We start from the raw sequence: 102,901 nt of genomic DNA on the forward strand, positions 1-102,901 counted from the left end.
TGTTGTATGAGGGCCTTGACACAAAAGACCTTGAAAAAATTATGTAAAAATAGGGGAATATCCCATAAAAAGAGAGCCTTAGATGAGGAACTGAGAGCTTTGCACATAGACTTTGGCCAAGCAGCAAAGTTTGAACACCCCCTACCTCAGCTGCCGCAGAGATTGCCGCAATGGAACTGGTTCAGCTAAAGCTCCTGGAAGCCCAGAAAGAACATGAGCACCAGATACTGATGGTGGAACTCCAGATCAAGAAGAAAGAAACCGAGGAGGTTGAGAAGAAAGCCTACCAAAGACACGAAGCCACCACTGAAATTGAGGAGAAAGCTCACGGAAGACACATTGAACAACTAGAAGCTGAGGAAAGAGCACCACAGAAACAGAAGTAAGCTCACATGTTGCAGCTCAATGTCCTGGAGCAGCACCAGGAGGAGCCTCAGACCATGAGCACATCCCCTTTCACCAGAAAGGAGTGGGAGAAAGCCTGCCCAATTTATCAAGAGACTGACTGTATTGAGGAGTAACTCAATCTTTGAGAGACTGTGTGGGATCCACAAGATAATTAATTGATCTTTAAATATTCATGGTAAATAGGCCCAATGGCCTGTGATGGGATGTTAGAGGGGGTGGGATCTGAGTTACTACAGAAAATTCTTTCCTGGGTATCTGGCTGGTGAATCTTGCCCATATGCTCAGGGTTCAGTTGATCGCCATATTTGGGGTCGGGAAGGAATTTTCCTCCAGGGCAGATTGAAGAGGCCCTGGAGGTTTTTTGCCTTCCTCTGAAGCATGGGCCATGGGTCACTTGCTGGAGGATTCTCTGCTCCTTGAAGTCTTTAAACCACGATTTGAGGACTTCAGTAGCTCAGACATAGGTGAGAGGTTTTTCGCAGGAGTGGGTGGGTGAGATTCTGTGGCCTGCATTGTGCAGGAGGTCAGACTGGTTGATCATAATGGTCCCTTCTGACCTTAGTATCCATGAATCTATGAATAAAGAGATGTCTATCTTCTTAACTAAGTTGACTGGGAAAGCCAAACAGCGTGATGTAGGGGTTTTTTTCAATATATCATTCATTAATGACCTGGAGAAAGAATTGAATAGTAAGCTGACAATATTTGTATTGGCACCAAATTAGTTAGGTTAATCCAGTCAGGGCAGGATTTGATGAGCCAGTCCAGAAGGACCTACCAAAATTAGTAACCAGTATATACATGAGGAAGATACCATACATTGGAAGGAAAAACTGAAGCCTATTCAAGTACATTGACTGGTTCTGAGCTAAGTGCAGTCTCAATAAAAAGATCTGTACCATTAAGGAGATGTCAGTAAGGACATCTGTTCAAATCACAGCAGAATCAGAGGCAGAATATTAGAATGTCAGTGTGTTATGCCTCCTCCTCTGGGGACACCACATCTCGACAGACAGAGAAGGAAAAGTGCCAAGAATATCACCAAAAATTAAAATCAAAAGCATCCACAAAATTCCCTATGAAAAGAGGTGCATAAAATAATCGTACAGAGAAGATCAGCTCCTGTTCACCATGTGTCACAGACCAGTGACAAGAGGGTGCGTGATGAACCAGAAAAGAAATTAATTTAAAAATAAGAGGAATTGTCTCAGATTAACCTCTGGGACTCATTCCTTCAGGCTACAGGTCTGACAAATAGCAGTACCAGAAAGATTTTGAAAAGGTTAAAGCATGAAATTAAAATGGCCATTTGTCACCTTGTTTTAGGGCTTGCCTCTGAGGCTTGGGGAGAAAATTCCCTCTACAATGTAGAATTGCATGAAGTAAATATCCCATTGGAGGTTTTACATGTTCTTCTGAAGTATCCAGCATTGAACAACATAAAATCGGAGACTGGGCTAGGCAGACCAATATGGCAGATTCTGTGTGTACCGTTTTACAAATAAGCTTTGATCTCTGAATGAAATGCCCATTTGTTGTAACACATTTTATGCTATTTTCAGAAACAGAGAAATGTTCCCTTTTGCAGATGTTCCCGGTGCCACATTTTATTCCTTTGTTGATTGGATGAAATACTCCGATGAACATGTAGAGATCTTCTCAATATTCTGCGCATACTTTAGAAACAAAGAGTTGCCATTACCAAAAAAAAGGCATGACAGTAAAGCCAAAGCTTTATTGATAAAGTTCCAGTTCTGCAAACCATATACGCAACGGATTACAGTAATCTCTGTGCAGAGAGACGGCGCAAGGCTGCCACTTAAGATTCATTTAGACCCTATTTTGAGGACTTAAGTAGGACTCAGGGCTTTGCCTACACTGGACTTTCATCGGTAAAACTTTTGTCATTCAGGACTGTGAAAAAAACACACCCGAACGACAAAAGTTTTACCGAGGAAAAGTGCTGGTATGAACAGTACTTTGTCGTCAGGAGAGCTCTCCCGCCAACAAAGCTACCGCCACTCATTGGGGGTGGAATTTTTTTGCTGGTGGGAGAGCTGTCTCCTGCCGACAAAGAGTGGCTACAGCGGTGTCTCTAAAAGGTATGTAGTGTAGACATAGCCTTAAATTCACCATCAAACCAGGGGTGAATTTCAGCCATTGTGAGTACTGATTTCAGTTGAACTACTTGCAAGTGCTACTCGTGAGTAAGTCTTGCAGAATCAAACCTACAGTAATTGCAAGAAAGCACAGCTCCGTGAATTTAAAGGAACTAAAATTAATAAACAAAATATTTTAATCTCCATCTCTGGTTTTGTTGACTTGGATTCAGACCCATGGTATTCTAAGAGCCGGGAGGAAGTACCTGAGTGTATGCAAGGCATTGGTAAGACCACTGATTGGGCGATGGGTCCAATTCCGCTGCCCGCACTTTAAAAAGAAAAAAGCTTCAGGAATGATTGAAGGTCTGGACAACATGTCTTATACTGAAAATCAAAATCAATCCATACAACTTATTAAAGAGAAGGTTAAGGAGTAGTTTGATCAGTCTGAACATGCCAGCATAGGGAGAAGTTATCTGATCTTAACGAGCTCAATGTGTAGCAAACAAAGGCATAACAAGATCTGACTGGGAGGTGATGTTCAAGGTAGAAATAAGGAACTCACATTTCACTGTGATGGTAAGTAATGTGATACAGGAGGGCCAGGGAGCCGTGGGAGAGTGCTAGAGGGGAAATATATAAGATCAAGGCTAATTAAGGCGTGGTTCCCTATAGACTAGGGAAGGTGGCTGCAGGTTAATTGGAGCACCTGCAGTCAATTAAGGCCCTGTTAGGAACCTAATAAAACCCCCTGCATCAGGCAGACAGAGGAGGAGGAAGGTGAGAGGACTGGACCTTGGAGGTGAGTTGAGAGATTTGGAAGACCTGAGAATTGAAGTAAGGGAGACCCTGCCCAGCAGGACAGGGGGACTCCCTTCCCCCCCAGCATCTAAGGACCAAGGGTAACTCCACCTAAGGGGGACAAGGGTAAGAAACCCACAGGAGTTGAGAGGGGCTGGGACTCAGAGCAAGGAGCAAACTCAGATCCCTCCCTCACTTCTCTCCTCTACCACCTTCTCGGACTAATAGCGGGGCCCTCGGCACCCAAGAGTAGGGGCAAAGGGTGGCATCTTAGCTCCCCGCCAAGAAAAGCGCAGGACCCACCAGACTAAAATCAGCCATCTTGCTACACATGGTGTCAGCAGTGGGATTTCTGTGCCATGAACATAGTCCAGGGGGGTCACAACCAGCCTGCCTCAAGATGGAGGACGTGGTCAAAGCACTGGTGCAAGTCACTGCCACCCAGCAGGAGGCTACCTGGGTCCAGGCAGCTGCCCAGCAGGAGGTCATGCGGCTGCAGCAAGAGACCAATCGCCTGCTGATGACCCAGGCCACCCAAGATCGGGCACCCATGCTGCAGGAACTAGTGAACCAGTTGAAGGCCCTTACAGAGAGGAGGCATGGGTATGATGGGACGTAGACCATACGGGCCAGCTACTGTCTGCAGAAAATGACCAGAGAGGATGACGTGGAGGCATACCTCCTGGCCTTCGAGAGGACAGCCCTGCGGGAGGCCTGGCCCCGAGACCAGTGGTCAGGCATACTCACCCCATTTTTGTGTGGGGAGGCCCAGAAGGCCGACTATGATATGACTGCAGAGGAGGCGGCAGATTACCCCCGACTGAAGGCGGAGATCCTGGCCAGGACAGGGGTAATGATGGCCCTGTGAGCCGGGAGTTTCCATGAATGGCAGTACTGCAAAGACAAGACACCACGATCACAACTATTTGACCTAATTCACCTAGCCTGGAAGTGGTTATGCCTGGAGGCTCTCAGCTCAGAGAAAACGATGGAGCTACTGGTGCTGGACCACAATCTGAGGGGACTACCCTCGGGCCTCCGAGCCTGGATAGGCCAGAATGACCCCTCCACCTGTGATGAACTGGTCACCCTCGTCAAGAGACAACTGGCAGCCTGTGAACTGTTCAAAACCCCAGGAGGTGGAACACGGCGAGTACACCAGGCCGGTAAAAATGAACGGCATCCAGACCATAGCTTTGGTGGACTCTGGAAGTTAGTGGGGCAAGACCAACTGAGCCGGGCCAAGAGCACTGGAGTGACGTGTCCATGGCACAGTAAATTTCTACCCCACAATTCTAATACGGATTGAGATCCAGGGAAATACAACCAAGATGACTGCAGGGGTGGTCCCCAAGCCCCCCTATCTGGTCTTAATTGGCAGTGTATGGAGAGACTTTGGCAAACCAGTAAAGTGCCTCAAGCCACTATGGCTTATTGCTAAAAGCAGCCAAGTCAGCAGGCTGTAAATTAGCCATGTCAGCAGGCTTAGCTTAACCAAGGCAGGAGGGGAGGGGGGGGTTTGGGTGCCACAGAGAGGGCAGCTTGACCCCGCGTCCTTCCTGATAAGTGCTTGAGAATAAGTAAAGTTTAGTTTTAAGTGAAAGCACTCTTGCGTTGTCTTATTTGTTCCAGCCATCTATCGGTCGGCTGTGTCTCCCCTGATTTATTTCCTGACACCACCTCACACAGAGTAAAAGTTACTAGGAGCTTGGGGTTGAAAGAACCCCGGGTAACAGAATTTGGAGGCCCCAGCGAGGATTGGTGGAGAGGAAGGAGACGGACGGTACAAACAGTTCGTAGTTTGTCCATTGCAATAGGAGGTAAAAGACGGCGCCGTGGGGTCGCTCCCTACAAGTTCCCATGTCGCAGTTCGCGAGTTAATTTACGGATACATTCCATTACTGGGACTCAGAACTCAGGCTGATTGCCTGCTCAAGTGGAGAAATTATGTCCAGAGACAGGGAACCAACTCCAGGACACAGCCCCAAAGATCAGAGCTGCCAGTCTTTAACACTCTGCCAGTGACACCGTGGAGAAACTGGAGTCCCTCAGGTGGACCTGATTCTGACTAGCCATCAGGAAAAGTCCATCTGTTGTATTGGGAGTGGTGAGCACTGAATGTGTAGAGTGTGCATCACTGGTAAAAGACCCCGTAAATCCACAAAAGATTAAGCCCTGAGTCCCCAGGGAAAGGGAGTCCACAGGAAATGGGTACTTGCCCAGAGCCCATGGAGGAGTAGAGCCCAGACCCACAGAGGGGTAAAGTTAGGTGCTTTTTGCCTGGAGCCCTAGGAACTGGGGGAAAAGGTGGGTGCCCTTGAATGTGTGAGTAACAGAGAATTCAGTGGAGACACTGCAGGCAGCCTAAAGGCTTTCGGACTGAACTGATAGAGTCTAACACAGTAAACAATAGCAAAGTACCTGTGCCTTCTGTCAGAAAGGGTCGCTACCTATCTGGCAGAATGACCACTCCAGAGCAAGGAGAGAGAAAGGGAACAAAGAAAAGGGACCAGGAAGGGTGGAGGCTAATTGAGGAACCCACCCTCTTTGCTAAATTGTTAGTGGGACAAAGCCTGTGCCCATGGGAAGGGGCGGTTCAGGGAGGAAAGCAGGATCAGGCCCAGACAAGCAGGCAGGCAACAGATAAAGAGAGTGAGAAATTAACTCTGCGGAGGCTGGAGGGAATTAAGCAGTTGAACCTTGTACAAATGTTAACAGAAAAAGTGTTATAGAAAAAGAATTCTTGGTTTCTTTGCAGCCATTCTGAAGGAAAAATGGGCCTTTTTCCAAAGGAATGTTTGTAAATAAGACAGGCAAAAAGACAGTCTGCTTTGAATCATTTGACTGAACAATTTAGTCAAATTTGCCAAAAGGACATAAAGGGGTTTCTATTGGAACTTACCTGACCCCAAATATATATCAATGTAATCTATGTACAGCTGTGTAAAAATTAAAGCAGTGTAAAGAGTTTCAGATAAATTGTGGTTTGGTTTGGTTTTAAATAACACCACTAAAAAGCCATCTGAATCTTTCATTCAAAGTTGCAAAACTGAGAAACACTCTTTTGCCAGACAAAGGTGACTCCTGTTGTTTGGCTGTGGTATTTAGCATTTAACCCTTAAGGTACCTCAATGTGCCCCATGACCCTTGCCTATTTCAATAGCAAATAACAAATAGCAAACAGTTCAATATTTTTTTTAAAAGACCCAAGTCCTCGCTGCAACAGGACAGTCAAACCCAGGAGAATGGGGAGAAATTCTGGATCCTTTTTTTTGGTAACAAAATAACAGATAAGAGCTGTAGTATAAGAAGTTTAAAAAAAAAAAAAAAGACACTACCCCTCTGGAACAACAGCAGGGGTGAGGTGCACAAAAATAAGGAAGCAACATTAGAAACACTGAGCCTTAAGGTGGCTCTGAGTAATCAGACTGTCACTTTGAAAAAGGTACATGAAAACTGTGTGAGCACAAAAGAAACTGTTACACCTTATGTAAAAATTGATATGGCTAATATAATGTTATAGAAGTTAAACTATGAAAGGAATGTGCATTTTTCCCAGGACATGTGCAGTGTATATTGTAAAAGGGGTAAAAGAAATGCAAACAAAACATGCTACTTAACTAAAATCCTATTAGGCCTCTAAAGGGAGCCACAGTAGTTTGTGTTTTCTTTTTCAGATCACTGTGAGTTTTGGAAGCAGAAGTTGAAAGTGAAAAGAAATCAAAACTCTGGTGGAAGTTGATTGTGTCCCCTTTTAAGAGAGGGTCTCTGACCTGCTGATGGCTTTGGATCCAAAAGCAAGCCAGAAAGTGTCTTTGAAAATGCAAATTACCTTACTGATAGAGGAAGGTGGAAAAAGAAGTCAAACCTAAAAATAAGAGAGGGACAGGGTAACCCTAAGTAGGAAAAATATTCTTTTTGTGTGTGTATGCAGTGCTGAAATCTGAAGTTTTTAATAGATTTGATGTTAATATTAAACATTGGGATAAATTTAATGTTAAGAAGTATCCCTGTAACAATGGATAGTGTGTATGATTTTTGTGTAACCCTTCTGCCCGTCAGAGTTGGCAGCAACAAGGGCCAGGTTCAATATCTAGGGGATCCATTCCAATAACACAATGCAAACCAGCTCAAGCACCCACCCAGTGACCTGGGACAAATATATACCACCCCCGCTGGGCGCCTCGAAGAGGCAATACTTCCCCTCTCGCAAGCACATAGTCTGAGTGTAGCAAAAAGCCTTTTAATAACAGAGAGAAACAATGTGGCATTATGTTGGGGAAACATCACCAACAGGATTCATAACACAACCCATGAGCAAAAAACGCTCCCCAAGCAAATTGGGGCATGCCCCTTTCCCTTTGGTTCTTGAGTCCAGCAACCCCAAATCACCCAAAGTCCCAAAAGTCCAATGACCCAAAAGTCTCTGTCCCTGGTCAGGGCAGCCCCAGAGTTCGAAAGTTTATCTGCGGAGCTTTACCTCCCAACCTGGGTGGAGATGGGGGCAGGGGGTAAGAGGCACCTTACATGATCTGAAGCTGACTGCCCCACAGCTCCATAGGCCTTCGCTCCGCTCCGCTAGCCGCCCCACGAACTGCTTCACCAGCCGGTCCACAAACTGCTCCACGTCCCACCAGTGGCTCCCACTGTCCTACGAACTGCTCCACCAGCCTGTCCACAAGGCACTCTAGCCATCCCGCAAACTGCTCCACAATATATCTTCAGGATCCCCCATTACTTAACACAACACTCAGTGATTTCAGCTCTTAGGTGAATTCAGCTTGTAGTAGGGGAGCCTCAGTGCTGGTGCACTATTAGCCTAAAGTGAGCTCAGCAGCCTGTAACTAGACTTCTAATGAAATCAAAATTAGCTCTGATATTCCACAGTGGAGAGAGGAGGAAGTGCAATTAGCATGTAAGGCCCTTACCAAGGGGCCCATGCCACTAAGTATTAATACTTATCCCCAGCCTCTTTCAATTCACAGAGTTTTGGAACCCATGACCCTTGCCTAGAGAGTGCTACTTAGTTGATGGTGAGTCCCTCCATCATAACAAAAGGCCAAGTACAGTTCCAAGCACAGTTCCCATAATCAGGATAATAACAATTTATTCTTCCTGCCCCAATAACAGAGACACTGGGGATCCCACAGCAGCCAAAGTGACCATTTCGGCAGCTATGGCCTCATTCTAGGTGGGGTGGGTGTGTCTATGCAAATGAGATCGGCCCCTGAAGTTCTTTTCCACAACTTGCCACACCTCACCACCAGATGTCAGGGTGGAGCTCATCCTGACACTGCTTACATCTGAAAAAACCTTTAAGGTCATATGGTAATGATGCTTCTCAGCTATTACCTATGAATACACTTAAAACTTAGCACAGCAGAAAGAATATTACAAACTTGGTCTGCTGTATAAGAAGAAAAACTGAGGTACACCACCTCATGAACTTAATAACTGAACAGTGGAATAATTTCCCCTAAACCCTTAAAAGGTAGGAGCCATTGAAACCTAGCCTGCCTATAGAACAAAAACACAGGAAAGTATGGGGGTAATTCCTCTGTTTTGCCTGCTATATGGTCTTGGGATGCGTCAGGCAAGGTATTTCCAGTAGAGATAAGGAGGTGTTAGTACCATTATACAAGGCACTGGTGAGACTTCATCTGGAATACAGTGTGCAGTTCTGGTCTCCCATGATTAAGAAGGATGAATTCAAACTGGAACAGGTACCTGTCTTATGAAAGGAGACTCAAAGAGCTTGGCTTGTTTAGCCTAACCAAAAGAAGGCTGAGGAAAGATATGATTGCTGTCTATAAATATATCAGAGGGATAAATACCAGGGAGGGAGAGGAATTATTTAAGCTCTGTACCAATGTGGACACAAGAACAAATGGATATAAACTGGCCATCAAGAAGTTTAGACTTGAAATTAGACAAAGGTTTCTAACCATCAGAGGAGCGAAGTTCTGGAACAGCCTTCCAAGGGGAACAGTAGAGGCAAAAGACATATCTGGCTTCAAGACTAAGCTTGATAAGTTTATGGTGGGGATGGTATGATGGGATAGCCTAATTTTGGCAATTAATTCATCTTTGACTATTAGCGGTAAATAGGCCCAATGGCCTGTGATGGGATGTTAGGTGGGGTCGGAAAGGAATTTTCTTCCAGGGCAGATTGGCAGAGGCCCTGGGGGTGTTTTGCCTTCCTCTGCAGCATGGGGCATGGGTCACTTGCTGGAAGATTCTCTGCACCTTGAAGTCTTTAAACCACGATTTGGGAACGTCAATATCTCAAACATAGGTTAGGGGTTTGTTACAGGAGTGCGTAGGTATGATTCTGTGGTCTGCGTTGTGCGGGAGGTCAGACTAGATGATCATCATGGTCCCTTCTGATCTTAAAGTCTATAATTCAATCAGCAAGGATATTTGTGAAAGGAATGGATATTTTAAGCAATAATCTGCCACCCCAAAAGGGGTAGAAACATGTTCCTTTTGTCTTTCAGAGAATCAGGAAAAGCTGGTACCAGCTAAAGAGCAACCCAGAATACCATGGATCTACTGTCGCAACAAAGACTGTGTTTTGTGTTTTATGTTTTGTCTTGTGTTGTTTGTCTTGTTGCTAGCATTGTTGTGTATTGTGTTACAAAAAAGGAAATACTACATTAGGCAGAAAAGGATTACCAAGCATTTTAACTGTATTTATAGAAACGCCAGTCTGTTAACAGGGAAACATCCTTAGGTGGTAAAGGCACATTTAAAAGCAAACTATGCATGAGACACAAGGTGTATCTGTTGGTGGGAATAAAAGGATGGACATAAAAAGTTTTAAAGCACAAAGTGAAATTACCAACGGGAAAAAAGGGTTTGTAAAAACATTGGTTACTAAAAGACTAAGACTTGCCAATTATTACTTCTTAGTTAACTTCCAGCATGCAAGCCCAGCTGAATGCACCTGGGTGTTGTATGACATTGGATATGAGGAAAGAAAGGCCTTTCTTTATAGCTGCCCTAATACTATCTCAATGTGAACGACTGAAGGCTATTGGATTTTGCCTGGCAGCCAGGAGGGGTGGGTAGCCTAAAGAAAAGGCTCTCAAGAATTGTACTGAACTGCTTTGGGTGGAACTGGATTAGAAGTTGGAGTGCAGGATGCTACTAACATAGAGGTATTGGCAGACAAATGAAGTTATGCTATAAATGTTTCTGTCATATTATAGCAATTAGGGGATGTGATTTCAAATTTCAGGTACCAGAATTTAAATATAGTCAGTTAAAAGTGTCTTATACTTTGTATTCTATTGTAAAACCTGTGCCCCTTGGAATGGATTTAACTGCTTTACAAATATTGCTTGTACACCCTGATTTACAGAACCAGTTACATACTGCAAAACAGGAAGGGCGCAGAGTCATGGTTACTGTGCATCATAATGCCAATGAAATTAAACGGGTATTTGCAAGAATTGGCCAGGACCTGTGGCACCACTGGTGGGAAGTATTATTGGGATGGTCCCCCACTGGTACAGGTGTCCTGAATTTGGCCCTACATCCCATCATGCTAATCTTGGGGTGCCAAATAGTAGTGGGTTTTGTTACCAGCCTAATGACATGCTGGATATAGTGCAAAATCCGGCAATTGCAAGTCCCCTGACAGATGAGTCAGTGGTTACTGCCACCGGTACTCGTACCCCTGGATAAGGAACATATCGAACTTGTCGCCCCTCCCTCAACTAGGAAAGGAGGCTAAGGCAATCGCTTGTCACTTGCTATGCTGGTGTGCTAAGTATGGGATGCAACAAGAAGATAATTTGCTCGGTCTCGGCTGAGAGCCTTGAGCTTTCGTTGGCTCTCAATTCAGGTGCATCCAGAAAAGGTGTGACAGCGATCATGTAAAGGCCCCCTTGTGTGAAAGGTGACCTTTAAGGAGGGGAAACTGTATGGGGAGACTTCAGCAAACTAGTAAAGTGCCTGAAGCCACTATGGCTTATTGCTAAAAGCAGCCAAGTCAGCAGGCTGTAAATTAGCCAAGTCAGCAGGCTTAGCTTAACCAAGGCAGGGGGTGGGGAGGGTTGGGTGCCACAGAAAGGGCAGCTTGACCCTGGTCCTTCCTGATAAGAATTGTGTTGAAGTTGCTGATACATGCATCTTAGAAGAGCAGGATGTGCCCCAGGAATGTCTATTGGGGCCTCAAGGCTGCAAACTCTGGAAAAACCCACACCTGGTTAATTGATAATCAGAAGGAGCCTCTTGCTTGCCCATTGGAACTTCTTGCTTAACAAGTTTTCTTTAAGGGACATGTCATTCTGTTACTAATGTATAAATAAGGGGGAAAAGTTTGAGGTAGTGGGACTCTTCAGGACTGGACTCTCCCTCTAGATGCATCTTGTGTTCCCCACTAGCAGACGGGCTGCCGCTGTGTCACTCGAGAGCCACACTCAGCTTTGGTAATGATCAAGGGCTGGGGGTGTTTTACTAACCTGTTGCAGACGTGTGTATAAGGGCTTGAGACTAAGTAAAATTTAGCTTTAAGTGAAAGCACTCTTGTGTTGTCCTGTTTGTGCCAGCCATCTATCGGTCGGACGGTCGTGTCTCCCCTGATTTATTTCCTGACACCACCTCGCACAGAGTAAAAGTTACCAAGAGCTTTGGGTTGAAAGAACCCCGGGTAACAGCAGGGACTTTCCTGGGTTCGAGAGCTTACTTCCCTGCATCGAGTTAGGGGAGGGAAGTAAACCCCGAGCAAAGTCTGAGGTGCCCATGAATGACCCTACCACAATTTTTGCTGGGTTTTCCCCAGAATTATTTTCATCCCCTGGAAAATCTCAGAAATCCAAACAGGAAAGGAGGGCAGACAAAAGACTAGGAACCAGGATTTTGGCAGCAAACCAAGGAGGAGGTCCCGGGGAGACCCAGAGCACGAGCAGAAGCACCCCAAGAGAAGGAGGGGAGCCCATTCCAATAGAATCAGGCCAGATCAGTCCCGCACACAACTGTTTTGGGCAGGACCAACCCGATGACCCCCTGTATGCGAACGTGAGGGGGGAGATAGTAGAGGTAAATGGCGTGTCAGTCGAAGGGAAAACCAAAGGCCCAGGGCCCGACTATATAATCAAGCAGGATCTGTTGTACCGGGTAGTGCCAATATGGGGGGAAGTAGTAGAACAGAAGCACACAAGGGCCGTATTAGAGTTAGCTCACAGCCATCTGTTTGGGGGACATTTAGGTGTAGACAAGACCCTGGATAGAGTCCTAAGGAGGTTCTACTGGCCAAAGGTACGGGTAGAAGTCCAGCGCTATTGCACCTCCTGCCCAGAGTGCCAGCTGCATAGCTCCCAACCTCAGTTAAGGGCCCCGTTGGTACCCTTGCCTGTAATTGAAGTACCTTTTGAAAGGATAGCAATGGATCTAGTGGGCCCTCTAGAAAGAACGGCCCAGGGCCACCGAAGCTACACTGTACTCCGAAGCCATTCCTTTAAGAAACCCCACATTCAAGGCAATTGCAAAAGAACTGGTGCAGGTTTTTGCTAGGGTAGGCATCCCTAAGGAGATCCCTAAGGAGATCCTGACAGACCAAGGGACTTATGTACCCTGCTCCACATCCAAGCCTTGCGAACCTCAGTCTACCATCCCCAAACAGATGGTCTGGTTGAGTGATTTAACCAAATTCTCAAGAGCATGATCCGAAAGGTGGTGGCCCAAGACGGAAAAGACTGGGATACCCTCCTCCCATACCTGATGTTCACAATACGAGAAGTTCCCCAAGCATCTACTGGATTCTCCCCCTTCAAGTTACTGTATGGACGCCACCCACATGGCATATTAGACATTGTGAAGAAGGAATGGAAGGAACAACCCAACCCGGGGAAGAATATCATTACACATGTAGACCAGATGAGAGAAAGAATAGCCCAAGTGACCTCCATAGTATGAGAGCATTTGGAAAAAGCACAAGAGTCCCAACGAACCTACTACAGTTGTCTGGCAAAAACACGAAAATTTCAACCAGGAGAATGGATGCTGGTGCTGGTACCAATAAGTAGAAAATAAGCTCCTGGCCAGTTGGCATGGACCCTATGAGATCGTGGAAGCTATTGGGGAGGTGAATTATAAGGTGAAGCAGCCAGACCACCGAAGGCCAGAGCAGATATACCACATCAACTTACTGAAACCCTGGCATGATCAGGAGACGTGCCTGACCATCCTGCCGGTTCCATCCCAGGCAGATGGCCCACAAGGGCAGGTAAAGATATCCTCCAAATTAGCCCCAGAACAATGAACAGAGGTTGTTGAAATGATCCAGAGGAACCAAGACGTGTTTTCCACACAACCAGGCCGTACGACGCTGATCCAGCGCCACATCGTCACCTGTCCCAGAGCAAGGGTGACAATAAAACCCTATCGCGTACCAGAGGCAAAAAGAGAAGAAATTAGGGCAGAAGTAAAGAAGATGCTGGAACTTGGGGTGATTGAGGAATCACACAGCCGGTGGTCCAGCCCTATTATCTTGGTCCCCAAGCCTGATTGCAGCCTGAGGTTTTGTAATGACTTCCAGAAGTTCAATGAGGTATCCCAGTTCGATGCCTACCCAATACCACGTATTGATGAGCGGGTGGATCAGTTAGGCAAGGCCCAATACTTAACCACCTTGGACTTGACAAAAGGCTACTGGCAGATCCCTCTGGCCGAGGACACCAAGGAAAAAACCACTTTCTCTACACCCGATGGACTTTTCCAATATACCGTCCTCCCTTTTGGGCTCCATGGGGCTCCCGCAACTTTCCAACAATTGATGAACAGATTACTTCGACCCAATGCCAAGTATGCTGCCACCTATTTAGATGATGTGGTAATCCATAGCCCTGACTGGGAGATGCACCTGGGGAAAGTGGAAACAGTACTAGATGCTCTTAGACAGGCTGGCCTCACTGCTAACCCATCCCAATGTGCAATAGGGTTAGCCAAGGCCAGATACCTCGGGTATGTAGTCGGAAGGGGCCTGGTGAAGCCCCAATAGAACAAAGTGAAGGCAATACAGGAATGGCCCCCCCGATCCGCAAGAAGCAAGTCAGAGCATTTTTAGAGATAGTGGGGTACTATCGCTGGTTCATCCCTCACTTCACCACAAGGGCAGCATCTCTGACGGACCTGATAAGACCTTGGGGCCTGGAGATAGCTAAGTGGACCGAAGCGGCAGAAGAAGCTTTCACAGGCCTAAGGACAGCCCTTTGCAGTCACCCAGTGCTCAGAGCCCCAGATTTTAAAAAGGAATTCATCCTACAAGCAGACCCCTCGGAGGTAGGACTTGGGGCCATCCTTTCACAGATGGTGGGGGATGAGGAGCACACAATCCTTTACCTTAGCCGAAAGCTCCTGCCCAGGGAGCAACGATACGCCATAGTAGAAAAAGAATGCCTAGCGGTTAAATGGGCCATGGAGATTCTACGGTATTCATGGGATTCTACCTGCTTGGGCGGCGGTTCACCCTTGTGACAGACCATGCCCCACTCCAATGGATGCACACAAACAAGGAGAGGAATGCACGAGTGACTAGATGGTTTCTATCCCCATAATCTTTCCACTTCCGGATACAACACAGAGCTGGAAGCCAACATGGCAACGCGGATAGCCTGTCACAACAACACTGTCTCTCGTCCCAAGTAGCCCAACCCTGTGGTGTTGAGCGGGGGGTGGGGGTGAAGGGGGGAATGAATATGTGATACAGGAGGGCCAGGGAGCCGTGGGAGAGTGCTAGAGGGGAAATATATAAGGTCAAGACTAATTAAGGTGTGGTTCCCTGTAGACTAGGGAAGGTGGCTGCAGGCTAATTGGAGCACCTGCAGTCAATTAAGGCCCTGTTAGGAACCTAATAAAACCCCCTGCATCAGGCAGACAGAGGAGGAGGAGGAGGAAGGAGAAAGGATGGGAGCTTGGAGGTGTGTTGAGAGATTTGGAAGACCTGAGAATTGAAGTAAGGGAGATCCTGCCCAGCAGGACAGGGAGACTCCCTTCCGCCCAGCATCTAAGGACTGAGGGTAACCCCACCAAAGGGGGACGAAGGTAAGAAACCCACAGGGGTTGAGAGGGGCTGGGACTCAGAGCAAGGAGCAAACCCAGACCCCTCCCCTGCTTCCCTCCTCCACCACCTTCCTGGGCTATTAGCGGGGCCCTTGGCACCCAAGAGCAGGGGCAAGGGGTGGCATCTTAGCTACCTGCCAAGAAAAGCGCAGGACCCACAGGACTAAAATCGGCCATCTTGCCACAGTAACCACATGGTAAGTTCTCCATCGCTTGGAGTCCTTCGGTCAAGACTGGATATCATTCTAAAAGAAATGCTCCAGGTCAGCCACAGTTGTTTGGCTTCAGCGGTTCTCAGACTGTGGGTCGGGACCCTGAAGTGGGTTGCGACACCGTTTGATGAGGTTGCCAGGGCTGGCATTTCTCTTGCTGGGGCCTGGGGGCCGAAGCCCAAGCCCCACCGCCCAGAGCCAAAGCCCGAGGGCTTCAATCTTGGGCGGAGGGGCTCAGGTTGCAGGCCTGCCAGGGGCTGAAGCCCTTGGGCTTTGGCCTCCCCCCTGGGGCTGTAGGGCTCGGACGGGCTCAGGGTTCGGTTCCCGCTCCTGAGGTCGTGTAGCCATTTTTATTGTCAGAAGGGGTCACACTGCAGTAAAGTTTGAGAATCCCTGGGCTAGATGAAGGCATCACCTGCTGAAATCTGTGGCCTTTGTTATACAGGGGGTCAGATTAGATTATCATAATTCTCTCCTTGCCTTAAAAATTGATGAATTTCAGAATAATCCAACTTCGCTTCCCTAATAGAGGTTTCTTTGTTTTAAATTACACGTCAGGGAGATCGTTGACTAATGTGAATAACGTGTGCCTTATCCTTCACTAAAACCTGAATGGTAAGTGTCCAGGTTTATCAGCAGCATTCAGGTGTGTAGTTGGAGATGCTAGTGTCACCCCATTTGTTGCTCTTGTTTATTAGATCCACTGAGATGAAAAAGTTATAGGTAAACATTAGCAAGGAAGTACTTTTACAACAGGTATTAACAGATTAGATCCATGCTTAGGGGGAGCTTTTATCTTTGTTTAGTTTTGCAGGTATTATGGGCCTGATTCACTACAGCAGTACTCAGTTTCACACTCTCATAAATCAACTATTTTAGAGGAGTTGCACCATCATAAAATTGGACTGAAACACATGGTGAAGTAAGCCCTATTTCTTTTTCTTTTGTTGGCACTAACAATGTCTGACCTCTTTTGATAATGAGATTATGACCGCATTAGTCCCAGCTCCATAATTAATACTGAACAGAGTTTTGTAGTTAAACAAGTCATTCAGCCACTTTGTTATGTATAAAGGTTGCCTAGGTGCAAGGGATCATGAACTAATTTCATTTGGTATGTGCAAACAGAAGATAATCCCAATATACAGTTGCTGCTTTAAAAAAGCTAATTTCCCAAAGCTAAAGACAATCATGAAACTAAGTGGGAGAAAAAAAAATTAAAAGACAAGAAAGCATAATAATTGGGAAGTGCTTAAGAATGCTTTATTACAGTGGCTCTCAACATTTCCAAACTACTGTACCCCTTTCTGATTTGTGTTGAGTACCCCCAAGTTTCACCTCACTTAAAATCTACTTGCTTACAAAATCAGACATAAAAATACAACAGTGTCACAGCCCACTGTTACTGACAAATTGCTTGCGTTCTCATTTTTACCATATAATAATAAAATTAATTGATTGGAATATAAATATTGTACTTACATTTCAGTGTATAGTATATGGAGCAGTATAAACAAGTCATTGTATGAAATTTTTATTTATACTGACTGCCCTGGTGCTTTTTATGTAGTCTGTTATAAAACTAGGCAAATAGCTAGATGAGCTGATTTCCCCCTCAAAGACCTCTGTGTACCCCTATGGACCCTTGGTTGAGAACCACTGCTTTATTAGATGCCCAGAAACACAATTCCACAATCACAGAAAAGGCGCTTTTTTTTTTTTTTGAGGAGGGGGGATTATATATCCTGGCTAAGAGGGGAGATGAAAGCAACCATAAAAATAAATATAGCAAATAGAAAAATGGGGGAGCTGATGGAAATGAGTACAAAATAGCAGCCAAGAAATGCATACAACTGATGGAGGACACTAAAGGTATCAAAAATCTGTGGTCGGTATAGTTAAGGACCATAAGAAGGAATTCATAGAATCATAGACTATCAGGGTTGGAAGGGACCTCAGGAGGTCATCTAGTCCAACCCCCTGCTCAAAGCAGGACCAATCCCCAACTAAATCATCCCAGCCAGGACTTTGTCAAGCCTGACCTTAAAAATATCTAAGGAAGGAGATTCCACCACCTCCCTAGGTAACGCATTCCAGTGTTTCACCACCCTCCTAGTGAAAAAGTTTGTCCTAATATCCAACCTAAATTCTTTAAATATATCAGGAACACATGAAATCTAGCAATGGTATAGGTCTGATACTAGATAAGGATGATAAAAATTTCAATCATGACGTAGAAAAGGTAGAAGTATTCATAAATATTTGTTCTGTATTAAGAAAGAAGCAGGATGCTGTATTCCCATCTTACAGCAATAATTAAATACTTGCTTTTCCATCAGCAACTAGGGTGGATGTTAGAACAACAACTTGATAGCTTAACTTTAATAAGTTAAACATTTTTAAGTCAGCTAACTTGCATTCAAAAACGTAATTAAAAGAATTGGCTGAAGAGCTTTTTGAACTATTAAAGTTGATTTCTAACAATTAGGTACACTGGGGAAGTTCCGGAGGACTGGAAAAAAATAGTGTTCCGCCAATATTTAAAAAGGATAAAGGGGATGACCCACCTAGCTCGAGGCAGATTAGCCTGACCTCAGCCATGAAAAGGCTGATGTGGGATGCAATGAGTAAAGGAGCTGAGAGGTATTAATTCCTCTCGGTGCAGCATTAGTGAGACTGTTACTGGAATACTGTGTCCAGTTCTGGTGGTCTGAATTTTAAAAAGGATGTTGAAAAGTTGGAAGGGGCTCAGAAAATTGCTACAAGAAAGATTTGAGGTATGGAAAACATAGCTTATAGTAAGAGGCTTAAGAAGGTCCATCTATGCAGTTCATCCAAGAGAAAGTAAGAAATGCCTTGATCATGATCTATAAGTATCTACATGAGGAAGAGTGGCATGGAGTCCACTCACTGCAAGCAGCGTTTCCTGCTGGCTGTCCTGGGGATTAGCTCTGCCAGCTTGCGCTCTCCCTCCAGCGTTGTCTTCTCCTGTCTTGTCTCGTTCGGCTGCCCTGTTCACTCCTGGGTCTTCAGCTTCCTCTCTGTGACTTGACCCTTCCAGGAAATTCACAGTCCTTCCAGACCGTCTGTCTGGCTGGTGCCTCCAATGCCCTTGCCACTCCCCAGTGGCTGGTGGGGGAACCCAGGCCCGCCCTCTACGTGGGATTCCAGCCCAGGGACCTTACAAGAAGCTGCCACAGTCCCTGTACAGTCCTTCCCCTGGCTGCTCTTTCCCTGGGCTTCCCCCTTCTCTGGGTTTGCCAGCCTCCAACTCCCTCTTCTCAGGGGCTAAGGTAAATAGGTCCACAGTAATTCTCTTCAATGCACCGCAGTTTATTGAGGAGGAATTACACAAGCGGTAAAAGCATATAACTCCAGTGAGGCTTACGTCTTGCAAACTGCTCTGAGGAAGCTCGTAGTAGGAAGGTGATATGGAAGGAGGGGGTTCAGCTGTTGTGACCTGCACTGGATGTGCCATGTTTGTCTTTCTTCCACAGGACAGAAGCGACTTTGTCTGTACAAAGTGCGAGCTGGTCTCCATATTGGAAGAGAAGATTGAAGGTCTGGAGCAACAGATAACAACCCTGCGCTGCATACGAGAAACTGAGGATTTTCTGGACAAAACTCAGGATAGGCTTCTAGGGGCACAAAGCTCTAAGGATATAGAGCAGGTTGCACAGAGGAGCCAAGAGGCCAGTGAAGAAGCTTGGCAACATGTGACCTCCAGAAGAGGTAAGCGGAATGTCCGGGTTCCAGTAACACAGACACAGGTAACTAACCGCTTTCATGTTCTCTCCACAGGTATCGTTGCGGAGAGTGGACCAGATGATATGTCTGGGGCAAGAAAGCAGAAGGAGACTCCGCTGGTTGGAAGGCATGAGATGCTATGTCCTGAGGTTGGGGGTTCCACGACCACCACTCCCAAGAGGAGAAGGCGGGTGGTGGTGGTCGGGGACTCTCTCCTCCAGGGGACTGAGTCATCTATCTGCCGCCCTGACCAGGAAAACCGAGAAGTCTGTTGCTTGCCAGGGGCTAAGATTCACGATGTGACAGAGAGACTGCCGAGACTCATCAAGCCCTCGGATCGCTACCCCTTCCTGCTTCTCCACGTGGGCACCAATGATACTGCCAAGAATGACCTTGAGCGGATCACTGCGGACTATGTGGCTCTAGGAAGAAGGATAAAGGAGTTGGAGGCGCAAGTGGTGTTCTCGTCCATCCTCCCCGTGGAAGGAAAAGGCCTAGGTAGGGAGCGTCGAATCGTGGAAGTCAACGAATGGCTACGCAGGTGGTGTCGGAGAGAAGGCTTTGGATTCTTTGACCATGGGATGGTGTTCCATGAAGGAGGAGTGCTGGGCAGAGACGGGCTCCATCTCACGAAGAGAGGGAAGAGCATCTTTGCCAGCAGACTGGCTAACCTAGTGAGGAGGGCTTTAAACTAGGTTCACCGGGGGAAGGAGACCAAAGCCCTGAGGTAAGTGGGAAAGCGGGATACCGGGAGGAAGCACAGGCAGGAATGTCTGTGAGGGGAGGGCTCCTGCCTCATACTGGGAATGAGGGGCGATCAACAGGTTATCTCAAGTGCTTATATACAAATGCACAAAGCCTTGGAAACAAGCAGGGAGAACTGGAGGTCCTGGTGATGTCAAGGAACTATGACGTGATCGGAATAACAGAGACTTGGTGGGATAACTCACATGACTGGAGTACTGTCATGGATGGTTATAAACTGTTCAGGAAGGACAGGCAGGGCAGAAAAGGTGGGGGAGTAGCACTGTATGTAAGGGAGCAGTATGACTGCTCAGAGCTCCGGTACGAAACTGCAGAAAAACCTGAGTGTCTCTGGATTAAGTTTAGAAGTGTGTGCAACAAGAGTGATGTAGTGGTGAGAGTCTGCTATAGACCACCGGACCAGGGGGATGAGGTGGATGAGGCTTTCTTCCGGCAGCTCATGGAAGCTACTAGATCGCATGCCCTGATTCTCATGGGTGACTTTAATTTTCCTGATATCTGCTGGGAGAGCAATACAGCGGTGCATAGACAATCCAGGAAGTTTTTGGAAAGCGTAGGGGACAATTTCCTGGCGCAAGTGCTAGAGGAGCCAACTAGGGGGGGTGCTTTTCTTGACCTGCTGCTCACAAACCGGGTAGAATTAGTGGGGGAAGCAAAAGTGGATGGGAATCTGGGAGGCAGTGACCATGAGTTGGTTGAGTTCAGGATCCTGACGCAGGGAAGAAAGGTAAGCAGCAGGATACGGACCCTGGACTTCAGGAAAGCAGACTTCGACTCCCTCAGGGGACGGATGGCCAGGATCCCCTGGGGGACTAACTTGAAGGGGAAAGGAGTCCAGGAGAGCTGGCTGTATTTCAAGGAATCCCTGTTGAGGTTACAGGGACAAACCATCCCAATGAGTCGAAAGAATAGTAAATATGGCAGGCGACCAGCTTGGCTTAATGGTGAAATCCTAGCGGATCTTAAACATAAAAAAGAAGCTTACAAGAAGTGGAAGGTTGGACATATGACCAGGGAAGAGTATAAAAATATTGCTCTGGCATGTAGGAATGATATCAGGAGGGTCAAATCGCACCTGGAGCTGCAGCTAGCCAGAGATGTTAAGAGTAACAAGAAGGGTTTCTTCAGGTATGTTGGCAACAAGAAGAAAGCCAAGGAAAGTGTGGGCCCCTTGCTGAATGAGGGAGGCAACCTAGTGACAGAGGATGTGGAGAAAGCTGATGTACTCAATGCTTTTTTTGCCTCTGTTTTCACTGACAAGGTCAGCTCCCAGACTGCTGCGCTGGGCATCACAAAATGGGGAAGAGATGGCCAGCCCTCTGTGGAGATAGAGGTGGTTAGGGACCATTTAGAAAAGCTGGATGTGCACAAGTTCATGGGGCCGGACGAGTTGCATCCGAGAGTGCTGAAGGAATTGGCGGCTGTGATTGCAGAGCCATTGGCCATTATCTTTGAAAACTCGTGGCGAACCGGGGAAGTCCCGGATGACTGGAAAAAGGCTAATGTAGTGCCAATCTTTAAAAAAGGGAAGAAGGAGGATCCTGGGAACTACAGGCCAGTCAGCCTCACCTCAGTCCCTGGAAAAATCATGGAGCAGGTCCTCAAAGAATCAATCCTGAAGCACTTGCATGAGAGGAAAGTGATCAGGAACAGCCAGCATGGATTCACCAAGGGAAGTTCATGCCTGACTAATCTAATCGCCTTTTATGATGAGATTACTGGTTCTGTGGATGAAGGGAAAGCAGTGGATGTATTGTTTCTTGACTTTAGCAAAGCTTTTGACACGGTCTCCCACAGTATTCTTGTCAGCAAGTTAAGGAAGTATGGGCTGGATGAATGCACTATAAGGTGGGTAGAAAGCTGGCTAGATTGTCGGGCTCAACGGGTAGTGATCAATGGCTCCATGTCTGGTTGGCAGCCGGTATCAAGTGGAGTGCCCCAAGGGTCGGTCCTGGGGCCGGTTTTGTTCAATATCTTCATAAATGATCTGGAGGATGGTGTGGATTGCACTTTCAGCAAATTTGCGGATGATACTAAGATGGGAGGAGTGGTAGATACGCTGGAGGGGAGGGATAGGATACAGAAGGACCTAGACAAATTGGAGGATTGGGCCAAAAGAAATCTGATGAGGTTCAATAAGGATAAGTGCAGGGTCCTGCACTTAGGACGGAAGAACCCAATGCACAGCTACAGACTAGGGACCGAATGGCTAGGCAGCAGTTCTGCAGAAAAGGACCTATGGGTGACAGTGGACGAGAAGCTGTATATGAGTCAGCAGTGTGCCCTTGTTGCCAAGAAGGCCAATGGCATTTTGGGATGTATAAGTAGGGGCATAGCGAGCAGATCGAGGGACGTGATCGTTCCCCTCTATTCGACATTGGTGAGGCCTCATCTGGAGTACTGTGTCCAGTTTTGGGCCCCACACTACAAGAAGGATGTGGATAAATTGGAGAGAGTCCAGCGAAGGGCAACAAAAATGATTAGGGGTCTGGAACACATGACTTATGAGGAGAGCTGGGATTGTTTAGCCTGCAGAAGAGAAGAATGAGGGGGGATTTGATAGCTGCTTTCAACTACCTGAAAGGGGGTTCCAAAGAGGATGGCTCTAGACTGTTCTCAATGGTAGCAGATGACAGAACGAGGAGTAATGGTCTCAAGTTGCAGTGGGGGAGGTTTAGATTGGATATTAGGAAAAACTTTTTCACTAAGAGGGTGGTGAAACACTGGAATGCGTTACCTAGGGAGGTGGTAGAATCTCCTTCCTTAGAGGTTTTTAAGGTCAGGCTTGACAAAGCCCTGGCTGGGATGATTTAACTGGGAATTGGTCCTGCTTCGAGCAGGGGGTTGGACTAGATGACCTTCTGGGGTCCCTTCCAACCCTGATATTCTATGATTCCTATGTTAGACATAAAGAGCTATACATTAAGAGCTATACATACCTCTTAACCAGTCTCTCTTTCACAAACATACACAAACAGGCCCTGCGCTAGCCTCATGCAGGTCTTGCTTGGCAAACAAAGAAGGTGGTTACCAATTTTATAGACGGCTTCTTCTCTCCTTGTCAGTTCTTCACAGCCCTCTGGTCTGTCTCAGATTCCCCCAAAGCAAGGCCCTGGTTGCCTTGAGACCCCTTTGGTTCACAGTCCTACTCGAGCCCACGGAGCAGAATTTTGGCTACTCTGTCCAGCAGCGTTGCTTCTTTAAGCATTAATTAAGAAATCCCCACAGTAATTTAATTTGCTTGATTTTTATACTCTTTTTCCTCAAAGCAGTCACATGTCTTAAAAGCATGCCCAGTGAGCATGTGGTTACTAATTTTTACCTAATTAGTATTTAGGTAGGAGTTAGTAGGAGGAGACTGCTGAGTGGTGCCAACCAAAAATTACCCCACATTCACTCTCTTAACAATCATTCACCTCAGCTCCCTGCATGATGTCCTACAACAGGGTTGAGATGCCCCGGTCAGCCCATGCTTCACTCAGGATGTTCTACGTGTGTTGTTTGCTTTCAAGTGGACATATTTGCTGACCCAAAAATCAGTATTGATCATACATGCAGCATGGAGCCAGACAGCTTCACCTCTGCCATCTGCCTGATGCTAAGAGAAGGATTCTGCTCCCAGAATCTTCTTTCGCAGTTCAGTTATGTCAAGCCATGTTCTCGCACCATGCAGTCAGTATGGCCACACCAATTTGGCACCACCCAAAACACAGCTGAGCCAGTCTTCAATTAGCTGCTTCCACCCTAAATCTTTGGGAGCCTGCGACTGCATAAATTTTCAGTGACACAGAAACAGCATCTTCAAAACAAAGGATTATTGATTCATACCTCAATTGTTCCAAAGCACAGAGCAAAGGGTATAACAATAAAAGGCCCCCATGGGTGTGGGTATCATTTACACCTTGGTAAACTCCCCTCAGCCCTGCTAACTCCACCTCCAGCAGGAAGAAACAGACTGCCCCTGCAGGCAGTTCCTATCTCTTCCCCTCTAGGTGAGTTTGACAGCTTCTCCTAGCTCACCAACCCCCACCCCATTTTTTCTAGGGTCTTTGAGATTTTATCCACTTTGATCCCAGGCGTTAGCCTTGGGAAGAGTAAACCATGCTAGCCTGGATGGCACCAGACAGGTAATTCCTTCCCCATGAATGGCCCAGCCACTGTCTCCTCAAGGAATCTTTATCCTTGGCTCTGTTTCATTTCCAGTGAGCTTCCCTCTGAACAGCCTCCTTTGATTTAAATCCTGGCAGGCAGGCAGGTTAATATCAAAAAACAACCTGAAGGGAATATGAGATTTATGAAAACTAATATACGTAACTCCCTCATTCTCCCCAACATGCTCCAGCTCCCCATATATCTGACTTCTTTTGCTCCCACATAAAGTCAGCACAGGCTTTGTCTAGCTATGCAAGTACAGGCAGAGCGGTGAGTCTGGAGGGACATTATCCAGATTTGAAAAAATCTAATTGTCTTTAGAAATCCGTTTAAAGTGAAACCGTAAACACAAATATGCATTGGTCATAATTGGGTTATTACATTATATCAGTCCAGCCCAGAATTCAAGCTGTTTGCATGCTTAATTGTACATTTCCTTACCTAAACAGGTTTAAGTTTTTAATTTTAACTTCGAATTCCCTGTGTTTATAGTGCTAGGGATAGTTACAATATGCCTGCAGTGTTATACTTTAAATTACAGGTACATACTGAACCTTAAGTGCATCTTAATAGCTTTTATTTGAAAAAAATTCTTTTCAACATTACACAGAAGGACATAGATGTAGGCAAAAAAGAAGAGAGAAGAGGTGAAAATGGACAGGAGGAGTGAGAATGTGAGTCAGAGAACATGTCAGTGAAAGGTAATCTGTGGTTAAAGTACATCGAACTCTACTTTTAAATGCTAACTATCAAATTTAATATTAAGTTACTTTCCAAGAATCAATGAACCGTAAAAGGAAATGCCAATGATCCACCTTTTGGGGCCAACGTAACAAACTTTTAACAAATTTGTTTTCTCATTAACAAAACTGAAAAAAAGGGGGAAATGATTTTGCAATCCTAACATGAGCTTGACAAGAAATCCACAGTCATTATCATTATTTAAATATCTGAATTAAAACACCTTCTTACAAAGATTGTTTTTCTAGAGCAATAGAAGTTCTCCTTTCAGGATAGGGCTGTGGACACCTCCTCTCCCTTAGCTTACCTCCATATTGCTCAGCACCTCCACCTTAGGCTGAGAGGTCACCAGGATGCTCTTCGGTGCTTTTCTGTCACAAAGGTCAGTCCTTTCAAGAAGAGAAAATAAGTGGAAGGAAAACACAAATCTTCCACCTGGGACACAGTCCTTCCTCGGAGAGTTTGGTCTTTTTAACAACAGCCTGTAGCCACTCCATCGGACTCAGCTTTCAGCCCTCCTGGGCTCCAGCCAATCCCTTTTTTCCAGGGATTGACAGGGGCGGCTACACCATCTCTCAAAGTGGCAGCATAGGTGGTACCCACACCCACCCTCTGCTATAGGTAACCAGCCCTGGGGCCCTATCTACTTGGGCTGCTTGCCCTTAACTGCCCACACTGCCAGTTTGTTTCCCAGAGCCTCTTCCTATGAAAACATTCTTCTGGCTTCCCCAGTTTATAAACCACTCCCCAGGCTGGTTACAGAAAACACCCTAAGCCTCCTTGCTGAGACCTATTCTCTCTGTTTTCCATCTCTCTTTGTGGAGCACTCACTCAGGGTCAGAGCTACAGTAAAGCAACTCATCCGACTCCCAGATGACCATAACTATATCTAGTTTAGGTTTGGGTTTAGATTCAATAAAACCAAATATTGCAAGCCATTTTTGTGAGGTTTCTGCCCAGAATTGTAGAAACCTAATGAGACAGGTTGCTCTTGTCAGATTTTCACCAGAAATATCAGAAGTCTCCCAAGATCAGCTGTTCATGAGCGGTATAATTTGCAGCCAATCCAGAACCAGAAAATAAGCCCCTTTCTGTTTTAGAACCAAACTGGAATCAGCACAATTGGGATGGATTCTTGTTTAAAAAAAATTTCAAAGGTTTGAATAGGATTTTGTTGTTTGGGGGTCCATCTCTCATTAAAACGGTAAAATCAGGAAGGTACAGGCTCCTTTTTGAATGAATGCCTTAAAAGTTCTGGACTTAAATCACATACATGAAACTTCTTTAGCAGAGGGCAGTTATTTTTGAGAGGCTTGTGAAATAGTCAAAACAAATGGGCCCATTTTCCAGGGGTGGAATAAAAGGAAAAAACATGGTTAATATAAATGGGCCCATTTCCGGATATAAGTGACTGAACTCTGAAGTTTGACATTCAGATCTTTGCCTATTTTGATTCAACTTCACTGAATTTCTAGGAGTATAAAATTGTCTGAAAAATAATTGGTGAACACTTCCCAACAATGTCAAAGAAAATTTTAATGCAGCTCCATTACTGATAACTTTTATTGATGAAATGATCAGTTTCATTGTTCCCATCTCCTAAATATTGAGTTAAATATTCCTTTCTCTCTCTCTGTCTCTCATCTGAACAATCCACTGGTACTATATGTTTAAGGCTTCTGTTTGTTAGGATTTAGTCATTTTGTTTTTCAGGGTTTATTTTTAGCAATTTTTTAATTCTACATACATGAGAATTATGTATGTACAACTGGGAGGAGTTGTAGATACGCTGGAGGGGAGGGATAGGATACAGAAAGACCTAGACAAATTGGAGGATTGGGCCAAAAGAAATCTGATGAGGTTCAATAAGGATAAGTGCAGGGTCCTGCACTTAGGACGGAAGAACCCAATGCACAGCTACAGACTAGGGACCGAATGGCTAGGTAGCAGTTCTGCGGAAAAGGACCTAGGGGTGACAGTGGACGAGAAACTGGATATGAGTCAGCAGTGTGCCCTTGTTGCCAAGAAGGCCAATGGCATTTTGGGATGTATAAGTAGGGGCATAGCGAGCAGATCGAGGGACGTGATCATTCCCCTCTATTCGACATTGGTGAGGCCTCATCTGGAGTACTGTGTCCAGTTTTGGGCCCCACACTTCAAGAAGGATGTGGATAAATTGGAGAGAGTCCAGCGAAGGGTAACAAAAATGATTAGGGGACTGGAACACATGAGTTATGAGGAGAGGCTGAGGGAGCTGGGATTGTTTAGCCTGCAGAAGAGAAGAATGAGGGGGGATTTGATAGCTGCTTTCAACTACCTGAAAGGGGGTTCCAAAGAGGATGGCTCTAGACTGTTCTCAATGGTAGCAGATGACAGAACGAGGAGTAATGGTCTCAAGTTGCAGTGGGGGAGGTTTAGATTGGATATTAGGAAAAACTTTTCACTAAGAGGGTGGTGAAACACTGGAATGCGTTACCTAGGGAGGTGGTAGAATCTCCTTCCTTAGAGGTTTTTAAGGTCAGGCTTGACAAAGCCCTGGCTGGGATGATTTAACTGGGAATTGGTCCTGCTTTGAGCAGGGGGTTGGACTAGATGACCTTCTGGGGTCCCTTCCAACCCTGATATTCTATTATTCTATGTCTCAAAATCAGGGAGAGTCAGGGCTTTCTCTTTGTATATACTGTAAGGACTAATGTATACTGTAATGAATAATCTCTTTGTAATGTTCCGTAGTGCACTTTAAAATTGTACAGTTTCAAACAGCACTACGTTAAGTGCACGAGGGAAACTTTAGTGTGCAAGAGCAGGCTGTACATGGACTAATCAATGTGCAACACATTAGTACACTTTAGAAATCCCATCCCCTGCTCCATGTGGACTAGCCCTTGTCTCATAATACTCTTTTTTGCATCTGAGAGGCTTTTTCTTGGCACCTTTTAACAGCTTCACCAACTGTACTAAGATAACCAACTAATATTGTTACATAGTCCATTGCATTCAAATATTTCTTCTGAATATCTGTCCCATTTCAGAGCTCAACTGGTAAGCTCATGCCCAACAACACCTTATGAAGTGTGTAACCAGTCAATGACTGGACACTGCCCTGCTAAGGCATTATAAAACAGGGAAGCAACCTATCGCAATTTATCTGATTTGTCCCTACAAAAGATGCCAGCATGGATGAGTGTCTGGTTTAAGCACTCCACTACCCTAGCTGATTGCAGGTGGAATGGAGTTGTTCAAGTCTTGTGTATTTCTGGCAACCTGCACAACACACAAAATAACCTTGATTCAAATGTTGACGTTAATCAGTGTTTATGGAACATGGGCCCCAAATCTGCAGACAGATTTTTCAATAAAAATACTGGTAACAAATTGAGCTTCCTGGTTCAGTAGACTTCTGCCTATTTTGAAAAGTAATCTGCTCCAACAATATATTATAACAATTGCCTCTTTCAGTATATGGCAATGGATCTTCCAGTCTGTGGCAAAACCATAGGTGCTTTGGGTGTAGTATTTGCCATTTTTCTAGTGCCACAAAGAACACAAGACTTGTACCACTTTTTTGCCAACTTGGCCAGAAATAGCAGCTCTAAACATTTTGGGTGAGTTTTTCAATTCCAAGCTGCCTACCACTCTTTGTGTTATGGAGCAGTTTTAAGACTAGGGACAGTTCCTTGAGGGGCCGCTGCCTAAGTAAGATGGAGCCTGCTTGTGCCTTTATGTGTTAGCATGACTCCTGCAAATATATCTTAGATCGGATCTCTTGGTACTCACTTTGTTTTGGGTCTGGTTGTGCTTCCTGTTCCCGTGTTCTGGAGCTCTCTTCTGGCTGGATGTTGAACTGCGGTTTAACACAGTGTATACTAATAAGACAACAGGTTAATTACAATAGTGTTAACTTCCATCACGAATACAGAACATTTCAGTTCTGTGATACGCCCATTGAGTTAAATTGGCTTTGCTGTGCTCATCATCTCTGGAAATTGCAGACTAAGTGTTACCATACTGTGCATGCAGTATCCTCTAGGGAACAGAGGATTCTCAAACACTTATCTTCAGACTAAGAAAGAAAAAAAAATGCTAAAGACCTGATCCAAAAGCCCATTGAAGTCAGTGGAAAGATTCCCGCTGGCCCTCAAAGCATATGCCCACCTGAAATTCATTCCCAGTGCATTATCCAGTATCACTTTCTTTGGGATATTTTCATTCTCTCTCTCTCTCAAGGTAGATGTGAAATTTATTCAGATAGGTGCTTCCTCTCTATGCTACTTTAAAAAGAAGCAAAGAGAAAATCTTCAATAGCCCTCACATTGCTCTTGACTCGGGGTGGTGCAATCCATTGTCCTACATCATGGTTCAACAGAGAAAGTACTAGTTGGACAGGCCTCATATGCTCATCTGTCTTTGTTACCACGGTTCTTAAAACCTCTTGACAGGAAATAAATCACTGGAGACATGTCCGTCCGACTGACAGGTAGCTGGCACAAACAGTACAATACAAGAATGCTTTCACTTAAAGCTGCACTTTATTTCAGTCTCAAGCACTTACACATGTCTGCAACAGATTAGTAAAACAACCCAAAAATCAATAATTACCGAAGTCTGGAGCAGTCTTCGAGGGGTACAACAGCTGTCCAGTTGGCCCATCTTTCAGCTGCCATTGGGGACCCTAAACTGCGTCCCTGAAAAGTCCCTGAAGAGACCACCCTCCCAATTCCCCCATTTATTTATTTGGGTTAGTGTAATAATAACATGTCAATAAAATAACTTGTTAAGCAAACAATTTCAAAGGTTCAGCAAGAGGTTTCTCTTAAACCATCAGTTAGACAGATGCGTTTTTGAAGAGCCCACATATAGGGCCAAATGTATGGGCAGGCGACCCAGGTGACCACCTGGAGTGCCAGGCTCAGGGTGCTGTTTTTGTTGTTAGCAACAAAAGGGAAAATAGAACGTTTGAAGTCAAATATTTCAGGTATTCTGTATAGTGAAAAATGAATCCACAACCTCCTAGAATGTTCTGGACCTTTGTAGAATTTCATGGAACCTTCCAGACTTTCTGAGAACTACATTTTCCTCAAACCTCCTAGAATGTTGTCAGTCATGCCCTCACAGGTATATAAGGGTTGGTGCGTCGCCAGTCACCAGTCGCTAATCAGTGAGATATAAGAACAAACTGAAATGAGAGCCCAGCTGTGATACTGAAAACCTTGTTTTATTGTGTAATTGTGAAATTGTACTTGTGTTTTAAGACTTGAACTTCAAGAGAGACCATAGGTGCCGACTCCATGGGTGCTCCGGGGCTGGAGTATCGTGGGAAAAAAAGTACGCTGTCAGCTCCTCCCGCCTACCACAGATCAGCTGTTCCGCAGCGGGCAGGAAGCACCGGGGAGGAGCAAGAGTGGAGCACGCTCGGAGGAGGGGGTGGAACGGGGGCACACCCCTTCCCCTCCCCCAGCACATTAGAAAGTCAGCACCTATGAGAGAGACTGACATCGCTTGCTATTGTATTGCTTGAAAGGCGAGAAAAGCGACCTTTTGGACTAAAGGACTATGGTTAACATTCTAAGTCTGTCACCTACTGTAACACTGTTTAATACTGGTCCTCCACCCAGTGTTAGTGCACAGTTCAATTTCTTGATGTTAGTACACTTCAGTTATGCTTAAAATTAAATGTTTCTATAAGCTTAGAAGAAATATTTCTTTATTTGCTTATATATGGCATGAATAAATACAGATGTACATACAGATCCTAGCATGCAAATTTATCATCTTATATGACGGATAAATCATACATGCAAATCATGCATCAAAGTCGTGAAATGGGCTACAAATGCAATTAAAAAAAAGGTATTCAAAAGTTTAACAAATGGGAGGGCACCAAAGATGCTCATCTCCTGGGGCACCATTTGGTCTAGGGCCGGCTCTGCCCACATGTTTTGAGGACCCTGACAAACACATTCCGAAGGGCAGATATAGATAAGCTTCCTGTTTTTCTAAAATACATACCTCAGCAATTTCAACAGAGATCTTATCAGGAAGGACACAGGGTGTCCCCCTCGACCCTCTTCTCCTCCTAGCTTCTTGCTTAGCAGGCCTCTGCAACAGGTTTAGCATATCTGAGACCTACTGATTTAGCTGCTTTGGGCAATAAGCATGATCACAGATATTCTAATTATCAGTAGTGGTCCAGGCATTTTGCTGGTCCACCAAAATCTCCCCATACATCTTGAGTCTGCAAATGCAAGGGGCATGATCCTGTGAGGTGCTACTGCTACCCATATGAATATGGCAACCAGAATTTGGCCCTTGTAGCAGTCATTTTCAAAGGAGTCTAAGGGGATTGGGCACTTAATTTCCATTGTAAGTCAGTAAGAGTTGGGTTCCTGACTCCTGTAGGGTCTTTTCAAAATCCCAGGTTATATTAGAGCAGGCCCACTATGTGAAGAGTCCATGAGGTCTCAACCAGAGTAGCAGCTGAATTTGACTGAATGAAGTAGAGCGGAATTTTCAGAAAAGTTCAGTGTTGGCCTAATTCTGTTTCTGTTGAAGCCAGCGGTAAATATCTCATTGATTTCAAAGGAAGTAGAGTTAAACCAGTGCTGAACACTTTGGAAAAATCCCACCTTCAGAGCTCTGTTCATCCAGCTTTGGCACTTGCATTTGACCAGCCCCCTGGCTTCAGGGGTCAGTCTGTATACAAGAAAGCTGCTTAATGCTCAATAACCTTTGCAGAGTTTGGAATTTCACTCTTTACTTAAATCACTAACTGGACTGACTTTCTTGCTAAACTGGACTGCTGGGCTTTCAGACAGCATGAGATCCATAGACTTCTCTGTCAACCTGTTACATAAGCTTGGTTTGACAAGCCAGGCATTGCCGCTTTCACTGTGTGTTGCAATCGTCACTTATTCACTGAATAGGGATTAGCAAATGACTGGGGAGGAGAATAAATTATTTTGCAGTCACCTGATAGTTTAAATACTATAGTATAGGTAAGGTCTATGCAGTAGCTAATCTGACAGGCATTAGTGCTTCATGCTGCTAATTTCTGCTGACAAACACTGATCATATTTTTATTACACCCTTGCATTTCACCCTGTGCAGCAAATTACTTATTGAAAGGCAATGGAGTGGACAGATCCCATTTCCATATTTTTACTTTTTGTCTTGACTGTTCTGTTTATTATGAAAACTGAAAAATTCTGGAATAGCAGCTTCAGAGAGGATTTTCCCCCAGGACCAAAGCCTTTACCCATCATTGGAAATCTGCATATAATGAACCTGAAGAGGCCCTACCGGACTATGCTGGAGGTAAATCTTTTTGGTGTTTGTATTGTCACATTGTTCACCAAACCACATTATCCCAAAGGTCAGAGGGTATCCTCCATCCCTTCTACCTGTCACTATCCTGATGTGTGATGCAATGTTAAATATAGGATCATTTTGCCTGACCCTGTGGAAAAATTATCCAGTGTGGGTTGAGCAAGAGAGACAGAGCTTACAGATAGAAACCTGCAGTGAAAACCTGGCCTAATTGAAGGCAGTAGCAAAACTTCTATTGGTTTCAATATGACCAGGATCTTACCTATGATGTCCATTTACTTTGGAATGTTATGGATCCCTAACATCAGTCATGTCATAGAATCACAGAATATCAGGGTTGGAAGGGACCTCAGGAGGTCATCTAGTCCAACCCCCTGCTCAAAGCAGGACCAATCCCCAACTAAAGCATCCCAGCCAGGGCTTTGTCAAGCCTGACCTTAAAAACTTCTAAGGAAGGAGATTCCACCACCTCCGTAGGTAACCCATTCCAGTGCTTCACTACCCTCCTAGTGAAAAAGTTTTTTCCTAATATCCAACCTAAACCCCCACAACTGCAACTTGAAACCATTACTCCTTGCTCTATCATCTGGTACCACGGAGAACAGTCTAGATCCATCCTTTTTGGAAACCCCTTTCAGGTAGTTGAAAGCAGCTATCAAATCCCCCCTCATTCTTCTCTTCCGTAGACTAAACAATCCCAGTTCCCTCAGCCTCTCCTCATAAGTCATGTGCTCCAGCCCCCTAATAATTTTTGTTGCCCTCCTCATGTCCATGAGCCCAGCATTGTATATAAATGTTCACATGCTTATACTTGCCACATCTAGCATAAATTTGACAGAGCTTCTTAGTAATTCTAATGCATGCTAGAAACTGACACAAAGGTCTGATTTTCAGCTGGATCTGAATAGATTCCACTTTGGGGGCACAAGTTTGCGTCAACATATAAGTCTACTCACTATGAATTCTGAGCACAAATAGAAGTTAGACATTTTACTATGCAGTTTATGTGGACAAGTTAGATGTTTCAGTACTCTAACAGCAGGTGCAAATTTGTATCCACAAACATGAATGCCTTCCCTAAAGATCAGACTCAGAGGAGACAGAGTTGTGTTGTATGACCATTTCTTTGAATATTTGTCTAAATTACCCTTTTTGCCTCAACAAATTTTACAAGCAAACTGGACCAAATAGATCCCTGGTGCAACACCACTGACTTCAATGGATGAAGTTGGCCCTCTATGTTTAGCATTTAGTATTCAAGCCTCTACTAGATACATAGATAAAAAGTCTGAAATCTTATACTCACACTGAATTGAAACGTTTAAAATTAAAGAGAACCCTGACTTGAGAAAATATTTTTACCAAATTCTACTCTCAGCTGCAACAGCCTAACATTGGAGTAACTGCCAGGCATCCGGTTTTCGATGTTAAAAGTCTGGTTGGCAACGCAGCAGGGCCCTGGGACTAAGACAGGCTCCCTGCCTGCCCTGGCTCCACGCAGCTTCGGGAAGCAGCCGCCAGGTTCCTACAGCCCCTAGGTGCATGGGTGATGAGGGAGGCTCCATGCGCTGCCCTCACACCAAGTGCTGGCTCCCCAATCCCCTGCCCCAGCCCAGAGCCCCTTCCTGCACCTCAAACTCCTCATCCCCAGCCCCATCCCAGAGCCTGCACCCCCAGTCAGAGCCCTCACCTCCCCGCACCCCAACCCAGAGCCCTCTCCCGCACCCCAAACCCCTCATCCCTGGCCCTGCCCCAGAGCCCGCACCCCCAGCCAGAGTCCTCACCTCCCTGCTTTGAAACCCCCTGCCCCAGCCTGGAGCCCTCTCCTGCACCCCAAACCCCTCATCCCCAGCCCCTCCCCAGAGCCCTCACCCCCAGCCAGAGCCCTCACCCCTCTCCCACACCCCAACCCCCTGCCCCAGCCCAGTGAAAGTGACTGAAGGTGGGGGAGAGCGAGTGACAGAGGGAGGCGGGATGGAGCAAGTGGGGGACGGGGCCTCGGGGAAAGGGCGGGGAAAGGGTGTTCCGTTTTGTGCGATTAGAAAGTTGGCAACCCTACTGCATCACCATCAATGGAGTTACACTGGTTTTATACAAGTGTAGCTGGCTCTATGGTACTGCTTATAATTAGCTAGATTCATATCTTCTGTGGTTGTTGAATAATTGCATTTTTTTTTAATTCAATTGCTTCATGAGATGCATGCAGACAATGAAATGACCAGGCCTGGCCCAAGGACTTGGAAGTCCAGGCATCTGAAAATATATCTGCAATGTAAATAAATCAGCTTCAAGTTTGGACAAAACAAATCTGTGAAATACTTCTTGCAAATAGACTTATGGGGGTGTGTGTACATATAAACAATGAAAATATTTTCAATGCTAACTAAAGACTCTGAAACCAAACTCTCCTTGCCTCTTTGAGCCAGCAGAGGAGGAGATTTGATCTGAAAAGAAATGAAACAAAAGGAAAATGGTAACATGAGAAGCAGAGTTAGGATTTTAAGCTCAAAATGAGGCTAACCTGATTAACGTGTTGGGCAGCTCCTTCACCATAGAGGAGTCCTCAGACCTGCATAGAGCTAATATCTCTGGCTTCTGGGTCACCACCCCACATAGCATCTGGCAAAGAAGTGGGAGCGGGTCTGACTGGTGTGCTGCTGTGCTCCAACAATCCTGGGGAACCAATTCAGCCAGCATACTTTAAAGCAGCCCCATGACTGCTGTAAACTCTGTCTCTGGGCTGCAGTAGAACCGGACCTCAGATCAGGGCGGTGCAACCAGCTCCTTTTCATTCTCTATTCCCTGCTGAGCTGCACCCTGTGGACGTTGGGTACAGACAAGAAACTGTCCCTATATTTTCATGCTCGTCAGCTGAACAGATTGATTTAGACTGTAAGAGCTTTGTCACCATGACTGTATTTATGCAGCACCTAGCACAATAAGGTTCTAGTACTGATTGAATACTTTGGGAACTATAGGGTGACCAGGTAGCAAGTGTGAAAAATCAGGACACGTTTTTGGAGGGGGAATCTATTTGTGTATATAAGACAAAGCCCCTAATATCAGGACATCTGGTCAACTTAGGGCATTATGACCCAGTGGGAGTTAGACACTTAAATACCTTTGAGGATCTGGGCCTATCATAATTAATAATTAAAACATCTAATGATAGCCATATTACTAACCACTGGTTCTTTTTCTCTGCACTTAGGAAAGAATTTGACATTGGCATAACATACAGTCATGATGGCAAAATAGTGTTGAACCAGCTGTGAATTTCACTTCTTTCTTTAAGTCATTGTATTTTCTTCCCCATTTAAGCTGTCCAAAAAATATGGCCCAGTCTTCAGCATTCAGATGGGATGCCAGAAAATGGTGGTGCTGTCGGGATACGAGATGGTGAAGGAGGCTCTTGTGAACCAGGCAGATGCATTTGCAGAGAGACCTAAAATCCCAGTATTTGCAGATACTTCAAAAGGATATGGTGACAGTTTTCTTGTTACTCATAAGCCTAACTTACTCAAGCAAGTGGAATGGTTTCTCTGTGGAGGGAGCAAATGGCTTAGGGGCTGGCATGCCAATTTGGATCAGTATGTATGTCAATCAGCATAAATCAGGAGTAACTTCAGAGAAGTCCGTGGACTTGAGGCTAAAAGTGGTGTGAGTGAGAGCAGAAACAGCCTTAATGAGCCATGAGTTCCTTAGAACTACTCATACCCCCTGTACCCATGTCTAAGGGAGACTAAATTGAGGTCACATGCTGTAAAAGCATAAGGAGATGGGCACTGACATGGCAGCATTGCCGACTTTCATGATATTGTTGTGAGTCTCATGATATTGGGTGTTTTTATAAAGCCCCAGCTCCTGGAATCATGTGAAACATCTACTCGTAGTTAACATACAAATTAGTTTCTAATGCTGGTGAGTGTGTTTCAGGTTCCACACTGTGCTGCTCCACAGAGGATGTGAGTCGTTACAACCCCAAATTACAATAGCTTGGCTGTTTAGCTCAAACAGTAGCTGCTAGTGCTTTTAGCACTGGAGGTGCTTGATTTAATCCCCTTTGTATCAGCTGCGAAAGCCCCTGTTGCACTAGCTCTGGTTGAGGTAAAAGCTTGAAATATGAATCGGAAAGGCTGAAAATCCAGAAGGCAAGTACAGAATATACAATTTGTTGGTTTTTTTAAATTCGTTACTTTTTAAAATCTTATTATTTTTTGGGACCTGACTGGTGACTTTTAATGCTTGGGGTTGACAATATGGGAATAGTCACCTCTCTAGTTTCACTTACACCTTCCCCTGCCTCCCCTTCTGGGTCCTCAGCCACCATCATAGGCCCCAATCCTCCAAAGAGCTCCATGCAATGGAATTCTGTGCCAATGCAGAGCTAATACCAGAACTGGAGTAATTAGCCTCTCTTAACCATTGGTGGGATGGTTGTAAATAAGTCTAGGGCAGATAATCTTGCCTATTCAGGAAAGTACATAAGCAAGTTCTTTACTTTAAGCATGTATTTAACTCCTATTGACATCAATGGGACTTAAACTATGCTTAAAGTTGAGCATGCACTTAATACTTTACTAAATAGAGATGTCTTCCTGAATCAGGGCTTCACTGAGTACAAAGGAGTATGATTGAGAGGAAGGGAATGTACCTTGGGTATGACCTCTGAATTTGGCCCATGCTTGAGATAATGATTTTTCTGGATGTTTTTGTTAGACTGAGTGATTATAAAGCTCAACAAATATGTCTTATAAATTACAATTTAAAGAACTCAGATAAATTCTTTGATCTAATTTACCACACTGCAAAACCATATAAAATCAATATCATACAAAAACCATTCTGATTACTGTAGTTTATAAATAATTTGTTCATTTATTATGGTGTATCTTAAGGCTGGTGGAAGTGTTTCTCATTTCAAAATGTCCATGATACTGGGATGGAAAAAACATAAAAAAATGTTGATTACATTTTCACGAAAAAAATCTGTTCTATCAGATGTGCAACTGGGCAAACATTTTCAACATTCAGATTTTCAATGAAAATTTTTGTCTGAATTTTGACCCCAGAAATCCCCCAAAAACTTAAGAACAATTTCATGAAAAATTCCCTCCCCCATTTTTGACCAGCTCTAGCGCATCAAAACGAATGTTCTGGGTGTAAGGTTATATCTCTAAGAAGCATTTATTTTAATTATTCTGCTGACTTGAAGCTCTCCCTCCACTTCAGGTATTATTTTTTCTCATGGCAATAACTGGAAAGTGATGCGAAGATTTACTCTCACGACCTTACGAGACTTTGGAATGGGCAAGAGGGCCATAGAGGATCGGATTGTTGAAGAGAACGGATTTCTGACAAAGGATATTGAATCTCGTAAAGGTGGGTGTGTGTTTCACTTCACAGACACTTCTAACATTTGTTGCATGTGCCTCTGAAGAGGCACCAAGACAAAATTTGTCATCATCTCATCCAACATCCACCTTTTTAGGAAATGTCACCATCCAGGTTGTGTTGATTTTGACATCTTTTTTTCAGCAACTGGTTGCACTGCAAAGCATTTTGTGAAGCCGTGAGATTTTTACACCACTCCATTGCTCTCTTTCTGCTGGGCACGCATGGCCTGCTCAAGCCAGCCTTTCGATCTAGAAGGCGTGAAACCATAGCCCCCCCGCTTGTTCGTCCCCAGTCGGTGGGACCTGGAAATGGAAGGCCTCATGCACTGTGAGCCATGTGAGCAGCTCTATTAAACTACTGGGGCAGATGTTCCATGGACAAAATGTGTCTCTCCGTGTGCGGTTCCTCCATTAGTGACAATCTTTGATTAGTTCAGAGGCACCAGGAATTGAAATGAAAGGGACCTGCAAGAACAGAATATCTATAAAACAAACACATTTGTTTCCCTAGTTTAACATAGAGCCCTAAATGCCCTTTGTTGTAACATGCCCTAGAATAGGGGACATAGTCCTAGATCCTCAAAGATATTTAGGTGTCTAATTCCATCTGAAATCATTATACCTTTGAGGATCTGAGCACTAATATACAGTTAGTTTTCTTTTTATTCAGTATCATCCAGTATTATGACCCAGTATTATTCTTACTTGGCTTTTTACTGTGAATTGCAGAAGACAGCTGTTAGATTATTAGAGTTGGGTGTTTGTAATGACATGTGGCACTTATCTATATACAGTTTGTGAATGGTGTTTGATTTTATCAGCTCTCTGCATATTTATGCCCTTATGGCTGTCCTCTACTGTATTCTTGAATCATACTTCTTGTGCTAAGGAGAGGGAGGCTGGTGTCTGGATGTCTGCCTCTAAATGGAAGTCTTTGACGATCATCAGTTGAATGAGCCTTGCCCTAGCAGAACAATGGGATGGTTGCAACCTAAGTAAAACCAGTTTTTCAAGTGTGGACTCTGTTGAATGGTAACCACCGGAGAGAAGTCCTTGGTTACCTGAGGGAGGTTTTGAGGCTGACCAGGAGATTCACATGACAGAAGGGATTAGAAGTTACAAAAGGAGCAGGTCTCTTCTGAGCAGCTTTGTCACACCAACCAGAACTGGAAGAGAAAACTGACCTGGAGGAGTGAGGTCTATGAGAGGGGACCTGTTAGGGTTGCCAGCTTTCTAACTGCTGAAAACCAGACCCCCAAGGTCCCATCCTCACTCCCCTTCCCCTCTTCCCCCTGCTTCTGCTCCACCTCTTCTCCAAGGCCAAGCCCCCGCTCACTCCTTTCCTCTCCTCCCTCCCCCTTCCTCATCACTGGGTTGTCTCTACCTCCCACCCCCAACCCCCAGCTGGGCTCACTCTGCTCTGGGGCTGGGACAGGAGTTGTAGCCTGGCTCAGAGCCTGCCTGTCTGCAGATAGGAGGTGGAACTGGCTGACCAGGGGCTGGCACAGGTTGATGACCCAGCACCTGCATCCCACCCCCAAGCCCCGGCGGTAACCAGACTTTTGGTGTCTGGTCAGTGCATCTGACCAGACACTGCCAGGTCCCCTTTTCCACCAGACTTTCTGGTTGAAAACCAGGCATCTGGCAACCCTTTCTGGGACCCTAAAAGACATTGAACAGATCCCAAAGAAGGCTCAAGAGTGGTGAGGAAACTGAGGCATACAGGGAGGGGAGGTTGAGGGAGGGTACAGTTTGGGGGTGCTGGAGGGGTATGTGTGCACTGGGAGGAGGTATTGGGGAATACTGGAGGGGCTATCTGGGGGTTGCTGAAGGGAGACCTGCAGTCTCATGCCTGAGGTAGGAGGGAAAGTCGCTCCCTGTCATGGTGGCAAGGCGGCTGGCTCAGACCCAGGACACAGTGCCAGCCATCAGTCAGCACCTCCCTACGGGATTCTCCCTTACCCCAGAGTTGGGAGCCAGAGCTGGGGTTGGCGGGAACCTGCAGCTGCGGGGAATGGACCAATCAGCTGTGCCTGCAGGGGAGGGACCAGTTGGGGCCCAGAGACCTGCTGTTTCTGAGCTGCAATGTCTGCTCCGCAAAAATCCCAGACATTTCCTCTGATTTGAAAAATCCACCCACTCAGAGGGTTGCCAGGCATCCAGTTTTCGACCGGAACGCCTGGTTGAAAAGAGACCCTGGTGGCTCCAGTCAGCGGCACAGGGAGGGACCCAGGGCTACGGCAGGCTCACCGCCTGCCCTAGCTCTGCGCGGCTCCCGGAAGCGGCCACCAGGTCCTTGCAACCTGTAGGTGCATGGGTGGCCAGGGAGGCGCCGCGTGCTGCTCCCACCCTGAGTGCCTGCCCCACAGCTCCCATTGGCTGGGAACTGCAACCAATGGGAGCTGCAGGGCCGGCGCCTGCAGGCATGAGGGGAGTGGGTGGAGCCTCTCTAGCTGCCTATGCGCCTAGGGGCTGCAGCTTTCTGTGAGCTGCAGTAAGTGCCGCCAGGACCCCAAACCCCCTCCTGCACCCCAACCCCCTCATCCCCGGCCCCACCCCAGAGCCTGCAGCACCAGATGGAGTCCTCACCCTCCCCCCTTCCGCACTCCAACCCTCTGGCCCAGCCTGGAGCGCTCTCCCACACCCTGAACCCCTCATTTCTGATTCCACCTGGAGCCTCTACCCTCAACCGGAGCCCTCACCACCCTCCCATACCCCAACCCCAACTCCCTGCCCCATCCCGGTGAAAGTGAGTGAGGGTGGGGGAGAGCGAGCGATGGAGGGAAGGGGGGGGATGCAGCAAGTGGGGGCAGGGTCTGGAAGAAGGGGCGTGACAGGGGGCAAGGTGTAGATGTTCGGTTTTCAGTGCCATTCAAAAGTTGGCAGCCCTACGAAAGGCAGAGGATCAAAAAAGAGGAAATGTCTGGGAAAACCTGGATGAATGGTAACCTTAACAGAATCACACTTCCAGAGAATGGGTACTGGACAATCTATGCCCAGGGAGCGAGCCTAGAGGCTGAAGAAAGAGACAGTGCCAGAAGACTCTCAGAGCTTAAAAGATCACAGAGCCAGCAGATGGGCCCAAACCCAGCAGCTTGGTGAGTGTCGCGAAAAAGGACTTTTGGCCTATGATAGTGGTTAAGGCCCTAGGCTGGAACTCAGGTAGAGCTGGGGTCAATGCCTGAGTCTGCCAGTCTTCAAGAAAACCACTTAATCTTTGCTTGCCTCAGTTCTCTATCTGTAAAATGGGAATTAATAATAATTCTTGTCTCCACCCTTTTTCCTGTCTATTTAGGTTGTGAGCACTTTGAAGCAGGGACTGTTTCTCGCTATGTGTATTTACAATGTCTATCACAACGGTGCCATGATCTTGATTTGCCGGCCTCTAGGTACTACTGTAATAGAAGTACATTGTAATAACTCACTATTAACCATGCTCTTTGCACAATCTCTTCTTGCATTTGAACACTGTTTTTAGGAAAGCCCTTTGAGATCACTACAATTATAAATGCTGCAGTGGCCAATATCATTGTGTCAATATTACTTGGAGAACGGTTTGACTACAAAAACCCCACCTTCTTAAGACTGCTAAGTTTGATGAGTGAAAACATCAGGCTGGCTGGAAGTCCGTCAGTTACGGTAATTCTGGTGATTTTAAAGTCACTATTCAAGTTCATGCAGTACTCACACCGTAACTGTGTGCTGTATACAGTATATGACATCAAATCATTTCTACCAATCAGAATAGTCCAACAAATTAGAGGATGATACATATGTCTATCTAGCTCTACGCCCCTACGCTTACCATCATATTAAGTGGGTGTCTGCCTGATATTTATGGATTTATCCTCACAACATCCATGTGAAATATTATTTTCCTCATTTGACTGATGGTGAAATGAGGCACAGAGAGATTAAGTGACTTGCCCTAGGTTATGTAGGAAGTCAGTGACAGAGCTGGGAATTGAACCTACCTCTCCTGGATCCACACGTAGTTCCTTAATAACAAACCCATTAAACCTGTCTGAGAATAATTCATCTGAAGTACTGTGGCAGTTGTGTATCAAGTCTGGAGGACATGAACCAAACTAGCTCTGAAATGAATTCCTTAGTAGTTCATATATTTCCCAGCATGGTGGTAGTGGAAATACAGGTAATATCCTTCTGCTCCAGAAAAACTGAGTGTTTCAGTTCCCAGAGTACCAGCACCTCTAATCCCCTCTAGTGTCTCTGAGCACAGCCCCTCTAGGTCTCATGCCCTAGACCATCACCTGCCTCTCAAGATGGAATCCTGGAATTCACCCACTCTCAGACTAGGTCCTAGGTTGCACTCCCCTGCTTAACAACCACGATCACTCCAGCAGCAGGTCTGACCTATACAGAGGCCTTGGGTATTGGTGCATCTTGATTCATTGATCACAGATTCCAAAGTGAAAGGGTCCATTGCAATCATCTAATCTGACCTCCTGTATCGCCCAGGCTGTCGAACTCCCCCCAAATAATTTCTAGAGCTGATCTTTTAGAAAAATCATCCAAGCTTGATTTAAAAATTGTCAGTGATGGAGAATCCACCACAACCCTCAGTAAATTGTTTGTGGTTAATTACTCTCACTGTTAAAAATGTACACATTATTTCCAGTCTGGATTTGTCTAGTTTCAGTTTCCCGCCTTTGCATCATATTATACCTTCTCTGCTAGACTGAAGTCCCAATTATCAAATATTTGTTCCCCATGTAGCTACTTATAGACTGTGTGATCAAGTCACCCCTTAACTTTCTCTTTATTAAGCTAAATAAATTGAGCTCCTTGAGTCTATCACCATAAGGCAGGGTTTTCTAATCCTTTAATTGTTCTTGTGGATCTTCCCTGAAATCTCTCCAATTTTTCAACATCCTTCTTGAATTGTGAAACCAGAACTGGACCCAGTATTCCAGTAGTGGTCATACCAATGCCAATTATAAAGGTAAATAATCTCTCTACTCCTACTTGATATTCCCCTGTTTATGCCCAGGATTCCCAGGATTATATTAGCTCTTTTGGCCACAGCATCACAATGGGAGCTAATGTTCAGCTGATTCTCCACCCCCACCCCCAAATCTTTGTTAGAGTCACTGCTTCCCAGGAGAGAGTCCCTTATCATGTAAGTATGACCTACATTCTTTGTTCCTAGAGGTATACATTTACATTTAGCCATACTAAAATGCAGGGCTGTACCTAGGGCGGTTTGGGGCCTGGAACAGAAGCAAAAGCTCTTCTTCAGGTGAAAGGGGCGGGGCTGGGGGTAGGCTCCCCCAGCCAGTGGTCCACACACTGCCCATGTGGCACTGGCCAATTGCGCCAACCCGCAGGGCTCCCCAAATCCCCTAGGGACAACTCTGCTAAAACGCAAAGCACTTGCTTGCGCCCAGTTTACCAAGCAATACAAATCACTCTGACCTCTTCATTATTTACCATTCCCCCAGTTTTTGTGTCATCTGCAAATTTTATCTGTGGTGATTTTATGTTTTCTTCCAGGCCACTGATAACAATGTTAAATAGTGTAGGACCAAGAACCGATCCCTGCAGAACGCCACTGGAAGCACACCTGCTTGATGACAATTCCCAATTTACAAATACATTTGGGGACCACACCATTAGGCAGTTTTAATCTGTCTAATGTGTGCCATGATAATTCTATATCTTTCTAGATTTTTTATTACAATGTTGTGCTGTACCAAATCAAAGGCCTTATAGAAGTCTAAGTTTATTACTATTATCTTTATCAACCAAATTTGTAATCTCATTAAAAAAAATCAAGTTCATTTCACAGAATCTGTTTTCCATAAGTGCATGCTGATTTCCATTAATTACATTACCCTCCTTTAATTCTTTATTAATCAAGTCCCACATCAGCTGGTCCACTATCTTACCTGAGATCAATGTCAATTATCCAAGTCACCCCATTCACCCTTTCTAAAAATTGTCAAAACATCTCTGCTTGTGGCACACAATAATTTAGTCTCATCCAGGTTATTGGGCTCAATAAGGGGTAACTGGCTGGGGCCTCCCATGTGTAGAAGATCAGACTAGATGATCTGGTGTCCCTCCTGGCCTATGTCTGTACCCTGCTGTTCTGTTCCCTCCGGGGCAATGACAGTAGTAATTAGAAACCAAAAAGCCTCCTTAGGAGAAAGTATTATTTATTTAGAACAAAAAGCAATTCAGAGAAAAAACAATCTTAAAAACAAATGTTTAGGACAGTGACGAAGCTCCTCCATTCCTGTCTCTTTCTGGCAAGTCTTTCAGTGGTTCCCCAGCTGTGCCCCAGCTCGGCTTTTTTTTCAGCTCGGCTTCCACAGCTCTTCGTCATGTTGTTTTCGGGCAGCCTCGTTTTCGCTTGCCTTCAGGTGTCCATCTTATTGCTACTCTGGTGATGGAGTCAGTTTCCATCCAAAGCACATGGCCAATCCATCTCCAACGCCTCTTGCTCATATCTTCTTGGCTGCACTGTGTGAATAGATCCTGGTTTGAGATTGTTCGGGGCCGAAAGATACGGAGGATTTTTCTGAGGCAGGTTAGATGGAATGAAGACAACTGGGACATGTGTCATACTTTGTCATTCCCCAACATTCTGCACTATAAAGTAATGTTGAAAAGTCTCCTGTATGCATGTCTAATTCTTCCCTAAGGCTGTCCATGCCCTGGGCCCAATTCCTTCAGACTCTTCCACAGAACCTGTCAGTATCAGCCTGCCGCCTTAGAGTAGTGACCCCCTGGACAGCCCCTGGTGACTGACCACCCCCTACCTCATCAGAGATTCAGAGAGCTTAAGGCCAGAAGGACCATAAAACTATCTAGTCTGACCTCCAGCATATCACAGAACATTAAATTTCACCCAGTTACCACTGTGTTGAGCCCAATAACTTGGGTTAGACTAAAGCAGTGGTTCTCAGCCCACGGGCCACTTGTGGCCCAATCAGCATGCAGCTGCAGCCTATGTGACACCCTCAGGACCATACAGGTAGGATATCTATTGTGTGGATGCAGCCCACATAACACATAGAGAGCTGCATTTGTGACCCACAATGGTAAATAGGTTGAGAACCACTGGACTAAAGCATTTCAGTCCCGAGGAGACTAAACTGTTGTGTACCACAGGCAGAGAACAGGAGAGACCAAGGTGCCACCAATGCCTGAGGCACCTGCTGTGGTGTGGAAATGATGAGGTAGGACATACCCAATTGATTCTAAAAGGTGACTCTCGGCTGCCAAGGAAGGTGAAATCCCACGCTTCTTAGAGGCCTTTTAAGTGTTTAGTGTCTCCCAGCTCCCATCCCAGCAGAACAAGGCCTGAGGGAGGAGGCAATATTCTTGAAGCAAGCAGTTTGGGCCATTGTCCGTTAAGTCTGTACTAGACTGTTCTTATCTCAGATGCCATTGTGTGGCTTCCTTGTTTGTCCTTCCTATAGCCCCTATTGAATTCACGCATTATAGTTTATAACAAACATTCCCCTACACTAATGTGTGTTATACAGTCCATCTAAATAACTAGGATACAAGTCAGTATTCATGGATTCTCCTACAGGATTCATAACATTTATTCCGTTTCAGCTCTCCCTTCTGTCACTACTGAATTTAAAAGAGAATCTGTATTAGCAGTAGAGCTGGTTGAAAAATGAAATGAGACTTTTGAAAAAAAATCATTTACTTGTGTTTTTTTCTGTACAAATTTGACATTTCAAGGTTTTTTTTGACAAGCTCTGGTTAGCAATATAGAGCCTCTGAGATACAGTTGAGCAGTTCTGATTCCATCCAGTGGAGGGCAGTAGTTACACATACACACTGTCCAGATTGTTACAATATATACAAAATGCCACTACTTAATCTACCTTCTGGGATACATGTTCAAGTGATAGAAAATTCATGATTGCTGGGTGGCACAATGCCAAAGGTGAAAGACCCAGGATATACAGCAGCCTCGGAATTCTTGCCCCATCCTGTGCCTCAAGACAGGCGGGGCCCCTGAGGATATGGGGCTTGTTAGCTGCTTGTACCCCCAAGCACAGCATATAATCTTCCTGTGCCTCAATTTACTTATCTGCAAAATGGGCATAACGACAGTCACTTGCTTTTATGAATTGCTTTTAGATCTTTGGCAGATAAGTGCTATAGTAAGTGTTAAGTATTCTCATTACTTATTTTTGCTCACTCTGCCGTCTTAAATTCTTTCAGCTATATAACATGTGCCCAGCCCTTGGATTTCTACTCAGGAATTACAAGATTCTTTTGCACAACACAAGTGAATTGCATTCTTTTATACGGCTTACTTTCATAGAACGCCTCAAAGAACTGGACAAAAATGATCAGAGAAGTTTTATTGATGCATTCCTTGTAAGACAGCAAGAGGTAATTATGATTGCTGCAGACTTGTATGTTTCCTTGTCATATTTTATATTTAAAAACAAATTTGCATGGAAATTTAGCATTGGTAAAGTATGCACCTAACAAACTAGCAGAGTTGAGCAAAGAGCTTGCTATGACTAATGTATACAACAAATTTTGGCCCCAACTTTGCAATAAGAATTGCATGAGTGGAACACTTGGCCAGCATGGAGTCCCACTGGTTTCAGTAGTTCAGGAAGTCTACCTATGCAATTCTTGCAGCAACCAGGGATCAAAATCTCTTTCATTGCTAGTTGAATATCCCTCAGTTAATTGCAATTTCCTCAAATGTATTCATTGTTTGAATTTGCTTGACAAATGTCTTTCCAAATGTTTACTTGGAGAATCCAGAAAGATTCAAACTTCTAATTGTTTTGGTTACTTGTGATTGGCCAGATTAGTCACATAGTATTTCTTCTATTACTATTTTATTATTACAATAGCACTTAGGAGCCCTAGTTATGGGCCAGGACTCCATTGCGCTAGGCAGAGTACGAAAGACAGAGTAAATAGACAGTCCCTGTACCAGAGAATTTACAGTCTAAGAATAAGACAAGAGATAACAGATGGATACGGAAATGTGAGGCAATGTGGACATGGGGAAGCACAGGGAAACAGTGAGACAATATTGGTCAGCGTGATAGGCCATGGTCTCAGTAGATCAGTGGCTTAACTGCTGTCAAGCTTTCTGTAGGCATCACAGCAAAAGAGAGTTTTAAGGAGGGATTTAAAGAAGGACAATGTGTTAGTTTCAGAGATGCTTGTGGGGAGCTCCTTCCAATTGTTTGGGGCAGCATTGGAAAAAAGAGCTGACTGAGGGGATATCTGAGCCATTAGTGATTATCTTTGAAAAGTCATGGAAGATGGGAGAGATTCCAGAAGACTGGAAAAGGGCAGATATAGTGCCAATCTAGCCTGGTAAACCCCCAGACTGAGGCCTTGGTGAAGACCTACAGAGGTACTGGGGCTGCAGAGGTGTACCCAGGGGATAGGCAGAGGCAGCTGGTCCTAACCCCTTGCCAATGATGAGTGGCCATTACACTGCAGTGAGTGTAGGGGTTGGATGATGACTGGCAGTAGCCACTGAGGCAAGGTGGGTTTAGAGGGTTGGGGGTTTCTGAGAGACCCAGAGTGGGGGTACTGCTGGGGTAGAACCCCCAGGTAAAGGGGCACTGGGGTCCGGGAGGGACATGGGGCCTCAAGCAGGTGAGATACCGGCCAGCAGAGGCCGCTCCAGAGCTGGCATTGAGCTAATTCCCAAGACGACCAGCAGGAGACGCCACGCCGGTGAGTCATCACTCTGCTACAGGTTGAACATTAGGAAAAATTTCCTAACTGTCAGGGTGGTTAAGCACTGGAATAAATTGCCTAGGGAAGTTGTGGAATCTCCATCATTGGAGATTTTTAAGAGCCAGTTAGACAAACACCTGTCAGGGATAGTCAAAATAATACTTAGTCCTGCCTTGAGTGCAGGGGACTGGACTAGATGACCTCTCGAGGTCCCTTCCAGTTCTATGATTCTATGAAAACACTAGAGCGTGTGTTTGAAACTATAACAGCTGGGCAAGGGAGGCTGGTGTCATTAGTCAGTTGAAGCCAGGACTCGACATCTTAATAGTGAATGAGAGATGATAGGCAGGGTGGGAAATGGTGGTGAAGGGCCTTGAAAGTGAAGACCTGATAAATTTGAAAACTGGTCCAAAATCAATAAGATGAAATTCAATAAGGACAAAATCTGCATTTAGGAAGAAAAAATCAAAAGCAAAAACACAAAATGAAGAATCACTGAGTAGGCAACAGTTCTGCAGAAAAGGATTTGGGGGTTATAGTGGATCACACATTGACTGTAAGTCAACACTGTGATGCAGTTGAAAAAAAGGCAGATGTCATTCTGGGATGTATTAACAGGAGTTAATGTAAGAAGCAAGTGATAATTGTCCAGCTCTGCTCAGCACTGGTGAGGCATCAGTAGGAGCACTGTGTCCAGTTTTGGGCACCAGATGTGAACAGAATGGAGACAGTCTAGAGGAGAGCAAGAGGATGGGGAGGCACTGATCAGCAGGGCCCGCTGGCCCGGGGGAGAGCTGCTCAGCATCCACCTTCTTTTCCGCATGGGTGCTCCAGCCCCGGAGCACCCACAGAGTTGGCGCCTATGTATGGAATCCCTGTCATTGGTGGTTTTTAAGAACACAGTTAGACAAACACCTGTCATGGATGGTCTAGGTATACTTAATCTTGCCTCACCATGAGGCAATGCACTAGATGACTCTTGAGGTCCCTTCTAACTCTACATTTCTATGATTGTCTATTGGAAGCAATCAGAAGGGGAAGCCAGTGGAGGGATGCAGAGAGGGGTGTTTCCTTGGGTAGAGGGGCAAGCAGGCCACATTGAAATGCATTTTCTATGAATAGTCTTGCCAGGAAATGTCAGTATCTCAAGTATTTGCAGAAAGGTTGGTATGCTTGATCAAAAGGAACCGAATTTCCTTTTTTTTTTTTTTATTATTTCCCAGCTGCCCAGACGTGTATACAATTCACGTGCATCACAAAAGAATGAGAGAATGAACTACAAATAATGATCAAGTATAAAAAGAGCAAAAAGAATAGGGCGTGATTATGGCTTAATGGGTCAAGCAATGGAGTGGGACTTGGATGATTGCTGGCTTTGCCGCTCATCTCCTGGGTGGCTTTGGATAAGTCATTTAGCTTCTCTGTGCCTCCATCTCCCTATCTATAAAATGGGCATAATGACATTTGCCTCCATTATAAGCACTTTGAGATCTACTAATGATTGTTTATGAAATAGGTATTAATGTTATTAAGAGTCCATTCGCATTGCCACTGAAGCCTCTAGAACAGATACAACTGACATCAAGAAGAGCAGAATCAGTGCCCAGTAGGCTTTGCATATGTAACCTTTACTGGCCAGGACTAATTCAGTGCAGAATATTTCACCATCATAGTGTTACAATAATCACCTGTCCTGATCTCCATTGTTTGTTTAGATGCATGAGTACAGATGGTTGATTGTGCAAGATGGCAAGCTGCACATGTGTGTCTCTGAGTTTGGACTCAATCACATATGGAGTAATTGTCCTGAGCTGACTCAGTTAGGTCTGGAAGACCATGGATTGAACTGTATTCAGCATGTTAGCTTCCTAAGCCTGTGACACTCAGGCTGGTTGTGGCTGCATAGGAAAAATACACTTCTCTATGAGCTTGATTGTGGAAGGTGCTGAGCACTCTAACTGTGATCCAGTGAAACACTTAAAACATGCTTAACTTTAAGCATATTCCTGATTCCTGGCATCAGTGGCTGTACCCTTGTGCTTAAAGTTAAGCACATGCTTAGGTGCTGTGGTGAATTGGATCCAGAGTGCTCAGCACTTTTCAGGACTGATCCTTAGTAGAGAAGATACCTATATGTTTCTGAGGGCATCTGATCAAAGCCCTCTTGGTTTTTTTACATTTATTTTTTACTATATACTTTATTATTCAATAAATATGTTTTAGCTCTCCATGTTATAACTGCCCACTGGAGTTCTTTGTGTGTTAATCTTTTGGGGTTTTTTTCAGGAGAAAAGTAATACCAATGGATATTTCCATAATGACAACTTAATAAGCCTTGTGAACAACTTGTTTGCTGCTGGCATAGAGACCACTTCCACCACGCTGCGCTGGGGACTTCTGCTAATGATGAAATACCCCCAAATTCAGAGTAAGTGATTTTGTGACAGCTGCTAGCTTGGCTGGCACGGGAGGGTTGAACAGGAAACCTGGGGAGCTAACAGCATAAATGGCTACAGCTTTTGAGTGAAAGAGTCTTGCTTGACAGCAGAGAGCTGTAACAGACTCATATCCTCAGTAGATCAGGCACAGAGTGGAACATGGAACACCCACTTACCAGTGGGTTATGCTTTTATTTCCTTAGAGCCAGATTCTGATCTCAGTTACACCTATGTAAACCTGGAGCAATTCCATTCTACTCATTAGAATTGCTCCAGACTTACACTAGAATTTTGCTCTTGATAAGCAGAACAATTCAGAGCAGAATTTAAATGGTCATAACTGTGAACACAGTTGTAATAATTGAGACCATGCAGACCTACTTGAATTGTGAGCCTAACCCATGGAAAGTGGGTGAAGGGCCATGAATTGTCACAATGACAAGTTATATGAAATTTTTTAAGAAAAGATTTAAGAAGTAGACAAATGGAATTAATTTAAACAGGAGGAGGGGGAGGAGGTCTCTAGTGGATATTGTTATGAGCATGACTAGTAAACAAGAGGAAAAGGGAACCAGAAATCAATGGATCAAAATTGTTACTTTGGAAATTAGGCCTAACTGGTGCACAAAATAATGAGAGGATGGACCGTTCTACCCACCACTCTTTTGGGGTGGACCTTAAAAAGATGCTTGGGAAATTAAACAAGGAACTTCTACAACCACCGCGGTTGCAGCAGAAGGATTTTTACCATAACACTCAGACTTTATTTCTCCAGTAGGGATGCTTGGCCATCATCACTGCCCCAGTAAGGACCCAACCTGATACATGTGAGATCTTGTTCGATCTTCCCTTCCCTCGTGCGTCTCTTTCCATCCCTCACAATCTTCCTCCTGTCATGTGTGTGTGTGTGTGTGTCTCAGCTTTCCACCTGATCCTGAAATCAATTGCATTGTACTGCACCAACATGACCTGGTGAGACAACCCATCCAGCTCTGGTTGGCCTAAGGACCAGTGAAGCAGAGGGACCTGAGCCGACCAACCGGATGATATTCTTGGCCAGGGAAGAAAGCTGGGGTCCAGAGCAGCAACTGTCATGGCCCAATCTGTCTGTGACTGACCCGCTGCCCTGTATTCTGAAAACATCAACAAAAGCTGTATTTCCCCGATCTGACCTATCTTATCTCTTCTCTCCCTTCTGTTTCTATGTGTTTTGTCAAAAGCAGGAAAGCGAATGTATTCCTGACTTAAAATTAAACAGAAATAATCCATTTGTCCCCACCAAGAAGGACTGTTTGATAGAATAAGAAATTTTAACCAGTATTCACCCTCTCAAAAATTTAAAAAAAAAAAAAAGACGTTGACAGATTTTCATTGTTTGTTTTGCATAATCACTCCATTTCAGTTGCAGTGGTTTTTGCCTTGTTTTGATTCTTTCCCTTTTGTACATTTCCATCAATACACTTTTAACCATTGACATGAATTTCCTAATGTGCTTGCCATGGTACTAGGCAGGCCAAGGTCTCTATATTCCAAACTCCAAACCTTGCTTAACACTCTTTAATATTGGACCGTGACAGGGTCACCTTAACATCCTTAGCTCTTTGGGCTCACATATTCCATCTAACTTAATACAACAGAATATGACCCTAAGTTTCTGTCTTCCTCCAAACTTGAAGACCCTCCAAGATCTTTCCATAGATAATTATTATAATTAGGGATGGTGAGAAAATTTTAAGGAATATAAAATTTTGCCTTCTCTGCCCCCACAAAAAATAGACACAGCTTTTTTGAACATATCTTTGGTGGTTCCCCATATTCCATCCAGCTCTAATTACTTGTTAAATCCCAGCTTTATGTTCATCACTGTACAAAACAGAAGACAGAGTCCATGCCCCCAAGGAACTTCCAGTCTCAATAGACAGACAAAATAATACAAGATACAAAGGAACTGATCTCACCTGTCATGTGTTGAGCTAGTTTTAGTAAGCCATGCAACAGCTTGCTTGTATGCCTTCGAGAGACAAGGTGGGTGAGGTAATATCTTTCATTGAACCAACTTCTGTAGGTGAGAGTGACAAGCTTTTGAGCTTCCACAGGCCTCTTTTCTGGTCAAAATGGTGTACTCCATGCAGCGTTACCTGATACAAGGCACACGTGAGGTCACACTGTGCAGAGGTTTGTTCTACAAAGTAGAATCCTCCATGCAGGCTGGACAGAATTGTCCCACAAGCCAGATTCATCCTGCCAGCTGGGCAGCACACAGTAAGTCGGGCATGCCTTGCATATATAGACCACACACCACCAGCTCTCATTTACATCACTACAGCTCAACTGGTCTCAGTGGAGTTATTCCTGATTACAATGAGGCGAGGTCAAACTCTGGCCACCTATGTACTGAAGGACCCAGAGTCTGGTTCTATAATAAAGCAAGGTTTTTTGTTGTTGCTGGTTTTACTTTTATGCTTTTGCAGTTGCTTCCCCTAACTCATTTCTATTTGGTGGCTTCTTGCCTGAAGGCTGCTTCAGGGCACCACAGGAAAAATCCTTTGTGCATGAAATTGACAGAGTCAACAGGGAAGCCTCAGTTGCAAAGACATTGAAAACTGTTTGAAATAAAATCCTGTATTAATCACTGGTCACAGCGGCCCACAGCCTATTTGATTAAGTACAGAAGAGCATGATCTAGTGGTCTGATGCAAGCCTGGGTGCCAGGATCTCCTGAATGCTGAACTGATTGTGGCCTTGCCAGTCTCTGTAAAAATGAGGATAATAGTACTCATGCATCTCGGGATTGTTGGGAAGTTAACTAGTTAATGTTTGTAAGTGCTCTGATGGTTAAAAATAGAACTGTGCAAAGATGGAAGTTCCATTTCATGAAGGCTTTTGAGATTTCCCCACAGGGGAAAATTCAAAAAAAAAAAAAAAAAAAAAAGTTTGGGGGCAATTGAAATATTTTTTTTCAACAAAATCAAAATGTTTCATGTCAAAAGTTGACATTTTACTTTTGTATTATATTATCAAATAAAATACATAATGTAATACAATAAAAATTAAAATGTCTAGACAAAAAGTTGTTTCAGAGAGAAAGAATCAAAATATTTCATTGCAAAAATGTTTAAAATGGGACATTTTTGACATTGCCAGAACTTACTTTTCCCCAGTTTTCTTCCAGAACAAAATTTCAGCAGACTTGACACGATTTCATGAAGCATTTCAGTTTTAACAGAAGGGCATGTTCAAGCAAATATGTTCCATCAAAGTTTCTACGACCAGCTGTAGTTGAAATGACTGTATATTATTATTTGGCAGGCCAAGTAATAGGATAGGTTACCTGTGTGTTTTTGGAAGTTCTCTATTTAGTTTTGATATTGACGAGCAAATGTTTATAAGCTCTAATATTGTCAGCACCCCATTATTTCTGGAAAGAGACACAGATTTTGGAGAGCTTACAATATCACTTTAACATGAGCTTGTGCACCTCTCAAAGCCACAATGCACAGCATTTATTATAATAAATGAATTCTGATCTCTATTGTATTTTCTCAGGCAAAGTCCAAGAAGAGATTGCAAGAGTTATAGGATCAGCCCAGCCACGAATTGAACATCGAACTAAAATGCCGTATACGGATGCAGTTGTCCATGAAATTCAGAGGTTCGCTAATATCCTGCCCATGGACTTGCCTCATGAAACTACTGAGGATGTTACTCTTAAAGGCTACTTTATTCCAAAGGTGAACAGTTTGTGGTATTGCTTTTCTTGTGATCTGCGACATCGTTAAAGTCCTGGTTCAAATGATTGACCCTTTTAAGTCCTGGTTCTTTGTTTAATGTTGAATCTCATTGGAAGTCCCATGGCAGTATTTGCAATAGCATCATTCACTTACTATAGCTTAAACAGTAAGAGGGGGGAGGGATAGCTCAGTGGTTTGAGCATTGGCCTGCTAAACCCAAGGTTGTGAGCTCAGTCTTTGAGGGGGCCATTTAGGGATCTGGGGCAAAAATTGGGGATTGGTCCTGCTTTGAGCAGGGGGTTGGACTAGATGACCTCCTGAGGTCCCTTCCAACCCTGATATTCTATGAAATGCTTATACCAAGCTTTAGTCAAGAGACCATATTGACCTATAGAATAACTCCATTGACTTGATTTACAGGGAACTTACATCATCCCCTTACTGGCCTCTGTACTGCAGGATGAATCTCAGTGGAAGAAACCAGATAAATTCAATCCTGAGCATTTTCTTGACTCCCAAGGAAAGTTTGTAAAGAAAGAGGCTTTCATGCCTTTTTCAGCAGGTACTTTCTATTTTCGTTTACTGCTGTGGGGATAGATATCCAAGATTCAACAGACTATAAGATACATTTGTGAATCTTTAAATCTCATCCTCTATTTGCCCCTTAGAGGTTTTTAAGAACAGGCCAGACAAACACCTGTCAGGGATGGTTTGTCTTGGTCCTGCCTGAGTGTGGAGGGGATAGACTAGATTACTGTGATGGGGTCCCTGGGTGCCACCTGGACTCTTGAACCACTGAGCCCTCTGTCCCACCAACCTGGGGTAACCCTCCCACTTTGTGATGCTATTGTCAAGCCTCAAATCTCTGGCAGGCACAGCACTACACAGACATCCACTGGCAGGGACACACCCAACTGAGTTAAATGAATGCTTCTCCCAGCCACTCATGAACCAATAATAGGGAGGCTCCAGCCAATTCTCCCCAGTCTTGCTCCCCAGAACTGTGCCATCTTGCCCTGGTCAGAAGCCTGACCCCTGTAAGTTAATTATTCAGTCTGTCCCTCCCTTGATGTGGAGAGGACACACACTAGCCTTTGTAAACTGAGCTGAGATTTCTCAAGCACTTCAACCAAAACTTTAGATAAAATGTAAAACAGATTTATTAAGTACAGAAAGATAAATTTTAAGTGATTATAAGTAGCAGGCATAGAAATCAAAGTTGGTTACAAGAAACAAAAATAAATTTGTTGTCTGAGTTCTACAAACTAAACAGGATTTGAATCAAGCAGTGTCTCACCCTGACAGATGGTACAAGAAGGGTACAGATCCTCAGTATACAGGCTGGAACTGCCTTCCAGCCTGAGATCACCCTCCCGCAGTTCGGTCTTTGTCCTCCAGACGTGTTTCCAGGTGTTGCATTGTGGGGGGAGTGCAGCCAAGTGATGATGTCACTTCCCCTCTTTTATAGTTTCTTCCAGCTTGCTGGAAAGATCTATGCTGTGACTTGGGAGGTCAGTCAGCCCCCATTGGTCAACAGTGTCCATTGCATATGTGCTCTCTCAGAAGTCTCCACTGTATACATGGGATAGTGGATTCTTTCCTTGGTGGGGGTTGACATTCACTGCTGTCTGACTACTCCATTGTTGTACCTGAAAAGCTGGTTGTGAGTGTTCCCAACCTCACAACATATTTCAGTGACACACACATAGCAAAACTTCATAACTTCACATACAGTGACAGCACATACAGTCCAACAGGATATTAATGTTCAACAGCTCAAGACTTTTAAAATTATACCTTACAAGGCATACTGTGTACAAAATATATCCTAATTATAAGACAGTGGTGAATATGGGGGTTCCAGGGTGGTGCTTTGAAGTATAGAGTTTCACAATGACATCTCGAGCCCTACATTTCTGTAATTCTGCATAGCAGCTGTGACCCAGATGGGTTATTATCCGCCTATATCTGGCTGGGAGGTTGCGATCATTCCTTTCTAATGAGGATCTTGCTACAATCATCCATGCCTTTGTCACTTCACTATTAGGCTACTCCAATACATTCTATGGCTCCGATTAAGGTGATCTTCAGTTGACTTCAATGGGACTTAAGCACTTGCTTAAAGTTAGGCTTCAGTTAAGGACAGTGCTTATCTAGGTATGTCTACACTGCAATTAAAAACCTGTGGCTGGCCTGTGCCAGCTAACTTGGGCTTTGGCTAATGTGCTGTTTAATTGTGGTGTAGACATTTAGATCGGGCTGGACCCCAGCTCTAGAACCTGCAAGGTGGGAGGGTCCCACAGCTTGGGCTGGAGCCTGAGGCTAAAAGTCTACACTGCAATTAAACTGCTCTTTAGCCCAAGCCCTGCGAGCCTGAGTTAACTGGTTGGGCCAGCCATGGGTGTCTAATTGCAGCGTAGACATACCCCTTTGAGGTTACACCATAAATCAACTCAGAAGCTGAAAAAAGTGCACTTACTACATGGGCTGGTATGTTGTATGTATTGATGACATATACATACATATTAATAACATTAGCTCATTCTCATATTTATTATTTTTGTCCTCTCGATTATTTCAGTTCTTTCCTTGTGGTGTACTTGTAAAGTTTACAGAGAGTATGAACTAGGAAAGCCCCTTGTGCCAACCTGCTTCAAGCATCCTTTATTTAGCTACGTTAAAGGCCACAGCCATATATGGACATTGTACCTTAACTCATCACTATCTATCTAGGTCAGGGGTTCCCAAACTTGGTTTGTGGCTTGTTCAGGGTAACAAGCCACAGTGAGACGCTTTGTTTACCTCTTCCCGCAGCTCCCATTGGCCGGGAACGGTGAACCGTGGCCACTGGGAGCTGGGAGCGGCCGTACCTGTGGACCCTCAGGTAAACAAAGCGTCTCGTGGCCCACCAGGGGATTACCCTGAACAAGCTACAAACCAAGTTTGGGAACTCCTGATCTAGGTGAAAGTCCCAGGCATATGTATGGTTTCAGAGTAGCAACCGTGTTAGTCTGTATTTGCAAAAAGAAAAGGAGGACTTGTGGCACCTTAGAGACTAACAAATTTATTTGAGCATGAGCTTTCGTGAGCTACAGCTCACTTCATCGGATGCATCTTAGTTCAACATACAGGATGTGGCCTGTAGGTAGGTCCCTTGCTTTACAGCCAAACTACTTTAACATAAACCTATAAACCTATTATAATAAAACAATCAAAACCCTAAGAAAATAAGAAACCTATAAGAAAAGATATATAGGTAAGCGAGCAGACTAGCCCTATAGGCTACACAAATAGTCACAAAAATTTTGAAAGTAACTAAATGCTGTGGGGTCTTGAAGCAGACTGTTTTTCACAACATTTGGCCCTGATTCTTTTTTATTTTCAAAAGTTGGAGTTTTCTTAAATGAAATTTTTCACAAAGTCAAAATTATTTGATTTAAAAAATTCAATTCTAAAAAAATGGCAATGGCGAACAAAAAATAATCCAAACTCAAGACTGAAAGTGAAGGAGGAAAAAAAAAAAAACCTTGAAAATGGTAAATGAAAAACAAAAGCAAAAGAAAACCCTGAACATTTTTTTTAAAAAAATGGGAGGTTGGGGGTCTTTGCTTGGTTGAGGTTTTTAATTTCTCCTGGAATAGCTGCCAGGAGAATTATTTTCAAAAATATGACTGGTGCAGCCACTAATATAGTATTTTTTAAAGAGCAAATTTGTTCCTCTCGAAAGGTTTAGACTATAATCACTTTCCATTTTGTTTACTAGTTGGTGTATTTATAGGAAGAAGTCCTGTTTTAAGTCACACTTGTTTATTCTTGAAGTAAATCCATAGTTCTACTCTGAACTAAGAAGTTTACTAAGAAGTTGTGCTGTGGTTTTTATTCCTTCTCAGAGTTAAACAAGCACCTGTTTTTTGTTGTGAATTTCATTACAGGTCGGAGGATCTGTGCAGGCGAGACTCTTGCCAAAATGGAGCTCTTCCTCTTCTTTACAAGCCTCCTGCAGAGGTTCACTTTCCATCCTCCTCCTGGAGTTACCAGCTCAGACCTGGACCTCACCCCAGCGGTTGGGTTTACCACGCCCCCAATGCCCCATAAGGTCTGTGCTGAGTCACGTTCTTAGAGCTCCTTCCCTTAGGCCAGGTCTAACTACAAAGTTTGGCAGATATAAGTATGATGGTCAGAAAATCACATGCCTGACATAGCTAAGCCAGCAATAGCTTCCCCACCCATGTAGATGCAGCTTATATCAAGAGAAGAGTCCTTTTGATGATCTACTTGATGTTGTTCAGGGAGTGGTTTAAGTGTCCTGGCACAATAACTCATTTTGCCAGCACATGCTGTGTCTCCACTACAGGGTTTTGCTGGTATAGTTACACTAGTGTAGCTATATCAGAAAAGCTGTTGTGGTGTAGACTAACCCTTACTCATGTGTATCTTCAGCCCTCCCTCTGCAGACTCTGCCTGGTACACGGCCGTGCACTGGCCTTTGGTTGTGGTTTGGCCCATGATTTGTTAGGACCACATCCTAGCCTCAGTTATACCAATGGGCAACCCCATTGACTCCAATGACATTAGCAAGGTTGCACGGGTGTAACTGGGACTAGAGTCTTGTATTGTCTGTTACGTTGTACAATCTCAGAGGAGCCTCCATGCCTAGCCTAGAACTTGGCCATTTGCAATATCAACACTGCTGTGCAACCAAGAGGCAACGTCCACCAGAGAAGAAGCTGAAACAGCATAGACTGATGCAAAACACAAGGTCAAATGTCGTCTGCACCGAAATCCCCTGGATGTTGCTATCTCCACAGATGCTGACTCTGCATCTTCAGTTGTTATTACTCCCTACGTTGGTGATTTCCAACTCGGTGGGAGGGACATGGGAGAAGTGAGGAGTCTGTTCCAGAGGGAGGTGTGGTGGTGACATTCAGTAACAAAGAAGGAACCTCTGCACTCCCAGGACTGCCCCGACCTCTGAGACTATGTCTACGCTAGGGGATCACACATGTTGTACCTTGTGTAGGAGAAGCTCATTGCACACACTAGCTGCTCCTGGCATCTCTCCATTCCCCACAAAAGCTCCTTCTGTTCAGCCTCCCATCCCGTTCTTTGTCAGGGACGCCCTGCAACCCCCACAACCTCCCCCATGTTAGAGGTTCTGTGAATCTCAGTTCCCCCTCCTCTTATACCAGGGGCCCTTATTTTCTCCTCCTGCCACAGTGGCTCTGTGTGCACCCCATGTCCTAATTCACCTCATTCTCCTCCATGACCAGGGCTCTGTGTGGCCCCTTCACCCTTACCAGCTTCCCCCAATCTCTCCCCATTAGAGGCTGTGTGCTCCCCAGGGTCCTCCATTCTTTCCCCATGGCAAAAGTTCTGTGTGCACCCCCACTCTCCTCTATGTCCCCCATTCTTCTCTATACCATGGATACTGTGTGCCCCATTCCCAACCCCCTCATCCCCACCTTCCCCTCATGCCAGGGGCTTTGTGTGCCCCCCTTCCCCAATTCCAGGGTCCCCCATTTTCCACCCCCATGGCAAGGGCTCTGTGTGTGCCCTGATTCCCCCCTTTCCCACCCATATTCCCCATTCCCCCTCCCTCCATACCAGAGTTTTCTAATCTGCCTCCCGCCAGGGGTTCTGTGTTCCCCATTCACCCCATGCCCCCTGTGATGATTTGTGGGGTTCCTAGTAATGTGAGTCACCTTATTACCCTCCCCCTCCCACCTCCAGTGAGAGAGAGATTTGCCAGCTCCCTGACCTCTGCTTTCTCTTAGCTACCCAAGCACTCTCCACAGGGCTATGCAGCCCCCACTTTGCCTTGCAGGTTACCAGTAGGTGCACCCCAGTCCTTTGCCGTGTTCCCCTGTGGTGCCCAGCCCCTTAGCCACTGACCACGCACAGTAACACCAGGTCTGCTGTCCCCAAGGGGCCAGCGATGACACCAGCTCGTTTGATTCAGCTCATGGTCAGCACTTAATACCGTCGGAAGCATAGACGACCTGTGCCTGCTGGCAGTGGCGGGGGGAGGGGGTGCACAACTCAGGAACAGCTCAAGTCAAGACTACCCCCCCACCCTCCCAAGGCAGTCCTCCCCCATGGGAAAGCAGCAGCTGCTCAACAGCACAGCTCCCTGGCTCAGCTGCTGTGTCGAGAGGGGGCCTGGCCACACCATGTGACTGAGCAATCTGGGCAGGGCGTGACACCACATGCCCCTTGCACAAACATCACCTCTGCCAGCAAGTATAACCTGCTTTCTAAAGACTAAACTCAACTTGCCAGGCTAACCTCCAATCTTAGTAAGTTTATCTTGCCCCAAATGTCCTTTGCAGCATTTCAACCAAGCTGGTTGTGATCCCGTTTTCAAGAATGTAAACATGCTGTCTGTTTACATCCTAGGTGCAGGATGCCAAGGTGTGTTCTTTGCTCCCCAAATACACAGAAAGGCAAGGGGGAGTGTATTTTAGGACAATGGTTCTCATCCTCTGCTGAGTTTCTCTAGCTGTTCGTTCCTTTCTGAAGTTCTTACAATCCTTCATCTGACTTCAGATACATAGTCTCTGGGCATGCATTTCACAGCGATATTAACAGCCAGCCTGACCCTGCTTTCATTTAAGATCTTCCATGACACTCTTTGGTGCACCAGAGTGTACATACCAGGATCAGGATCTGCTTGTAACCCCGTTGCCAGTTGGCATTGAGGGGTTTTAGGGTTACACGCCCATACCAGAGTTCTCTATTCTCCCCCTCATGCCAAAGGCTGTGAGCACACCCCCATTTCCAGCCATTCCCACTTCACCCCAACCATTCTTCTTCTTTCTGTCTGGGGGCTTATTCATTCCAGATGTCACCATGTTAAAATCTATGGGGAGGATGGGTAGAGTTAAGAGAAATGGGTATCGTTATACTAGAAAGCATTAACTCAGCCATCCGCCAGCTGTTTGAGCTCTAGATAATTGCAGAGGTGTTTGACTGTGGCTGTGCTAAAGAGCTGTCAGGGCTTCATGTGTCTCACATTTTCCCCTTTTGGTTTTATATTTTCCCCCAGAACCAATAGGATTCTGACCATTGATGCCTAGAATAGTCCCTGAAATTTTAGAATTGATTATTGTGATACACACAGAGAAATGTCAAGTCGAGTGTAAGGCCTTCACACAGCTCTGGGTGACCCCATCACTGGGCCCTACGTGACCACAGGGTCACAGCACTACTCAGGTTTGACCTGGCCACCCTTCTGTCGTGATGGAGATGCAGTAAGGCCAAATTTGAGTGAGTGGCATCGTAACCTGGCCCATGGGCTCACCGCACTGTTTAGGATTGCCCCACCTTATGAATTGGGGCCCTACACGTGTGCCTACTTGCCTATGCATTAATCCAGCCCTGCCGTCACAAGCTCGGCCAAGCAGGAAAAAGGCAAGTGTAGCTGTCCCACTAGCGTTTGTACCGCGACCAACTAACAAGTGTTATAACTACACTTAGCTATCTCTGCACTAGGATTGCAACATTTATTGGTATGTTAAAAGTACACTTTTTTTCCTACTGCAGACAAGCCCTGAAAGAGAGAAACTGAGGCAGAGGGTAAGGCTGAGTTTTTCAAACTTGCCCAAACCTGTTTATAACCCCTTTACCAGTCGGCATTGAGGGGTTTTGGGGACATACCCCTATACCAGAGTTCTCTATTCCCCCCATCATGCCAGGGGCTGTGTGCACCCCTCACCCCCACTCCATTTTCCACCATTCCCACTCCTCAACCATCATTCTTCTTTCTGTATGGACACTAAGCCATTCAGGGTGTCAAAGGGGTCAGACAAACACCTGGCAGGAATGGTTTATTTATTACTATGTACACTTAAAGCAGGACTAAGCAATAACTAAACCATTCCAGTACACTAAAGGCTTTTAAAAAGATGCCAGTGTATTTAATGTATTAAAACTCTGTTTCCTATACTAATTATGAAAATAGTCAATATGAAGCTAACATTTCCATGTCTTTGTCTTCTATCAACTCAAATATAGCGATCAATGTATATTGTTTAAATAATCAATTCTGATCACATAACATCTCAAAAGTAGAGTATCTTGTCCTATAAATAAAGATTCTGTCTGCACTTAAAGTCTGGGTCAATATGAATAATGTGATGTATTCTGAAAGAGCTGATCATCATGAATATAGAGTGTTTATAGGTTGCTATGTGGTTTCCTATAGATGATCTTCTAAAATTAAAAAGCCTGATCTAATATAACAAGTGCACGCTCTCTTTGTCTTAGGTACTTATGTGGCTATTACTGTGGTATCTGAGAACCTTGCAATCATTTTAGTGTATTTATCTTCACAACCCCTCTGTGAGGTAGGACAGTGCTGTTATCCCCACATTATAGATGCAGAATTGAAGCACAGAAAGGCTATATGACATGCTCAAGGTAATACAGGAAGTTTGTTGTAGAGCAGTAAACTGAACCCTGGTCTCCAAAGTCTCCGGTTATCACCCTAGCCACTGACCCATTCTCCCTCTCCATCAGTATTTATTTATTTATTTGTAAACCTGGTTTACATTGATGAAAAATTCCCATTCATAAAGTTGCACTGGTTTAGCTAAATCGGTGCAACATCACACCTATAGTGAAACCAGTGCAAGGTTGTGTGTTCAGCAGATCCACATAGGTTTATTCCAGCACACACATTCTTTTGGTCATCCACTTTTGGTGCAAACTATGTATTTCAGTAGAGCTGTGCCCATATACACCAACAGAGGTTTTGACCCCAGATATTATTCATCAGTATCTTGCACGGCTCCACCCTGGTTTGCATCTTGTTTGTTGTTGCATCCCCTGTCTCTGATCTGCCAAGAATGCCAGCGTCTCCCTCCCATTTGGTTCTTTCTCCACTTCCCACCTTATTGCCTTTTTCTATGCTTCCCACTTTTTATGGGGCCTTTGACCAAATCTTAAACACATGTATGGTGGAATAAACATCTGTGCAGTATCTAGACTAGCATTTACAAGCGAGTTGGTTAATTTGAGTTAATTGACAATCAAAACATTTGAGTTAAAACAGGACCACAGATTCTCGACTAAACAAGCCCACTAGCCTCATTCAGGGATCTCACAATTTAATCATTGTTAGTTTCCAATTTGTCACGCATAGGATCCTCATCAAAGAGCTACAGTTACATGGTTTGGTTTAGCTTCTAGTTTATTTGAACCACCACTAGTTCTCATTTGAATTTGTCTGGATCTGGCTTCCAACCAGGGATACTTGTTATGCCTTTCTTGGGTAGATTAACATTTCTCCAGCCCTTGACTAATTTTTGTGGCTCCCTTCTACACCCTCTCCAATTTTGCAACATCCTTTTAAAAAACATTCTGTTCTCTTTTCCCTGCTGCTCCCAGCCTACTAGCTCAGTGACTGTGGGATTTCTCCAGCCACCTTGCAGGGCAGGGATGCACAAAAGGGTGGACAGGATGAAGAGGAAGGGGCAGACTGTGGGCAGGGGGGCAGGGGGAAGAGCGCCATTCACCCCCACAAGGATGAAACAGGCTGATGCCTCCACCAATATTAAATCCGAAACCACATGTTTTTAAAGCTGAAGTTTGACTGTATGCAAATTCTTTTCCAATATGCAAATTAGCCAATTTGCTTAAAACATAAATGGAGCACAAGTTCCTTAACTCTTTTCCTTAGTTGGTGGCAACTCTAGAGCAAGGATCATTTCTCATCCAAACTGAGAGTATGGTCACAACGTCATCCCATATATCTCGCCAGTCCCTATAGACACTATCTTTCATCAAGGGTGATGTGTGGGCAATTACTGTGGCTATGATTGATGGTCAAGTGGCAGCCAGCAGGAAGTGAGGTGACCTATGACATATGCATTTATCCTGCCTGCCATGGAGCCCTGCCCCCTGTAAGCCCCCTGCCTGCAGCAGGAGCAGGTGGGCATGGCTGGGGATAAGCCCCTCTGGCATCCTGCCTCACACAGAGGTGCTGTGTAAGTGCCCTATGGCCACGTGGGCACTTTCAGCCCCTGAGCTGAAGTGGTTTCTGAAGAGCAGCTCCATGCCCTGGGGAGAAAGACTAATGCAGGGTCTCTCATGCGGCCATGAGGGGGTTTTCCTGAAGCCACAACAGCCTCCTGGGAAGTGATGGGGCGAGACGGGGAGAGACAAAGAAGCATTGGCTTCAGCCCTGGGGTGCTTGGGAGGTGGGCTTCAGGGAGCCTGGCTGTGCAGACCAGGGCTCCAGCCATGGGGCTTCAGGTGCCAACACCGGGCTTCTGCCCCCAGCTCCGGGCTCTGGCCACTGGCACTGACCCCAGCCCTGGCCATGCAGCTCCTGACCCTGTCAGGCACTGACCCCCAACTCTGGCCATGCAGCTCCTGACCCTGTCAGGTACTGACCCCCAACCCTGGCCATGCAGCTCCTGACCCTGTCAGGTACTGACCCCCAACCCTGGCCATGTGGCCCCGGCTTCAGTTCAGGCTCCAATCCCTGGCTCTGGCAGCATAACGCCGGCCCCAAGCTCTAACCACCAAACCTGGCAGCAGCCCCTGGCCCAGATACTGATAGCTGGACACACACTCCAACGCCCTGGCCGCTGACCCCAGGTGCCAATCCCCAGCCTCGGCCATGCAGCAGTGGCTCCTGGCTGTGCGGCACCAGACGCTGTCCCTGGGCTCAGGCAGATGCTGGCCCAGGGCACCGATCCCGAGCTCTGGCTGCAGCCTCCGGCCCCGGCTGTGCAGATCCTGCTTACTCTTCTTAGCAGGCCACTCCCTGCTACAGGCTTCCCTGATAACCCTGCACTGATCACACCACCGCTAAGCTTCACCCAATATCTTCCTTGGTGGCTGAGTACCCTCCTCACTCCCAGCTTCTTCCAATCTGGCTCAAGAAACGACCTGCTTGAGGCTGCCATCCTCGCTTGCCACCATCTTAGGTGTTGCAAAGCAGAATGCAGTAACGCCTAACTTTTAGTCACTTAGAAAATCACAGGAACAGCACTGTGATCCACAGAGTCTGAGTTAGGCACACAGGTTCTCTATACAATGAATGGGGGGAGCTAGGCACCTTGCAATCGATTCACAAAAGCCAGCATGCTGGGCAGGGAGCTGCCTAAATTAGCCAATGGTAGATAGGTTCCTAAGTATGGGCTGCAGGGAGGCACCTAGCTCTGCTAGCAATTCACAAGCAGAAACCCCTCTCCTGGAGTCAGGGAGCTTAGGTGCTTAACTCATTGTTAGGTGCCTACCTCACTCCATGCAAAACAGTAGGAGGAGGAGGTGCTCATGCCATTGCCCGCCTTATAACTTTTAGCCCAGTGGTTAGAGCACTCACCTGGATGTTGGAGACACAGGTTCAACTCCCCCCTCAGGCAGAGGGGGAACAAAAGACTGGGAAGGCATCTCCCACTTCTCAGGCAAATGTGAGACCCACTGAATGATGGGCCATTCTGAAGTAGGGCTCTCTCAGTCTCTCCTGCTGAAGCTGTTCCACTTTGGAGAAGAGTCTTTGTGCCACAGAGGAGAGAATGAAAATCTCTTATCCTGTTGGTCAGACCACTCACCTGGGAGATCCAGGAGCTGCTCCCCCTGCTACAGTGACTAATTATTTATTCAAAGTGGAACAGCTTCAACAGGAGAGGTTGAAGGAGACTATCCCATAGCTGGATGATGAGCGCACTCTCTTCAGCAGACCCCAGTTCAAATCTCTTCTCTGCCTCGGGGGGCGGGGAACTGAAACTGGGTCTCCCACATCCCAGGTGAGTTCTCAAATTACTGGGCTAAAAGTTATAAAGTGGGTACCACCACCTCAGTTAGGCTCCCTCATTCAGTCAGGGGATGGCTTGTTTGGTTAATTGGCCCTCTTCTTAACCTGCATTAACCCCTTCAGGAAAAGTGTAGGGTGAACACCCATCACAACAATAAATGTTGATGGGAAAAGGTGCAATAGGGAGACAGAAAGACCGAATTAGTCCAAATGAACAGGCCTAGTGATATAACTCAAGGACGGTGTTAAGATCATGCCTGATAAACAAGCATGGGACCAGAAATCAATGAACCAAAAGTGATGTGTTGGCAATTAGGCCTAATTGGTAGACAAAATAATGAGGGGATGGGCTATCTCACACACCACTCCCTTTTGGCGTTCTTTAAAATAGTAAAGACAGTGGGGGGAAAATACAGACAGAGGAGTACGCTGCTTGACTGAAAGACAAGAGAAAGAGAAGGCATGAGCTTCACCATCATAGCTGTCACCCCAACCCTCTCCTGGGACTCCAGCATCTAGCCTGACACCCTTGTGCCTTCTTCATCCTAATCTGGAGAGATGTCCTGACCAGACCAAGCCAGAAAGCAGGATCCAGATGATACCTCTGGCTAAATTCCAAATGTCACCTGAGATATGAGACTTTGTTTCCCTGGGGTTACTGTATCCTACGCTTTCCCTATTTTATTTTTTTCCTCTCCCCCACCCCCTTTTCCTTCTGTCTAATAACCATCTGTTTTAGTCAGCCAAGACTGTATATTTTACAACACTGCTGTAAGCCTATGACCAGAAGGAGACAGCTAAAAGCAATGCCCTAAACACCCCAATACTGATACAGGTTTGCCAGGTATGTCCCTGGCTTATAAGACCATTTGCTGAGTTTGTGTTTCTCCAGCAGCGAGGTTGCAAGTGAGAGTCAACACCAGAGACAGAAGCTGCATTTTCTCTCCTTGCTGTTCTTTTCTTCCCCCTTTTCATGTGTATGTCTTGTTTGTCTTCTCAGAAATGGAGTTGGACTTTAACAGCAACAACAGCTCCAGCCCATCTCAACTGATTTCTACTCTTCCCCGCAAAAGTAGTTATTGCCATCTGCAATATTATTTAAGAGACTATCAGAGAAGAGGGGTATGTGTGTGTGCAGGAGGGGAGTTCTTCTTAAATACTCCTTACAGCTAAAGGAACAGGATCAAAGGATATTGTTAAAATAAACCTTACTCAAAGCATTTGAATTGTAATGTATTCATGGTGTTTCCTTACCTTTAATAAAAGGTTTAAAAGAGTGTGTTTGCCATGGTACTAAACAGGCTGAGGCCTCTGTATAACAAATGCCAAACGTTATACAACACCGTATAATATTGGCCAGGGATAGGAGCAAGTTAACATCTGTGACTCTTTGGGCCCATATGCTCCCTCTAAATTGATACAATAGATGAAAACTACTCTATAAATGTAATACATGATTATTAGATCTTGCTGTAGTACGTGGCTGTTCACTGCATCCTAAGTGCCCCCTCATGGCTAGGATTGCCTATGTGGCTACCCTGTCTCTATTTCCCCTTCATCCTGGCCCCTTTAAAAACCTCACACAGTCCCCAGGGACCCTCTAAACTCAAGCCTTTAATTGACTCTTCACTAGTTCTCCTCAGTCTGCCAAAAAAACACAACTCAAACATCCAGACAAATACAGTTTTTCAGCTCATCTTTCCTTCTTTAAAAGCCAGTCACAGGCTTTATCTGGCTAGGGCTCTGCAGAAGTCCAACTTGCTCCTCAGAGCAGCTCCTTCCACCAGCCCCAGCTGGCTTCCAAACAAAAAGTAGGACAGGCCCCACTACAGCTTCTTGTGGCCTTTATATTAGAATCACCTAATTCCTCTTTGGTGGGGCTCATGTCGTAATCAGGATTGTCTTGGGCCCAGGCACTCCAGCCTATGGGCAAGCCACCCAGTTACACTTGGGACTGTGGTGAAATATTTTACAATGGCTGAATAATAACTATAGTTCTGGGCAATGATGATTGCTGGTTTGAAGAAATGGATCTTTCACAACATTGCAAGAGTTATATATGTTTTTATTGTTTTCTGGTAGAAATTAGCAGGTTACTAATGCAGTGTCTCTCATGAGGCCATGAGGGGGTTTTCCTGCAGCCACAACAGCCTCCTGGGAAGTGATGGGGCGAGAGGGGGAGAGACAAAGAAGCATTGGCTTCAGCCCTGGGGTGCTTGGGAGGTGGGCTTCAGGATTTAGGGAGCCTGGCTGTGCAGACCAGGACTCCAGCCATGGGGCTTCAGGTGCCAACACTGGGCTTCTGCCCCCAGCTCCGGGCTCTGGCCACTGGTACTGACCCCAACCCTGGCCATGCAGCTCCTGACCCTGTCAGGCACTGACCCCCAACTCTGGCCATGCAGCTCCTGACCCTGTCAGGCACTGACCCCAACTCTGGCCATGTGGCCCCAGCTTCAGTTCAGGCTCCAATCCCTGGCTCTGGCAGCATAACGCCGGCCCCAAGCTCTAACCGGTTTCTAAGGCATAGAGTAAAATGCTGTTAAGATAGGTCACATGTATCTGGGAGGGATAAGCAGTAGGACAGAGTGGGGTTGAGGTTGTGTGACTTTCCCAAGAAGCTGTAGTTTATCTGCATGGCACAGCACAGATCTTATGGGGCATTGGGGGCGTGGTAAACCCAACTGCCGGGGTGAGGTCCAGGTCTGAGCTGGTAACTCCAGGAGGAGGATGGAAAGTGAACCTCTGCAGGAGGCTTGTAAAGAAGAGGAAGAGCTCCATTTTGGCAAGAGTCTCGCCTGCACAGATCCTCCGACCTGTAATGAAATTCACCAAGGATGGAAGGATTTCAAAAGTAACAGCAACACAACAGATTTGAGTTTTAACTCTAGGAAAGAGCTGTAGATAAGCACTTAGCAATTATGAGCTAATTCATCCTCACAACACCATCTCAGAAAGCAAGTGTTATCACCTCCATTTTACAGATGGGAAAATATGACATAAAGTGGGTAAGTGACCTCTTTGAGGTCACACCGGATGTAACGGGCAAAGGAAGGACTAGAAATCAAAAGCTCCCCATTCGTAGTACCTTGCTCAGTCCACCAGACCATAAGGTCATCCAGGCAAGCTAGTGCCCATATGCAAGGGGACAGACAGAACCTCCTGAACAACCTAAAGGCTGGAATTCTCTCTAAGGACCATTTTAGCTTGCTCAAGGAATGGCAATGACAGATTTTGGCAAGAGCCATCTCCAGCTCTCCTTTGGCTCAGGGTCCAGAATCCACAGCCACTAAGGTTTCAGAGTGTCTGGTTCTGGATTTTGGTCCATCTCTGGAAACAATGTGATTTTCATGCTTAGTCCTTTCATGTATTTTACTCAGCAGGGATTGGAAGTGCAATGGAAGTAACAAACTCAACCCACAGAGACAAGGAATATCTAGCATTGCTCCGGAACAGCACTGAGAGAGTTTCGCCCAGCCCTTCCTTGAATGCAAAGGCAGATTGAGATCCAACATGATGCCTTAGAAGGGGGAAGACACAAGACAAAGGCAAACTGCTGTCCTTGAAGGGAAGTTACCTGCTGAAAAAGGCATGAATGCCTCATTCTTCACGAACTTTCCATCTGTGCTGAAGAAATGCTGAGGATAGAATTCTCCAGGCTTCTCCCACTGAGTCTTGTCACACAAAACAGAGGCCAGTAAGGGGATGATATAAGTACCCTAAAAAGCATCACAAAATAAAAATTAGAACAGTCAAAACTTTTCCATTGAACTGTGATTTCAACCAAAAAAAAGGTATTTTGTTGGCAACAAAAAAATTCGTGGAAAAATTCCATTTTCGGCAAAATTTTCCCCAGACTAAAATTTTTTACTGATAACCAACATTTTTACTAAGAACTATTTTCGAAAATATAAAATTTTCACAAAAAAATTATTTTTAATCCCAGAAACAGCTTCTCTGTTTTTTTCCTGGAAATTTCTGTGAAATTGAAAAAAAAAAACCTCTCAATTAAAAATAAAATCCTTAAAATAAATAATAAAAACATTTGCATTTTTCTACTAGCTCTAATAAAAATATAAAATTGACGATAAACTGTGAGCTTCATTCAGAAAGATAACAAGCCAGATCATCAGATGGTGTAAACTGGCAAAGCTGTGCTCACTTCATTTGCACCAGCTGAGGATCTGATCCAGGAACAGTATCCTGCAGGTATATCCATTCCGGGGGTGCCCAGAGAAGGGCTCTTTCCACTTCTCACCTTGCCTTCTTAATATTTCATGTCTTCATAGCTGACAAACACTCAGGACAGCACCCCCCTGCCCTCTTTCCCATAAACATATCGGAGGTTTGATCCAGAGCACTGCAGACATCACTGCATGTATTACTTTGTGGTTTGCCTTATCTGAGCCCAGCAGCTAAGAAGTTTAAAGTTTGATTAGTCTGTGGATGGGAATTGTCCAGATTAAGTCAAGAATGCGGCCAGAAGTGGTGTGGCTGGCTTCCTGTCCTATGAGCCAGAACTGATTGTGTTGGGTAGGAGGTGGTGGTATGTTGTTTGGGAAGCACTCAGCTTCAGTGAACTCATCACCACGTGTGAAGCCAAAGTGCTCACAGAGCATTCAATCTGCTGTTAGTTTCATGATAGAACATCTTTAGTTTCTCTTAAAGAGAAAGGGGAATATTCAAAAAATGTCCTCCCTTCTCATCCAAATCTGCTTATGTGATTGTGTGTCTCTCTGGGGTTGTGCTAGCCCCAGTGAGGAGAAGGGCCTACTATCTTATCAAGAATTATCAGAGTAACTCCTTTAGCTCCAGTTAGATGGGCTAGAATTTTTGATGCTGAAGCCCCCAGGTTCAATCCCTACTGATCACCATGGTGTTTATGTGCATGAGGTCATGTGATTTCTTGTCTGGAGGAATTTAAATAATCCATTGTTATTCTGTTTTAATTGGTGAGTTTAAAAGTCCCAGTAATTAAAGTACCTCTTAAAAACTTACTTTAGGAATAACATAGCCATTAAGTCTGACATCCTCAGTAGTCTCATGAGGCAAGCTCATTGGCAGGATATTAGCAAACCTCTGAATTTCATGGATAACTGCGTCCGTATATGGCATTTGTGTCCGATGTTCATAACGAAGCTGGGCAGATCCTATAACTCTTTCGATCTCTTCGTGGACTTTTTCTGAACAATTAAAAGAGAGTGAAAGCAGGTGCTCAGATACTATGGTGGTGGGAACCCCTATGAGAAACTAGACAGAGAGAAGAAAGCATACAACTGACACCTGCTAAACAATATAATCGACACTCTTTAGGACACAAACATCTTGTTTCTAAAATGCTGCTGCTGACAACCTTAGTTACCAAGGCTGAAATGGTACAAGGCTCAGATGGGTAATTTGGGAGCAGAGGTAAGCATGCCTCTTTTAGCAATGCATAGTAGTAACCTACTGAGTGCAGAGAAGATACTGTCTCTGTGCAAAGGGTCGGGCTTTTGCTTTGAGAGCTCGATCCTGTGAAGTGCTAAACATCCTCAAGTTCCACTGATTAATGAGAGTTGAGTGTGTGCCGCATCTGCTATGATCAGGCTTTTGAGGTTTACAATACACTGTGGTCCCTCCCATCCTTAGTGCAGTCTAAAATTTAGGGAGACCCTGTGTGGGGACATTAGGCAGCAAAGAGTGATTTAGTCAGAGAGCTAAATGACCAGGGAAAACTCCAGGGCCCTCTCTGAGTCTAGCAGCCTCAATAAAGAATTCCCTTTACTTTCATGACAGCCAAGTCTGTCTTCTCCCTACTGCAAGGGATGACATCATGCCAGAGGTCTTGCATTTGAACATGGGTGAGGACTGTTGTGTCTATATGTGTATGGACATAGTTTGTACAAAAGCACACTCAGTACATACAGAGCAGAGTAAGAGAAGTGATGAATAGTCAGAAGGGCTCAGAAATCTTACTCTGAATAGCTGGGTATTTCATCATAAGCAAAAGGCCCCAGCGGAGTGTGGTAGAAGTTGTTTCCATCCCAGCCGTGAACAGATTACTCACCAGGCTTTGCAAATTCTCATTTTTGAAATGGGAATTGGGATTATATATTTCCTGCAAGTACAAAACTCTCCGTTAAAGTTTAAAGAATATTGGTAATCAGAGAAAATCTGCATTAACCCCCTCTACCTTTCCCAGCCCATTGGTACCTCCTGCTGCCTGACGAGAAAGGCATCAATGAAACTTCTCTGGTCATTGGGATCTAATTGCTTCAGGTATTCGATGAAAGTCTGCTGAATAAAGGAGTACAGTTCTTCCATGTTATTAAAAACAGTCTTGTGATTTCCTGGTAGGAACCCAAGGGCGGGAAATATATTGAACACCTAAAGGAAGGGAATAGCACAATTAGCCAAAGGGAACACAGATTATAGTGGTTAACAAATAATTCATGATCAGCCTGTGGCTTTACAGTAATACGTATTGGGTTGATAAACATGGTCTTGTAAATAACAGGGCCTGTTTCTATACGTCTTCCACATGCAGATCTACCATTGAGATTAATGAAACAACTCTTGGAACTCATCTCCTCCTTCTTCTTCTGCTTCTTCTTCATATGGCTGGTATAAGTGTAGAGCAACCACTATAATTTTACATTCAGGAGGTTAAGCCGGCCAGGCTCCTGGGATGTGTCTATAACCTTTGTGCCCTACCACTTTATGCGGTCGCTACCACTGATGCTGTTGTGCGGATGATAGCAAAGGTTGGGGAGCTTGTGTAGGGCGGTCACCAGCCTTTTAACGCCTGTGTCAATTGACTTTTAGAAAGGGTGTAAACTCTCACGCTCGGGGCACAAGCCAGCCAGCTAACTGATGGTGGTGAGGATTATGGGCAGGGTTTTCCATGGACAGGTTATTCACTGTAGGCAGGTTATTCCACCATTGCCCAACATAAGGGTTTCTTGCTTGTTCCCCTGGAGCATCTGGGGCTGCTTCCTGTTAGAGATGTTAGAGCTGCTCAGCAATTTTTAGATGAAATGGTTGAATCAGAAAATCCCAAATCACTGAAACTAGAACGTGTCACGGAAACCTATTGTTTCGATGACATTTTCAACAGGAAAGGTTTTGCAGCTCCAGAACGAATTTTTGGCCAACCCTCAAGGGGATGGGGGCGGGACACAAACAATTCCGCAGAATAGCCAATAGCCCTGTGTTTATGGCACTCGTGCAGGATATGAGAAACCCAGGTTCAAATGGCTGCTTTGCCTGATTCTCCCACACCCGAGTTGAGGGCTCTAATCATTGTGCTATTGGATAATCTGGGATTAGGATCTCTCTCCTTTGGAAATATTTTGAAATCCCAAAAATAGACACGGGATAAACCAGACTAATATTACCGTAACCATGGGACTCCCACAAAGCCGGACACTTTCATTAATTAAATAGATAAGCCTGATAAACTTTGGGTCCTCGTAATCAAACCGGTGTCCGAGCATTATCGACACAATGACATTGGAAACAGCAACATTCATCATCTTCATGGTGTCAAAGGGGCTTCCTAAAAAACATTAAACAGCAACATCCATCATTTTGTTGGTAACCAACAGGTTTCATACTGGAAACCATTGAAATAACAGGCCGCCCCTGCCCCTTTTGGGATGACTTGCATTCCTTGGGGCAATAGAAGGGAGCAGTCTCTGGGCTCCTTTAAGCAGAGGCATTACTGGTGTGCAGAGAAGGAGGACTCATTACACCTTTCCCTTGTGTCAGATCCTCAGGTCAAACTTCCCTGAGAGTCAGTCTGAGATTTGCCTTAGTGAGGAACTGGACCATTATTTTTAGGCTAATCCCCCAGCACCTTCCCCTCCCACCCTTTACACAGCAACCAATTGCTCCAACTGGTTCAGGCTCCTCCCCTAAGTTCTGACTAGTTGGAATCAAAGGCAAGAGTCATGACTGAGTTAATTTCCAAGTGAGGTGACTCCATGAGGGTGGGAGAAAGGGGGCTTCACAGGCCCCGATGTGGTTAAGGACTTTGAATGATTACCAGTGTTACACTACGAAGCTCAACACGTACTTACCTTTGCGAGATTCAAAATCCTTTATCAGATAATCACATTCTTCCAGGATTTTGTTCTCAATGGTCCTCCTGCCCATACCAAAATCCCGTAAGGTCGTGAGAGTGAATCTTCTCATCACTTTCCAGTTTTCACCATGAGCAAAAATAACACCTGAAATATCATTCCTTAGATTTGAATATGAGCAGCCAGTATCAACTAACCTTAAACATCCATAATGCTCAGCCTCCCAAACACCACAGGTTACATTTTCAGAGCAGTCCGCAGCAAGTCGTTATTAATTATGCATAAAGAGTAACTCGATCGCAAGGGCTGCTTTGCTTTCAACTTCACTTGGTCATGCACTGAGTTACGTGGCTAAGTAAGACAAGCTTGTACTCAACCCTGCCTCAATGCAGGGGCTGGACTAGATGACCTCAAGGTTCCTTTCAGCCCTACATTTCTATGGTTCTATAAACTTTTATGGGGAGATTCACAAAGGTACTTAGGGGCCTAATTCCCAATTTTAGGCTCCGCTTAGATCCTGCCAAACCCCGTAAGTGTCTGAACTCATTTGGTGCCAAAATTTGCAGGATAAACATTCCCTAGGCTCCCATGTTTCTGTCTCTTTCTAGGCATCTGGACACGTATCTCCTTCCTAAGCCCCCGTGCAATCCATGAACTGGGGTGTTCACTTGCCTATCTCACATTTTGATCCCAATAAAAGAAGCAGAGGTGATGGTCGTGGTACCCACCTTATAACTTTTAGCCCCATAGTTCTAGCACTCACCTGGGATGTGGGAGACCCAGTTTCACTTCCCCTCTGAGGCAGAGAAGAGATTTGAACATGGGTCTGCTACCTCTCAAGAAAGTGCGCTCACCATCCAGCTATGGGATAGTCTCCTTCAACCTCTCCTGTTGAAGCTGTTCCACTTTGAATAATTAGAGTCACTGGAGCAGGGGGAGTGGCCCCTGGATCCCTGGTTGAGTGCCCTGACCACCAGGCTAAGAGACATTCATTCTCTCACTCGCTGACACAAAGACTCTTCTCAGAAGTGGAACAGCCTCAGCAGGAGAGATTGAGAGCCCTACTTCAGAATATCCCATCGCTCAGTGGGTTGAGCACTCTCCTGAGAGGTGGGAGATGCCTCTCCCAGTCTTTTGTTCCCCCTCTGCCTTAGGAGGGAATTGAACCTGGGTCTTACACATCCAGGTGAGTGCTCTAACCACTGGGCTAAACGTTATAAGGTGGGCAGTGCCACCAGCACCTCCTCCTCCTGCTGTTTTGTGTGGATTGTATTGAGACTTAGGCAGGAGATAGGTGTCCAGATGCCTAGAAAGATGCAGACACATAGGAGCCTAGGGCCTGTGAAGGCAGGCACCTAACACTGAGTTACACACCTAAGCTGTCTGACTCCAGGAGAGGGGTTTCTGCTTGCAGATTGCTAGCACAGCTAGGTGCCTCCCTGCAGCCCAGACTTAGGAACCTATCCCAGTGAAGGGGCAGGGCTTAGGAAACACCCCTCTCATCAACATCTCCCACTGGCTAATTTAGGCAGTTCCCTGCCTAGCATGCTGGCTTTTGTGAATCAGTTGTTAGGTGTCTAGTTCTTCCCATTCATTGTATAGGGAACCTACATGCCTGACTCAGGTTTTGTGGATCGCAGTGCTGTTCCTGTGATTTTCTAAGTGACTAAAAGTTAGGTGTTACTGCATTCTGCTTTGCAATGCCTATGATGGTAGCAAGCAAGGATGGCAGCTGCAAACAGGGAGTTTCTTGGGCCGGATAGGAAGAAGCTGGGAGTGAGGAGGGTACTCAGCCACTAAGGAAGATACTGGGTAAAGCTTAGCGGTGGCGTGATCAGTGCAGGGTTATCAGGGAAGCCTGTAGCAGGGGGTGGCCTGTTAAGAAGAGAAAGCAGGATCTGGGAGGATGCAGGGAAAGCCAGGACCAGGGAGGTGAGTTCAAAGAGGAAGCCTTGAATGGAGAGCTATCATATGAGATTTAAAGGCAGCAGCTTCACGGGTTAGTCAGAGAAACCTGTTGCGTCCCTGCAAAGCTGTCAGTCATGGAGCTCTGCAAAGTCCAGGCACTCCGTTGCCTCTGGGGTTATTGGAAAAGAAAATAGGTGGGTTTAGTGTACACGTTCTGCAGTGCAGACAGCCAGGAGTAGGCAAGCCTAATTTCTTTTTCTTTGAGTCTTTTTGTAACTTGCATGGGTTTTGTGGTGTTTCCACACTGACGTTTGCAAAGGGTAATGAGATGGTTGCCTCCAAGTCTTCCAGCTCCTTTATTTTCACCTCAGATTTAGTTTTGTTACCTTACGTTACATTTACTGGGTCTCTATCTTTCACCGATAGACAGGGACGGACTTACTCCATTGTTTAATAATGCCCCTTTGTATATCTCCTGTAACATTTTTGTGTCAAGTCCCCAGTGTCTTGGTCTTATCTTTGGAAGCAACAGAACTGCTGAATGGAAGTATACAAGTAAGAATGTATGCTCTCCAGACTGTTCTGATTTCTCAGCCCTGCAGAACACACCCCTGACAGAAGAAGAATGTTTCCAATGGTCAGAGCATAAAACAGTCTTATCATTAGGTAAGAGAGAAAAGAAATCTCACCATGTCCTCTTGACATTTTTTCAAATATTGGGATTCTAGGCCTTTCCACAAACGCATCTGCCTGGTTCACAAGAGCCTCCTTCACCATCTTGTATCCCGACAGCACCACCATTTTCTTGGGTCCCATCTGAATGCTGAAGACTGGGCCATATTTCTCAGACAGCTTAAATATGGTGGGGGGGGAGAAGCATTATATGTTTCCATGCTACTGTTATACCAACTGTTGGGTTTCAATTGATTTTAAAACATACAAGCTAGAGCTGGTTTTTTTTCTTCTGCCTACAAATATAGCTGAATGAACAAGTGCCAGGTTCAGCATCCAGACAGGAGACCGTTATACACACTGCTGCTCTTTTGCTGCTGTTTATTTTGTTTGGAAAAAGCATTGTAAGGTTTTAAGTTTTGCTATAATATGGGCATAGAGCTTAAGAATGCCTAGTACATAGAGTGTCCGATGCCCACTGAAACAATCTTTAATGTACCCTCACGACATCCTATGAGGTAGGAAAGTGCTATCAGCCCATTTTACAGGCAGGGAACTGAGGCACAGAGCGACTTGCCAAGGTCACACAGGAAGTCTTTGGCAGAGCAGGAATTGAAGACAAGTCTCCAAGTCCTAGGCTAGTGTCCTACTTATTGAAACAAGGGACCAGGCTTTGCACTAATGTCTATGACAAACTTACCATGTACATTCATTACCTTTGTAACCCTGTTAAAAAAAACAGGCTCTACAAATGACACACTGCTTGGCTCCCTGGGAATTGCCCTCAGGAGGGAATTATGTAAAGGATTACCTATATCTGGTTTTACCTGCATACAGCAGTTACAGACAGTATAATGGGCTACAGTATACCATTAGAGCTGGACAGGAACTTATTTCCTTTTCACACATACAAATTTGACAAAAATGATTTTTATTGACATTTTTCAGGATTTCATTTAAAAAAATTAAATTTTTGATTAAAACAAAACAATTAACAATAAATGAATTTTTTTGTAACCAACTTTACTGAGAGTAGTTCTTTCACTTTGGCCTTGAAAAAAATTGACAGTGTATCAGTGGTTTTACTTTAGATGGGCTTGTTATTGTTATTATAAATGGCACCAAATATATGCTCCGTGCTTTGAAGACAAATAAGAATACAAGGTGCTTTCCCTGAATAGCTGACAATCTATGGCTCCAATCTTGCTTTGAAAGCTGCTTGTGAAGACCCTTCTATCTGCATGGACTCTCATTATTATTAATCATCGGTGTTACTGTAGCATCTAGGAGCCCCAGTCAGGACCAGAACTCCATTGTGCTAGATGTTGTACAAACACAGAATATAACAATGGGCCTTGCTCAAAGGGGCATAAAATCTATGTACCACTGGGTTCAGCATGACTTCATGGGCACAGGGGTCTGTGCTAGCAGATCCTGATGCAGGATCAAGGCCCAGATAGACAATGAAAAGATGAAGGATGGGGCATGGGATACAGCAAGAGGCAAGTGATGAGATGTGACTGTATCAGGCCATCTAATGTAAGCTCTTCAGCACACGGGCTGTCTCAGAAGAATGACCATACTGGGTCAGACCAATGGTCCAGCTAGCCCAGTGTCCTGTCTTCTGACAGTGGCCAGTACCAGATGCTTCAGAGAGAATGAACATTCCTGGGCTATTTTGAGTGATCCAACCCTGGTCATCCAGTCCCACATTCTGACAGTTGGAGGTTTTGGAACACCTAGCCCACGGGGTTGTATCCCTGGCTATCTTGGCTAATAGCCATTGATGGCCCTATCCTCCATGAACTTATCTAATTCTTTTTTGAATCCAGTTATGCTTTTGGTCTTCCAGCTACTGGATCTCATTATGCCTTTGTCGGCTAACTTCACGGACCCCCTATTGTCAGAGACTTTCTCCTTGTGCAGGTGCTTATAAACTATCAAATCGCCTTTTAACCTTCCCTTGGTGAAACAGACCAGCCTTCTTTGGTCTCTTCTTTTATGATGTGTTTTCCAGACCTCCAGTCATTTCTGTTGCTCTTCCTTGAACCCGGTTCCATTTGTCAGCACACTTTCCATTTGTCAGCAGGAGCCATGGTGGGTTGGATGTGGGCTGCGGGAGGTAGTGGGGCCCAGGGATGATGGAGGAATGAATGCAGGGCCAGGAAGGCAGAAGGACCAGGGGCAATGGGGAGGGGGTTGGATGTGAGCTGGGGGAGGCAGCAAGGGCCACTATGCCGAAACCAGCGCCTGCTGCCACACAACTGGGGCTGGGGATCTGCACCCAGGGTCAGCAGCCAGGGCTGGGAGTTGGAGTGTGCGTCTGGGGATTGGTGCCCGGGCCAGCGGCCGCCACCAAGGTTTGGGGTTAGAACCCGGGGCTGGGGTCGGTGCCAGTGGCCAGAGCCCAGAGCTGGGGGCAGGAGCTGGGTGCTGGCACCCAAAGCACCATTGCGGGTGCCCTGGTCTGCGCAGCCAGGCTCCCTAGGTCCTGCCGCTGGAGCCGCCTCCCAACCACCCCGGGGCTGAAACTCCCATAGCTAGAGAAGAGAACTGACCTTCCTCCTGCAGCGTTGTCCCCTTCCCACCTGCCGTCCCCCGTCTCCAGGGCCTCTGCCAATGCTTTGCCATCTCCCCCTCCCCCATCACCACCTAGGAGGCTGTCATGGCCACAGGAAAACCCCCTGGTGGCCGCTTGAGAAACACTTTCTTGTTAACTGCTTGAAATGGGCCACCTTGATTACATTGGCCTCATTAGCACTACAAAAGTGATCTTCACCCCTTCTCGTCAACTGTTGAGAATAGCCCACTTGGACCTTAATTGAATTGGCTCGTTAGCACTGACCCCCCCACACACTTGGTAAGGCAACTCCCATCTTTTCATATGCTGTGTATTTATACCTCTCTACTGTATTTTCCACTCCATGCATCTGATGAAGTGGGATTTAGAGCACAAAAGCTTATGCCCAAATACATTTGTTAATCTCTAAGGTGCCACAAGGACTCCTTTTTCATTTTGCTGATACAGACTAACACGGCTGCCCCTCTGAAACCTGTCACTTCAGCTCAGCCATACAGCACTTGCCTCACACAGAGTTTGCGGTGTAAGACCCCAGAGGGGCTTATCCCCAGTCATGCCCACCTGCTCCTGCTGCAGGCAGGGGGCTTACATGGGCAGGGCTCCATGGCAGACTGGATAAGCGCACCCTCTGCACGGTCCCTTCATGTCCATCCCTCTGGTTTAGCTTGTATTGCAAGTATTGTTAATTATTATCACTAACAAACTTTTCTGTCACATTCTCTCAGTGATGTGTGACAGGCATGCATAGCGCTGCTTTAAGATATGTTGAGTGAAGCCCAGCACAGATCAAAGTTCTAGATAGGCTAGATAAACATACATACAATTCAAACACTGGATTAGTCTTTGTCCCCGGGCATGGAGTGGCTCTTCAGAGACCGCTTCAGCTCAGTGGCTGAAAGTGCCCACATGGCCATAGGGCCCTTACACAGCACCTCTGTGTGAGGCAGGAGGACCCCAGAGGGGCTTATCCCCAGCCATGCCCCTCACCCATATCCTGCTCCATCCAGGCAGGATAAGTTCATCCTCCTCATGGTCCCTTCATGTTCACCCCCCTTACGCGGGGTTAGCCTGTACTGCAAGTATTGTTAATTATTATCATTAATGAACTTTTCTGTCACATTCTCTCACTGATCTGTGACAGGCTTTAAGATATGTTGCATGAAGCCCAGCACAGATCAAAGTTCTAGATAGGCCAAATAAACATACATATAACGCCAGACTGAAGGACCTGATCCCAGATTGGCTGAAGTCAATGGTAAGTCAGTGATCAGTGCCTCACTGACTAGCTAACTCTTAAGCCGTGCTACCCTTGCTTTGTCTGCGTTAAGCATTTCCCCTCGCAGTGCGCACTGCTTCTAAAAATGGGGACTCCTGCATTTTACTTAGCTTGCATTTTTCCATCTGCCATTTACAACTCTGAGATCAAGTATAGCCTGCCCAGTCCATCCCATTCGAAAGTGTTACCTCAAGCAAAGTTCGGTAAGGTCTCTTCAGGTTCAGCTGGTGTACATTTCCAAGGACGGGTAAAGGTCTTGGTCCTGGGGGGAAATTCAGGCAGGGTCTCTTATTCCAGCCCCTTTTCACAGTGAGAATAGAAACAAAAGTTACCACAAACAGCAGCAGTATGACAACTGGATCTGCCAGCGTCATTTCTTTGGGATTGATATCGTACTAGTCAGGAATTTTCCAAAAAAAAATTATGGGAAGAATGCAACCTAATCCAGCTGTGTCCGCAAACAGAGTGATCAGCTTTGTTAAAAAAGTCTGTACATAGTCTCTCCCTCTCCTATGATGCCTAGCTTAACCCTATTATTGCTGGTGAAAAATCATTCATTATGAAAACGTTATCTGCAGCTCCTTCCTTTGAAAAGTACTGTGGACAGAATGGCTGGACATCCTGGTTTACTGGGATTATCGTGGTTCTCGTGAAACTGGGGTTTAAGCAGAACAAAGGGACATCTGTCATGGCATGTCTCATGCAAACCTGATCCTATGTTAGCTCACTTTCTGCTGGCTGCCACTTGGCTATCAATCATAGCCACAGTAATCGCCCACACATCGCCTTTGATGAAAGATAGTGACTATAGGGAGTGGCGAGATATGTGGGATGATGTTGTGACCATACTCTCAGTTTGGATGAGAAATGATCCTTGCTCTAGAGTTGCCACCAGCTAAGGAAAAAAGTGAAGGAACTTGTGTCCCATTAATGTTTTAAATAAATTGGCTAATTTGCATATTGGAAAAGAATTTGCATGCAGTCAGAAACTTCAACTTTAAAAACATGTGAGTGTGGATTTAATAGTGATGGAGTCATCATCCTGTTTCATCCTTGTGTGGGTGAATGGCACTGTCCCCTCACACTCTTCATCCTGTCCACCCTTTTGTGCATCCCTCCCCTATGAGGTGGCCAGAGAAATCCTACAGTCACTGAGTTGGTAGGCTGGGAGCAGCAGGGAAAAGAGAACAAAATGTTTTTAAAAGGATGTTGTAAAATTGGAGAGGGTGCAGAAAGGAGCCACAAAAATTAGTCAAGGGTGGCACACACACACCCCTCTTCTCTGATAGTCTCTTAAATGGTAATAAACTACTTTTTGGGGAGGAAAGAGTAGAAATCAGTTGAGATGGGCTGGAGCTGTTGTTGCTGTTATTAAAGTCCAACTCCATTTCTGAGAAGACAAAACAAGACATACACATGAAAAGGGGGAGAAAAGAACAGCAAGGAGAGAAAATGCAGCTTGTGTCTCTGGTGTTGACTCTCACTTGCAACCTCGCTGCTGGAGAAATACAAACTCAGCAAACGGTCTTATCAGCCAGTGAGAGACCTGGCAAACTTGTATAAGTATTGGGCTGTTTAGGGCATTGCTTTTAGCTGTCTCTTTCTGGTCACAGGCTTACAGCAGTGTTGTAAAATATGCAGTCTTGGCTGACTAAGTCAGATTGTTATTAGACAGAAGGAAAAGTGTGAGGAGGGAGAGGAAATATACATAGGGAAGGTGTAGGACACAGTGGCCCCAGGGAAACAAAGTCTCATATCTCAGGTGATGTTTGGAATTTAGCCAGAGGTGGTATCTGGACCCTGCTTTCTGGCTTGGTCTGGTCAGGACAGCTCCCCAGATTAGGACAAAGAAGGCACAAGGGTGTCAGGCTAGATACTAGAGTCCCAGGAGAGGGTTGAGGTGGCAGCTATGATGGTGAAGCTCATTCCTTTTTTTTCTCTTGTCTTTCACTCAAGTAGCGTACTCCTCTGTCCATATTTTTTCCTCAGTGTCTTTACTTTTTTTCAAGAACTCCAAATGGCAGTGAGTGGTGTGTGGAATAGCCCATCCCCATTATTATCCACCAGTTAGGCCTAATTGCCAGCACATCAATTTTGGTTCATTGATTTGTGGTCCCATGCTTGGATCCCTAGGCCTCTTTGTTTGGACTAATTTAGTCGGTCTCCCTATTGCACCTTTTCCCATCAACATTTATTGGTATAGGTTGTAATGGGTGTTCATCCCACACTTTTCCTGAAGGGATTAATGCAGGCTAAGAAGAGGGCCAATTAACCAGACAAGCCACACCTGAGGGGAACCAGGTGGTTTAAGGAATCCCCTGACTGACTGAGGGAGCTCAGCTGAGGAGGGAGTAGCTAGGCTGGGTTTATAAATGTCGGAAGCCCCTTGTAGAAGGAGTGACAGGGAAATAGGCTGAAGTCACACCCTGGGGGGGGGGGGGGGGTAGGGACTGGGAGGTATGTTTGGTGGCTATAGAATTAAAATAGGTGACAGATACTCCCTGGGAGGAGGGAGTTGTGAGGCTGGTGAGCCCCGAGAAGTGGGGAGAGCTAGATGGTGAGGTAAGGCATCAAGGTTCAGGAGGGTGCAGGCCTTGGCTGTTGATTAGAGGGTCCCTGAGGGGGAATCTGAAGTAGTAGGTGGGCATGGGTTCTTCTGCTAGCCTGAGGTGGGGAAGTGGCACCAGCTAGGCAGCGAATGAGAAGGCTGCCTGAGGCCATTTGTTAGGAAAGGTTTTGATACCCCAGAATAGGGAAAGATGCATAGTGACCAGGGCAGAGGGCCAAGTCACAAAGAAGCATGTGCAGTCACATGGATGGGGGAGAGAGAGGTAGTAGGATGTGAAGCAAGCAGCAGAAGGGAGCATCAGCCCTGGAAAGAGCTAATCTCCAGAGAGGCCAGGAGATAGCATCCCAGCAGTGAGTGGACTCTGGGGGTTATTGTGTCACCATGAACTTGTATTGACTTTTCCCCACAGTCAGGCTCACAAGTAAGGTAAACCTATAGGCCCAATTATTATAACATTCCCAAAGCATTTTACAAACTGAAACACAACATCTTTGGGGTGCAGGGTAGTAGCTAATATGTAGAAGACAACACCATTACAGAAAGAGGGGAAATTTAGGATTTGTCCTAGTGTATTTTCCCATTCTCATGCAAAAAATGCAATGAGATTTTTTTTTTTAAATGGCTACATGCAGAACCACTCATTACCTTCAATAGAAAGTACTCGTGAGATTTGGCCCTAAATTGGACAATACATCCCAGACTTCCAGCACGTAATACGCTGGGTGACCAGATGGAAGTGACATCTCAAAATTATCTTTGTATTCATGCTGGCATTGTTCGCAGATAAAATGTCTTTTAAAGGATGGACCCATATTAGCTTGTTGCTGATGAGAATTCATTTGAATGTAACATCTGAAAGAACCAAAAGCCATTTCTTTTGCATCACAGGAGAGAGATCTTTGCAGCACCTGAGAACTGCTCTTTTGATTAACATTCAGCATATTTTTATCTTTGATGTCTCTTGGGGGTGTTGCCGGCACGCAGTGCCGAGAGGCTGAACAACAGCTTGAGTTGGTTTGTTACCCGGTGTGCTACACCCAATAATCACAACGGGGTGGAGAAGCAGAAAAGTTTATTTGAAGCTTTAAAAAGGTACAGGGAGATTTGAATCTCAAATCCTGTACAACAGAGCAGGAAGTTACACAGGCTTTTATACATTCTTTTTCCCAGCATACTTATCCAATAGCAAGCTGCTTCAAGTATCCATATAGCCAGCCAATCCAGTTCCCAGCTAGTTCCCTGATTCTCTGTATTATTTGTTAAACTATACATAAAGCTGCTTTATTTAGCATTGTTCTTCCATATCTTCCCTGTTTGGCCTTGCTTTAGGCAGTCTGACTCTGCAACATATTGTTGCAGATTTTTAGCATAACTGCTGTGTGTGCCTCCAGGCGGGGGGGCCAAGGACACTTGGGCCTAGTGCGAGGGGGCTTCATCGACACTCGTGGTCTTCCATCCCCTCGAGTTACCTAGTGGCCATGCCCCAGTGTTCCCAACAACTCCCCCCTTTGAGAACACTCAACAGCCTTGGCTCTGAGTTTTCTCACTTGGGCTACTTATTTTTTACAATATGACTTTGCATAAGCACTTTGTGATAGCCCTGAAGAGAATGACATATTAACTTTTGCAAAAGAGCCCTGACACATGATACTGCACAGCATAATACCAGTAATATAAGCAATACAGGAAAGAGAATTTTTAATAGCAGGCTAAATAAACCACCAAGCCAAGACGACAAACCCCAGCCTGAAAAGAAGGTTTGCAACCAATCGTTCTCTGGGGCAGTATAGGCAACTTGTGCTCCGGCTCGGGCATGGGCTTTAGCCTGTACCACCTTTTTATAGATTTTATAACTGCTATCATTTACATATACACAACATCGGGGCCCGACGAGGGCACAAACCCCTGCTTGGGATGCCAAGAGATAGTCCAAAGCCAGCCTGTTTTGGAGGGAAAACGTCCTGAGCTGCTGTACCTTTTTATTTAAAGTTTTTACTGCTGACTCTAAATTACTAACCGAGTCCTCTAACTCTAAGGCCACTTTCTCAAGTACCATCTGTAGCCTTATAGTATAGCAGCCTACGCATGCCATGGCTGGCCCGGTAAACAGTGGCGCTATTTTCAGTACAGAGCACCCTACCAGCTTTTTGGTTGTGAGGGGATCCTTTATATTGCCCTCCTATGCCGTAGTTAGTCGCCGCAGGGTCTTTTTTTATGACTCAACAGAGGTGTCTCGGGCATTTTTAATTGTGCCGTTTAAATTACACTCGCCATAGGGACCACTACAAACCCACCATTGGCTTGCTACATTGGAGATGTTAATTGGACGGCAAGTTATATTTCCAAACCCTTTTTTTTTTTGTGGTAAGATTATTTGTAAGAGTTTTCCTAAAAGGGGAGGAATCATTATACCCACACTGCTGGCCTCCCCTGTTGGTCTTTATTTAATACCCATTAGCTCACTGTGTAATAACACAGGAGCTCTTTTCCACAGGATGCCCATAGTGATCAGATTGGTTTCGGGTAAAACATAACACTCCCACAGTGAGTACTGCAACTGAATACTTCTGGTCCTGATAGGTGGCTTGCTGTAAAGAGGTCTTATTTCAGAACGGTGAGTCCGTTCTTTTCTGCTCTTTGGTGGTGGCTAATTCTGCAAGGGTCAAGGGCAGCATGTCAAGGAGCATTCCCGTTTTGGGGGATAGTGGAGTTGGAGCACATACCCAGCAATCAGTCTGGTTTGTTAAATTAGCAACATGGTGCGCAAGCAAAACAAAGGAGTTATGCTCCCGATATGCACAGTTTGGAAATGCCAATACAGAGAATAACAATGTTACCCAATTAATTATTACCAGAGTTTTCCCAACCCAGGGTCTTTAGTACCTGGGTGGGCCCATTTTAGCATTAAGGTGCCCGCTATTTGTGTCTTTTAAACAGTAGCTTTAGCTCGAGATCTCACTAGATGAGGAGTCAGCAGGTTGGAGGTCCACTGTCCTGCTGACGAGGGGGCAGGTAATGCCTTCAGACGAGAGTGATGGATCCAGTTCTTGTGTCCCTTGATCTTTGCCGCTGTATGGGAGATCAGCAGGATGGTATAGGGACCTTTCCACTTTTTCTGGAGAGGCTTGTCTTTCCAGGTGCGAACAAGCACAGAGTCACCAGGCTGTAAGGAGTGAACGGGAGAGTCCAAGGGGAGAGGCTGGGAATCCTTGGTATACCTGTGAAGAGACAAGAGAACAGCAGACAGGGAACACATATACTGTGACAAAAAACCATTACCCAACTCCCATTCCCCTGACAGAACTGGGGTGCCATTCATAGGCCATGCCCTTCCAAACATAATTTTAAAGGGACTGAGCCCTAATCTACCCTTAGGGAGAACGCGGATATGGAGTAGGACGAGGGGCAAAGCATCAGGCCATTGCAGTGAGGCTTCTTGGCACACTTTTGAGAGATGCCGTTTAAGGGTCTGATTGGTACGCTCCACTACCCCACTGGCTTGCGGTCTCCAGGGCGTATGGAGTTTCCAGGGGATCTGTAAGGTATGTGAGATGCTTTGAATGATTTTTGACGTGAAGTGTGTCCCGTTGTCAGATTTCATCCACAGGGGGAGTCCAAAGCGAGGAACGATCTCCTTAACAAACTTGAGGGCCACTGTCCTGGCAGTGCAGTTACGGCATGGGAAGGCTTCTGGCCATCCGCTGAACCAATCCACTATGACAAGGAGATATTTGAACCCTTGGATCCGGGGAAACTCAGTAAAGTCTATTTGCCACACTTGTCCGGGGCCCGGAGTGGGTTCCAGGGCAGCTGGTGGCACAGGATGTCCCGATCGGGGGTTATTCTTTTGGCAGACTAAGCAGTCTGCTTGTACCTGGGCAGCCAGGGGTCGGAGTCCGGAAGTGATAAAGTATTTTCCCATTAGCTGGATAAGTGCTTCCCTGCCAGCATGAGTGGTTTGATGTAGTTTCTGAAGCACTGGCCGGATTGGGCCCTTTGGTAAGAGGACCTTCCCTTCTGGGGAATGGAGCCATCCCTCCTTTTCCCGGAGACTGAGTTTGTCAGTTAGCTGTCTCTCCTCCCCAGAGTACTGAGGGGTTGGTCCTACTGATGGGATAAGGGCATGCATATGGGCGTTCTCAGCCTGAGGGGATGGCAGGGTGGCAGCATGCTTAGCCTCTTTATCTGCCCGGGCGTTACCTCTGGCCACATCTTGATCCTCCCTTTGATGGGCTTTACAGTGTACCACCGCCACTTCCGAGGGGAGTTGTACGGCTTCTAGGAGCCGGAGGATTTGGGGCCCGTACTTGACTGGGGAGCCTTGGGCTGTCAGCATTCCCCTTTGCTTCCATAGGCCAGCATGAGCATGCAGCACACCAAAAGCATACTTTGAATCAGTAAAAATGTTGACCCGCTTTTCTTTTGACAGTTTAAGTGCACGGGTCAGGGCTATTAGTTCGGCAAGCTGGGCAGAGGTCCCAGCAGGCAAACCTTCAGCTTTCACAGTGTCATGGAGGGTCACAACAGCATAACCCGCCCTCCTTTGCCCATTTATTACAGTACTGCTACCATCAGTGTACCACTTATCATTTGCATTTGGGAGGGGTACATCCTTTAAATCCGGACGGCTGGAGTACTGGACATCTATGATCTCTAAACAGTTATGTTTTTGTTCCTCTGTTTTTGGCAAGAGGGTGGCTGGGTTAAGGGAGGGGCAAGGCTGTAGGGTGACTTCAGAGTTCTCTAACAGCTCAGCCTGGTACCGATCCGAGCCTGGGTGAGCCAAAGCCCTCCCTTTGCAGCCAATAAGGCTCGGACCATATGGGGAGTATAGATTTGCATAACCCCTCCCAATGTTAGCTTCTTTGCTTCCTTAAGCACTAGGGCAGTAGCTGCGACCGCCCGTAAACATGCCGGCCAACCCTTTGCAACCTGATCCAGTTGCTTAGAAAAATAAGCCACAGGACGTCTCCATGCTCCTAACAGCTGTGTAAGCACTCCTAGGGCCACCCCCCTTCGTTCATGTACATACAACTGAAACGGCTTAGAGAGATCCGGCAGGCCCAGAGCCGGGGCTTCCAACAATTTTCTTTTCAGGATTTTAAATGCCCTATCAGCCTCTGGGGTTCAATAGAAGGGGTCATGATCTGCTCCTTTTACACAGTCGTACAGGGGTTTAGCCCACAGTTCAAACTCTGGGATCCATATCCTGCAAAAGCCTGCCATACCCGGAAATGCCCTGAGCCGCTTACAATTATTTGGAGAGGAACTTGACAGATAGATTCCTTTCTTTTTTTTTTTACTTGAAGGCTGACGCTCCCCTTGCCTTAGCTGTAACCTGATCCCTCTCCACCTCAGACAACAGGGTTCTCAGGAGGATATTACAGTCGTCTTAATCGGCTTGTGACTACTGAGGCACCCCTTAAAGACTGAAATAAACCTGCTTGGGTTTGTTGAGAATTCCCCAGCCTGTGTTTTAAAAGCTGCTAAATCTATTGGATTGAATGGCACATGGGTGTAAACTTGCATAGTGGTAGCCTGACGTCCGTCTGCCCCTGGGCAAGCCACAACAGTCTCGGTAAGCAAAGGATAGAGTCCCACCGAGGGGGCAATCTCTGTAACCCGAGGCATCCTACCCTTATACGGTGGGGGTGTGGGGGCCGAAGGGGACACCGGCTCTGCCATTACAGTGGGGGTGGGGGTCTGGGGACTAACATTAGCTGCTACCGAACCAGTCGGAGTTAGATTACAGTGCTGTAAAATATCTGGTTAAGTACATAAAGTCAGAAACAAATGTGCATACATATGTTCATTTCATTTACCCATTTACTGACAAAACAAAACTAATTGGAGGATCGTGTTGTAATTAATTGACCCTTCTGGTGGCCACCACTTCTGGTCCTCGAGTTGATATTGAGGCCAGTCAACTGTACAGAATTGTTTTAATTGGCTCTTAGTCATTGGATCCGCACCAAATACCTTTCAGTTTGCTAGAATGCACTCTAGGGGCGTACACCGTGCCCTAACCCCTGAGCTCTGTCCCTGTCCCATACCTACAGGGTAACTCTGGGCGCCCCCAGGTTCCACAGAGCATATAATCCGGATTTTAAAAGGTTCCTACCTTATCCAAGGGACCGGTTTTTTACCGTGGCCTGCAGCTGCTCCTCCCCCATGTTTAAGGGACTGGTTCTTTACCGCCATCCACAACAGCTTCTCCACTATATGAGTGCGTTGCACCATTGTGCCCTCTGGGGTCGATCAAATCGCGTCTCCTCCGAGGCCCCCGATGAACTCACCGGTGCGCGCTGGGCGTCGGTTCTCGCCGCAATCCTTGACCTCCAGGAGGGGTCCGGGCAAGGCTAAATTATGTAGTTAAATGTAGTTAAATCAGATGTGTCCCAAATACACAAAGGGAGGCTGCTAACATAAGCATTGTATTTAATATACCATTCAATTTTCCCACTGCATTGTTGCTAAACTGTTGTAGGCCCAACGCAGGAGTTCACATTCCTAGGTACTGTGAACATCCCCATGGGCTCTGTTAACACAGGAACCAGTGCCATTCATTGCTTAATCATTGCTAGTGTGAAACGATGAGCGTGACAGTCATGGAGCTGCTGTGTGCTAATCTATGGAGTGATAGAACGTAGTTATTGAGAGACTGTATAATTTATGTTGTGGTAGTGAAATGTTTACTATACAATAGTGGCTGTGGGAGGAACAAACAGCCAAGCAAAGCAATACTGGAGCTTCTCAGATAAGAACACTTAGACATACACTTGGCCCATTGCCTTTCAAGTGTAAGCTTCAAGGATCATGGCTCCTCTGCCTCTGAGTTGTAAACATTGTTCTGCCAGAGATAGATTTACCAGATTAAAGGGCATCTCTACACTACAGTTAGGAGGTGTGATTGCAGCACATGTAGCCATACCAGAGCTCTCCTAGATCTTGCTAGACGAAGGCTAGCTTGAGTAACAATAGCAGCAGGGGCAGACAGCCACACTAGCTGTTCCTGTATGTACCCGGACTCCGCACCCTCACCCCCCTATCCCACCTCCTGGCTGCTGTGATTATCCTGCGACTGTTAGTCAAGCTACCTTTGATCTAGCTAGACTGAAGCTAGCTCAGGCATGTCTACAGGAACTGCAGTCACACCTCTTAAGTGCAGTGTAGGCATATCCATAGTGCCTTGCCCTGGGAAGGGGAGCAAGTCTCCAGGGCTGTCCAGAGAATATCATGGAGCTCTGACAGGGAGGAGAGAGGCTGACAGACAGAGTGGTTTTGCAGAAGCGTCTATAGGAAGTTTATCTTCCACATAGAGTCTGTAGTAAGACAACCACCTGGTGAGCTAGAGAGGCATGTAGTGTGCCTTATTATTAAAGACCACTTTTCTCTGAAATGCTTTTGTTCTAAATAATACTTTGCTTGAAGGAGGCTGTTTGGTCACCACTGTCATTGCCCCCCGAGGGAACAGAACTATAGGGTCTGGACATGTCTGCTGAGGTGGATACACAGAGGACTGCAAGCCAGGGCCTAGTCTGAGAGTGGGAGAATCATGTTATTTTGCCCCCCCCCTTCCCGAGACAAGTGACAGCCCAGGGCCTGAGATCTAGATGGGGTGCACTTGAAGAGGCCAGGAGGGGTCAGAGGTCTGGTTTGTCCAGTAACTGTGGGTTGGTCTAATAAAAGATGTATACTCCGGGACAAGATGGGCCATCTTATAAGACAGGTCGCTTAACTAAAGGAATTGGGTTGTTTTTTTTTTAATAAGAGGGAATGCAGGGGAGATGGACTACAGCAACAAAATGCTGGACTTGAATCCATTCCTACCTTTCTTTGATTTGCTGAACTGAGATGCCGTGGACGGGTATTAGCGTATATTAGATTGAGAGATTTTTAAAGCTAGAAGAAGGATTGTTATGATCTAGTCTGATTTCCCATATGAGGCTGTAATATTTCACCTAGGTGCAGTGGAGGAGGTAAGTGAATACTCAGGAAACCAATAACTTATACCGGTGCTTAGACTATAGGTCAGGGCTGGCTAAAAACCAGAAAGGCATGTGGATGAGTCTGAAAAATTGGCAGGGCAGACATTGAGAGTTCATGCTTTTAGACAATGATGTAGCTGGTATGTTCTCCTCTAGGACGTTACCCTGCACTGGAAAGCTCTGGCTATGTAACTTATTAGCTAACATGGTGGCAACAAGACGGTTATAACCTTTCCTGCGGTGCTCAGGAAGGGTATAACTGTGAATCATGGTGGCAAACTGATCTGTCAGACTCCAGGAGACAGGGTGTCCATTGTCATCTAGCACGCAGATGCTGGGGAAGCAGTGAATGAGGTTGGCAATGTACCCTGGCATTGCTCGCTGCCTCCCCGTCACCAGGTTTCATTCAGCAGGCTGGTATAAGAGACATCAAGGTAAGCCAGTCTTGGTGCAGGGTCCATCCTGGGAGAAGGAATAGGAAATGCGTTAGGCAGAATACTTCATCCTTAAGCCACTGAAGCAGAATTAGAGCCATCTTTCCCAGTTCAATGGCTTTCCTGTTCTACTTCAGAAAAGGAAACTAAAGAGCGCTAGGCCAGGCTAGAGATTGGAGGATTAGTGCCATTGCTGCATGAGAAGTCTAGATGGGAGGTCCAGTCCTTATCTGCCAGGTGCCCAGGGAGGTGTTATGTCTGAGTCCTGGGAGTAAGCTTGTAATACAGAGGTGGGCAAACTGCGGCCTGCGGGCCACATCCGGCCCACAGGACCGTCCTGCCTGGCCCTTGAGCCCCTGGCCGCTCCCCTGCTGTCCCCCCTCCCCCACAGCCTCAGCTCGCCATGCTGCCAGTGCTCCAGTGGCTGGGTCTGGCCGCAGTGGCATGGCGGCTGGCAGTCCTGGTGCTCCAAGGGGGTGGGGGAGTTGGAAAAGGGGCAAAGGGTCCTGGAGGGCAGTCAGGGGACAGGGGGGTTTGGATGGGGGTGAGGACCAGCGTGTGATCAGGGAACAAGGAGAAGGGGGGGTTGGATGGGTCAGGGGTTCTGACTGGGGACAGTCAGGGAGCAGGAAGTGGGAGGGGTTGGATAGGCGGTGGGGCCAGGCTGTTCGGGGAGGCACAGCCTTCCCTACCTGGCCCTCCACACAGTTACAGAGCCCTGCTGTGACCCTCAGGCCAAAATAGTTTGCTCACCCCTGTAATATGTGCACATGATGTTTTAAACGGTTTTAACTGTAGCAGTTCTAAGGACAAGAAATGCTTGTTGGACTGCACCACCCATGATCCTATAGAGGGAGTTGAGGACCTGATTTGGAGAGTGAAAAAAAAAAAAATCAATCATGGTTACCAACACACCTCAAGGTCTGTCTTTTCTTAAAAATTAAGACCCTTAATATATACACACACACACACACACACAGAGTGCCTCTCACTTCCTGGAGTTGCCTCCTCACTCCCAGGCTCTTCCTCATTCAGCCAGTTTGTGTCCCAATGACCTACCATTCTGCCTATTGTGGCCTAGTAGATAGAGAATTTGATTAGGACTGAGGAGACCTGGGTTCTGTTCCCAGCTCTGTCATTGGCCTGCTGGGGAACCGTGGTCAAGTCACTCCACTTCTCTGTGCCTCAGTTTCCACATCTGTAAAGCTCTTTAAGATGGGGTCTCAAAGTCATCTGCAGTCAGAGAACCTCCCCACTGTGGCCTGCGGAGGAGATGCACGCCGGCACATTGCTGGCAATGTCTGCTACAGGTACTGCCCCCGCAGCTCCCACTGGCTGGGAGAGAGGGACATCACTAGGCACCGGGCAGAGTCAGCACCACTTCTCCTCCCGCCCCGCCCCCCCCATGAATATAAACAAGTCAAAAAAATCAAACACACACCGATCTGACGCCCACCTTGCTGCAATCCTGAAGGTTTCAACTGCTCAGCCACTGAGGCCAAACGTCAAACTGACAGAACTGAAGCATTGCCAGGTGTCTGGCAAACACTAAAAACTCTGGCAGGCGAAGAATTGTATAAAGTTGTATGACCGTTTTATTGCTAATAAATTCAAAATAAAAATATAATATAAACGTTTTCTTTTCTGAACACCATCTTCAGTGACATTATTGGCCTGCTGGGAGGATGTGAGGACTGGTACTAGCCCTACGGTAAATTGAGTTTGAGACCCCTGTTTTAACATCTAATGAAAAGTGCTAGATATGAGCTAAGTATTATCATATTTATTGAAAATAGGAAGGATGTGATTGGACATACTGAGTTCTGACGTCTGGCAGCATGTCAGGGTCTGGGAGGATAAACATCTGGAAAGAGGATAGTTTCACATTGTTGGTAGGTCTAAACAAGTCAGTGTTGGATGCTTCATATAATCCACCCTGGAGCCCTGTGTTGGCAAAGATAAATAGTGACTCATTTAAAAAAACAATGCACATGGAAATAAAAAAATCAAAAAACAAAGCTTGGATTCAATATGAAGCTGTTTGCACATCTGAAATCTTCAAAACCCTCTGTGTTACTGCACTTTTTTCTTCCCCATTCAATACATTCTCCACAATTTCATAGATGTTAAAGCCAGAAGGAGCCATTATGATCTACTCTGACCTCCTGCACAATGCAGGCCTGAGAACCTCACCAAGTAATTTCTACATCAAGCCTGTAACTTCTGTTAGAGAGAGCACATCTTTCAAAAAGACATCCAGTCTTGATTTAAGGATTTCAAGTGGTGAAGAATCTAATCTACTATATTCCCAGGAATCAGCCAAGTCACCTACTCTGCAGGGTGTTGGAGAGTGCAAGCCTTGCTACTCCCTTCCCACTCCAAGTTGACACCACCTAAGAAGCTAAAGGAAAGGATTCAATCACAACAGGCTCCACAGTGCATTTGCTCTTCTGGAGCTCAGATTAAAAAAATGTTTTGATCTACCTCTATCTGCTGCCTGATGATGACAACTTTGAAATCTGGCCACGAATCCACCACCACTTCCTTCCCGAAGGGATTTCCTTTGTTGATATTCAGCACTGCTCCATAAACCTGCCAGATAATGTAACATGAAGTAGAGATTATAAATTGTTTTGTGCTTTAGAATAAGTTGTACTTTATGCCTTTACATTTGGTTAAGGTATTTGACCACGTATTGGATATGGAGTCTGAAATTCAAAACGGCATGCCTGACAAACAGCCCTTTGTTTAGCTTCTTGCTAAAGTTTTCAGGCCCTTTGGAACTATGGTGGAAAAGGCAGCTAACAGTCAGAATTGGTTCAAACAGGTTCCACCAGGGGAGCTGCCAGTTTTACCTCAGAACTTTGGTGCACTTGTGCCTATATGAACTCTGAGCACCCGCTGCCTCGTTGCTGTCCATCCTAGAGGCAGCCACAGTACCATTGTATTTGCGCAGCTACGTGGACTAGAAGATCAGAAGAGCAGCATCTGAAGACAACAGCATTAAGAACTGAGACTGTGCTACCAATCTCTGAACCCCACATTCTTTTCAGAGAAAGGTACAGAGGTCCTGTTGATTGCTCATCCTGCGATGATTGCAGAGCCAGGCATTTCTTTAGCATCAACAGATCCTGTTGATCTCCTACTAAGAAGCAGTTGAGATTCAGGGTCCATCAGTTGGCCATGACAATGGCGTCTTAGCATCTACTGCCTACCACCACCTAGAAATGGTGCAGTATCTGGGATTTTGTTTTAGGTTTATTTGTTTATTGCCAGGGTATCTATTTGGTTGGGCCTGGGTTTTAAACCCAAACTATCAAACCACATCTCACTGTTTCTGTTTTAAATAAAAGCTGTCATCTGTTTACTTTATTCTTTTCTCTTCTTTATCCATTTGCATTATGGGATAGGGAGGTACACTATCTTTCCCTTCTAAGCCCTGGGTGATGGACCCTTATCCAGTATCTAAGAACCTGCTACTTAGCTGCAAGGTATAGCTGGCCTATACCATCCTCATCATAGTTAACGTTGCAGGGTTAACATTAAGAACCAGAGAGACCATTTTGAGGCCTGCCATCTTGGCTGACACACATGAGACTGAACCAAGGACTCCCAGAGCTAAAAGCACAAATTCCAAGAGCTGGAGCTAAAGAATCAGGCTCTCCAACAGATCTGTGTCCTCTGTTGATCAGACACAGAGGGAAGTCCATTAGACACACACTGAGCAGTGGGTTACACCATCACATTGGTGAATCCACTGCTCTCAGGTACAGGCTTCCTTGATAGTCAGTTGTAGTAGCAAAGAAACTTCTCTTCCCCCACCCCCCCGGCTCTGCTTCCATCTTGCCCAACATTCTGATTCCCCAAAGGAGATAGCTCAGAAAAGAGAAGATCAGATCTATTACTTTGTGTGATTTGGGGAAGTTCTGCATTAACATTTTCTCCAGCATCTGCAGTTTCATGGAACAGTTCAGCACCAGCATCTTCCCAAAGCATGTAGCAATGGCCTGAGTGGGAACAGCTAGACATATATAGGTCTTATCCATATGTATCCTTATATGAGGGGAATGCCCAGGCTTGAGACTTCAGCCCTGAGGCTTCTGCTGAGGCTCGGAGGTGGGGGGTGGGAGATCAATGGGTCATTTGTTTTCAAGGGTCTGGTGGGTATCTATGGCAAATTGAATGCACTAAACTCAAACTCCTCAAGATAGGAAAACAAATACTAGATATGAAAGAAAATCCAGGAAGTCATAAAGAAACTTTGTCTTTGGACATACCCCACTGAAAAGGGAGTTGCTGAGATGTTTCTGCTGTTAGACTTTTTAAAAGAACAGAGTGAAAGGGATCAAAATGCTCAAGACCAAATAATTACTCATTTGTCTCGATTGTATTCCCATTATGGATATTTTCCTGGTGTTTAACATGATCTCCTGATACCTGTTGGATTCTTGATAACAGTTAAGGCTGGAATGGTGTTAAGTATAGCTCAACAAAATCTCATAGAATTGTCAAGTGATCACTATGCTAAAGACCAGGTTTCATATCTAAAATACCAGGAATTCTAGATTTCTGTTAAAGAAGAGTATGGAGAACTCAGTGATGAAGCTATGAAAGCGCTGCTTCCATTCACTTCAAGTTATATCTACGTTTGGGTTTTCAGCAATGTTCTGGGAATTAATTCTGGGAAAATTAAGTACAGAAATATTTAAACTTGGAAAATGACTTACATCTGCAGCTAACAGAAATTTAGCCAAACATCGTGCAACTATGCAATTTGAGACAGGCCCATTTTTCTCACTAAAATCTTAGACTGTGTCCAGACATGCTAAAAAATTCATAATTTCAAATGACAGTTTTAAAAACCCAGATCAGATCACATTATATAATTAAACTGGAATTGAATAAGGTTGCAAAAATCCAAGCTATAGTGTCCCTCTTGAATCTAGTGTCCTGAACTCTAGAATCTTCTGTCCTCAGTTGGTTAAAAAAACAAAACGGTATTCAGTTGTGGGGAGCCACTAAATTTGAAAATATCTGTAAGAGCCACATTACTAAAAAGTTTGGGAACCACAGGTTTAAAGAAGAAAAATGTTTTTCTTGATAACTGGGAAAACTAAGTTATAGCTCATTGAATATCTGCTCACTGCTAGCTAGATCACAATTTGATTTAGATGGTTGTGGTGGTCACAGAACTTCCTCACATCTTTTATGGTTCAACTGCCATAAAGCCTAATCCTAATGAAAAACATCTAAAAGATTTTTGGACAGTCTTCAATCATGGATATGGTATTTCTGTCTTAGACATCAACTTCTTGATTACTGCAGAGCAGGGAGTGATTCCTCTACACATTCTCATATGAGATGCAGTGCTTGAATTATGGGGGCAAAAGCAGGGGGGCCCTTCACGAATGGGGACAGTCCTGGCTCCTGGAGGCAATGTTGAGCAAAGTGCCAGAGTATCCATTGGCCAGCTCCTAAGCTGGCATCCTCTATGCTGCTGAGCTGAGCTGCAGAAGGACGGTCTTCTTCCCCCTGCACTTACCCTTTGCCCTCCCCTCCCTTCCCCCCCCCCCCAACATCTCCCTTGCCTGTTAATTCCCTCCTTTTGCCCTTGCCTCCTGGACATGTAATCGCCCCTCCTGCCCTATCCCTATATCCCCAGTTACCCTCCCAAAACATGCTTTCTGCTGCCTCCCTGACTCATAATTCCTCCTTCAGGGCCCTCTCCTGGAGTGTGCACATTCTTTCTTCCCACCACTCCCCTTACACCCAATCAGACTTCTGTCTCCACCTCAAACCTGCCTCCCCTGACACCCCCTAACTCCCCTCCTGCCTCCCCTAGCCCATCTCCCACCCCCATGACTCCTAGCTCCCCTAGTCCTGCCCCCACCACCTCTTAACTCCCTTACTCCACTTCTCTTCCAATATCCCCTTCACTGCCTCCAGCCCTGCTGCTGCCTGTCCCCATTCCACTCTCACCCCCCCCCACCCACCCAGACCCCTCTCCTGAATGTGGAGCTTCTAGACTGGCAGAGTTGTGTCTTTGCCCCCCTCACAACATCCCCTGTGATGACAGTTCCCATCCTCCGCCATCTTCCCTCCCGTAGCTCCCCAGGGGCCTGACATCCTGTTGTGGTCCAGTCCCCGACCTCGCTTCTCCTCATTCCCCCCCCCCCAGCCTGCTGCTGGCCAGGACACCAGGCAGCATCTCTCACTTCCTGCCAGGACCAAGGTGCTTCTCCGGAGTGGGGCACAGGAACCTGGAATCCACCACTGAAGCGCAAGCCCTGGCAGCGGGACCAGCTGTGGTCAGTTCCCTCCCCTTGGAGGGTTGGCCCCAGGGCCCTTGACTGCTCCAGCAGCCCACCCCTCTCCGTGGAGTCCAGACAGTCCCCTCACTGCATCCCCCACAAGAATGCAGCGCCTTTGAATAAGTCAGAAGGGGGAGCCCATAGAAGTAGTAAGGGAGCCCAGCCCCCTAATCCGCTCCATAAATCACCATTGATGAAGCGTGGCTTTTACATGCTCAAAGAGAATCTGGCATCAGTACCTGGCGGCAGTTCCCCCCTCCCTGCCTGGTGTTGCTACTGGGGTCAGGTTGCAGGGGCTTCCCCTACCCCACCTGCCAGCCAGGGCTTTAGGCAGCAAATTTGTTCCAAGGTTCCCCCCCACCATTGGCAGGGCTGGATTAACTTCTTGTGGGCCTGGCGCCAAACATATTTGTGGCCCCCCCAGGGAAGGATTGTAAAAAGGGGGTGGAGGCAAAAGCACAGTGGGGCAGGAGCTAGGGTTAGTCCCTGGGTCAAGGGAGGGGCAAACTGCAAGCACAGCAGGGCTGGGGGGAAGGGAGAAACAGGATCTCCATCCCCCCACGCCCACATAGAGCGGGTACCTACCTGGTTCTAGCCCATTCTCTTGTCTCTCTCTGCACTGAGCTGCCCCTCCTCTCTTCCAGCCCTCTGGGGTGGGTGTTGGGAGTGGGAGGAGCGGAGGCTAATGCGGTTATTCCTATAACTGGACTTTTAGTTTCCGGTCTGCACTGCTAACTGGACACTCGGGTTCCGTTTTCTACTGGAGTTCTACAGGGCTGCCAGAAAGGCCTGAGACGGGGAGCGGCAAGCAATTATTTTTAAAAGTGAAAGGGCTAAGCCTAAATGGGGGGGCAGGGAGGGAAGAGAAGAGAAGAGAAAGAGAGAGAGCGCAAGTGGTGGGTGGGCTAGGGAGAGGAAGCAGTGGGCAGGGCCATGTCTGCTGTACTGCCCAGGTAGGTTGGCGACTGTGTGGATCAGCTGACACAGTATCCCCAGCCCAGGTGACGTGACAGCCAGGGGTGGATTTAGAGTTGGTGGGCCCCCCCAGCCCTGTGCTCAGCTTCATTTTCGGGGGCCCTCCTTGTGACCCAGCCAAGAACATTATTTTCATTTACTTGCTATTACTTGGAGGATGAAGAAAAAAAAGAAAGTGAGGTACTTTGATTGTTCATGTAGTCCAACTTATTTTTCCCCACAGACCACTTGAAAAAATCACAGAGGGTCTTGACGGACCACTTAATGAGCTTTCCAAATATTGTTAAAAAAATGCTGGGGTACTGGATTTACCAGTTGACTGGGGTCCCTGGGCATGGGCCACATTGCCACTGCCTGAGCACGCCACGCACCTACTCCTCCCCCCAGTGCCTCCTGCATGCTGCAGGACAGCTGATTGCAACAGGTGGGAGGTGCTGGGCGAAAAGGGAGCTGATAGCAGGGTTGCCAGTGGGTGCTCAGCACCCACCTTCCCCCGCTCCCCTCTCCCCATGGGTGGTCCAGCCCTGGAGCACCCCTGGAGTCAGCCCTATGGTCATGCTGGTGGGGGGAGTGGCACTATACGTGAAAGAAAGCACAGAGAGTCAAATATGGTAAAAATCTTAAAACGAAACAAACTGTACCACAAAAATCTCAATGGTCGAAATTCCATGCTTGAATAATCAGAGCATAGCAGTAGGAACGTACTGCCAACCACCTGACCAGGATGGTGATGGTAAAATGCTCTGGGAGATGAGAGGCTATTAAAAAAAAAAACAAAAAAACACTTAATAAAAAGGGGATTTCAGCTATCCTCATATTGACTGAGTACATGTCACCTCAGGACAGGATACAGCCATAGTGTTTCTAAACACCATATGACTTTCTTGGAGCAACTAGTCCTGGAACCCACAAAGGGAGGACTAAATCAAGAATTGCCTCTAAGTGGGTAATTGTGGCCATATATTTAATTATATTACTCTCCTTGTGAGGGGGGAAAAAAACAACGAAAAGCCCACCACAGTAGCATTTAACTTCAGAAAGGGAACTACACAAAAATGAGGAAACTAGTTAAATGGAAATTAAAAGGTACAGTCACAAAAGTGAAATGCCTGCAAGCTGCATGGAAACTTTAAAAGCACCATAATAAAGACTCAAATTAAATATATACTCCAAATTAAAAGCATAGTAAGATGACCAAAAAAGTGTGACCATGGCTGTGATGGTTCCTCTCAGGGTGCCACCTGGAACTGGGGTACTGCTGAGTCCCCCTGACCCACCAGCCTGGGTTCCCTTTACACTGTACTGCCGTGACAGGCTGCCAAGCCCTCTCTAGGCTGCCAGGCTCTCTCCAGGCTCCAGCCTGCACTTTCACCAGCACACATACAGGTAGGGACATATGCAGACACTCTAACCAGCTACTACATAGGAAGGCTCCAGTCAGGATACTTCCCAGCTACTCAGGCATGCACCCCTCTGGAGCGTAAACCCACAATTATACTGTCTTGCATTGCACAAGGAACGGTGCAGCATAAGCTAATGAACTGTCCCAGATTGAGGTGTCATTAGAGAAGGTTTTGGAACAAATTGGTAAATTAAACAGTAATAAGTCCCCAGCAACAGACAGTATTCACCCAAGAGTTCTGAAGGAACTCAAATCCAAAATTGCAGAACTACTAACTGTGGTATGTATCATTTAAATCAGCTTCTTTACCAGATGCCTACAGGCTAGCTAATGTGACACTGACTGGTTGGGTAACAGAGACCCCCTTGGGACTGTCACCTGATGTGCTGAGACTACCTCTGAGCCCATTTTCTTTGCCCGTTTGCTAACAGTATGCAGCTAGCAATATTTGTTAAAGTGTAGGTGTTTTGGCATTTAGCCACCAATGCTATGAGGCAGTGTGCTTTAGTTTCTCCTTCCACACAGCAGCGCAGGCCTGTTATGCTTTTGTTGCTGTACAAGGTTCCAGCCTGTTTACAGGTATAAGCTGAAAAGCAACACGCTTGTGGGACTGTTCTGTCACCATCCCTAGCATGTACAAAAGTTTTCCCCACAAATCAGGTATGTTATACATCTTTAAAGGGTTTACCGTTAGTATTAACCTTTGTCTTGACCCATAGATGAAGTAGCAAAAGACAAGATTTAACAGCAAATCTACGGTGGACAGGCGCTGTTCACACAATTTAGCTTGTTCAGTGTCTATTGCATTTCCCCAATTCCTTTGTGTACCATGGTAGGGGTTTAGACAGTGTCTTTTTGGAGGAGGCTCTCAATTCAGGCACGTCTTTGAGGCTTTGGCAAAGAAAGGGTGCACTGCAGCCATGCCTGCCCTCAGCCCCTCCCTCTGTACATTTCTTTTGGTTGGACTCCATGCCTTTGTGAAGCTTCCCAAATGCAAAGTTTTTCTTCCCCCAGCCTTGAAGAGACAGTGTTATCTTTTACAAGGGTAGAAGGAATAACATTCTGTAATGGAGTGCTTCGGTTTGGTAAAATCCCCCTGGTCACCCCACTCTGATCCCAACAGGTCAGCTGGGTGGACACTCTCCTCCAGGAGATCTGACCCCCAGTCTTTCCTTAAAACTGGATCCACAGGTGAGAGGTCTGGCATTTCAGATGCAGATTCTGCACACTCCTCCTGGTGGAAAGCCTCCCTACAAAAGGTGGGCAGGCCCTCCTGACCCCCCCCCCCCGCACACACACCTTCTGTCTGGACTTCCTTTTTGGGGGACATAGTGGCTGCCTCAGAGGGGAGCCCAGAGAGGGAAGGTGACCCTGATCCAGCTGTAGGCTATGAGTTATGACAGACCCTTCATGGTCCAGCAAAATCCACAACCCCTTTCACTTGGGTTGGGCTTGCTTCCAGCTACAGAGTCCTTGGGATCTGTTCCCACTACAGCAGTCACCAGGACCCCAACTTCCATCTCTGGGGTGCATGTCTGTGCACCCTGGGGCAGGACCTGTCCCCTGCTGACCTGCAACTTCCTGGCAGTCAGCAGCTGGGAAGGCCTCCCTGTTACAAGGTGAAAAGTTCTCCTCCCCCAGGGAGATGATCATGGGACAGGAGCTAGCTCTATCCAGCCGCTCCCGCAGGGACTTGCCTTGAGCCCTGGGCTTACAGGAACTGGTTACAACCATCCCTGCTGCTACCACTGAGCAATTAAAGAGACACTTTTACCCTCCTCTCTAGGGCTTTCAGCACGAGATTCCTTCTTGCTGCTAACAAACCCTGAGAGATTCTGCCACATCAAAAAAAAAAAAAAAATCATTCCCCAGTAGAAATGGTGCAAAATTGTGTGCTACTGCTGCAACAGTCAGTTCAGCCTGCAAATCACCAGTTTCCATGTGTACCTTAGCTAAAGGTGCAAGGACTTGGTAACCTCCCACCTATTCTAATTCTGCCATTTTCTCTGGTAACAAACCCTTCTCATGGATCAGGTCCCTCCTGACCACAGAAATTTCTGCACCTGTATCTCTCCATCCTTGGAGCACTTCGCCATTAAGTTTAACAGCATACATATGTTCACTGCTTGGTTGTGTAAAAGCAAGCTTTACAAATCCTGTGTGGAAAGAGGAAGTAGCATGGGATACCCCTGTGCTCTGAAAAGCAGCAGCTTCACTTGTTACCTGTTGCTTGTTTCCACTCAGCCAAGGACATTTATTGCTCAGTGGACGTACAATGATAGCACCGTTTGGGCTCCTCTGCTTGTACAGGAGATTTGGGATGAGTAACAGAGGAATGGGGAGGTGAATGCCCAGCCTCCTTTCCCCCCTGGGTAAAAATGGTGATTCTGCTTTCCACCAACCCTGTACCCCCCTCTGCCAATGGTTTATGTTTAATTGCAGCTTGTGACTGCTCGTAAGAGTCTACAAACTCAGCCAATCCACCCACTGCCATCACCTTGTTGTCCCACAAGGCTAGCTGCCTCTTTCTGTCTCCTGCTGAGCATCTTGCTGTGCTAGCCTCTGAGACTGAAGCCCAGTGTCTGAACTCCAGGGCTAACCTCTGGGTTTCCATGGCTCTATTGTGAGCAGCTTTCTCCCTGGCTGCCTCTGCTTCTTTGAGCTTCATTTGAAACTCACAGTCCTTTGCCTTCTCTTCTGCTTTCAGTCTGGCCAGCTCTTGTTTTGTAGCTGCCTCACTGGTAGTCATTTTCCTGCTTTCTTGTGCTAATGTCCTTTACCCGAATCAAAACAGAAAACAAACTAGTAACCACTTGGTCTGTTCTCTAGCCACCACACTTAAAATCACTACCAATGTCTCAAAGCAATCAGCTGTGCACAGATCCTGCTTGACTACACCACTGACAGGGATGGTCACCTGATGTACTGAGACTACCTCTGAGCCAGTTTTTTCTGCCAGTTTGGGCCTCCAGAACCCTGCCTTGAGCCAGACAGCCAGTCTGCTCCAACACAGGCCCAAGGTCTGAACCATGTGCCCCAAACCTGTAGACTTAACTGAAAACAGCTCAAGACTTGCTCCTGTCTCTAAAACCCAGACATCCAGGTCCCAATGGGATCCAAACCCCAAATAAATCCATTTTACTCTATAAAGCTTATAAAGGGTAAACTCAAATTGTCTACCTTCTATATCACAGAGAGATATGCACAGCTGTTTGCTCCCCAGGTATTACTTACTCTGGATTAACAAACAAAAGTATAACAACTAGGATTTAAGTGGTTCCAAGTAATGACAGACAGAACAAAGCAAGTAACCACAGCAAAACATGCTAATCTAAGTCGAATACATTTAAGAAACTGATTACAGA

The 102,901-nt window shown here is 45.8% G+C and overlaps 3 protein-coding genes and 1 long non-coding RNA gene across 4 annotated transcripts; 1 reads left to right on the plus strand and 3 right to left on the minus strand.

Moving 5' to 3' along the window:
* The first annotated feature begins 32,000 nt into the window (after window positions 1-32,000).
* Window positions 32,001-59,569, plus strand: LOC311518356 (cytochrome P450 2K4-like). Its single transcript, XM_084624094.1, has 9 exons — window positions 32,001-32,308; window positions 35,642-35,804; window positions 37,553-37,702; window positions 41,195-41,355; window positions 45,928-46,101; window positions 49,714-49,855; window positions 53,412-53,596; window positions 54,017-54,158; window positions 57,529-59,569. Exons 1-9 carry the CDS (start codon window positions 32,123-32,125, stop codon window positions 57,714-57,716), a joined length of 1,491 nt encoding a protein of 496 aa, XP_084480220.1. The 5' UTR covers window positions 32,001-32,122; the 3' UTR covers window positions 57,717-59,569.
* Window positions 59,570-67,408: 7,839 nt separating this feature from the next.
* Window positions 67,409-80,333, minus strand: LOC311517942 (cytochrome P450 2K1-like). The gene is made up of 9 exons (XM_084623268.1): window positions 80,046-80,333; window positions 76,018-76,180; window positions 73,418-73,567; window positions 72,734-72,894; window positions 71,550-71,723; window positions 71,313-71,454; window positions 70,356-70,540; window positions 68,935-69,076; window positions 67,409-68,173 (listed from the first exon to the last, which is right to left on the minus strand). The coding sequence occupies exons 1-9, from the start codon at window positions 80,229-80,231 to the stop codon at window positions 67,986-67,988; spliced, it is 1,491 nt and encodes a 496-aa protein (XP_084479394.1). The 5' UTR covers window positions 80,232-80,333; the 3' UTR covers window positions 67,409-67,985.
* A 3,117-nt stretch (window positions 80,334-83,450) lies between these two features.
* On the minus strand, window positions 83,451-88,965 carry LOC311518043. The gene is made up of 3 exons (XR_014710870.1): window positions 88,874-88,965; window positions 88,548-88,785; window positions 83,451-85,644 (listed from the first exon to the last, which is right to left on the minus strand). It is a non-coding gene; the product is annotated as an uncharacterized lncRNA (long non-coding RNA).
* Window positions 88,966-90,450: 1,485 nt separating this feature from the next.
* On the minus strand, window positions 90,451-94,831 carry GLYATL3 (glycine-N-acyltransferase like 3; the record flags this gene model as incomplete). Its single annotated transcript, XM_084624172.1, is given in 6 exon segments — window positions 90,451-90,782; window positions 90,785-90,806; window positions 90,810-90,876; window positions 92,666-92,817; window positions 93,333-93,440; window positions 94,754-94,831. Coding segments are annotated over 6 exon segments (759 nt in total).
* Between the last annotated feature and the right edge of the window lie 8,070 nt (window positions 94,832-102,901).

Source organism: Lepidochelys olivacea, assembly GCF_965140295.1.
Source record: "Lepidochelys olivacea isolate rLepOli2 genome assembly, chromosome: 3".
In the NCBI taxonomy this organism is placed as follows: Eukaryota; Metazoa; Chordata; order Testudines; family Cheloniidae; genus Lepidochelys; species Lepidochelys olivacea.

What these genes read in the sequence shown, in the direction of transcription:
- LOC311518356 (XM_084624094.1), top strand. Translation starts at nt 32,123, where the DNA reads ATGGAGTGGACAGATCCCATTTCCATATTTTTACTTTTTGTCTTGACT. An exon ending in CTGGAAGTCCGTCAGTTACG is followed by an intron (nt 41,356 to 45,927) that starts GTAATTCTGGTG and finishes AAATTCTTTCAG; the next exon opens with CTATATAACATGTGCCCAGC. An exon ending in GAAATACCCCCAAATTCAGA is followed by an intron (nt 49,856 to 53,411) that starts GTAAGTGATTTT and finishes GTATTTTCTCAG; the next exon opens with GCAAAGTCCAAGAAGAGATT.
- LOC311517942 (XM_084623268.1), bottom strand. Translation starts at nt 80,231, where the DNA reads ATGACGCTGGCAGATCCAGTTGTCATACTGCTGCTGTTTGTGGTAACT. An exon ending in GGATTTTGAATCTCGCAAAG is followed by an intron (nt 72,895 to 73,417) that starts GTAAGTACGTGT and finishes AATGTTTTTTAG; the next exon opens with GAAGCCCCTTTGACACCATG. An exon ending in TTCTCGTCAGGCAGCAGGAG is followed by an intron (nt 71,455 to 71,549) that starts GTACCAATGGGC and finishes TTGTACTTGCAG; the next exon opens with GAAATATATAATCCCAATTC.